The sequence below is a fragment of the Oryx dammah genome, unplaced genomic scaffold (genome assembly GCF_014754425.2).
Source record: "Oryx dammah isolate SB20612 unplaced genomic scaffold, SCBI_Odam_1.1 HiC_scaffold_8, whole genome shotgun sequence".
In the NCBI taxonomy this organism is placed as follows: Eukaryota; Metazoa; Chordata; class Mammalia; order Artiodactyla; family Bovidae; genus Oryx; species Oryx dammah.
In genome coordinates, this window is record NW_024070192.1 from 9,556,728 (window position 1) to 9,698,358 (window position 141,631).

The 141,631-nt window shown below is 51.9% G+C and overlaps 4 protein-coding genes across 8 annotated transcripts in view; all 4 read right to left on the reverse strand.

Annotated features, from left to right (window-relative positions):
- CYTH1 (cytohesin 1) overlaps positions 1 to 2,529 on the reverse strand; it is a 76,111-nt gene extending 73,582 nt beyond the window's left edge. Inside the window, exon 1 of the mRNA XM_040244721.1 lies at positions 2,429 to 2,529. Coding sequence (XP_040100655.1) covers positions 2,429 to 2,450 — 22 coding nt within the window. The 5' untranslated portion in view covers positions 2,451 to 2,529. The remainder of the gene's footprint in view (positions 1 to 2,428) is intronic.
- A 10,691-nt stretch (positions 2,530 to 13,220) lies between these two features.
- USP36 (ubiquitin specific peptidase 36) lies at positions 13,221 to 45,818 on the reverse strand. Of its 5 annotated transcripts, none has more exons than XM_040244702.1 (22): positions 45,633 to 45,735; positions 43,124 to 43,287; positions 42,395 to 42,471; positions 39,194 to 39,455; positions 38,515 to 38,736; positions 35,428 to 35,538; positions 34,287 to 34,389; positions 31,991 to 32,058; positions 31,468 to 31,538; positions 30,741 to 30,823; positions 29,283 to 29,394; positions 26,977 to 27,117; positions 26,083 to 26,183; positions 25,078 to 25,216; positions 22,078 to 22,716; positions 21,386 to 21,516; positions 19,006 to 19,596; positions 18,386 to 18,579; positions 16,728 to 16,829; positions 15,982 to 16,097; positions 15,520 to 15,667; positions 13,221 to 15,322 (listed from the first exon to the last, which is right to left on the reverse strand). In XM_040244702.1, the coding sequence occupies exons 4-21, from the start codon at positions 39,444 to 39,446 to the stop codon at positions 15,536 to 15,538; spliced, it is 3,309 nt and encodes a 1,102-aa protein (XP_040100636.1). In that variant the 5' UTR covers positions 39,447 to 39,455; positions 42,395 to 42,471; positions 43,124 to 43,287; positions 45,633 to 45,735; the 3' UTR covers positions 13,221 to 15,322; positions 15,520 to 15,535. The 5 variants fall into 5 exon arrangements, with proteins under 5 accessions (XP_040100636.1, XP_040100637.1, XP_040100633.1 ...); XM_040244703.1 differs by having other exon boundaries at positions 42,383 to 42,471; XM_040244699.1 differs by lacking the exon at positions 42,395 to 42,471 and having other exon boundaries at positions 45,633 to 45,818.
- A 7,629-nt stretch (positions 45,819 to 53,447) lies between these two features.
- On the reverse strand, positions 53,448 to 107,550 carry TIMP2 (TIMP metallopeptidase inhibitor 2). Its single transcript, XM_040244743.1, has 5 exons — positions 107,119 to 107,550; positions 69,438 to 69,538; positions 67,064 to 67,172; positions 57,841 to 57,965; positions 53,448 to 56,392 (listed from the first exon to the last, which is right to left on the reverse strand). Exons 1-5 carry the CDS (start codon positions 107,246 to 107,248, stop codon positions 56,195 to 56,197), a joined length of 663 nt encoding a protein of 220 aa, XP_040100677.1. The 5' UTR covers positions 107,249 to 107,550; the 3' UTR covers positions 53,448 to 56,194.
- On the reverse strand, positions 72,685 to 86,071 carry CEP295NL (CEP295 N-terminal like). Its single transcript, XM_040244711.1, has one exon. It carries the CDS (start codon positions 83,925 to 83,927, stop codon positions 82,251 to 82,253), a length of 1,677 nt encoding a protein of 558 aa, XP_040100645.1. The 5' UTR covers positions 83,928 to 86,071; the 3' UTR covers positions 72,685 to 82,250.
- Positions 107,551 to 141,631: the final 34,081 nt, after the last annotated feature.

Sequence of the window (141,631 nt, forward strand, 5' to 3'; positions counted from 1 at the left end):
CCAATGGAGGTTCTGAGGGAACCCCCTGGACCTGGCATTCTATGTGCTGTTTGAGTCCATAGCACCCACTTTCGTTTGAAAGGTGGAATCTGAACAGTTGTCTTATCTTTTGAGGTAAATTCTCTGTAAAACCTAGGAGAGAAATGGAAAGTTCTGGAGACTGAGGCAAACCTTAAAAAGAACTAGGAACCTTTTTCTTGTTATGATCATCTTGAACCATTAGGTACTTTTTGTGTGGTAAACCCAACGAGTGGGGGAAATCTTTAAATCAACCTTTCTGCTTCCTCCAATATACGAAGAATATGATTTTTTTTAATTGTATAAATAGAAAGAAAAGAATAACTTCTTCCTCATCTTTATGTGTGGTCAGCAGAATAATGGGCCCCAGAGATGGCCCTGTCCCAATCCCAGAACCTGGCAACACGTCGCCCCTACATGGCAAAAAGGGGATGACCATTGTAGAACTAAGGCTGCTGATCCTTATCCTTACTCAGGTGGGTCCAATGGCATCACAGAGCCCTAACTAGAAGAGGAAGAAGTCAGACAGAACTGAGAAGATGCTACCTGCTGACTGTGAAGGTGGAAGGCAGCCAGCAGCCAAAGAACGTGGGCAGTCTCTAGAAGGTGGAAGAGGCAAGGAAACAGACGTTCCTGTTAGGACCTCCAGAAAGGAACACAGCCCAGTAAACACCTTGATTTTAGCTTAGTGAGACCAAATTTGGACTTCTGACCTCCAGAACTGTAAGATAATAAATTTAAGTTGTTTGTGCCAATCTGTTACAGCCACCACAGGAAACAAAATACACCCTGCTTCCATTCACCCTTTCTGAGCACAAATTCATGCCATGCCTGGTGGCAAAGCAGTCATTGTATTCAAAGCAACCAGACCAACAGCTTCCTGCCTCGAGCAGTGGGTAAGACCACCAGGAGAGGGCATGAAGAAAGCCTGGATTAAACAGCAAGAGGTGGTACAGCAGCACGCAAAGCTGGCGAAGGCTTCTCCTGGTTGGGCAGAAACAGACACCTAAGTGGAGCTGAAAACTCCTTTGGGATCAATCGTGGGTGTTTTCTTTTTTTTCAATCACAGAGGAAAAGCACACACTGCTTTTACTTGGAAGGTAACCAGGGGACATCTGATGGACACCGATCCCACGTGCTCTGGATTTCAGGCCACAAGTGTCGGCCTTTCCCCTGTCTGCCACTGTGGGTCATAAACCCACCTATAGCGGTCAGCGGTTCCTCAATGACTTACTCGTAAACAAACAGAAAAGTAACAAGGTGCTTCACCTTTCACATTTTAACATACCCCACAACAAAGCTTGCGCCCTCAGAGCTTAAGAAACAAACGTCGCCTATGTCACTTAGTCAAGAAAGCGGATTCGCTTCCACTAAGCCACACAAGCATTTCAAACTGCTGCCTGTACTCGGCTTACCAAACCACAAAACTTCACCACTTGTTCTATCTGCCATTCTTTCATCTCTTGGGAATAAAACGTTAAATAAATTAACGAAAGCATTCCACATAGCCTTCTGCCAGCCTGGCAATCTGAAGCCATTTGACAGACGAATGCCCTGCGGATGGCCAACAGTTCCCAGGTGAGGTCAGCAGAAGGAGGCTTTGGAAACGGGTAGTTTTGCCAAGCGTTCGCTGTCGGTGTGGCGTGAGGGCTGTGCCGCGTCTCTGGGCACAGATGAGAAGGCAAAGTTGGGTTTCTCGGCGCCCCTCGGGCTCGCCCCGCAGGCGCTGGGGGAACAGCAGCCCCGTTTCCGCGGAGCTGCAGTCAGCCTCGGACCCTGGGGTGGCCGGCGGCCGGAGATCCCGGCCCCGACGGCACCGTCAGGTGGCAGCCTGTCCACTCGGAGTTCGCTGCCTGTGTATTCTCATTTTTGTTTCTGAACAAAGACATGGACCAGGGTACATAACTTGCCAGCACCGAAGGGGCCGGAAACTACGGAGAACGGCCGGGGGAACTTGAGCGTTCGCGGGGGAGGCTGGGCCTGCGCGGGACAGCGGCCCGAGACCCCCGCCCGAGACGCCGACCCTGAGACCCTCCTCTCCTCGCGAACCCCGCCCTAGACCCCGGCCTCGAGACAGACCCTCACCCTGGAGGACTTCCGCCCCGGAGACTCAGGCCCCGAGACCCCGGTCCTACGACTCCGGCCCCAGAGACTCGAGCCCGGCGACCCCCAGCGCCGGCCCCCGAGACCCGGGCACCCCGACGTCGGCCCCTCATCACCCCTCAGCCTTTAACACTCGGGGCCCCCGGTGCCCCCTGCCCTGAGGAGGCCCCCGCCCCGCCCGGCTCGCGTCCGGCACCACAGTCCCCGGGAAACGTGAGTCGCGTGAGGCGCGGCCAAGGCGCCGGGCCGGTGAAGGGAGGAAGCGAGGGAGGGAGTGTCCGCCGGCCGGATCGAGGGCCGTACTGACCGTAGCTGTCGTCTTCGTCCATGGTGCCGGCGCCAGGCTCCGCGCCTGGGCTCGCCGCTCGCCCCAGGTCCCGCAGCTCCCGGCCCCGTCCGCCCGGCGAGTCTCAGAGCCCCGCCCCCAGCCCCAAGCCCGCCGCCCGCCGCCCGCCCCTCGTCTCCCGGGGGGCGCCCCGCCCGCCGCCTGCGCGCGCGCGCGCGCGCACACACACACACACACACACACACACACACACACACACACACACAGCCCAGCACGCGGCCGCCTCCCGACCCGCGCCTGCGCACGCGCGCCCGCCCAGACCCCGCCCCCGGGCCTGCGGCCCCGCCCCCGTCGCCCGCGCGCGCACCCCTGGGGCCGCGTCCTCTACCCTGCCCAGGACTGCGTACGCGCGCCCGCCGAGGCCCCGCCTCTCTGGCTGGCCCCTGGCGCCGAGACCCCGCCTCTGGCCACGCCCCAAACCGAGGCCCCGCCTCGGCCCCCTCCGGGGGCCCAGCAGGTTTCGGATTTCCTAAGGGTGGCGCAGGCCTGGGAAACAGACCAGACCCCAGCCGCCCACAAAGGTACCAAGGTCGTGTCCGGCCACTCAAGGGCAGGGTGGTCCTCGCTGACGTTAGTTTCACAGGTCCGGCTAGTCCTTGGCCGAATACCAGAATATTTTGAGTTCATTATTTCTGCAGTCTGAACCTTAGCACCGTGAATGTCATGAGTTCATTGCCTTTATATACTTCCTTTTCTTTGTCCTCTGAATGTACCCCGATCAAATTTCAAAGAGAGGCACCTCAGCCTCACAGCATGTCAGGATTTTGGTGACCTTGATTCCTGCGACTCTTAGATTCATACGTTTCTAGGCTGTGCCTTACATGTTTTATTTGCCTGCACTGGGCCGACCGACCAATCCCCACCCACTGGTTAGACTGAGCTGCCCTTCGAGGAGCCTGGGCAGTAGCTCTGCACCTGGAGGTGGGGACATCACCAATTTTTAATTTAGAAAAATAAAGGGAAATGCTGCTTTTCTAGTTGTTCCTGGATGGATATGCTCTTTCTTGGTTTGGTGCTACACATAAAAATTATAAGTGTGTCATTTGGAAGGATCACACAGGGATGGTCCAGGATCCTCCTGGGGGGCATGACCCTGGACCCCCTGCTGTACGGGGGGTGCTGCGGGAGAAGAGCTCAGCCCAAGGTCCTGGCAATGCCCCTGAAAGGTCAGGGAATTATCTCCATCAGGGGGAGTTGTGACCCTCCTCAGCAGTCTGTTTCCTTACAGACCGTTCCAAAACATGCCTCCCGGGAGACAACAAAGGAAAGTCCCTTTCCTCTCATGGAAAAAGGAGTAAATGAATGAGGAAACTCTAGGTTTTCTTTCCACATCTGCTTCCTATTAGCTCTGTGATCTGGACAAACACCTCAGCCCCCTTGACCTGTCTCACACCCGTGAAATGAAGCATCTGCCTATAAAATCCAGGCTCCCGCCCAGTATTGATCTGTGATCTGTTGCTGTCTTCTACTTGACTTCAGCACAGCTGACAATGTTTTTGTTTGATGAGATGGATTCCAACATTATCAGTCTAAGGGATCCCAATCTTCACATTCTATCAGGGCGCCGCTCTGGCCCACCCTTCTGGTGGCTAAGAAAACTGCATTCACAAACAAAAATATCCTTGTTACTCCCTGAGCTGTCTGACCCAGGCTTTGATGGTGAAGCTTGATGTCTCCCGTATGTCCAAGAAGATGGGCTTTATTTCCTTAGGCAATTGTTTCTTTCCAATAGCTCCAGAAATCAGACACTTCCCTCACAGAGATTATCTTACCCATAGAAGCTTGATTCTGGTGGACCTAGGAGTTTAATCTTCATTGATTTTACCTAACTCTTGCTCGATGACCAAAACTTGGGCAGAAAAGCAACTGAGGCCACAGGTTAATTCTCCCTGTGATCTGAACTCCCAAATCTTTGGATGGGAAGGGCATGAATGCTAATCACTTCGATTAGCCTGGTTTTTGACTGTAAACAAATTCCCTTAACTTACATTGTTTCATTACAAGTGTTTTCAATGGCAGGTCCTGACTCTGAATGGTTGAAAAACCAATCTCCATTGAAGGAAGAGAAGATAGAATAAAAGAGAATCAGCATCCGCCTCGTACCATAAGGATAATGTTTGGTTTGGTTGTAAATGAATGCACTGGGCAGGGACGTAAAATGTACTTGACAACATATGCATGCTCGGTCGTGTCCAACTCTTTGTAGCTCCATGGACTGGCCACCAGGCTCCTTTGTCCATGGAATTTTCCAGGCAAGAATACTGGAGCAGATTGCCATTTCCTATTCCAGAGGATTTTCCCTGACCCAGCAATGGAACCCATGTCTCTTGCATCTCTCACATTGATAGACAGATTCTTTACTACTAGCGTCACCTGGGAATCCCTACTTGACCACTGGTGACTGTCAAAGACCCTCTGTTAGCTCATGTTCCTCACTCAGGGCTGGGGTGTCGGGGAGTGGGGCGGGGGTGCGTTGTTGAGCTGTTATCTCCATACTGCAGATTGGGAACTGAGGTCCACAGAGGTCACAGTATAAAACGGGAGCCAGCAGGTCAGCTTCTCTTACTACTTGTGACCTCAGCTTCTGGGGGCCTCAGAGGGAGACCTCAGACGGAGAGTCTCAAAGGGAGGACGAAGCGGAGGAGCCGAGAGAGCCCAGCGTCTGGAATCCACTGGTCTGCTGCTTCCCCTGACCCCCTCCCCGCCCACATTAAGAACTTTGAAAATGGGCTGGGGCTCCCTGCAGGCCTGTCACTGTGGTCTATTCTCTTTAGTGGGTTGATCAGCCTGACAACTTTAAGTTGGTGCCTCCCTTCCGAAGTCCTTGCCTTACATAATAATCTCAAAAATTAGAATAATGAGGGACTTTGTTGGCAGTCCAGTGGTTAGGACTCCAGACTTCTACTGCAGGGGGTGAGGGTTCGATCCCTGGCTAGGGAACTAAAATCCCATATGCTGTGCTGCACAGCTAAAAAAATTATAATGATGAAGGAAGGCTTTTGAGCAGAGGTAACCCAAAATATATCTATTTTTTATCCCATGTTTAAACTGTGACGTTTTGAACTTTTTTAGAAACAGTGTTCAAAAAGGGACAGGTTACTAGATCCCGGTACTTTCATGCAAGGGAGCAAGTACCCACAGTCTTTTAAAAGACTGAAGCTGATTTCTGCGTTTACCAAAGTGAGCCAGTTTCCAAGCTGTGTGAAGTGGGAAAAGCTAGGACAGAACATGGGTGTATAATGTATTTCTATTCCTAGCAAAAATGCATCTACATGTGATGTACATTTACACTGTACACTCAGCCATTCCACATATATTCAGGACAGGGGGACAATGCTGTGACAGGCACTGTTCAAAATACTGAGGACACAGCAACAAAGGGAACAGCTGTAAAGCCATGTCTTCTCAGGGCTCCCAAACTAGTGGACAAGCACAGACCATGGCTAAGAGGGCACACGGGGTACTGGGGGCCACCCTGCCTCTGGGAGGAAAGTCAGTTGCCAGGGAAACAGGAGTGGGAGACTCTTCGTTACATACACAATTCTTAGGGGTTGAATTGTGAGCCCACGAAGGTATGTTAAAGCCCTAACCTCCAGCGCCTGTCAACTGTGATCTTATTTGGAAATAAGAGCTTTGCAAATGTAACCAGGTTAAGATGAGATCATAAGGGTGGCCCAGATCCAATGACTGGTGTCCCTCTAAGAAGGGGAGATTAGGACACAGACACACACAGAAAAGGCCATGTGAAGATGGAGAGGCCATTAGAGAGGCCAACAACGCCTGGCTCACCAGAAGCTGGAAGAGGCAAAGAAGGGTTCATTAGAGAAAGTGTGGTCCTGCCAACACTGATTTCAGACTTCCAGCCTCCAGACTGTGGGAGAATAAATTTCTGTTGTTTTAAGCCCCCCAGTCTGTGGGACTTGGTTGCAGTGGCCCTGGGAAATACACAGCTTTTAAATGATGTACCATATACATGTATTACCTGTTTTTATTTTTTATATTTTTTATTGAAGCAGAGTTGATTTACAATGTTGTATTAGTTTTGGGTATACAGCAAAGTGATTCCATTTTATATACATATATATATTCCTTTTCATATTTTTTACCCTCATGGGTTATTATAGGATATTGAATATAGTTCCCTGTGCTACACAGTAGGGTCTTGTTGTTTAGCTATTTTATGTATAGTAGCTAGTATCTATTAATTCCAAACTCTTAATTTATTCCTCACCCACCCCCTTTTCCCTTTCTTAACCATAAGTTTGTTCTGTATGTCTGTGAGTCTGTTTCTGCTTTGTAAATGAGTTTATTTTTGTCATATTTTAAATTCCATATATAAGTGATATCATATGATATTATTACTTTCTTTAAATAAAACTTTTAGAGTGGACTTAAATATAAGGTACGATGGCAAGGGATTTTACTATGACCTTTCTGTTCTTCCTCATGCCCATATTTTTTTAATCTGGTTCCTTTTTCTAAAACAAATGATTCTATTTGTTCTCTCTCTCTCTTCTCCCATCAAGGTGAATAAGGCAGAACTGCCTTGATGACTCAGTGGTAAAGAATCCACTTTGCAATGCAGGAGACACGGGTTCAATCCCTGATCCGGGAAGATCCTGCATGCCAAAAGGCAACTAAGCCCGTGTGCCACAACTATTGAGCTCTAGAGCTGAGGAACTTCAGCTACTGAAAGCCTGCGTGCCCTAGAGAAGCCCGTGCTCCTCAGCAAGACAAGCCTCCGCACCGAGAAGCCTGTGTACCACAACTAGAGAGCAGCCCTCACTCGCTGCAACTAGAGGAACGCCTGCACAGCAACAAAAACCCAGTGCAGCCAAAAGTTAAAAAAAAAAAAAAAAGGATGAGGCGGCAGGGGCCCCAGCGGGCCGTACAAGCTGGAGGTTCTCATGAAAAAAGGGAGGACAGTGTCGCCTCCCTCCATGAACACTGACACCCCTTCCACATGCCAAAAGAACGACTCCTGCCATCACCACCCACCACCATGGGGTCAAGGAACATGGTCTGCTGAGGTTAGCAGACCCACAGACCCAATAGAACCACATCCTAAGCCCTCCCCTCTGTACAGAACCATAATTGGCTGCCTAATGAGCCACAGCTCAGAGCTCTGCCAAGACCAGGGCCGGGGTTTGACAGACAGCTACCTCCGATAACACCTGCCTCACAGATGAGGAATGCACTCAGCTGGGCCTGCCAGCGATCACCCACCAATCACCCTGTGAACCCTTCCTTCTCCCGGAGACCAGGGTGGGAGACCTGACCGAGGCTGGCCAGAGGCCCTGCTAGAAGCCAGCCTCGGACCCCTTCCCACCCAGGTTTAGACAGAGGTGTCCTCTGTAATACAAGGCAGGGCATGGACACCCTGGCTTAGGGAGAACTCTTGCCAGCCTAGCCAGCCTCCCCCAACCCCCTAAGCCTGCACTCAAGAAGGAGGTGGGGCTGGGGAAGGAAGTGTGGTTACAGAGACGAGGAACTAAACCGCTCACCTGGGCCGAGGCTGGGGCATTGTCTTGCTTTGAAAACCCCCAGATTTTATTTTGCTAAAGCTTGCAATTTCTTCTGTGTGTGAATGGCACTTGGAAATCTGTTTGTAATGGATCTTGATTGTATCCAGCTGTCACCAACTGTTCCCTTGCCGCCCAAAAGACAGCTGGCCACATGCCACACAGTCCAGGCTCTCACTTCAAATAGAGGAGCTAATGCTCTGGTTCCCGCCAGACCTGCCAAAATGTTTTCACTTGTGGGAAAAAAAAAAAAAAAGTGCGGGATGGGGGGCAGGGGCTCAGAGACAGCAGCGTCAGGAGGACTGGGCAAGGCCTCTGGCCCAAGGATATCGACGGAGGCAGGCTGGCTCCATTCTGAGCCGTGAATAGGAGCTTCCCTAGTAGTTCTGTTGGTAAAGAATCTGCCTGCAATGCAGGAGACCCCGGGTCAATTCCTGAGTCGAGACGATCCGCCGGAGAAGGGATCGGCTACCCACTCCAGTATTCTTGGGCTTCCCTGGTGGCTCAGCTGGTAAAAAATTCCGCTGCAATGCAGGAGACCTGGGTTCGACCCCTGGGTTGGGAAGATCCCCTGGAGAAGGGAAAGGCTACCTGCTCCAGTATTCTGGCCTGGAGAATTCCATGGACTGTATAGTCTATGGGATTGCAAAGACACGACTGAGCAACTTTTACTTTCAACCAGGGCACGGTCACCAACAATGCTGTCTGACTCACCCCTTCCACCAAGACTTCTTATAGAGGGGGGCCTGGAAAATGAGACCCGATAGAATCAATGCCCACTGGTCTCTGCCAAGGGAAAGCATCTCACCAAGGCCATGCAAAGCAGAAAAAAGAATTAATATACATAAGAAGGGAGAATAAAGTGCATGAAACGTGGATCATTTCTAATACTGTAAGAGCAAAAAACCACATAGAGGTGCATGTTAGCAGTCCCCACTGTTAGCACAGGATAAAGACTGACACATCCTTTCAACAACACAGTGTGACAGGTGCTGGGAGGACAGGAGTCACTGGATTAGGGCTTCTTGTCTTCAAGGATGGTCCTGGGGGCCAGGAAGGTGGACCAGAAAGACGATCTCCTTCTCTAGAGGTTGGAGAACTGGTTAGGAGACGATTCGAATCCAAGAGAAACATAGCTGTGACTCAAGCTGAGAGCCAGGCAGTAGGGACAGGAGAGAGGACTTTTCCAGACAGCCAGGTGGAAAGATCAGAATTCCATCACTGACGCGTGGGAGTCACGTGAAGACGGTGCTGAGCCTGGCAGGCACGTTTCTGGCTTTGGCATCTGGGTGGATGGGGGGCCCCCAGCCTCGGGGGGGGGGGGTCGGTCACAGGAGTTGGACACAAGTAGGAGGAGGGCAGACAGCTATGAACTCTGCCTGGGCCACAAATTTGCCAGTAGGATATCCACAAGCATCCTCTGGATACATCGATTAGACAATGGGGTATATTGATTGGAGTGGATTGATCCTGGCTCCATCTAAGTATCCAGGGCTCACCAGATCCAACAGAGTTAACATTTAAGGGACAGAAAAAGAAGAGCTTTTCGGGGAGAGCGGGATGAACAGTGTCAAATCCTGAAAAGAAGTCGTGGGAAACGCTCACCAAATTTGGGAACTGGATCACTTGAGTGGAGCGAAGCGGGCAGAAGGCAGACTAAGAGGAGAATGAAGCAGAAGGCAAATCAAAGCTAAGCTGAGGGAGAGGGTGGCTGGGAGGGGACATGGAAACAAGGGGGCTTTTTTAGGATGGCAGACACTTGAACATGTTCATAACAGAAGGAAGAGGGAAGAGCAAGACACAAGACACAGCTAGGTGAGGTCCCCAAGGGGTGGAAGAGATTGGTCTGGAGAGCACACTGAGGTCCCCACAGAGGGTCCTACTGACCATTCCATGTAAGAACTGTTCGATCAGAACTGTGAGTGTGGTCCCCACCCAGCAGTGGGGTCAGCATCCCTACGGGCTTCCCTGGTGGCTCAGATGGTAAAGAATCTGCCTGTTGATGCAGGAGACCTGAGTTTGATCCCTGGGTTGGGAAGATCTGGAGAAGGGAATGGCTACCCACTCCAGTACTCTTGCCATGAAAATCCCATGGACGGAGGAGCCTGATGGACTAGAGTCAGATACAACTGAGAGACTAACAATTTTACTCTTCAGGAACATGTTAGAATTGCAAATTATCAGACCTCAGCCCAGACCTGCTGAACCAGAATGTCAGGGCCTGAGGCCCAGCAACCTGTGTTCTCACGACCCCCTGGTGATTCTGACCCTCAAACCTGGGACTAGCACAGCAGCTCTCAACACTGGCTGCCCAGTAGGATCACTCAGGAAGCGTTCAAACGCCAATGCCCGAGCCTCACCCTCAAGAGTCTCGTTTCTGGCACATTCATTGTCAATTAAATTACTATTAAGTAACTCTCCCAGGTGATTTTGCTGCTCCGTGTCGGAACCACTATGTTAGAAGGGGAATAGATCCCAAGGGGAGGGAAAGCAGCTGGTTTCAGTTTTGGGTTCCTCGTGTTGCGCTGTTTTACTTTGGAGTGGGATGAAAATCATTTGCAAGAGTAAGGGGCACACAGGCAGTTCAGAGGGCACAAACATGCAGTAACTGCAGAAGGGATGGGAGAGTGGGGCCGTCGGAAAACAGAGCCTAATGGAGTGTGGCCACCAGCTTCTGCAGCTGGATGGTCCTCCCCAGCAGAACCAGTTGGTCCTGAAGGAGTGAGGAAGGAAGGAGCAGGACGCGGCTGGGACTGGACCAAGCAGGGTGTGTGCAGCAGGGGCCCCTCCAGGCCTGTGCGTGCCTGCTAAGTTGTTTCAGTCGTGTCCATCTCTTTGCGACCCTGTGGACTATAGCCTGCCAGGCTACTCTGTCCATGGGATTCTCCAGGCAGGAATACTGGAGTGGGTTGCCATGCCCTCCTCCAGGGGATCTTCCCAACCCAGGGATCAAACACATGTGATTGTGGGTTCAAGGGAAGGAGCCGGCACAGGTGACTAGCCACAAGGTCCCGAAGGCCAAGAAGGAATCACGTTGCTGAGCGCCACCACGTGTCACGTGACACACCCTCAGGCTGCCCCACCGCCCCCACCATCCGGTGCAGGGAGAGGATTCCCAGAACCCCGTTTCTCCCCGAATCCCGTTTCACCCAGGTCCCGTCTACACCGAGGCTGTCCACGCTACTAAGACTGGGCAGGATTCACACCCTGGCCTTCCCCATTCCATCACACTGGGCAGCCTTTCACTGCTCACTCCTGACTCCCGAGGTTAGGCCGAGCTTCTAACGGATGCTCGCCTAGTTCCCCAGGTGTTCAGATAACTGCGCTTTTTTCTTAATCGGGAGACTCCAAGCTCCACGGTCATGTCCTTCTCATGTCTGTGTTCTCCCCATTTTCTGTTCTGATAGCATGCTGACACTGCAGGCTTGTCTGTATCACGGCCCCAGAACCTGCCACCCACCTGCCTCTCTGGTACAACGGTGCCCTACCACTCGACTTCCTAAGCCAATGGTCTTCCCCCGGCCCTGAACTTTCCACCTTATTTGTTACCTCTGCTCTCGATTCCAAGTAGCCCCACCTGTCTAGTTACTGCCATGTCATAGCTCTAGACAGGAGCACTTCTTGGCCGGCCTGTTGGACTAGTCATCCTCGCCCGTCTTCTCCACCCCCACCCCCTGGCCCGCACACACAGTCGTCTGCCTCGGGTGTGTAAAGAGTGAATCAGACCTTGTATTCTCTTGCTGAAAACACCGCAGGCACTCACCAGAGCCTGAGAGACACACTAAGGCTGGAGGGACAAAGTTCCTGCTGAAGTTATCAAATGAGAAATACCCTGGGCTTTCGCTCTGTCACCTGACCATGTCAGTCAAGGGAGCCCGGCTGGCCGGAGCCTGCTCACCAGCCGATGTCCGTCCACAGCATCCCCTCGTCTCTGAGGCCACATCTGGTAGAGCTGGGCCTCCTCCTGGTTCCCACTGGAGTCGGCAGCTCTGAGCTTGAGACCACAGGCTGACAGGGGAAACTCGGCTGTGTTTGTCTTCCACACACCCAGAGCCACAATATGGATAGAGCTATGGTCTTGCTCGTAAGACCCGTGCCCAGATTTGTGGTGGATCAACTCCAGCCGCTGACCAGCCTGTGATGTAGCCTTTGGACAAAAGCTCAGCTGGTCGGACAGGCCTGTGAGCTGTAATCTGTCACCCCAAACTCTCGCCCACCTGCCGAGCACCCCCTCTGGTTTGGGTCTAGTTGATGCCTCGATGCCTCGATTCCTCTTCCTTTGCTGTCATTCTGAGCCATCTGGCCATACCCTCACGGTGACCAGGGTAGAGTCCTGTGTCTGAGGGCATCCCTGAAGGGAAGGAAGGGGTGAGGAGCTGTGGGGCCTGGCTACCAAAACCCACCCACCGGAAACCTGCCCCTGCCCCGGACTGTCACCCACTCACTGGCGCTGCCCTTGCCACCGGTAGCCTCCCAATCACAGGGTGCTCTACAGGGTCCCGGGCCCCTCCGGGCCACGCCCCAACTTCTAGGACACGTTTAAACAGCCAGACATGATCTTCCTGCTCTTGTTAGGCCCAGCCTGACCAGACCAGCAATGTCCACGTGGGCCACTGAATTCCAGTGCATGCAGGAACCAAGCCTTCCTTACCACGGCCTCCAGCACGTGGCTGAGGCAGCAGCTGGGCACGTCTGCTAAGGCCAAGACTGAAGGTGACCTGACTACATCATTGTACCAGGGCCAGGCTGGGAGTGGGGGCAGTGTCCCCAAACTGGAGGCCTGCGCTGCCCTTGACAGCTGTCAGAAAAACTCAGTTTGGTAAAACCTATGATGTCTTCCTCATCTTTACCTGCAGAAATTCAAATATTTGGTTACAAAAATTTTCAAACAACAGACCTCAGTGGAATGATACCGTTTCCATGTTTCAATCTGATGCTCACTGAAAATCATCCACAAAGCTCAGGCAGCCACTTCAAAGGATTCTTGCCTTCTTAAATTCGGCTAAGTGTATGTGTAACATTAAGACTTTCAGATAAACCTCTTTATTCCTAATTAAATAGGAATGTGCTCTTAAGCTTTCCTGCACAGACTGCCCAAAGTGCCTGGCTCCCACTCATAGACAGGTGACAGAAAGCACCCAAGGCTGACCTCTCATGTGAACGGGGCCAGCAGACTAAGTATGGGGTGGGGGAAAACCTTTTAAAAGCCAAAGGGAAAAGACACAGGCAGGTCTCACAAAAACTCGTTATTTTATTGCACTGAGATCTTGGCAACATCTGTGGCCCTCTCGGTCCCTGGCTATGAGCTGTGGGCTCATCGCACACATAGGGCCTTGGTGTAACCAGGGGCCCCAGCAGAGGCAGGGAGTGAGAGGACTGGGGCCACCAGGAGAGGTGCCCCCTTCACAAACATAAAGTTAAATTAGACCCACATTCTCGGTCAACAAGTGTCACCATAAAAGCTTCAGTTCTTTACCTTGATGTGTTCGCACCCAGGATCTGGGCTCACACTTGGGGCCGCTCCTTTCCCTCTCAGTTTGGCTGATGCTTCTCCTTGAGAGGGGAGGACTCGCCTACCTAACAGTGATAATCGCTGTGGAGTCAGGCCAGTGCTCGTCACTGCCTGGGAGAAAACGGGTGATATGTTTTCTTCAGAAAAAGGCGTTGTAATTATACAGCGGAGAAAGGAAGAGACTGATTTGGAGAAGAGGGAGAAAAACAAAAGGAGATAAATTTTGTGCGAGCAGACAACAGATTTTTTTTTTCTTTTTCCAACAAAACATGACAAGAATATGGTCAGGGAAACAGTTCACACAGGAATGAATGTTGACATCTTGAGATGGGGAGAAGAAAATCCTGCCCACGGAGGCACCTGCCTTCTCTCCTGACATGACAAATGACAATGTCACAGGGCACTGGGGCGGGCCCCTCAGTTCTGAGCAGGTGTGGCTGACATGCAGGAGTCAGGCCTCCAGAAAAAGGCTCCCTGGCCAGTCCAGGCAGAGCTTGGTTCCCATCTGCTGGGGCCAGAGCAGCCCCAGCTCAGGCCATGGGGTATTATCCTCCCCACCTTTTAAGAGAGAAATACAAAACCAGGAAAAACAAAAACCACAACCCACATGAAAAAACTAATGTATCTCCCTGTATAAAAAATGTTTAATGCTTTTTTGATACCACCTGGGTCCCCCAGGTCCCAGAACAAAGGACAGAACAAAGGACAAAGCTCAGTGAGGAAGAAAGCAGGGGCTGGACGAGTGCACTGGGGCTCAGGCCGAGGAGACCCCTTGGAGCGCAGGACCAGGCCAGACATTGAGCCACACCCACAGGAAGTGATCCCAAGAGGAGAGGAAGTGATCCCAAGAGCACATGTGCTAAGGGATAATCTTCAGGCTTAACTTCTGTACCTTTTACCAATGGGACAGTAGTCTTTTTTCTGGACAATATCAGCTCACTGAGGATTTCCCGTATTTATTAAATTACAAGTTCGCAGGCACAGCTTGAGCAGGATAAAAAAAGGGATAGTGATCATCTCCAGTTACACAATCATCTTCAATTCAAAAGCACTCACAAAATTGAGCAAATGAAGCCAGTATTTGCATTATAGGGAAAGGAGACATATTGCTATTGGAAGCCACAGGCCTGGTCAAAAATAAACGTTTTATATCAAGTAGTAAAATAAAAGGAGGAATCTACCCCAAGAACACCACCTCGGTAAGGACCCCGGGGTTACTGCAGCTGCAAGGGCTGGGGGCAGGAGCGGGGAGGTCCAGCAAAGCCACCTCGGAGCCCCCACCCCACCCCACCCCACCTCGGCTGTCCGCTCTCCAGAGGGGGTCTAGTTTCTTGAGATGGAGAGATGCACTGCCCTCCGCCCCTGCCGCCCAACTCCAAAAGAAGCGAGAGGCTGCAGCGCGGGGCCAGCCTGGGGCTCTGACTTTCCGAGGGTGGACTGGTAAGGCATACAGAGCCCCCGTGGGAGGAAGTGGGAGCCGCACGGTCTGTGGAGAAGGGCAAGCAGCTGCACGCTGTCACCTCCGGAGCTCGAGGTCACCCTGGAAGGCTGGGCCATGACCTCCCTGCCCTCCCCTGCGGCCAGGCTGGATGCTGCTGGCCAGCACCCCGGGGCGCCGGCCCCGCCCCGCTTCCCAGTCACCGTGCTGCCCCTGCTCCACACGCCACCACGCGGCCTGTCACAGTGCACGTTGTGTTCACCTGGGCAGAAGCCCAGGGCCTCTGTGGGCCATCCCCCCACCGACAGGCCAGCGAGTCCACAGCAAGCGGCTCTTCAGTCCAGACAGACCATCCGTGGGGAGGGATGCCGTGTCTCTGGAGGCTGTGGGGGCAGAGAACGTGGTTCCTGATGGAGAGAGACGAGACCCTAAGGGTCCCACTGCCATCCCTGAAGTGTGCGTCCCCCACAGGCCCGACACGTGACTGAGAGGGAGCCCAGAGACAGAGCATACACACCACACTCCCCACACGCACGTACACGACCCCCCCCACCACCAACATGCACACAAACTGACCTACCTTGACAGCAGCACATTCAGCGGCGATAGCTCAGACTGGAAGCCTTAGCTGGATGAGTCACAGACCAAAAATTCCGTCTACTCTGAAGTTTCTGGAAGGCGTTGAAGTTTCGTTTCTTCTCTCTCTTGAATTTTTTCAATTTTTTCTCCTATGTCAAGAATCACAGCGTCACAATTCCCACAAAGGCCTCCCCCAGGTCCTGGTGGCTCCTTCCGAGCACTTACTGCATGCCAGCTCGAGTCTCAACGTGTGACCTGAACAGATTTGTCCTCCACGTGGCCCTCGGGAAGTGTCCCCACAACCCCGACTTCACTGACGGCGGAGCACGAGCAACTGGGGGACAGAGACCCTGCACCCGGCCACGTGGCTCCCACGCAGCCAGGCTCCAGCCTCGCCCTCAGCCACTTCAAACCGACCCGAAAACCCAAGTCCCCCCCTGCCAGGCACCACCACGCGTCACACCTTCCCTCGGTCGAACTCTTCGTCCCAGTCGTCAATGACCGTGGCCATGCGGGCCAGCCTGCTGTCCTGAACGGCGTCCTGACTCACGGCTGACACCTCGCCGTCCCACGTCAAAACTGCAAGGCAGACACGTGCGTCAGGACCTGGGTGGGCTCCCAGCTGCCCTGGCGATTTACTTCAAGGGTGAAGTTTACATACGAGGCTGCTCTGCTCCTAACGATTCACCATTTCTGAGTGCCGCCTTCTGGTGAAAATGGACACACAGAAGGAAGAGAAAGAGGGACAGTGTGGTCTCTGGTTTGCAGGACAGTCAATGATTCTGTCACACGAGCAAACACTGTTAACTCTACCACCAAGCCTCAAAGTTTAGTTTTTATAAACCCCTGCTCTCATTTGAGAGACAAAGACCTTGTGTTCTCCAAGTCCAAATTAGAAAAATAATGTTCTAAATGAGAACATACAGCACGAGAGCCGGATGAGCCTTTCCGTCCACAGCCATCCCCGCCCCGAGACACACACTCGCCCTCTCCCTGCTCCCAGACCCTAGGGGGAAGCTGTTCTGGATCCTTCCACAGACTAAACCCAACTGCAGGGTTCTTGACCTGCATGCAATGGCTTCCTTTTCCTGTCTTCAGAGCCAAGCAAGCTCTGTGCACAAGGCTCAACATAGCAGGCCCGCTTCAGGCCTCTTTATCTGCTACGTAAGCCAATCGCAGAAAAACAGAAGTCAGGTCTCAAAACAGTACCTTTTCTCCCATAAGCTTTATCAGATGAATATTTGAGCAATTCTTGGACCACATCGGATACTCTCTCTCTGTCCCAGGATGCAAGTGGAGCCGGTCCCAGCCCTGCAATCAGAGGAGTTTACATACATTTAAATCACCGAGATGGTGATCACACACCTTTTATTTACAACAGCACTGCAAAACTTACTAATCACAAATTACTGAAAGAATGTGTAAAAGCAAGCTCTTTCTGCCTGCCTGTGGCAAGAGAGTTAATGATTTCTCTTCCTCGCCTGTAGGGAACCGGCAGAAACATGGAGCGGAGGGAACTGGAGGGACGAGGCGCCTCTCTCCACCACCACCACCACCGCCACCGCAGCTTGGTGGGACAGCTCCCGTCTGCCAGCCCTGTCCTCCGAGAGCCTGGCCAGCAAGAAAGGACATCTGCACAGACAGTACTGACTGCCCCTCACCATGGCTCTAGAGATGACATCTGAGCTGGCCTTGGCCTCTTCCCTGCCCCTCAACCAACTCCAACCGCCTGAACGGACTCACCGTCCTAAACACAAGCCTCACCTCGTCTCTCCGGGCCTCCAACTTGGCAGTGACCTTGTGTCCTTCAGGCTCAGTGCTCTGAGCAGGAGAGCATCCACTGCCCACTCCCAGCCTGTTCCCACCTGCCCCACTGGCTGCTCCTCAGCACAGCTTGGGCCCGGTGGTAACGTGGAGCCATGGACAACTATAGCTCTAGCCAATTCTCAGCCACCAACACCCGTCCCCATTTTGGGACTGTGAGCAGGCACGCACAGCACTGGGTCTCCTTGCAGCCCCAGCACCCCCGGCTTGGCCAGCGGGCTCACAAAGTGATGTAGTGGTCTGGTGGCAGCCACTCTCTGCTGCCTTTTCTCCAATTACGCTCTGGCCGCCTGCCGCAGCCAGTCCTCACTGCCTAGCAGTTAGTGCTTTGAAATGGAATTATCAAAACTCCACGTTCATTCATGGCTGCGTTTCTCTGGAGTCCGATACAAACTCCAGGTCAATTCCCAGAGACCAGTGTGCCCCCCAAAGAACTAACACAACAGCTGATGCCCTGAGATCTGGGCCCCTTCCGGAGGAGCTGAGGACCTTCTCCTCCCTCGTGTAACAGACACACTCCACCAGGAGAGCCCAGTGAGTCCCACCAGCCAGAAAGAAAGAGAGAAGACAAAACATGAATGAGCTGCTTGGTGGGGTGCTCAACTTGGTGTGTGGGGGGGTGGGGGTCAGCCTAGGCAGACCCACAGCACACGGAACCCCAAATGCAAGAGGCCACATGACCGTCAGACAGGCTCACAACTGAGAGAGGCAGAGGGAAGTGAGCTTCCAAACTCAATGCTCCAGGTTCAAGTGGCAAAGGACACCACCAGGCCAGGCAGCCCAGGAGTCACTCCAGTGGGAAGGTCCAGAAGGGAACAGCCCTGAATCAGAAGAAACGCTGGGCTCACAGAACATGCTGACGTTTACGTGTGTTCTGTTCTCCTGTGGGGTAGATCTGACTGAACGATCAGCCAGGTGAGGAGGCCCAGTGGGCAGACGGCTCACACCAAGACAGACGGCTCCCCAGTGAACCGCATCTGCCTCTGGATACACACGGCAGGTTGGCTCCTACCCTTAGCGCCCCCTCCCCACCCCATGCACACCTGTGGGGGCCCTGGGAGCCTGACCATTCACAGCTGGCAGGGGCCTGCGCCCCGGGACAGCGGTGGCCCTCTGGCCCTCGGGCTCCTTCTCTTCTACTTCTTGTTGTGGCTCTTGCTTCTTTTTTTTCTTTTTCTTTTTCCTCGGTGATGTTGCAACGGTCTCTGGCTGGACGACGTCCGAGGGTGCGCAGCTCCTGGGAAGTCAAGAGTAGACAGTCAGCTCAGAGCAAACCGAAGCCCAGACACCTCGAGAACTCTGCTGGCTTGTGCCCAGCCCTGCAGAAGAGCCCTGGGAGACACCACCCGAACCCGACCAGGACAGAGTGTGCCAGCGATCCACGACCACAGCCCAGGAAAGCACATGAGCGCATTTTTAATCCTCACTGAGGCAAGTCCTACAAACTGGACAACAGGACCCCAGCCCAGCCCAGCCCGGGTCACGTGACCTCCCAGCACATGTGGTACTGGCCAGATCCGGGACATGCCCCCACTCGCCAAACCCCGGGACAACACGGTCACATCCCAGAGGTCCGGGCGCCTGTATTTCCAGACCGCACCCACCCGGAGCAGACTGTGTGTGAATGAGTGGAGGTGTGGGGCCCCTGGCTCCTCGCTCTCACCCATGCCGAGGTGGGTCCCCGGGGAGGCAGTCTTCTTCGTCACAGCTCTCCGGCCCCTTTCTCCTCCTCTTCCTGCTGCTCACGTGGGGGCCATTGGTCATGCATCTCGTGGGCCAGCTGTTCTCCAGGCGCTGGCCACTCTCTGGCTGGTGTCTGCCCTCTTCCTCCGATCTGTCTGCCGGTGGCTCCGCCCGGCCCTCCTTCCTGCGTTCAGGACTCCAGGGCAGCCCCAGTGTCCGCTCATCCTGCAGGGGGGTGGCATCCACGTCCCCCGTGTGCTTCCTCTTCCTCTTCCTCCTCTTCCCGGGCGGGGCTGCCACGGCCATGTAGGTCTCCGAGACACAGTCCCCCCCTTTCACGCGAGTCTTCTTCCTCTTTTTACCAAGGCTCTGGGGGGGCTCGCTGGCCTCTGGCAGCTGGTATGGGGGGGCCCGGAAGGCCCCATTGACCTGAGGCAGGGGTGCAGAGGCGGGCGAGCAGCTCTGTGGGTCTGATATCCCGAGAGGTTGGGGGCTACTAGACAGTGATGGGGGACAGGGGCCGAAGAGGGGCTTCAGATGGCTAGAGGGTCTGGGAGCAGGTGAGACAGCCCTGTAGGGAGAGGTGGGCAGTTAGGACAGCCTGAGTTCTCCCGCCCTGCCCTCCCTCGGCCCCTTCCCTCTCAAGTAAGGATTTTCAATGATTTTCCCCTGTAAACCTCAGATATGTACATGTTTCAGAGAAGTTAGAAAACACAGGCTAACAAGCAAATTCAAACCTCAAGATCAAAGTCCATAAAAATCACTACGTATCTGTTTCCTGTCACCAGGGAGTCCAAGGTACTTTTACAAACTCCAGTGCTTTAAACTTTCCATACAAATGTGTTCAGAGGAAAGCTCTACCAAGCAATAAACGTCCAGCCTCCACAAGCACCACGTGTCTGAGCACAGGCAGCCGAGTCTTACAAGAAAGGCAGATACAAGCCTATCTATCTTTTGCTATCACCTTCCTAGGATTTTCCTCTGAAACCTGGGGTTTATGCAGATCAGGAAGACAGACTCTCCAGCCAGCTATACAGCAAGACAAGCAAGGGGCAGAACTGGACAGGCGAGACTCTTGGCTCTCCTTCCTGTCAAATGTGTGTGTCGCTAACTTGTGTGTCTGTGTTGTGTTTAGTGGCTAAGTCACGTCTGACTCATCTGCGATCCCATGGACCGTAGCCCGCCAGGTTCCTCTGTCCATGGGATTTTCCAGGCCAGCATACTGGAGTGGACTGGCACTTCCTTCTCCAGGGGATCTCCTGACCCAGGGATCAAAACCGGGTCTCCTATTGGCAGGCCGACTCTTCACCGCTGAGCCATCTGGGAAATCCTTCTGTCAACTATGCATGCACCCATGGAAAAGTCAGTTTTCCACCCTGAGCCACAAGTTTCTCATCTGTGAATGAATGACAATAATGCCCACCTCCAAAGATTATTAATTAAACAGAACTGTCTCTTCGCTGTCTAAATCAGAACAAACTCTGATGGTCACACAAATTGCATTACTATGTCACGTTACTCTGCATTTCTTGGAATTAAAAAAAAAGTTGTATGTCAAAGAAAGACAAAAAAAAATACCAAATATATGTTGTGAATGTTTAAGGACTTTCCAAGTGCAAAACCCCTGTGCCAGCAGTGAGAGTAGGAGGAGGGGAGCTGGGGGAAGGGAAGAGCAGGCCCCCGAGTGCAGGGCCTTGAATGAGTGGGGCAGGGAGGGCATGACAGCGCCATGTAAATGCTGAACCCATCCAAACCACCTCATGGCTTTGTCTTGTCTTCCTTCTTTCTTCCCTCCCTCCTCAGCTGTCAAAGGCCTTAAGAGTCTCTCACTCCTCAGACAGCCGTTTATCAGTAACTCTGGGCCTTCTGCCCTTGACACCTGAAGGGACTCAGGCGTCCCTGTGCAGAGCGGGCTGGGAGGCGACAGCACAGGCCCCTGGAGGGGCATCTACCCAGGATGCTGAAAAGCCCCAGGGAGCCACGGCTGCTGCAGTGGCCCCTGGAGCCCACTGGGAATGCCCTGAGGACCAGGGCAACAGACCCCACCTTGCCCCAAGATAAGCCCCAGCGCACTGCTAGGAGACACAACCTGCTCAGGACTCTGAGCTCACACGGCATCTGTCCAAACACCCACCACCCCCGCAACCCCAGCTGTCCACCTTGGGGTCCTGTCTTGGCACTAGGGATCCCCAGGCAGATCAGTTCACAGCACACCCATCACCAAGAGCATGTAGCAGACAGATGGGAGATGAAGACAGAGTCAAAAAAGGCCAGGACCGCAGAGACCAAGCTGCCTGTGCCCCGCGGAAGCCCCTCGGGCAGGAGGAGGGGACACCGGGAGGGGCGGCTGCCTTGCTTACCGCATCGCACGGACAGGCGAGGGGGTGGCGACGACGGGGTGAGTGGGTTTCCGGGGGTAGGTGAGGTCGGAGGATGGAGAGAGGGCAGGTGGACGGAGGTCACTGCTGGTTGCCCTCCGCAGGGTGCTGGCCTGCAGTTATTGACATAAATAAAAACTTGGTGGTCTAAAAAAGGTTGCCGTGAGTGAGGAGGAAAATAAAAATAAAATTAAAAAAAAAAAAAGAAAACAAAACAAAAAAGAGCCCAGAAGGGAAGATGAGAGGACAGAAGGAGAACAAAAAAAGGGAGCGTGAGGGGTAGGGGGGCATGATAGAAGAAGAATCAGAAGTGTTTTTGGTTAGAAACAAAAAGGAAAAAAGGAAGGAAGTTTAAACAAAAACTTCAGTACAATTACATCACAGCGAGTCACGCTGCACAGAGAGATGCCAGCCAGCCTGTGTCCCCCGTGCTGAGCTCCCGGCCGGAGCCCATCCCCGAGGCTCCCTTAGAACGTCTGTCCACAGAAATGGAGGCCCATCGGCCCCCAGCCTCATCTGATCACACTGCTGCTGCCCCCGCCTGGGCCAGGACAACCCTCCAATGCTGGGGGACACCCTCAGCTGTTGTCCCACCGCCCTCCCCAAAGCTAAAAGCAACCCCACTTCCTGGCTCCTACCAACACCCTTCGGGGTCAAGCTGCCCACACACTCACCTTCTTGGCAGAGAGGGCCAGCTTTTTGGCCGGAGGAGGAGACATGGCGTTGGCCGGCTCGGGGCTGGCGCCGCTCAGGACGGGGCACTTGGCCTTCTCCGGCTCGGCGTCCTGTTGGGCCGGCAGCACCTTGGTGGGGCCGGCAGTGGTGGAGTGGGTTCCCTGAGAATCTCCGAGGCGGGTGGCTCCGCTCCGGGGGGCTTGGGGGGGCCTGCTGGTGGGGTGCTCAGGGCTGGAGCCCCCCCTCTCAGGGGTGGGGCCCTCGTCGCCCGCCTGGGGCCCAAGCCCATTGGGGGTCCCTGCAGCTGGGGCCCGGAGTGAGGTAGAGACAGCGGCCCGACCGTCCCAGGAGCCTGGCCTGCGACCCTCGTTCCTGCTGCCTCCCGGTGCGCTGGCACTGGGCGGAGGGGAGAAGTGCTGTAGGGAGGCCGGTTTCTTGACTTTCTTTCCAGGCTCATCCAGAATGGCTGGCGCGTGGGTAGGTGTTTTGCAGACTTTGGGGGAAGGGGACCCCAGGGGGGGCTTGGGAGGAGCATATCCATTCGGAGACTTCAGGCCCGACACAGAGCCATTCCTGGCAATGGGCACTCCAAGTTCTTCGGGGGTCTGTGGCTTCTTCATTGTCACAGGGTCTGGTCTCTAAGAAGGAGCAAAGCAGAGGATGTGGTCAAAGCCAGAGGGAGCGGGGCCAGCCCCTACAAGGAGGCAGCAGGAGGGAGCTCTGGAGGAGCCACTCCAAATTACTGACATGGGCATATGATATAGACGTCACTGCTTCTTTTCAGCAATTCCTGAGTTTGGCACAGATGGGTGCGTCTCCATAAGCATCTCAACTATGAAAGTAGGACGTTTTCATTAGGATTTGAGAAATACAAAAATAGTACAAAGGGAAAGAATTTACCAAGTGCCATCACCTAAGCATAACCCTTGACTGATATGCCAGTGCCCTCCCCGTGGGCTTCTCTGCTGACACGGGGCGCCTCGGTTTCAACCGTGTGCCGCACCGCTTAAATACTCAGGCCCTCAACAATGGTCTTAACGTTTTGACTAGCAGACAGCTCGGAGAAGGCGATGGCAACCCACTCCAGTACTCTTGCCTGGAGAATCCCGTGGACGGAGGAGCCTGGTGGGCTGCGACATGGGGTTGCTAAGAGTCGGACACGACTGAGCGACTTCACTTTCACTTTTCACTTTCATGCATTGGAGAAGGAAATGGCAACCCACTCCAATGTTCTAGCCTGGAGAATCCCAGGGACAGAGGAGCCTGGTGGGCTGCCGTCTATGGGGTCGCACAGAGTCAGACACGACTGAAGCGACTTAGCAGCAGCAGACAGCTCACTGTGTGAAGAGCTTATAAACCAGACTGGCTCTAGGTAGCCCTGAAACGACCAGCTGGGTGCTAAATGCCCCATCCTTCTCCATAGCACCATTACACCCGGGTCTATACCACCCACACCCTGAAACACTCCCCAAGGCCTGCACCGGGGCTACTCACCGTGACCGGTCACCTCCCCCCTCCAATAGGTCAAGGTCCTACGGTTAGTAACTACTTGTCGGTGAAAAATCAAAAAACTGAATCTTCTCCTGTATTTAGTACTCCATACTCATTTTTTTAGAAATAGAATGACTAAACTATTAATATTTTCATAAATTAGGATGCATATTGCCACAATGAATTGACTATCCTCTTACCAGCAATGAGGTTTTCCCAAAACGTTTGCTAAATTGATACTACTTTGAATCATTAAGCACCCATATCCTTTGCACAGGCCACAGAGTGACTTGAAGTCACTGAGGTCATTATCTCTTTATTAATTTTCCTCCTAAAGGGAACAAACCTTCCCACTGTGCTGCACAACCTGTTCAATTGTTGAATGTTTAAGTTCCTGGGACCATACAACGTTATTTAAAGTAAAATGACTTCTGGGCAACTGCAGTGTATTTGGGAAAGTTGCTTTCGTAATGAAAACACACACTGTCAGTGGAGTAGCCCTGCTAACCCAGCCTAACCCAGGGTTACCCATGCTTACCCTCAGGCACCCCTGCGCCCCTCGCTGTTCCTCTGAGCTGTGACTGAGGCTTCTGGCTTTCTTGCTCTGGCCAGAGTGACCATCACCCTTGCAAATGGGTCATAGCTCATCACTGCTGTGTCAATTCTACTGCTTCTGTTTCAGCTTCTATTTTCTTCAACGTTGGCGGGGAAACAGATTTTCGTAAAAGACTAAAAACCCTGCAGGCTGTGGAGGCCGTTGACAGTCTGGGTTTGATTTGATCTTCAGACTGGGATCATAGAAGTAGTCAACAGAGTTGGTTGTTCTAGTTTTGAATTACAAATTATGTTTTAATAAAGGAAATTGCTATTTATCTTGGTAATAAAACTGAGTTTAACTTTTTCTTAGTAGGAAATTTCCAATACATACCAAAAAATCTTCAAGGGATATTCCTTAATTTTACCACATTAAGTCTCTGGCTCTCTCTCCCTGCATATGCATATCAACACATGCACGTGTATGTACATATATATTTTTCTAACCATCTGAATGAATTTTAGACAAGACGTCCTTTTACCTCCATATACAGCAGGTATTCCTCAAAAGAAAGGATGTTCTCTTAACACAACCACAGTAAAACTGTGACCATTATACCCTGGTACAGTCTACTCACATTTCTAGTATTAAAGTATGGGGATAAAGTATTTTTTCCCAGGTGCTTAAGGTGTGCTTGGGGGACCTGCCATTGCGCTTGTGTAAGGCAGCTGCGAGCTAAGTCTTGATCTGGTGTGCCCGCGTTCTCTAGTCGCTGCTCCCTCTTCCTCAGCAGCGTCGGCCCTGCAACCCGCTTCAGAAAGAACACGGGACACGGCAGGACCGCCGTCTGCGCTCTCCTTCAGTTGGGCCAAGCCCCTTGGCGTGCAGAAGTCGGGGGGCAGTGCTCCATGATACCCCAGAGGCACAGGTGGCAAGAACAGCAGGGTTTACATCGATCCTCTTAAACAAGTACCTTTCCGGTCATTGGAGAGGCTGCGGTCCCGTTGCTGACAATCTTCCGGACATGGTCCGGAACCACACCGGGGCGGCTGGAAAGGGAGGAGGCCATCCTGGAGATGGAGCCCTCGGGACTCTTCTTTGAGCCTGGAATCCTGTCAAAGGGACAGAAGGCGGCAGGGACTGCCTTACTGAAGCTGCAGAGGTTTGACCCAAAGTGAGTGAGAGAACGAATCAAAATATCAAAGTCAAGGTTACAATTTCATTGGCGGGGGGGGGGCAAGCAGGGAGTTCCCTGGCGGCCCAGTGGTTAAGATTCCGGGCTTTCACAGCCATGGCCTGGGTTCAATCCCTGGTCTGGGAACTGAGACCCTCAAGCCAAGTGGCACGGCCCCCCAAAAAAAGTGGTGGGGACCAAGCAAAGGCAGACCGTGAGAACTTACTACATAGCTCTGGATTCCGCTCAATATGAGGAGAGAGCAAATTACATGAGAGCTCCTCCAAAACTAGACTCTGAGTTTATCAACGCCATCCCGAAGCAGCAGAACATCGCCCTCGCCTCGTCCTGATCCTCCAGGTGACCATCAGTCCCGGGAAGAAGTGCCTCCCGAGGCCTCCACCCTCTGACAGCCCACTTCCCTGCCTACCACGACCACTCCCCCTGAAGAGGACGGGGTGGGGCGAGCCAATAACCAGATGGAGCGCAGCTATTTGGGGGCAATAACGTAAAATGCCAGACGGCCTTCCCATTTACGGGCCGAGTCACCTCCACGTGGGGCAGATGGACTGCGCTCAGTCCGACCTTCCCTCGGGCTCTGGCTCTGACTCAGCAGCCAGGCAGACGCGGTCTAAGCATCCTTCCCAGTGGCTGCGCTCTATTACCCCTGACCAGCCGGAGACAGCTCTTCCATCCTTCAGATTTCTCAGTTACTTTCACGCAGGAAAAGGCCAGGGAGGCCTGTCAGGGCGAGAGTAGAGGTGCGGGCTCTGGGGGAAGGGGGTGGGGTGGGGAGTCGGTTACCGCAGGTAGAAGAGGACATAGGCCTGCTGGTTCAGAACCACCTTGATGTTGCTGGCGTGGACCAAGGAGTCATTCATCTGGTACCACTGTCCATTGCTTGCCTGAAGCAGCAGAGAGTGAGGATGAAAACCAAATGATCAACACTTCTGTGATCCTTACTTTTAACAAGGGAAGGAACAAACCTTTTAACTGCCACATATATCCGAGTTTGAGTTAGCAAACGTTGCTGTTCAGTCGCTTAGTCATGCCTGACTCTTGGTGACCCCACGGACCTCAGCACGCCAGGCTCCCCTGTCCGTCACTGTTTCCCGGAGTTTGTTTAAACTTATGTCCATAAAGTTGGTGATGCTATCCAACCAACTCATTCTCTATTGCACTATTCTCCTCCTGCCCTTAATCTTTCCCAGCATCAAGGTCTTTTCCAATTATTTCACACGAAAATACCAAATAGCTAACTGGATATGCCCCCCCAAGCGTGCTGGAGCTCCCCCTTCCTTCCTGGCACCCCCAAAGATGCAAGCTTTCCCTCCTGAAGGCTCTTTTGGAAGGTCTGCTTGGCACAGCCTCTCCCACCAACATCTGGCCTTCTGAGACTTCTTCAGGGGTCTAAGAACAGGGTACCGAAAGCAGCCCCCCTGCGTCTCACTGCAAGGCCTTCAAAAGTGGGACCGATCCGAGTGGGACAGGTCAGAAGGATGCCTTTGTGCTCCATGAAGAAGCAGCAATAGGACCTGGACATAACCACAAAACAGGGCCAGTTCCCAGAGTATAATGAGGGCCCACCTGGAGTTGTGCAAACGGGCACCACCAACCTGCCTCTCCTCAACCCTCAGCCAGGAGGCAGCACACATACCACCCCCGCGGCAGCCAGATGCCGACACCGGAGCCACTGACCTTCACGTAGCAGTAATAGTGCCCGGCGTGGCAGCTGTAGCCCGAGTGGACAAGGACAGCATACAGCCCGTACATGACAGGCTCGCCACTGCTCTGGGACATGTACGGGCGGATGTTCAGGAACTCTGGGTAGCCCACATCCTGTTTGAAGAGCCAAGGAACAGGAAATTACAATTCATCAGTGAGAGTAAGGGTCAACCTCCCAATCAGTGAGTCTTGAATTATGTGGGGTGACAGGCACGCAAGGCTGAGGCAGGAGCCTCCCTTGGTCAGTGATTTAAAAAGAAAGCAGAAAACACATCTTTTTAAGGGAGTTTCTCTGAGAAACTCTTACTTTATTGTCCTGTCAAGCAATTTACGGTCCCGTCTTGGCCATACGCCCAGACTGGCTCTCTTGCTACCTGGGTCCCACGTGCAGGAGAAGAGCTGTTCGTTCTCCCTCCCGCCTCCAAGCAGAAGACTTTGAGGGGAGGGCAGGGCACAGGGCAGGGACCCAGGGCTTCAGAAAAACAGGCTGACCCCAAACGGGCAATTGCAACAGCAGGTTAAAATTTTAATGGATCAGAACAAAGGTCATGCCAAAGTTTATTTCAGGAATGAACAATCTTTCATAAGCAAATACTATCAAAAGTGAGCCTTGAACGACAAGGGTATAATGTACTGCAATTACTGCCTGTGCTCATACAGACTTTTTTTTTTTTAAATGAGGCACAATTTACATGGAGTGAAACATACAGTTCTTTGAGGAGGTTACAGTTTGCTGAGTTCTGACCTGTCTCCACTGATGGTAACCCACGCTCCATTCTAGAGACAGACACAGACCCAGAAAGTCCCTTCTCTCCAGTGAACGCCCCCTTCCTGCCAGTTGCAAGCCCACGGCCAGTGGCTACTGCTGCCTGCTCCTGGGATTCGTACAGTCGGCACCTGTTAGTGTTTGGCTTCTTTAGATCAACAGAATGCCATGCTATTCATCAACATGTCTTTTCTCATCTATTGACCATCTCAGAAATCTTAAGGGCAAACACACCCAGTAGGCTCAGGAGCCCCAGTCTAGTCATGCCAGACACAGGGCCAAAATCACACAGACCAGTGTCTCTCAAACTGTGTTCTAACAGCAAATTGGTTCCAGGTGTTATGGTGAAACATGAGCTCCTCTGGGCAGAAGCAACGTGACCTCATTTAGCAGTGATCATCTCCCCGATTTCCTAGAGCCTCGCATGGCATAGTGTAATGTAAACACTATGAGTGTCAGTAAAATGGAGGAATGAGTGACTCCCTCAACAACTGAGTCTAGGAAACTCTTCATAATAAATTCCCCTGGGAGATTCAAAATGCAACACAGTTTAATAAAGGCTCTGAGAAGGCCTGTGATTAAAAACAACTGTTTTAGGGGCTTCCCTGGTGGGTCAGTGGGAAAGAATCTGCCTGCCATTGCAGGGGACATGGTTCAATCCCTGCTCTGGGAAGATTCCACATGCCACGGAGCCACGAAGCCCATGCCCCACCTATTGAGCCTGTGCTCCAGAGCCCAAGAACCTCAACTACTGAGCCCACGTGCCACAGCTTGTGAAGCCCAAGAGAAGGCACTGCAATGAGAAGTCCGAGCACCGCAAGTAAAGAGTAGCTCCTACTCCCTGCAACTAGAGAAAAGCCCGAGCAGAAGCAAGACTCAGCATAGCCAAAACACACAAACAAAATAATAAAAGAAAAGAACTATTTTAATGTCGGTGGGCGTTTCCCAAGCTCAGTTGAACACAGAACATCTTTCGGAGCACCATGCAACAGTCCTGCAGAACAGCAGTTTGGGAAATGCCGACCTAAACAAGCCCCCACCACCACCAGTCAGGACACCGAAGCTGAGGCCAGCGCCTTCCCCGAAATCACACAGCTGGGCTCTACCAACTGAGAACAGGTCTTCAGGCCCTTATGAAACAAGGCTCCGTCTACTGCACTCTGCCGAAGCTTTCCCCTCCACGCTCCACAAAGCACAGCACGGAGCTGCACCTGCTCTGGGGCAAACAGGACACAGAGATGGGAGCTAGAGTGCAGCGTTCATCACCTTGATTCTTAAGGTCACCTGGACCCTCCATTGCAGCAACGGCCCAAGCATAAGCAGAGTTTGGGGTGAAGAAAGACGTTCTTCAACTTGACTGCCTAACAATGGTTTAGAGATTTTTGTAGAAATGCAGGCTCCTAGGCCCTGACTTCCAGAGAGGTGAATCCACTCTCTCTGAAACAGAGCCTGGAATCTGAATTTTTTTTAAAGTGGCGACCACAAGGTCCAGGGCACTGGCTCGAGGGCTCACCTTGGTGATCTTCCCTCCACTGAAGTTGGCAAAGCGCTTGAGTGAGAGCGTCAGGACGTTGGACGTCCGGTGGATGGTGAACCGCTTGCTGGCTGGAACCTTCCTTTTGCATCTGTGAGGAAGGGGAGAGGAAGAGCTATTGGCCTGTGCTTTGAGGACTCCTGTCCTCACATAGGATTAGCATCAGAACATCAGGACCTGCTTTTTTTTTAATTTTTGTTTATTTGGCTGCACTGGGTCTTAGGGGCAGCAAATGGGAGCTTCCGTTGTGCTGCAAGGACGCTCTAGCTGTGGCGCAAAGGCTTAGTTGCTCCCAGGCATGTGGGAATCTTAGTTCCCCGAGCAGGGATGGAACCCCCATCCCTTGCGCTGCAGTGGTTAAGATTCTTAACCACTGGACCAGGGAAATCTCCTGAGACCTGCTCTTTAACAAGGAATCTTCTTGAATGACAAGAAATAGTTGTGGTTGTCCTAGCTGCCACTCACGTGGCACTTACTCTGCACCCCTAAAAATCAAATCAACATCACTTAAGGAAAGGAAAGCAACAGCAGCACAAGGACTAGAAAAAAGGTGGAGATTCTAACACAAAAATGAAGTACTTTTCTTACTGGGAGACTAAGTCAGATGCATGGAAAAATAATGGGGCCAACACAGGAAAAAACAAATTCAAGCAGATGTGGCCAAGAGATAAACAGGCAGGCAGGAAATCAAAAGCAAAGCCAGAAGAAGAGGAAATGAAGGGGGAGAAGAGAGAGGCCAAAGTGAACAGCGTCTAGAGATGAGGGGTGTGAACTGAGAGGGACAAAAAGCAGTCTGGCACAGAGTCGTAAACCTAAAAAAACACAGGGAGAGAAACCTTCTTTGGCGATTATTGCTTTTAATGACCTGGATATAAGGTAACACACCCACACACTCAGACTATACAAACCTAAAGAGAAGAAGGGTTAGAGTCACGTCTGCTGAAATCAAAAAACGACCTGGATATAAGGTAACACACCCACAGAGACTGTACAACCCTAAAGAGAAGAAGGTTAGAGTCATGTCTGCTGAAATAGAAAAATCCCGAGGACCACTCAAGTCCAAACCGGAAGCTACAGAGCATGGCTCATTGAGGCGGACTCCACATGCAATCACCCCACTTCTGGGCCTCAGTTTTTCTTCCCGTGGAATGGGGTAACAACAGGCCCTGCCTCACACGCATGTGCACGTGAGCCCCTCAGAACAGAGACCAGCCAGGGCTAAGTGCCACATGAGTGGCAGCTAGGACAACCACGACCATTTCTTCATCTGTGCTGTTTCGAGGCTTTTAGTTTGAAGACATATTACACCAGTCAAGAATGTGGACGGTGGTCGCCTGCGAGGGCGAGGGAGGGGACGGCAGCTGGGTCAGGTTAGGTGACATGTTTTACCTTGCTGGCCAGCTTGATCTTTTTGGCCACAATCAAACCGAAACTTACTTTGCACACATATAGGCATTCTCTCCGCTCAGGACATCTGGTTTCACAAAAAGTTCCAGAGCACGCACAATGTTTGCAGCTTGCTGAGAAGGACAGAAACAGAGAGTACAGTCAACAGCGGAAGAAAAAGGCTGACTCCAGAAATGCCAAATGTAAGGTCTTTTTCAGGCTGAGGCAGCAGATCACGGCACTTCACTTGCCCAAGAACTGGCCTGCTCGCTGCCGCCTTCTGGGAGTCAGCACATCCCATCAGAGAGGCAACGAGGAGCCAGGCTGTGACTCCTTCTCTGTGGACCAGGATCACAGCCCCAGGGGTTCATCATGGCCGCAGCAGGTCTGATCCACACCTCAAGCTGAGGTGAGCTCGGCTCAGGCAGCCTCAGAGCGGGGGACAGAGGAAGGCTGCTCGGAACGGTGCGCCCTCTGTGTGGAAGCTCCCCGCGCCACGCGGGCCTCCCTGCTCAAGCCCTGCACGCACTGCAGTCGCTATTCACATCTGAGGGCACAAAACTGTCTTTTTTTTTAACCCCTTTTTTTTTCGGAAAAAGAAAAAAGGAACACAGAGGAAGATGGCTAAGACAAAACACACAAAAATGGAGGATTCCAATTATCTCTTTCCTGATCTATTTGGATCACATGCCCTGATCAGTTTTCCTGTTTTGGGTTTTCTGCCCTCTGGCCTCCCCATCCTAACACAAATGAACATCGATCAGCATGAGATGTGTACCCGGATTTCCAGCGCCACATCCAAGTAGGGGTCGTAGGTGTCTGAGACACTCTTGCACACGGAGCACTTCACTGCGAGAGAACGAGGGAATGGTGGGGTGGGTGCAGGGCCCCGGGCCACCACCCCCAGGTCACCCAGGTTTACAAGTCCAAGAACTGGAGGCACGCTCCCAGCTCACCAGCTCCCCGAGATCCCGGGATGGGAAATGCTCAGGAGGAGAGGAGGGCAAACCCTGAGATGCCTGGCTGGCCTGGTCATGGGCACTCACCCCCACCCCAAGGGCAGCAGCCACGTCTGATTAACTATGGAGTCCAAGGGAAAGCAACACCAGCGTGTCTACAGGCTCTGGACTCTTTGCTCCTCCAAACCCCTTTCCAGGAAGGCTGCAGGTGGGGCTGTGGGGCACAGACCCAGGCTGGAGGCCTCGGGGGCCTGGCAGGTCGGCCTAGGGGCCGCAATGTAGCGTTTCGGGTTAATACTCTAATCCCCGGCCAGAAGGGACACAGGACACTTCTCCACTTACCCCGAGATCGGAGGTAGCCTCCAAAAATCTGATGGACCAGGGTTGTAGCCTGCGTCTGACGATCCAACCTGGAGAAAGGCCACAGCCTTCAGGTGGAGGACAGGGGCCAAGAAACAGGCAGGCACCCCACCAGGCCCCATCTCATCACCCGCTCAGCGGCGGCTCCACCCAGAGATCTCCCCCAGGGCACCCACCTCCCGTGGGACGCCCTCCCTGCCCCCTCAGCAGGTGGCCTCGCCTCCTACTGGGAGCAAGAGGCCCGATGGACCTGCCTGCCAACCCTGCCTCAGTGGCCCCTGCTCCTGCTCCAGCTCTGCCCTCAGTCCCGCGTGGGCACCATGTTTTCTGGAGGCTGCACGCGTGCTGCTAACCCTGCTCCTCTCTCCGCAGGCAGCCCCTTCCTGCCCCCTGCAGAGTGAGCCAGGGCACCCTGGTCTCAGCCGCCCGTCCAGGCCACGTGACTCTTCATGGCTGTGCTGCCCACACATGGGCAGCTGGCTAAGGAGTACAGCTCCAGAACACACGGGGGCCAACACTGGGTCAGCAGACTTTTGCTATGCAAAACTAGGAAACAAAAAGCAACTGCCACCATCTGTCACCAGCACTCATCAGAGAAGGGACATCATAGGTCCAAAAACCGGCAAGGACATAACTTCAGACACACCCAGACCCTCTGGGTGATGCCCCCAGGACAACAGGAGCCGTCAGGACAGGAGCCCAGAGGACCACACAGGGACATACTCTCAGCCCAGCCGGGATGCAGGGACAGTGCAGACATTCAACCACCCAGAAGCAGGACAGCAGAGCCAGATCAAGAAGCCATCCGAGACACTGCCACCAAGCATTCCACCCGAGACCGAGGTCGGGAGGAAACGGGAGGAACGAGGAGGGACGAGGGGACCCAAGGCCTGCGCGGCACCTCCCATGAGGGGAGGCTCCTGGGAGTCCTGGCAGCCGGACGTGGCTGGGAAGCAGCCCCGGGGGCCAGCAAGGCAGACAGGCTCCTTGCGGGGTGAGGGAGGCAGGGCAAGGGGAAAAAGGAGTGTCCTGAACAAGAAACAACAACAAAAAAAAACAAGGCCACACCCCTTCTGAGTCTGGATGAGAGCCACCCACCCCCAGCGTGCGCTTCGCTGTGCGGCCAGAAGGGGGCGCCTGAAGAAAGAACCAGGCCAATCGCCAAATCCTCGTTAGTATCTGAAAGCTACCGGTGCTGCCAGTACAAAATAAGAACCAGCCCCTGGGGGCAGCTCGAGCAGGAACAGTCAGGGCCAAAACTCCGGGGTGAACTGAAGACCCCAAACGAGTGCATGGGGAGACGGAAGACCACTGTGAACAAGCCTTAAAACTAACATAACATGACCAAAAGGAGAGAAAGTTCACTGAACTCAGGGAAAAGAAATGAGCTGCCCATGCGGGAGGGACTGAGGGGCACAGGAAAGGGGAACGCGGGGTGCGTGTGTGTGTGTGTGAGTGTGAGTGTGGCGGGGACAGCTGAGATGTGAGACCACCAACAGCCCAACACCCAGAAAGGGAACCGTACCATCAAACACATAAACCAGAACACAAGAAACACTCCCAGGAATTAAAGGGAAAAGAGCTTTTGCTGCTCTACCACCAGCAAAAGCAATGCCAGCTTGTTTTCCCGAGGGGTGGGTCACTTCCCAGCCAGGGCGAGGTCACCGATGACAGACCAGGTTCAACTCCATCAGTCTCATCCTCCGAAACAGAGGTTTCCCATCCTCACGGCTACAACTCAACTTAACCTTCCTGAAGGGCATTCCAGACATGACTCCTCAGCCATACTTCAGAGCCCAGGACTCAGTTCCATTCCAAGCCCAGGCAGCACTTCCTGCCTGCTTTCTCTCAACTGAACCCACAAACCCAAGAATGATACAAAAACATTCTTGCAGCAGCTGTTTCACAAAAGGGAACGCTGGTCTATGCCCTCAAATTTGGGCGGAGCGAACCTCAAAAATCATCATCTCCTTACCCTCGAGTTTTCCTGCAGACTTTCAAGTTCTTGCCTAAAGACATTACGCTTCCCACTGCCCCATCCTTGGGAAAGAAATGACAAGGCGGTTTTAAAAAGAGGAGGAGAGCCCGTCAGTAGTAGAAGGTCCTTGGAGAGAGCTATTAGAGCATGTCCCTCTGCAAGCTGCTGGGGCAGAGACGCTGCCACTTGACCTGCAGCAGGAGAGGCCCTTTCCGGGAAAGCGGTGGATCCGCTGGTGGACCGCTCAGGGGCCCAGTGTGGACGTCCACAGAGGCAGCTTGTGGGGAGGGGAGCACGTACTTGGCACAGCCGCTCAGGCAGGCCTTCTGCATGGCGTCGATGGTATACCGCAGAAACTCGTGTGCGTCCTCCTGGTTTCCAAAGCGGAAGTGCCGGGCGATCTCTAAGGAGGGAAGGAAGAAGTGTCAGGCCAGCAGAGAGGAGCCCCTGCCTTCTCTTCGAACGTCCCATTCCCACTGGTCTCGTGGCCATCTCTTAGCGGACCCAGGACTAAACCCAAGTGAGGAAACAGAGCCCTGCGTGACGCTCTATGTCCCAGGCACCTCCCTGATGGCAGTTATCTTCCCAGTGAGACCCTCTACACGTAACAGAAAGCACGAATGGATGCCCAGCAGTAAAGATATGAGCTCCGCTAATTAATTAAGCTGGCCTTCCAGGAGCCAATACAGACCATGGCAGATCACCACCATGTCAGCCCAATACAATACACACAGGTTTCAAAAAACCAATGGGTGGGCTTCCCTGGTGGTCCAGTGGTTAAAAATCTGCCTGCCAACGTGGGGGACACAGGTTCAATCCCTGGTCCAGAAAGAGCCCACGTACCACGAGCAGCTAAGCCCAAGCGCCGCAACAACCAAGCCCGAGCTCTAGAGCCTGTGGGCCCAGCTACTGCGGCTCGCGCGCCACGGAGCCCATGCTCAGCAACGGGAAGCCACTGCAAGGAGAAGCCCCCAGGCCGCAGCCAGAGTAGCTCCCACTCGCCACAACCTGAGAAAACCTGTGAGCAGCCTTGAAGACCCAGTGCAGCCCAATAAATACGTAAATACCTGAAATACAGCAACAGCAACAAGACTAAGGGCCCACCTCTGCCAAGCAAAACAGAAACCTGACTTTCAAAGCACATGGGCCCTGGTTCCTCCGGCGCTGAGAAAAAGCCTCGCAGCAGCACTTCCTCACCCACCTCCCCGCCCAAAACACACAGCCCTGGCCTGGCTGAACCTGCAGGGTCTCGGGGGAAGGGGCCGGGGGTGCGGGTCATCACCAGCTGGCATGGACTGCCCCATGTCCATCAGGCCCCAGGGCCGGCTTTAGTCTGCTCCACTCTGTGCCCGAGGCCTCCAGGCTCGACCCCACTCCCGCCTCCCCCCACCCCCAGCACCCCCCGGCAATGCCGCCCTCCCCAGGAGGAAGCCGCTCTTACTTCGCAGGTCCCGGATGAAGGACACGGGCTTGATGGCGTTGCCGCTGTTGGCGAAGGCCTGGATGATGTGGGTCTGCATGACGCACAGCATGCAGAAGCTGCCCTGGTGACCTGCGGGCGTGGACACTCGGTCACGGGAGGGCCCTGGGGATTCCCAGGGGAGCTGACGACACAGCCTCCTGGCTGGCAGAGCGCAGAGGCCCCCAGCCCGCCCAAGCCCTGCAAGGCTGGCGGCACCCGGGAACCCGTCTCTCCTGAGACCCAGCCCAAGGAGCGTGAGCTGCCAAGCTCGGTTTAGAATGTGTCCTCTGACCTGCAAATCGCATCACATGGTCAACGGCAGAGAACATTTCGGGCTTCCCGACAGACACCCCTTTACTCGCTCTTCAGCATGGGCACCTCTGCTCTGCTGCCCCCAGGAGACATCAGGGCTCAGCCAGCTCCAGGGAGACCCCGGGCACCTGCTCCCCCAGTCCACCTGCCCCGACTCTGCTGCCCCAGGGGACACCTGCATGGAGGCGGGACGAGTCGGTTGCTGGCCAGATGGCGGCCCCCAGGCTGGGCCAGCCCCCTGCTGGGGATAAGCTATTTGCTCCCCCAGGCGTTAGGCTAGACAGTGCTACACTTCTGTGTGTGTGTGCACGCTCAGTCATGTCTGACTCTTTGCGATCCCCTGGACTGCAGCCCGCTCCTCCGTCCACGGGATTTCCCAGGCAAGAGTACTGGGGTGGGTTGCCATTTCTTCCTCCAGAGGCTCTTCCTGGCTCCGGGAATGAACCTGCGTGTCTTCCGTCTCCTGCACTGAGAGACAGATTCTAGCTACACTTCTAATTGTGAACTATCTTAAAGACAAGGAGAAGAGCAAAGATGACACCCCGTTTCAGGTGACTTGTAAGTCAAGCACAGGTGTGACAGCTGAACTCCCCTCTCAGCCTCTCACACCCCGGCTCCCCACATCCTTTGTCCTCTGGCAGCAGGGACCCGCACCCTAACTGGTCAGCGCTGATCCCAGTCATGGATTCACACGTGGCACTCACCAGTGTACTGCGGCTGCACGTTTAAGCTCGCTTTCTATGAACTGTACCAAGCTGCCCTTTAGCCCTCCCTCCAGACCACAGTCCATCCACACAGCCCCCTACTCACTCACGTCAACCCCTCCCTCTTCCTGCAGTCACAACGCTGGGGTGAATGGTCCCGTACCCACCTCCTGTATGCGTGTGGGTTTCTCTAAGGCACACACCTACAAGATACACTTCTGGGTCCAAAGGCAAGCACATCTCTAGTTCTACAAGATACTGTAACCTCAAATATAGCGCATGACCTTCCCAGACAGATCCAACCATGGATCAAACCCGGGCCCTTGGCACTGAACGCTCAAAATCCTAACCACTGGACTGCTGGGGAATTCCCCCCAATTTCCAATCTGTCTATGACTTCTGCTGCAGGAATATCATTTTCAACCAAGGAGAGCGCACTCCCTCCTGTCTCCTGCGTCACTGCTCTGGCCGGGACCAGTACATCAAACATCAAACGCAAGTACACAGAGCGCCCCTCCTTGCTTCTTTCCTTACTTTAAAATGTGCTTCTGGTATTTTCCTAATTGGGATGTTTTGTAGTTTTTGTGAGACACCTTTTATAGCCATCAGTAAAAATCTTTTCTGTTGCTACTGTGCTAAGAGTTTCCTTTTAATCATAATTTTTTGGGGGCGGACATCTATTTTCAAGTGACCTTTCTCTCTTAACCTATTAATAAAGCGATAGCAACTAAGGTAGCAAGATTAACAGTCACGTACATAGAACGTGAGGATTCCCTGGTGGCTCAGATGTTAAAGAATCTGCCTGCAATGCGGAAGGCTGGGGTTTGATCCCTGGGTTGGAAAGATCCCCTGGAAAAGGAAATGGGCTATCTGCTCTAGTATTCCTGCCTGGAGAATCCCATGGACAGAGCAGCCTGGCAGGCTACAGTCCATGGGGTCGCAAAGACTCGGACACGGCTAAGAGACTAACACTTTCAGGTAGAACTTACTGTGTGCCAAGGACGATTCTAAGCACTTTATGTAATTCACTTAAGTTTTATAAAAACACTATGAAGGCGATATTATTATTACTTTGCAGATGAGGGACAGGTCAGGTGATTTCCAAGGACGCACGGCCACTGGGTGGCAGAGCCAGGATATAAACCAGGCAGGCCAGCCTCGGGGGTGCTCCCGAAGCTGCTGTGCTCCGCTCGCCCCACAATTACACGTGGAGACCGCCTGACATCAGAACATCCCTGCATTTCTAGCATGAACACAAGCTGCTCACAGTGGTTACAAGACTCCTGAATTTGCTGGTATTTTACCTAGAATTTTTACATATATATTCACGAACGAGATGGAACTATAATTTTTCTTTCTCGTATTGTGCTGGTTTAATTTTGTTACCCAAATCAAGAGAATCACACTGAATGAGCTAGGAAGTTCTCTCTTTTTCTTTTACTCTGGAAAAGGTTGTGAATCACTGAAATGATCTATTTCTTAAAAGTTTCAGTAAAACTCACTAGCCAACTGTCTCAGCCTGGTGTTTTCTTCATGGGGAAAAGTTAACCACTGATTTAATTTTGTTAATGGTTGAAAGGCTAGTCAGACTTTCTGTTGTATTCTATTTGGCGAAGTTATCTTTTCTTTCATCTTTAATTTACTGATATTCAATTTCCACTTTGGAGAACATTTTATGATGCACGTAAAACGGTGCTACTATAATGGGTGCGATAACTGAATGTACGTATTTTGGAGGTGTTTTCCAAAAGCCCTTTCTGCTGTCTAGGTGATTATTTTCAGATCAGTTTAGAGACCGTTACTCTACCTGGATTCTCTTCCACTGCCCATCCTGCAGCTGGCACACCTCAAATTTAGGATTTATTAGTCACTACGGAGCAGGAACCTGACTCCTAAATCTGACCCAGGCTAAAAATGGCAGCAGCACAAGAACACGGGTTTGTCCAAATAAGAGAAAGTCTGGTCCTGAGCACCCACAGCAGCCCTGCGGCAAGGGCAAGCTCAGAGCCGCGTGTGTGCAACAGCCTGCCCCAGCGCCGTGCTCACTCACAGCCCCGCGTGTGCTCCTTGGAGAGCAGGTAGTTGGCCAGGGGCGGCGTGTAGGTTAAGCACTGCACGGTGGAGTTGAGGAAGCAGGTGTTGCCGAGGTTGTGCAGGCCGGCGCCCACGCGGTACACGCGCCCCCAGCGCAGGGACAGCCGCTCCACCGGGAAGAGCACCTTCTGGGGTGCGGGGACCCCGTCGCTGCAGCTCTCGTAGGCGTGCTCACTACCTGGAGTGGGGGACAGGACAGAGGAGGGCCTGACGTCCGAGTCCCAGCATAGTCCGCAGGCGCATGCTCAGGAGGTGGTGTCTGGGGGTACCTGGGTCCCCACTCCGGAGTCCAGGAGGAAGCCTGTGACCCCACAGCTCTCCCCGACGGCCTTGGCCTGGAGCCCCAGAGCCCCTCTGTGCATGAGCTTTCGAGGACAGTTGGAGTCAGGAGGCCCTGGCGCCGACCCCACCCACGTTGCCTCCTAGTCTCCAAGCCCTGTTCCTGAACCTCTCCAGACAGAGCTCACTCTCTCACCAACCCTGTTCTGTTACTTCTGCGGCTAAAACCTACTGGCCCCACGCCCGACGCTCACAGGTGACCACACTGTGCTCCTGTTCCCACTACCGGTCACTGTTTCGTCCCTCCGCCTGTCAGCACACGGCTGGGCCCTCGGCACTACCCTCTGCGTCTGTACCCTGTCTCCGGGCTAGCGGCTCATCTCCACTCCGGTGGCACCCGGCTCCCTCTGTCCTGGGGTTCAGCAGCACGTATTTGCTCTTCAGTGACTCCAGCTGGTAGGAGAAACTCTTGCTGGCCGGCTCAAACTCCAGCTTCTGCAGAAGGACCTTCTTGGCAGAGGCGGCCAGAAGCTTCCCCAGCTCCCCATCGTCAGCCGAATCCCTGCGGCCAGGCTTGAGGGCTTCCTTCAGCTTGTCCACGATGGGCATGGTGCATCACTGGGGTACGAGGAGGAACACAGAGCAGCGGGTAAGCAGACCCCAGGAGCAGAGCATCCCTTCTCTGACAACCCCTTCTGGGCCTTAGGGATGGGTCCCTTATCTGACAACCCCCTCCTGGGCCTTAGGGATGGGTCCCTCCTCTGACAACCCCCCCTGGGCCTTATGGATGGGTCCCTCCTCTGACAACCCCCCCTGGGCCTTATGGATAGGTCCCTTCTCTGACAACCCTCTCCTGGGCCTTAGGGATGGGTCCCACCATGAAAGCAGCTCTGGATCGGCCACCAACCCTACAGAACAAGCAGAAGACACGAGATCACTCAGACACAGCAGCATCCACCCCTCTCCTCTCAAAACAGACCAACTGCCTCCACCAACAGCACTAAATAGACAGACCTCCCCCAGGAGGTCAGACTACCCTCTTGATGTCATCTCTTCAAGAAGTAGCATGCAGTAGGGACTTCCCTGGTGGGCCAGTGGTGAAGAATCTGCCTGCCAATGCAGGGGACACGGGTTTGATCCCTGGTCCAGGAAGACCTCACATTCCTCGGGGCAACCAAGCCCCTGTGCCAAAACTACTGAGCCTGTGTGACGCAACGATTAGCTTGGTGCAAAAGTAATCGCGGTTTGGCATTGTTGCACTTTGCTGTTTGATACTGGAAATGCGTTCTTACATAAATGTACTATGCTATACATCATTTTAATGCACATTTCTCGCTTTCTGATTTTTTTTTCTAATGAATTAAATTATTTGCTGTTTATTTTATATTTATTTTAGACTACAGAAATGTTAGACAAAAAGCAAAATCAAGCAGTTTTTAATTCACATTCAAAATGGGTCATAAAGCAGCAGAGACAATTTGCAGTATCAACAATGCATCTGGCTCAGGAACTGCTAAGGGATGTACCGTGCAGTGGTGGTTCAAGAAGTTCTGCAAAGGAGCCGAGAGCCACAATGATAAGGAGCGCAGTGGCTGGCCATCGGAAGGTGAAAATGACCAATTAAGAGCCACCAGCAAGGCCCTCCTCTCACAACTTCACAGAAGCTGCCTAAGAGCTCAACGTTTCAGCGTCTGGAGCAAACCAGAAAGGTGAAAAAGGCCCAGTAGGTGGCTGCCTCATGAGCTGACTGGAAATAAAGAAAAAGGTCATTTTGAAGTGTCATCTTCTCTTATTCTACACAACAACGAACCATTTCTTGATTGGACTGCGAAGTGCGAAGAAAAGTGGATTTTCTATGACAACCAGCAACCATAAGCTCAGTGGCTGGACCGAGAAGAAGCTCCAAAGCACTTCCCAAATTCAAACCTGCACCAAAAAGAGGTCACGGTCACTGGTGGTCTGCTGCTGGTCTGATCCACCACAGTTTTCTGAATCCCAGTGAAACCATTACATCTGAGAAGTATGCTCAGCAAATCAATGAGATGCAACAAAAACAGCAATGCCTGCAGCCATCACTGGTGTAACAGAAAGGGCCTAATTCTTCTCCATGACAATGCCCGACCACCTCGCACAACCAACGCTTCAAAAGTTGAACGAACTGGGCTACAAAGTTTTGCCTCTTCCACCACATTCACCTGACCTCTCGCCAACTGACTACCACTTCTTCAAGCATCAGGACAACTTTTTGCAGGGAAGACGTTTTCACAACCAGCAGGAGGCAGAAACTGTTTTCCAAGAGTTCTCTGAATCCTGAAGCAAGGATTTTTTACGCTACAGGAATAAACAAACTTATTTCTCATCAGCAAAATGTGTTGATTGTAAGGGTTCCTATTTTGATTAATAAAGATGTGGTTAAGCCTAGTTATAATGATTTAAAATCCACGGTCCGAAACTGCAATTACTGCTGTACCGAGCTAACACTGAGCCTGTGCACTGCAGCAACCGAAGGCTGTAAGCCTAGAGCCTGTGCTCCGCAACAAGAGCAGCACTGCAATGAGAAGCCCGCGCACGGCACTAGAGAGCAACCCCCGCTTGTGCAGTCAGAAAAAATCGGCACGCAGCAATGAAAAGTAACACACGTACAAAAAATTTAAATAAAAAGAAAGAAATACCATCAAGTGACTTTGGACACCATGCCTAGTATAATTTCCCTCAAAGGGCGACCATGTGGACCTAACGTCTGCTCAAAACCAGGGAAATGCTAATTCTTGCAAGACACTCTGGTCACATACACAAATCCATGTAATAAAGGAATTCCCAAGGTGAGTGAGATAAGGATACCCCTGTGTTCAGACCCACAGTCTGCAAAACCAAGAAGGCCATGAGCCTTAAGGGGCCACCAAACGCAAGAAAGGAGGCCGGTCCACACTGGGACGAGCTGGAAAGTGTAAAATACACGGACTTTGAAGGCTCAAGTTTGCGAATGTAAAATGTCTCAGTAATTTTAAGACTGGTTATACGCCAAAATGTACTTTTTATTTTATTCATTTATTTATGGCTGCGCTGCGTCTTCTTTGTTGTCCACGGACTTTCTCTAGCTGTGGCAAGCAGAGGCTATGCTCTAGTTGCGATGCAGGGGCTTCGCACTACAGCGGCTTCTCCTGCTGCGGAGCACAGGCTCCAGGCGCTCGGGTTTCAGCAGCCATGGCTCGTGGGCGCTAGAGCAACGGCTCAGTAGTTGTGGCACACCGGCTTAGTTGCTCTGCAGCACTGGGGATCTTCCCAGACCAGAGATCAAACCCATGTCCCCTGCAGTGGCGGGCTGATTCTTAACCACCAGACCACCAGGGAAGCCCTGAAATGATCATATTTTACATATACTGGGTCAAATAAAATTCATTCCACCTGCTTCATTTTCTAATGTGGCCAATGTAAAACCTGATGATACCTGTGGCTTGCGTTATCAGATAGCGCTTGTGCAGACTATCTTTTTTAAAAGTGAGAGAGGAGACAAATGATAGTAACAGGACCAGAAAAGTATACACAAGACACGGAACCTTGAGGTGGTGGAGCAGGCAGGGGCGTGGTGGCAGCTTGGACTCTGGAATGCCTGCGTTATTCCATCTTGGATTAGCTATAAACTCCAGGGGAAAAAAATCACTGTTGACTGCCAGAGCCTATTCTTTATAAAACAAGAATAAGAACAGCATTAAAGGTGCCTGTGAGGTTAATGGGGAGACACACACTGGATAAGAGCTGAGTACTAGCTGAGGAACCGCAGTGTAACAAACCAGAAACCGCCATCACCCCTGACTGCTACACGTGGAACTACCACTTTTCCTTCCCATCCACTACCTCTCAACCATCTGGCCAAAGCTCAAGGACTATCTGAGTTACAATTAGATAAGAGGCTCCTTACACAACTCACTCCCATCAGAAAAAAAAGATGACTCCCTTGGGTATGTGGTCTCTGGCCGGACCCAGGAGACCCAACTGATCAGGTGGACCCAAAACTCTGCTGGAGTGAAAAAGACTCCCTCCAGCACCTCTGATGAAATCACCCAGATTTAAGTTATGGGGCACCTAATTCTATATATGGATCAAATTTCTTTTCCTGTAAAAATTTCTATAGAGAACAGAAATGTAAAAACATTATTTGAAAAAAAAAAAGCAAGCAAGCACAAGCTCTTTGACATGAAAAAAAATAAAAGCAGCTTTCCTAAGGAGAATTACCTAAGAGAGCCCACCAAACTGAACAATGGCTGCTGGACCACGAGCGGGCTTACCTGGGGTGTCTGAACCCGGGCGTGCTGTTCCTGCAGCGTGGGGTCAGGTGCTTGGCTGGACTGGGTAGGCAGGGTGCTGGGCCCTCAAAGTCACGTGCTTCCCAGCTTTGGGCCCGTTAAATCATCGGAGCTACAAGCGTGCTTTCCGGAAGGGGCGTCAGAATCTGTGGGATGAAAGCGCACCACATGAAGCCACCTCTCTTCCCAATGTCTCACCAGCCCTGCTCCTCGAATGTGGAGCAGGAAGGTCAACCATCTTCCGGTAACATTCCACATTAAGGCAGAAGGAATACGGGTAGTGCGAGACACAGGAAGAGCAGAGGTCAGCTGAGCTAACTAGCTGCAAAGGATTCTGATGGATACAATATGAAAACCCTGCCCTCCGCTGGAGACCCTAACCTTCACGCCAGCGACAAGCCCAATGAACAAATATCCCCCCTACACTCACTAGTCAACTCCAATCTCCACTGCATTTGCAAAGAGTAAGAGATAATAGATAATCATCTCCAACTTTGTTTTCATGAGCAAGTAAGATTTAAAAACAAAAAAAAACTGAAAGTGCAATGACAGTTGCCAAATTTTCACTCTAGCTAAGTCTGTGGGTTTTTTTCTTTCCTGAATTACCAACCACAATCACTATGATTACAGAAAATTAAGGTACTTAAAAACTTTTTACTGTGAAAACATTCATATACAATGTAGAGAGAACAGCACAGGGAGCCGCCATGCTCCCCTTATTCAGCTTCAATAATTACTGGGTGGGATCAGGCAATTCCTCTCCTGTCCCCATGTTACTTCACAGCAAGTTTTAGATACTACACCGTGTCTGATGTCCATAAATAAAAGCATATTAACTAAAAAAAAAAAAAAAAAAAACAATGAATACGATCTCAGAATGAAGACAATGTGTAAAGATTTTTCTCATGAAAACGCCCTACAATGTCCCTCTTCTTGTCAACATCCTGTATCGCTGAGGACTGTCATGAGCAGAGACATGGGTTTGGGAAACTCTTGAAGCTAGAGGATAAGCAGAACGTGGGAGATTTAACCCAATTTCATTTAGATAAATAACTCAAAGAACACCTACCCTACACAGCCCACTCCTCAATGTGTAGTCAAGAGACTTTGAACAAATCGAATTTTTCCAGTTTTGACATAAAGATGAAACCTCTACATCACCAGTCCCACCCGAAACATTAAGCAACAACCTACAAATGATTTCTCTCCAAGGTGCAGCCACCTAGAGAAAAATGCTCTTGTAATACACCATCAAAAGGCCTCTGATGCACACACCTGGTAACACACTCTTCAAAACTCTGCAGGATGCTCTTTCCAGCCCACCTTTCCCACTGTCCAGGAACGGCTCATACTTAGGCTCATACTTAACCATGCACATTTCTACTTCTACTCAAAGCTTCGCCATGCAAACACATTTTCTCTCCCTCCTCCCACTCTACTCAAAGCTTTCTCGATCGCCATGCAAACACATTCTCTCTCCCTCCTCCCTGTAAATGCAATTTTCCAGCATAAACTGCGCTCAAGACTCACAGGGTCAACCACGTGCTGGCGGGGAGGAGTCCCAGAGGCTGGGGCCTCCCTGAGGCACTTTTACAGGGGCCTCTGCAGCAAAGCCAGCTCCCGGCCCCAGCCAAGAAAGAGCAAACTGAGTGTCTGTCTCCCCGGGGACCTGATTCTCCACCTCCCTTACAGACGGTGGACTGAGGCAGGACCAGGATGTTTTTCCTCTCTCTCCCATCTTTATTTCAGGAGGCTGCTCTAGCTCCGGGAACCCCAGGGGAGACCCAATACTACCCGACCAAAGAAATGGGTATTTTAAAAACTCACATCTTGAACCCACCCCTTCCCCATAACCATGAGGAACGTTATTCTCTCCAGGAGTGAACCTTCCCACATCTCTTACAAATAAGATAAAGGAATAAGACATCAGCCCTGCTGCCAAACCGAAAGCCCTCCACCTGATTCTAACTTAAGCCACTCCAGAGAAAATCTAAACCCTGCACAAATGATGCTTCTGTGCATAACGACCGTGCCCAACACCGTCACAGGCTGCTGCCTCCTGGCCTGCCTGGGCTCCTGTCCGGGCAGCTCTCCCTTGCACCGTGGGTCACTCTGGAAGTGCAGGAAAGAGCAGACAGCAGACCTGGGGCAGCCCGGACGGAGGGCACACTTCCTGGGCCTCTCCGTGGACTCCCGAGCCCTCGGGGACGGCGCAGCCCTAGGGCCTCCCAGGAACCCCTCGTGGACGGGCATTAGAGGCCTCTCCGTGGGCCCCAGAGCCCCTAGCGTACGCGCGGCCCCAGGGCCTCCCCGTGAACCCCGAAGCCCCTCGCGGACGGCGCAGCGCCGAGGAACCGTGGACCTCCAAGCCCCGCGCAAACACCCATGTCTCCCCCCGAGTATCCACGGGTGCGCCCCGTGTCGGGCGGCAAACTCCCGGGGGAAGTCCCACAGCCAGCCTGCGCGCCGCCCCAACCTGGTCCCAGCTTACCCGGCCTTCAGCGGGCCCGGCTACAGGCCAGCGGCGTTGGCGTCTACTCGGCACGGGCCCCGCACACGCACCATCCGGGTCTCCGGCGCCTCACACACGTGTCACGGGGACTCTTAAAGCAGACGCGGCGTGCGGCCCGCGCGGCGGAACCCGGAGAGGCCCCCGGCGGCTTTAAGAGGCGGTGCTGTCTTCCGCCCTAGTCCCTGGGTCCGCCCACAGTCGCTTGACGCTCCCAATACGTCACCTCTCCCATCTCGCGGCCCCGCCAGCCTACGCGATGACGTAAGCACGCAGAGTCGGAGGCGCCCCACCCTCTCGGCCGGTGCCTGGCAGGTTCCCGCAGAGCATGTGAAGTGCCTGCTTCCGGGTCCGGCGCCCGGGGCGTTCCTTGGGCTGTGTCTGAGGGCCGCTCATTTTCTCCTGCGGTCTCGGCGGTGGCGTGGGGCGTGCACTTGGTCGCACCCTCCGGGCATTTAGTGACCGAGACACCGATCGGGCGACAAGAGGGTAGCAGGCCCAGTAAAGCCCGAGAGCGGACTGAGAGCTCTTGGGATGAAGAGGTCGAGAGTGATGGCATTTGACCTTCTCTGTGTCCTGGGCCCTGATTAATTTCCTGACCCCACTCCCTTGCTTCATTTCAGAACCGTCATCCCGTGACAACTGCGTTAAGGTTGTGGTTAAATGTTTGCAAACACGTTTCTCTTTTTCGTATTTTAAAAAATCCTTTTCACCTGAATCCTTTTGGTTGCCACCCATCCTGGTCTCCAGGGCAGGTGGAGATAGTGTGATCCTAACCTCCAAATACTTAACGGAAGCAAAGGAATATTGTTACTCCACAGTAAACGACTTTTTCCAAAGGCAGCACTGGAGTACGCAACCCAATCTGCTGTGTCTTTGGGAGACATGTGAAAGGCAGGATGGACGATACTAGATGAAGCAACTAGAAGCCTTGAGCTAGTTGTCATGCTCCTTCCAGCCCAGTCCTTCAGGCGGAGGTGGGTGGGGCTGGCGATGGAAAGAGAATGGGTGTAATTGGGACAAAATTCACCTGTAGTTATCACTTGGCGGGGGGTGGGGGGTGATGTTTTTTTGAAAAAGCAAACAATAGTAAGCTGACAAGAGCCTGAGGTTGAGCTCTGCCCTGTCTGTGAGAATCCTCAACTACAGATTCAGATTGGAATTTGTCACTGAGTCTATTCTGTGCCCTAAAACAGTGATTCAGACAAAGATTGTTTTCACTAATCCAAGCCTGATACAGTGTATAAATGAGTGATGAAAAGCTGGAGACAGGTGGTCAGAGAGCTAGTAAGTAGCCAGAGAATGAGGAGACCTCAGTTTTATCCCAGCTCTGTGCTAATTAATTAGCAGGTTGCTTTGGAGACTAAACTAACCTAGACCTCCATGTGATCATCTATGAAATAAAGATAATCTTCAGGGACATCCCTGGTGGCCCAGTGGTTAAGAATCCGCCTTCCAATTCAGGGGACGTGGGTTCTATCCCTGGTCTGGGAACCAAGATCCCACATGCTGCAGAGCAGCTAGTGTGTCACGTCCACAACTAGACAGAAGAAAGAATGCTACAACTGAGGCCCAACACAGCCATAAATAAAGTATTTTTTTAAAAAATAAAAATAAAAATAAATAAAAATCTTCAGCAGATCTTTGATTCTAATAAAACAATACCAATGACATCTGCTCCTGTTAACTGAGTTCATATTATGTGCCAGATACCGAACTGGCCACTTACCCCACGCTATCTGATTTAATCTTCATGGCAACCCTACAGAAAGATACCATGCCCATTTTACAGATGAAAATACTGAGCCTGCAGCATCCCAGCAAGCAAGTGGTGGTTTAAACCCAGGTTTCTCAGGCTCCTAGTTCACACCTTTAGCTCAGGCCCTCAGAGGTAACCCCCAAATTTTTCTGAGATGACAAACCTGTTGTCTGAAAGGCCCACATGCTGCTTTAGAATGTGATGTGAGACCTGGAAGTTGGGAGGAACCTTTGGCCACACACATTTCCACCCTACTCCGCTTTCAAATACCCTCCTAGAAGCCTTGTGAGTGAAATCTAGAGGTGCGTTCACATGGCCAATATGAAAGTCTTTCCTAAAATGCTCAATCTCAAAGGTCACCAGAGAAATGCAAATTAAAACCACAGTGAGCTAGCATTCCACACTCTCTGGAACTGCTGGAAACTAAAAGACTACATGTTGAAGAGAATGTGGAGTAGGTAGATTGTAAAACTGCAGGGATTGGAAAATGATGCAACCATTTGGGAAAATAATTTGAACGATTCTTTTATGAAACATACTTGCCCTATGAGCACATCTATTGCTGTCGCCACGGCAACTGAACTACTGCCTGTAGACTGGTAAATTCCAAAGGTGCAGACCTCCCCTGCCCTTATCCAGTTCCTTCTGGACACCTCCGCTGAAGGGCTCATGACCATCTTGAAACTCATCATGCCCAGAAACGGATGCTCCCCATGGTCTGCTAAGCTTCCTCGCCTTTCTGCCTATTGCCTGCTTGGCCTGGTGTGCTGGAGTTCAGACCAAATCCTTGCCCTTTTCAGCTGTTTTCCCAGTGAGTCTGGCCACATGGGGGCACTGCTGAGACCGGCAGTGGCTGGCTTTCTGGCAGTGGCTTTGGCTCCATCCAGGGAGGTACACTGCGGTTGCAGCCTCCCACCTGTCCTCTCCCTGGGCTGTGATAGGGCAGCCTCCTGCCTCTTCCCCTCCAACCTCGAGGTGCTAACAGCTTCCTGCTGTTCCCTTGGCTTCTCAGAGAATTTCTTCCATCGGGATATAACCAGTCCCTGCCTTAATCCCTGCTGTTTTAAAGGCTGTGAAGAGTGGTTTGGGGGTTCCTGGTTGGACTTGGACTGATGCAGACTGTAACCCCAACATCCACCTGCCTGGCTAGCATCCCTGGGTTCCCCTCTCTCCCCCACCCCCATGTAAATTCTTAATGAATTTTGCTAATTTTGCTTTCCAAAGATTTCCTCAAGCCATTCCCTCCACTCCATCCAATTGCCCAAGGAAAGCCACTCTCTGCTTTCCCCTACTTTACTGGATTATAGCTGAGTCCATTGCTCAAACTGCCAAACAGAATGATATACTTAAAAGGCCTACCCAACCCATTTCACTCCTGTCTGAAATCCTTTCCTGAAACTCCCTGCCATGCCCCAGCCCTGCTGAAAGGAGAACCAAGCTTCTTAGCATGGTCTCTAATAGCCTGGGGATGGGGGTGGGGGCTGGCTCCTGCCTGCCTTTTCCCCTCCTGCCCAGCCACTCTCTCCCTTGGGTCCTTCAGCAGGTCTTGTTCAGTCGCTCAGTCGTGTCTGACTCTCTGTGACCCCACAGGCTACAGCACACCAGGCTTCCCTGTCCTTCACCATCTCCTGGAGTTTGCCCAAACTCATGTCCATTGAGTCAGTGATGCCATCCAACCATCTCCTCTGTCGCTCCCTTCTCCTCCTGCCCTCACTCTTTCCCAGCATCAAGGTCCTTTCCAATGAGTCAGTTCATAACATCAGGTGGCCATCAGGTGGCCAAAGTATCAGCTACAGCATCAGTCCTTCCAAAGAATATTCAGGGTTGATTTCCTTCAGTAGAGCTAGTCTCCCCCCGCCCCACCACCGCACCAGGCCCCAATCAGGCCATCTCTGCTCCAGGCTCAGGCTGGTCTTTGGCCTAAAATTCCCTTGCCTGCCTGTCCTTCAAACACCTCCTTCGGCACCACCTTCTCCGAGAAGTCTTTCTGGATTCCCCTCATCCCTGTCATTTGGTTGGTGCTGCGTTTGGCTGGCAGAACATTCCACTTATACATTCAGCTGGAAATTTTCTGGATTTCTCTTCCCTTCCCCACCATGCCTTCTTTCATCTGTGTGTCCCTGGGCCTGGTGCACAAAGGTACAGTGGATAAATGTGAAATCCAACTAAATGGCAAATGCTAGAGATGAGACAACTGAATAATCTCTAAATCCTGAAGGAGGAAACCAGAGAAACACTGAAGATGAAAGAATGAAGTATTCTCAGTTTAAAAAAAAAAACTGTAACTGAAATGAATCTAATTAGAACTTACCTTTTTTTAAAAAAAGGGCATCCCTGTGGCTCAGTTGGGATCTCAAAGAGTCGGACACAACTAAGCAACTGGACTGAACTGAACTGTGGCTCAGCTGATAAAGAATATGCCTGCAATGCAGGAGACCTGGGTTCAATCCCTGGGTTGGGAAGATCCCCTGGAGAAGGGAAAGACTACCCACTCCAGTATTCTGGCCTGGAGAATTCCATGGACTGTATGTAGTCCATGAGGTTGCAAAGAGTCGGACATGACTGAGCGACTTTCACTTTCACTCTAAAAAAAGAAGTGGGTTAACAAATTAACAGTATTGTTGCCCAGAAGTCACCTGGGGGTTCCTTACCTTGGAGGTTGAGGTAAAAGGGACTAGATGCTCCCCACCCCTCCACCGACCCCCCACCCCCATTTCACAGCCTGTAGATGAGCAAAGATTTATGCTAATTTATGGAAATATCTACATCACATTTCTAATTGTAAATTAATCATTGTTTCTTTTACATCAGTCATTGGTAAGTTTTGGTTCCTATGAGCTGCTCCTGCTGGGCCCTCACAATTTCCAGTTTCTAGAATCTGCCAAATTAGATCTAAATCCGGTCTGGTTGAATTCACCAAGGAAAAGCCATGTGGCAGGGCTCCCAGAATTTTGCTTTAGGCCTTCTTTCCTCTGCATGCAGATACCCTTGAATGGAACTGGGCAGGTGTTTGGTGGTTTGGCCAAGAAGTAGCCGATGGGCCTTAAATCCCTGTGCTGGCCGTGGCCACACGCTTGCCTCCTCCTTCCCGTCCCAGGCAAAGCTTCCTCTCTAAGAAAACTCATCCTGGAACTTGCCTGGTGGTCCCGTGGCTAAGACCCCAGACTCTCAATGAAGGGGGAGCCAGGTTCGATCCCTGGTTGAGGAACTAGAGTCCACGTGCCACAACTAAAGATCCTGTGTGCCACAACGAAGACTCAATGCAGATAAATAAATAAAATGGAAAATTCGCCCAGAGTCAGTGCCACGGGGGTGTATTTTCCCTATGTGTTTGGGAGTCGCTTCCCTCACTGCCAATATGAAATCCTGCTTACGGAAGCCGTGCAATCCCCAGTCCCCACAGCTTTCATCACGCCTCCCCCTCCTCTCTGCAAACCCACCTCCCTTTCCCAAACTCTCCCACAAGGTCTCATCCAGCTGAGTATTACTCCTGCCGCTGGGTCTGGTCCGCTCCTTTCCCCTTGGGTGGCTCTGGTTATTCTTTGTAGCACAGTGGTCCTTTGCGTGGCTCTGTTACTTTTCTCAAAGCATTGCGTGCATCTGTTTGGCCTCAGGACTAGATTGCATACACTTTTCAAGAGTGTTCAAGACACCACCTTGCTTGCAGGCCCTTACTCCCAGCACTGCCCAGGGAACATATGGTAGGCCCGCCTAGACTGCTCCGTGCCCTCTGGGCTTACTTGGGAAGCAGGTGGGTGGAGACAGAGTGGCCATGGGCAGAAGCTGTGTGCTGAATGGTGCTGAATGGCTGAATGGTGACTCAGTCCATCCAGGGCCTTGGGAGGAGGCAGTAGGGGTCACCCCCAAGCCAGAGAGTCTGAAAATCTGTGGTGCCTCCTTCCCTCCTCCTTCTGGCTGAAAACAGAGGACTCCGAGGCTCTGGAAGGTGGTGGGGGACACCACGGGAAGGAGTCCAGGTTCCAAATCAGCCGTGGAGGAAGTCCGCCAAACGTCTCCATTGGTTTTGGCAGGAAATAAACTCCTTTGTGTTAGTCCCTGGGTTTCTGGGGTCATTTGCTCTGGCAGCCAGAGCTGTCTTAGCTGCTACGCCTTTGCTCCCAGACCACAGAGCAAGGCTTTTGGGTCTCAGGGTTGTGGGAGTGCCACATCTGAGGATGAGCCCTAGCACCTGGGAATACAGAATGGGGTGACGGGTGATATTCCTTGTGTAGTTGGAAGATGTCCCATAATGACAGGGTGACCCCGCATCACAGTTTCCCAGGACAGGCGGCTGGACACCTACTGGCCCCACTAATTGTTCACAGCACCTCCTTTCTCTGTCAAAAGTGTCCTGGTTTGGAAGATGCAGAATATAGAGATGAATTTCCCAGATCATTGAACTTTATCCTTTAAGTTTGGAAATTACAACTCACAATAAGGCATCTTGATGTGATCAAGTGTCCTCACTGAGACCAGGATTTTGCCTTCATCGTTTCTGCAAAATTCATAAATAAAGGAGAGAAATTTGCCTTTGTTCTGAAAACAAACACATTAAAAACAAACCACTCACTACAAGGCCCTTCCTAGAAATGGAAGGCACAGCCAAGAATAAATAAATAAAATTATGTTTTAAGAGTTATTCAAGCTCTGCTCGCTTGGTTTGATTTTAAGTTAGATCAGATAAACATGTCCAGGAATAATTTAGGCGGGGGGGAAGAAAACATCTGAAGGGTTTTCACCAGCCCGGGTGGCTCCCCTACCCACTTCCCACCCTCCGCCCCCAACCCTCATCCTAAACTGGGTCCTGCAGAGGCTTCTGTGTTTCTACTCTGAACCCACACATGTCTGTTGTGGGTTCCGACCCAAGCGCCAGGCTGTCCTCAGTTGCCCCCAATGCTTTTCTTTCACAGAATGAGCAAAGCTGAGGTGGGGGAACAGTGGTGTCTGGTAGGATCCCTAACAATCTGCTTACCCCATATGTGGGTCTTCAGACGGACTGAAAACTGTTTGCGAAGATCAAGAAAAGGGAAGATTGTTCAAACTGGATCATGGATGCGTGGAGTTTATGATGTCATTCTCTGCATTTCTGTATTTGTTTGAAAATTTCCATAAGAAGTGCTTTTTAAAAAGTTACGTTTGACCTAAATACATAAAATAAATGAAATGGTCCTGTCTAGACCCCAAATGTGGCCTGCAGGTCAGAACAGGCACCGATGCCAAGGAAGGAGAGGGCAAGGAGGGGACCTGTAAACATGAGACTTGAGGGAGCTACTGCAACGTATGCATCTTATTTGGCTCCTGATTCAAAGCAACAAACTGTAGAAAAGCATTTATGAGACCATCAGAGGTGTCTGAACACCGACTAGTCCATGACATTCATGAATTATAATTATGTTCTCTTGGTATGATTTAAGTATTTTGGAAAGGTTTTAAAAATAGTTTGTTTATTTTTTAGAGATACGTACTGAAAACAGACAAAAATGACATCTAGAAACTTTCTGATAACCTTGGACAGGGTGGTTGGGCAAGTAGGTGCAGAGAAAGAAAGCAGTGGGTTGATGGTGGGAGAGGCAAGACGGACGCAGGTCTGTTTGTGTGCATGGCGTGTGTGTCTAAGATATGTTCCACAAAAGAAAGGGAGATGTATGTACCAAATGAAGGGACCCCGTCCTGCCTCTTGGCCAATTTAAGAAACCACATTCACTGTCGTCTGCCACATCCCATGTAGACCTCCAAGCCCCCAGGCCTGTTTCTCAGGAGATAAACCAACCCACAGGCTTCCCTGGTGGCTCAGTGGTAAAGAATCTGCTTGCCAACGCAGGAGACACGGGTTCCATCCCTGGGTCGGGAAGATGCCCCTGGAGAAAGGAATGGCTACCTACTCTAGTATTCTGGCCTGGAGAATCCCATGGACAGAGGAGCCTGGTGGGCTACAGTCCATGGGGTCCCAAAAGAGTCAGACATGATTTAGACAACAGACCAACCCCCGCCCTCCCCTGTTCGGAACATCGGAAATGACCACATGGAGACAGCCAGCGTTTTCACTGATAATACTGTTTATTGTCCACGGACCGAGCGGTCACTTGAGAATGAAACAAAGCATCGGAGACATGCGCTGTCTGCTTGTCGACTTTCAACAACTCTCACGTGTTCCCAGCACAGGAAGGTCTCAAGACTTCATATTCCAGCAAAATCACATTGCCCCAAAATTGAAAAAACAAACAAACGAAAAAAAAAAAATCCAAACAAAAACGAACAAGATCAACAAAGCTTTAAATTACGGCGGCAGGTCCGATATTTCTTAATACTTATCAAGCAAAGATTTGGAAATAACTACAATGTAAACTTTATTTTAAATAGTTTGAGTCGCTTGCAGAAGACAAGAATAGAAGGAGGAAAGAGCAGTACTTAGAACGTAACATATAAATTAATGCCAAATGCAGAGCCTTCTTAAACTATATATATATGGCAATTATTGACTGTGAGGGTATTTGAGTGGCTTCTCGGCCACCATTGTGTTCTTCATCTTGACTTTTTTTTTCCCTGCTCAGCATGGCTACAAGACCAATGTGTGGGGATTGAATATAAAGGCCATCTTTCAGAACCAAGCTACACAAAGACTCTTTGCTTTGTAATAATTGGAACCAGAGAACAAAAAATAGGGGACAGAAAAGCAATGATACTCAAAGAACGGAAGGAAAGGTCTGAAGGAATCACCGTCACAGGCTAGCTACCATGCCATTTCCACTCTGGATCCAAAGCTCCCACGATGCAGAAACCTTTGGGAAACAAAAGGCGCGAGTCTAACCCTATCGAGGGTAATAGAAAACACAGCACAGGAATGATTACAACTGATGTCAGAAACAAACCAAAACATTAAAAAAAAAAAATCAGCAGAAACAGGAGTAAATGTTACATATGATAACACCGTACAGGAAGCAGACGGGGGTGGGGTGTTATATCGACTGGAGGGTCTGGTGTTCTTATATATACTGAAATCACATGGACTGGTCCATTATGACATCTTACAAACTTTCTGTCACTGCACAACATGAAGATGCCCTTGGAGCGGGCCGAATTCCTGGAGAGTCCCCTAGTCTGCCCTAGAAAGGGAGTCATCAAAATCTGTGCTGACCAGGCCCCTGGGTGGGCATGCGGGCTGCACGCCACGGCGGGGGAAGGTCAGGAGTCTTAGAGGTGCTTTGGGGTCACCACAGAATAGAGAAGGCTTAGAAGATGACTTTAGAAGAACTCTGCAGAACGACTGCTCCCGGGCTAACAGCCTCCAGTTTCATTGTGTGTGTTTGCATAGCGTGCGTGATAAACTCAGGACAGTTGATCTTTACAACACACGTGGGGAGAAAAAGATTATCTTTACTGTTACTGAGAAATTTCTGCCTCCGTTAACCCCCGATTTATTGGCATAAGGAAACTACCTTTAGGGAACAGCTAGGCTCCTTAGCTCCCTATAAAGTTTCTTACTTGGAGATCTTTGTAATACAAGAAATATAAGCAGAGGAGGGCGGGTACACCGGTAAGTTTGGGTTCACCTATTCTCTAAGAATTCATCTTTAGCAGAATGAGATGTCTCTTAAAGCCGGTCACAGTGTTCTGGAGGCCCAGAAAAGCCATGAGCGCTTTACTGACACCACCTCCCCACCAAAATTCATCCTTCCCAAGGGAGGACTTCATTCTGCGCTTCGCTGACTTCACTCTGGGGAACCCCTGCACTCCCGGGGCACACTGACAAGTCAGTCTTCCAGGGAGCTCACACTGTTAAAACTCTGGCACCTGCTTGGGGGGCTCTGAGGTGTGTTGGGGGACAAGGCAGGACCCAGCTTTTGACGTCTTCAAGATGTGCCAGACGGCAGGGGGAGTTCATGTTACCAGCCACACAGAACCCCTTGCAAAGCCAATTCATGTCCCTCCACCTGGGTGCCCGAGGCCACAAAGAGGAGGGTGCAAGAGGGGCCTTAGCAGCTCAGGAACGAACTCTAGGGGCAGCCAGGCCTCCCTGCCCAACATCTGCGCCAGGGCATGATGTCATAGACTCCCTCAAGAGCTGGGGCGGGTCCTGCGGGCCGGGGATGGGACCGAAAGGACTTGGCTGGAGCTGATGCCTGCGGCCCTCACATCTCTACGAGGCCAGGGAGGGAGGCTCCTGCTGGAATCCTGCAGATTAATATGATTAACTGGGGACCCTTCAAGAGCAAGCCACTGGTCCAGGGCTGCTCCTGGAAGTCAGACGCTGGGAGTCCATGGTGGGCATGGCAGGACAGGGAGTGCACAGGGACCACCACCCTAGGGCCAGAGGTGTGGAAACTGTAGGAACCGAGAGACATGCCCCTCTCAAGATGAAAGGGACCTGGTAGGCCTGCTACACAGTCTGGCAACGACCCTCGAAAATTCCTGCAAAATGTACATTTCCAGGCTCTGCCCTGACCAGGCTTGGGGACCCCAACTGCTGTCTGCTCAGCATTTGTGACAGTGCCAGGGCTGGGCCCAGGAGGGACACCTGTGCGTCCAGCCCCTGCCTGCACCCAGGGACAGGAGACTGAGATGCACGGTGCCCAGGCTGGCGGATGGGGTGTGGGACCCATCTCTGCCTCCAGACCCACAGCTGTGTGTTTAAAAGGAAGATGGGGGCGGAGAGGAGAATCACACTAACTTAAAGCCACTTGGATGACTGTTTTTATTCATGCTGTTTCCAGGAAGGGATGTCGGAGCTGGACCAGTCTGAACTCTTGGACACTGTCAATTGGCCCCAGGAGTGCTGGTGGCCTTCTTACGGGTCCTCGATGTCCAGAAACTCCTGCTTGGGGGGTGCTGCTCCGCGGTACCAGGCGCAGGAGCCGTCGCTTCTCTTGATGCAGGCGAAGAACTTGGCCTGATGTCCGTTGATGTTCTTCTCCGTGACCCAGTCCATCCAGAGGCACTCGTCCGGGGAGGAGATGTAGCATGGGATCATGGGGCATCGAGTGATCTAGGAAGGGGGGCATGAGATGGATTTAGCTGGGGACCGAGGCCATTCAGGGGGCATCTCCAGAACCTGGCCTTCACCTGGTGAAGGTGTTCAGGGGTACTGTGCAGAATGAATGACCAGGTAAGTGCAGCAGCGAAGGAGGGATGGAGCTGCTCCACCAGTAGGCTTTCCTGAGCTCCAAACTCTCCAAATGGCAGCAGGCAGCCTGTCCAAGATAGGACAGAAACCTTTCCATACCCCCCAACTACCAAGCACGCCCTTTACTTTGGGCCATCTGGTTTACCTTCTCTGAGCACAACAAACCAGCTTCAGCTTAGTCTCACCTTCCAGAGAGTATAATAATAACAACAATAAAGGGCCTTGAGAGACTTCCCTCGTGGGCCAGTGGTTAAGACTCTGTACTTCCATGGCAGAGGGCATGGGTTCAATCCCTGGTCAGGGAACTAAGATTCACATGCCTCATGGCATGGCCAATAATATGGAAGCGGACGTCTCAGAATATATAAATAAAACAAAAAACAATAAAGAGTTTTGACTATCAGACAGGTTCAACTCAAGTAAAAAGAACAGCATCTTGCTCCTAAGCACACGGATGCTTCGAGGGGATCAGCAAGGATTAACAGCATCTTGGCAAAAGAACCTGAGTTCACAGGAGGGTGCCAACCTTCAGGCCGCTCAAACAAAAGGGCAGAACTTTTTTTTTTTTTTAACTTCACCTTAGGCACAGGGGAGTTTCCTAGACTTACAACTGGTTGTGAGTCAGAATTCACCCTGTGAACGAGCTAAGGGGTGGGCTATCGAGGATCTATCAGGATGGGCAGGAAGGCCACACAAGCAGTGTGAACCGGCACAGGCCAATCTCTGGGCCACACTAGGCCCAGACTCACACCCTGTGCTGGGGTTGGGGGAGGGGCGGCAGGGACGGAGGGATGTTAGGAGACAACAAAATGGGACCCTGGGGGCCACTGAGACCTCACCTTCTGTGGCTGCATCTAAGCATTAGCACTGCTGTAACTGCGCTTGGCACCGCCTCTGGGGTGCTTTCAAGAAGAAAGGCAGGGACTTCAGGGGTTCTCATCACACAGACCCCATATTTACATGGACCCATGCGTGGAAATGGCTGGTACACTGGCAAAACCATAACACCTGGGATGTTCTTTCACAAGGCACGCCAAGTCTCTGCACGTGTACGTTTGTAGAAAGACACTCCTAAGGCCCATGTTCTGCCCACAAAACTCCTGCTAGAAGGCTCCCTTCCTAGAAGCTACAGCCCACGTGGTCAGATTCCCCTTACCTCCCAAAAGTCCGTGGCCGGACACCCTCACTTGTGGGCAGACTATACCTCCCCAGAGCCCTGTCCTAAGTCAGGACCCTGTGGATCGACAGGCCCTGGCAAAGTCTGGGATCAAACCCCGGCAGCCCACCTGGAGGAGGGGGTGGCGACTTACCTTGCACTCACAGCCCATCTGGTACCTGTGGTTCAGGCTCTTCTTCTGGGTGGCGCTTAGGGTGTCCCAGGGCACGATGAAGTCACAGAGGGTGATATGCATATTGCCATTCCCCTCGGCCTTCCCTGAGGAGACAGGGGTCACCAAGCTCAAAACGAAATTATGGGTTCTCCTCTTTTTCCTGCATCTGGATGAGGCTCAGGCATGGGGAGGGTTAGTTTTGACAGTACCCTGAGGCATAGACTATTTTGTGTCCCCTACAAAACTCTGAGGTTAAAGCCCTGACCCCTAGCACCTTAGGATGTGTGACTCTATTGAGAGAGAAGGTCTTTAAAGAATTGATTAAAATGAGGTCATCAGGGTGAGTCTGAATCCAGTAGGTGCCCCTGTAAGAGGAAGAGATTAGGACACAGACACACACACAGGGATGACCACTTGGGGACATAGGGAGAAACTGGCCATCTACAAACCATGGAGAGTGGTCTCAGAAGAAACCAACTCTGTCAACATCTTAATCTTGAACTTCCAGTCTCCAAAATCATGAGAAAATACATTTCTACTGCTTAAGGCCTCCAGTCTGTGGTTTTTGTTATAGCAGCCTGAGCAGACTCATACACCAAGGAATATTTATTCTGAGTATAAGAATGCAAGCTCACTGTAGAAAACTTAAGAAAGTAACTTTTTAAAACGTCTCTCTTTTCATTACCTAGAGCTAACATTCTGATGCATTCCTTCCAATGTTCTTTTATGCACATGAATTCAAGTGAAAAATGTCACTGTTGTATGTAGATTATATTGTTTCCTGTTTTTGTTTTTTTCCACCAAATATTTATTCACAAGCCTTTCCTCCATTTGATGTTGAACTTGTAATTCTGGGGTGTCCCATTATGAACAATAAGAGCAGAATTTTATAAAATCAGCAATCTGCCCTAAATTCCCTGTATTGGGCGTGATGAGACGCTTGATAAGACACTGTTCGCACCTTAGACTCCTAACTCAGCCCCCTTCCTGCCTTTGTGAAGAGTTCTCACTGGTGACAGCCCGGGCATTAGCAGAGCAGAAGAAAAAGACAGACCAGTGTATTCTGGTGAATGACAGGACCTAATGAGGGCCGGGAAGGTTGTCTAAAATCTTGTCCTTCCTGTTACAATGGCACCTTGTCAAGAGACACAGACGCCCAGTGATGACACCGGAGACTGGCAGAGAGTGACACGCGACTCCCTGAGAGGCAGACAGGAGCCCCGGGCTGCACCCTGAGCATCTTGGCTTGACAAAGCTACAGCCCGTCCAACTTAATGATCTCAGGCACAGCCCTGGCCACCAACAATCCCTAACAGAAATACAGCTCAGGGAAGTGCTGATGCAACTAGCTTATCCACTGCATCCCCGTCAGGAGGAAGTGAAACAGAAACCGGTCATCAGGGGAAAGACACCGGCTTGCCTGAGGCCGCAAGCAGCACCAATGACAGCCTTTGTGCCGAGCAGGTGGCAGGCAGCACTCCCCAGGTGTGAATTCTCCTGCTCTTCTGTCTGTCTGAACCACACCTCTAACCTTCAAGCTTTCTATTTTTTTCTTGGACTTGTCTGACATTTCAGGTAAAGAAAAGGATCAAGAAGCAGGAGGACTTCTTGATTGCATTCATTCTGATCCTAATAACTAAAAAAAAGATGTATCTGGGTGACGTTAAGCTTCAAAAACAGCTGTAATTATTTCTAGACCTGATGCTGAAGCTGATGCTCCAATACTTTGGCCACCTGATGCGAACAGCTGACTCACTGGAAAAGACCCTGATGTTGGGAAAAACTGAAGGCAGAAGGAGAGGAAGGCGACAGAGGATGAGATGGTTGCATGGCATCACCAATTCAACAAACACGAACTTGGGCACTCTCCAGGAGATGGTGAGGGACAGGGAGGCCTGGCGTCCGTGGGGTTGCAAAGAGTTGAACGCAATTTGACAACCCAACACCCACACACAGCCATTTTCTAAAGAGTACAGAATAGACAGGGGGCTAAATGGACAATGGCAAGTAACTCATTCCTACATCTTGGTTTCTTCTGGCATTGACCTTGCCCGGCCTGGTCATTCATTAGAGGCAGGCTGAGTACTCATTCCAGTCCCTCCCTCCAAACTTACGTAGCAACTTCCCCTGCGTCATGTGACTGGCATCAGCCTCCCACATCACATTGTTCTTTGCCTCTCTTGCATATCGTGTTCTCTAATCAAGTCATAAGCACAAAGGGTAATGGTTGTGTCTTAATCCTTTTTTATCCATAGTTCCTTGCACATAATAATGGCTCAGTAAAAGTTTACTGATGATGACATGGTTATTTGTTCTAACAATGTGTTCCAGTATCTTTTTTTTTTTTTTTGCTGTCTTCCTTCTTAAACCTTTTCACCACCAATAGAGTGGGCAAAGGCAGGGCATGGAGATGAAATGCAAATGTTTTCTTTTAAAAAAATTTATTTACTTATTTTGGGCTGTGCTGGATCTTTGTTGCTGCGTGCAGGTTTTCTCTAGTTGCAGTGAGCAGGGACTACTCTCTAGCTGCAGAGAATGCACGGGCTTCTCACAGCAGTGCTTTCTTCTATTGCAGAGCACGGGCTTCAAAAGTTGCAGCATGAAGGCTTAGTAGTTGTGGCACATGGGCTTAGCTGCTCTGCAGCATATGGGATCTTCCCGGACCAGGGATAGAACCCATGTCCTCTGCATTGCCAGGCAGATGCTTGACCACCGGACCACCAGGGAAGTCTGAAATTGTGTATTTTCAATGGCCCCAGTTCCCAGTTCCCATGAGCTTTAAATGTCACGTGTAAATGGTGTAGCATCTCAGAATGTTAAGAAGAGATGCCTTTCAGTAGAGATAATTAAGACTTGATTTGGTACGTGAGCATCTGTCTGCCTTGGAAAAAAGCAAAGTCTTTCTTGGACACAGAAAAACAGGAATTAATTAAAATTTGTAACTGAGGGCTGTATGTTTACTTTTCTTTCCGGAGATGAGGACTGGAGAAGAAAATGACAGGGCCGAATCTATAACAGTCCCTGAACACAAGCGTCTCGTGGTGCCAACTTGACATGTGAAGCTGAGTCATCAGCCCAGGAGGAGGTGGGCTGCCCCAGGCTGTGTGGTCACTCGTGGGGCCACAGCCAGCGCTGGCTGAGTGATTTTCTGTGCCCCGTGATTCCTGGTTAGCCCGTTGTGACTCCAGGAAAACAAGATCTAGATTCTGTGCTTCAGAAAGTAAACACCAGATTGAATCCAGAGCCATCTCACTGAGCCAGGGAACGAAGCCGGCTTAGAGAGGTTCCTCTGTAATGGGGTGAGTCAGCAGCCAGTGGAAGGGCCTTGTATTAATCTTACGCTCCACGGCCAGTCAGGAAACTAAAATGTGCCCCACGTTACTTGCTTCCAATGTGAAATGTATGGTAGCTTAAGACGATAGCTTCTCAGGAAGCACAGGGGTAAAGGATCCCCTTGCTAATGCAGGAGACACAGGAGTTGCAGATTCGATCCCTGGGTGGGAGATCCCTTGGAGAAAGGAATGGCAACCCACTCCAGTATTCCTGCCTGGAAAATTCCATGGGCAGAGAAGCGTGTCGGACTGCAGTCCACGGGGTTGCAAACAGTAGGACACGACTGAGCATGGTCACACTAAGGTGACAGGCACACAGTTATCAACTGAGTGCATCTTCAGACATTTTTAGTTTTCCTTAGAAGTGGAGCTACAATTTGGATGCTTTCTGAAGTTTCTGAAACGTGTGAGGCCGTTACTCGTGCAATTGTTTTCTCATTCAGCCTGGGGACAGCTGAAGGGGCTTGGGTATGGGAGCAGTTTCACAGGTCACGTACATATTACATGTTAAATAGCCTTTGATGGCAGACATGAACAGCTGAGCTGACACGTGAGTGAAAAGAAATGTTATCAGAGAGTGACTGAAATTATGGGGCTTTCTGCGTTTGACTCACCATGTTCCCTTTGGACATGAAGCCTCTCCCTTTCAGAAAAGGGTCTGAGCACAATGGATGTTCCTATCACATCTCCCAAGAGAAAGAAAAGCAACTACCAGCAAAACGATCATCGCACCACCCTCCACGCCTGTCCTGGATCCACCTTCTTAGCACCCCCGTGGTTTCCTCGCACTCCTGTGATAAGCAGGGCAGGATGGGACCCAAGCCCCACGCTCCAGAGAGACCTCGCCAGGGCTCCTGACTGCTGGACATAAGCTCTCTCCCCGTCCTGCCCTGGGATCCAGCCAAAGGGCCCTGCGGTCTGGACCACCCATCTTGTGGAATAAAAGAGCAGTGCCACACTCCTCAGGATCTCTGAGCAAAAGGCAGGTCTGACTGCCTGGGAAGGGCCCCAGCAGATGAAAATCATGCCCAGAGGCCACTGTGCAAGGGGGGTGACTGACCTTGGCTGCTATGGCTCAGCCCTCCTGAGTGTGTGCAGACTGGCTCTTTGGCACCTCTAGAACAAAAGGTCTGCCTTTGACCCAGAGCAGGGCAGGTTCTCAGCCCTGGCTGTGCACTGGATTCCCCTGGGGAGGTTTACCAATGCTCTGGGGGTGGGAGCCACCCCCACAGATGGTGCTTGAATTGGTCTGGGGAGTTGCCTGGGCATCAGGAATTTTGCAAACTCCCTGTGGAATTCCAAGGAGCAGTGGAGGTGGAGGACCGCTGGGTTAGGCGTCAGGGCAGCGAGACTTCTAAACCTGGACCAGTAATGGAGGAAGCCGAGTGTAATAGACCCAGGAGTCGGGCTGTTGTGTGGTTGCTCAGTTGTATCAGACTCTTTTGCAACCCCATGGACTTCTCCAGGCCAAAATACTGGAGCGGGTAGCCTTTCCCTTCTCCAGGGGATCTTCCCAACTCAGGGATCGAACTCAGGTCTCCCACATGGCAGGTGGATTCTTTACGAGCTGAGCCACCAGGGAAGCCCAGGGTTAGGCTAACCAGGGTCTAACTTCTGACAGCACCATGTCACCACTTCCTGGCAGTGTGACCCCCCAGGGATGTGTTGAGAAACGTCTAACCAGTAGCTCTCCTGGGATTAAGAGTGTAGCATTTGAATTCTGTGGTGTCAATACTCCTATACTGGCCAATTTTAAGCTACCAACATGACATCAATCAAAGTTTAATCATCGGTCTGAAAGTGAAAGTGGGTTCAGATACACACCATGGGGCCTGAGCACATGGCTCCATCCTCTACTCCTCACCTATAAAATGAGGTTCGTGATGGGGGTAGTGATGGAACCCACATGAAAAGCATTTGAAGAACATCAGTGCCAGGAAAAGGGCACTCCTATTTCTATTAACAACAGGAAGCTGGTGGGGCCTGATGTAGAATCCTTTAAGACAGATTCATCTGTGCATGTCTGGAGGCAGACGCTGGCCCAGACCAAAGTTACCTTCCCACCAGGAGCCACTAGCAACAGGCTCTCCCTTCTGAATAAGCGCTTGTGCAGCTCTGCAGTTTGGTCACATAGTCCCTAGAGGGCAGTATGGAGACCCAGAGGGATGGCTGAGACTCTCATTTTAAAGGGTGTTACAGCCAAAATCACTGCAGATGGTGACTGCAGCCACGAAATTACAAGACGTTTGCTCCTTGGAAGAAAAGCTATGACCAACCTAGACAGCATATTAAAAAGCAGAGACACTACTTTGCTGACAAAGGTCTGCCTAAGTCAAAGCTATGGTGTTTCCAGTAATCATGTAAGGATGTGAGAGTTGGACTACAAAGAAAGCTGAGAGCCGAAGTACTGATGCTTTTGAATTGTGGTGTTAGAGAAGACTCTTGACAGTCCCTTGGACTGCAAGGAGATCCAACCAGGCAGTCCCAAAGGAAATCATCCCTTTAGGATTGATTATTGAATATTCATTGGATGGACTGATTATTGAATATTCATTGGAAGGACTGATGCTGAAGCTGAAACTCCAATACTTTGGCTACCTGATGTGAAGAACTGACTCATCTGAAAAGACCCTGATGCTGGGAAAGACTGAAGGCAGGAGAAGGGGACAACAGAGAATGAGATAGTTGGATGGCATCACCGACTCAACGGACATGAATTTGAGTAAGCTCCGGGAGTTGGTGATGGACAGAGAAGGCTGGTGTGCTACAATCCATAGGGTCGCAAAGAGTCAGACACGAGTAAGTGACTGAACTATAGTCTGGTGGCTCAGCAGTAAAGAATTCACATGCCAATGCAGGAGACACAGATTCAATCCCTGGGTAGGAAAGATCCCCTGGAGAAGAAAATGGCAACCCACTCCAGTATTCTTGCCTGGGAAATCCCATGGACAGAGGAGCCTGGCAGGCTACAGTCCGTGGGGTTGCAAAACAGTCGGACATGACTTAGCAACTAAACAATAGCCTTTAAAAGGACCAAAAAAAGAAAAAAAAGGAGGCAGAAAACTAGAAGCTGTTGATTTGTTAGGGCAATGAGGTCTCTACACCACACAGGCTGGGCTACTGTGATCTCAGAGTCAGATCGTCAGCTCTCTGCATTGTGAGTTTTGTCCCTGTTCCCTTCTGTTTAATATTATCTCTCCTATTGTAAAAACAGTAAGATACTGCAAGTGTGAAATGGTACAGCCGTTTTGGAAAAGTTTAGAAGTTCCTCAAATGGTTGAACACACGATTTGCCATAGGTCCTGCCATTCTACTCCTAGGTATCTACCCAAGGGAAATGAAAACATATCCAGGCAAAAACTAGAACACGTGTGCTCAGAGCAGTGTTACTCAGTAAATAAAAGGTAGAAACAGCCCCAATGAAATGCTGAACGGATAGACAAAATGCAGTAGAGCCGTCCAATGGACTATTATTTGGCCATAAAAAGGAGCCAAGTTCTGATACCTGTTACAATGAGTAAAGCATTAAAAACTTAAAAAAAAAAAAAAAAAAAAAACACCAAAACATTATGCTGGGAGAAGCCAGACACAAAGGACCATATATTACATGAGTCCATTTATAAGAAAGTCCAGAGTAAAGAAATCTAGAGATTAGTGGTAGCTGAGAGCTGGGATGGGGGGAGAATGGGAGTTAGGAAGGTAATAGCTAAAAGGTACAGGGTTTCTTTTAGACCGTGGTGATGGTTGCACTCTGACCCTTGAATTATACATTCAATACTAAATACACCCTGACCCTTGAATTAATACATTTTAAATAACAGATGCTCAGAATAAGACATTTAGGAAATTCAGAAGACCCTCTGAAAGAAGGGGGAAAAAGCTCCTTAAATATAATCTCTTTAAATATTTATTTTTATTTAGTTTAGCTATTTGGCTGGGCTGGGTCTTAGTTACAGCACGCAGGATCTTCAATGTTGTAGTGTGTAGGATCCAGCTCCTGATCAGGGATCAAACCCAGGCTGCCCTGCATTGGGAGCTCAGAGTCTTAGCCACTGGAGCACTAGGGAAGGCCCCACCTTCACACTTACATCAATTGCAATAAATAAAATTAAAGCCCCAGCTTTTCAGTTGCACCAGCCACAGCTCTCAAGTGTTCAGGAGCACACTGAACAGCTCGGACATAGGGCATTTCTGGCATCAATGGAGGTTTGGTTAGACCCGTGGGTCTCAACTCGAAGTGATTCTGCTCCCCTGACAGGGCACATTTGGTGATGTGGAAGACCCCACGAGTGGGGGGAGGATGTTGTAGCAATCAGCAGGTAGAAGCCACGTGTGCACGTGTGCGGCCCCATGGACTATAAGACCACCAGGTTCCTCTGTCCATGGGGTTTTCTAGGCATGAATACTGGAGTAGGTTGCCATTTCCTACTCCAAGAAGTCACAGATACAGCTAAATATTCTCCATGCATAGGACAAGCCTGCCAGCAAAAAATGATCTGATCTCAAATATCAATAGTACTGATTTTGAGAAGCTCTGTTCTGGACCCTGGGGGTGCAAGCTAGTGGGGCAGGCAGAGGAGGCAATGGAAAGAAGTAAAGGGATTTCTGTATCAATTCTGGTCCATGAATAGTAATAAAGGTACCATACTAATGTTAAGATGTTAATAACAGAGGAAGCTGTAGGAAGACCTGAAAGAGCTGGCTATACTGTACTAACCTGCTCAAGTTTTCTGCAAATCTTTAACTGTTCTAAGAAATAAAGTCTAGTAATAATAATAAGAAAAAAAAAAGAGAAGTCATTTTATGTAAGACTAAAAGAATAAAAACTTTAAAAAGAAATGCAATGATAAAACTGTGGTCTATCCATTCAATGGAATATTATTCAGCCTGAAAAAAGGAGGAAATTCTGACACTTGCTGCAACATGGCTGACCCTTGAGGACACTGCGCTCAGTGAAATAAGCCCATCACAAAAGGACAAATGGGGCTAGATTCCGCTTTTATGATGTCCCTAGAGGAGTCAGATTTCACAGGGACAGAAAGCAGGACTTTGCAGGGGGCTGTGGGAAGGGGAGTTTAATGTGCACAGGGTTTGTTTGGGAAAATGAAAGAGTTCTGAAGACGCATGGTGGCGAAGCTTGTGCAACAATGTGGATGTGCTTCGTGCTGCTGAACTAGGCACCGAAAATTGGCTAAAATGGTAAACTTTATGCTATGTATATTTTATCACAATAAATGAAAGAGGGATACGATGAACAAAGGAACGGACAAGTAGCACACACAATAATATTAAGAGATTTAAAACAAGGTTTTGGGACTTCTCCAGTGGTTCAGTGACTAAGGCTCCAAGCTCCCAATGCAGGGGGCACCTGGGTTCGATCCCTGGTCAGGGAACTAGCTCCCACATGCCGGAGGGAGGAGTCCCTCTGCCTCAACTAAAGATCTCGTGTGCTGCAATGAAGATCGAAGATGCTGCATGGTCACAACTAAGACCTGGCACAGCCAGATAAATAAAAAACTACTTAAAAAAATGACAAGGTTTCAACTCTGCTGTCCGCCTCTTGCCCAGCCTTGAGCACTTCCAGCCTCTAATCTCTGTGTCCACCTGACCTCAGATTTCCTATGAATACTGGTTTACTCTCTTCTTTCTCTTAAGTCACATTGGTTCCACTATTCGAACAAGGGGAATGTGGAGGACAGCTGAAAATTCATCAGTCCTCTGATGGGAAAAAGCAGGGAATCCTCAAGACCTCTGAGTAGCACTGTGTGTATCATACGTGTCGTCAAGGCTCTGGTTCACCTCCAGCCGCCCCACCTCCGCTCCCCTGGATGCCCTCGAAGAGCAGCCCACACCCATATCCGCGTACACACCTGCAATGAGATACTCCTTCTTTCCTCCAATGTCCAGCGAGACCCCACACACGGCAGAGGAGGGGGCTGTGTAGATAAACTCTATGTCCTGGTCAGGTCCCTTGAACATCTGGAAAAAGGAGGATGAGGAACGTAAGTGAACGTGGGCGGCACAGCCAGGAATCCGGACGCCTCCCTGAACACATGCCCTGATCTGCACCCGGGGTACTGCCAGCACGGAAAGAGGATGGGGACACACCAGTCAGACAGGTTGGAAGACAACAATTCCTAACGCACAGGGTTCTTCGGAGTCGCTGTGATTCACTGCCTAGGGTGGCAGCTGTCACCAGGCTGGGGATGACCTGGTAACCCAGAAGGACCCACCTCAGACACACCTGCCTTTCCAACCACGTGTGAGGTCATCACAGAATCTCCGGGGAGGGGCTGGGATACCTCTAGGTGATTCTGACCCACCACGGAGGGCAGCCACTTTTGTCTCTTTCCAGGAATTCTGATCAAGTACTGGCTACTTGATGCTAGAGCAGAGAGGCACCTCTTAATTAGGATGTAACTCTCTGGGCAAGAGGAGTTCAACTTGCGATTTCCTTAGAGCCCCTTGGGAACAGACCTGGTACTCAGGAGAAGGGGTGCATTGTTCCAGCAGGAAGTGAGAAAGCCCCAGCCAGGGGGTTTCTGCTGCCCCACCAGGGACAGTGACAGGCGGGGACATGAGCGTGGGCTGAGAACTGCCCTCCACTCTGGTTTTAGGGGTGCAGCTCACTCGCAGCCGGGTGAGTGGGGGTGGGGGTAATGGAAAGGGGAGGGCACACACGTCCAGGACCAACACAACACAGGCGGCCACACAGCACCGTGGGACACACACAACTGAGGCTCCACAGTTCCACACGAACCACATCAGGCCTCTTGCTGCGTGGTTAAACCCAAGTTAATGGTAATGTTTGGTTTTGGCGGAGGGGAGAGCTTCAAGAAGCAAACCCAAATGGAATAGGGTCATCCCAATGTCACAATGAACCAGCTTTGCAAGAGCTATACCCCAACCCATGCCAAGAAAGGTTATGAATGACGTCTGTCACCAAAGGGCTGAAAGTGCTGCCTTGGTGTCAACACCTCCCTTTTCATAACCCCACAGTGGGTCATTAGAGCACAGATACTGTCTTAACGGCTTCATAAATAGAGACGCTGGCACTGAGAGACGGGGGCACCCCTTTAAATGACACAGACATAATGATTAAGCATTTCACTGACCTTTTGGTAACATATATTTTCTATTTTTATAACAATATGGACGGCCACAATGACTAACCAGGTCACAAAACTGTCTCTCCAGCTACAGCCTAGAATCTTCTTCCCTCTTACAGACCAAGTTTTGTTGTTGTTCAGTTGCTAAGTCATGTCTGACTCTTTGCAACCCCATGGACTACAGCAAGCCAGGCTCCGCTGTCCTTTACTATCTTCCCAAGTTTGCTCAAAATCACATCCATTAAGTGGGTGATACCATCTAACCATCTTGTCCTCTGCCACCAATTTCTCCTTTTGCCTTCAATCTTTCCAGTATCACAGTCTTTTCCGTTATTTACTGTCAACAATAACCTTCCATTAGCACCGGTCCTGTCCTCCCAGCCTCCCTCGTGTCTTCCCTCCCTCCCTCTCAAATATGGGCTCCTTGCCATATGACCTTGAACACAACCCACATTCTGGAAAACTGACAAATACCAGTCACCTCCCCCTGGGTCTACAGCTCTCAATGCCGCTGGTCCTACCCGGCCTGGCAAAGCATCTTCTCCATCACCGGCTGGGTTGCCAAGTCCATTTCTTCCCTAACTCCCCTCTCTTAGGTAATGTCCCAGCACACCTCTCCATAGGAGCCGGCCTCTCTCCAAATCCTCACCCCTCTTGAAAGTAAAGCTAACCAGGCAAGACTGGAGCCTGCTCGCACTTTGGGGGAATTAGGTCATTTGCCCCATTAGTTGTGGGCTCCCAGAAACAATGGCCAAGTTCCCACTGCCTTTGAACCCACCCACAAGGAAGAGGCGGGGAGGCACTCATGGAATGTTCCACAGAAGCTGTGAAGTTGGTGACTTAACGCTGAAGCTCTGCCACTGATTTATAGCCATCAGAGTGAAGATAACACACTTCTGGAAGAACTGAGCTGATGGGAACACACCATGTGCACACAGGTTCTCTGGTATTTACAGATTAAGGAGAATCAGATCCACCTGCAGCTTGATGCCCCTGCTCCTCACCGTCCACCCCACGCGTGGCTGGGCCAGTTCTAGGGACCTAGAGGCGCACTGAGACAGCAGGATACCCTGCCACACTCCCAAACCTCCCACGGCTCTGCCCGACACAGCAACCCCAGGACGGCCACCGTTACCTTTATCTGCTTGATCTCATACTGAATCCGCTTGATGGGGTTGCCGTAGATGTCATTGCCAGAGTCCACCTCCTTCTTACTGACCGCTTTGGCCCTGATCACTGTAAAACAAAGATGCAAAGGTGAGCAGAGTCCCCTGCAAGACCGTCCTGGCTCCAAGGTTGAGGGGGGGTGACGGGGGGTGGGCGGAGGTGGCAGCAGGGAGGCAGGAGGCAAGGGCAGGTAATCCCAGCCTCGACACAGCACTGGACTCCATCCAGAAGGGGCAGACCAGGAATGACGCCAGAGCCCTCTGCTGACAGGACCCCGGAGCAGCTCTTGTCCCTCAAAACCTGGGGGTGGCTGAGGCCATCACTGATTTGAACAAGGATCACTGTGGATCTCATATGTTGGGACTCTGGGGCTTTTTCCCCTTTCTCTCCAATGTGTATGTATTGGTGGCTGGGAGAGCAGATGAGCACACAGACTGGCCGGCCATCCTGATCGCGCAGTTAAGGATGGTGAGAGCCCCACCCTGCCTGCCTCCTCCCATAGCCTGCGGTCAGTCAGGCTTTTTCAGGCTGAAGGTAGAGGGGGAGTTACCTTCCTGCAAGAGGCCCCATCATATTTAGGTTGTGGGTCTGACATCAAAAAAGTCTATCCTGCCAGCCTGTGAATCCGTCCTCTGCATGTCCCTGAGAAATGTCCTGGGGCTGCTTTTTGAAATAACACACATTCTATCAGAGGCAACGGCAGAGGGAGGTCAAACATTTTAACCCAAAGGGCGTGGAACGGGAGGAGGAGACATTTGAGAACCTCAGTGGCAGAAAAAAGGGACAGATGCCGAGGGCAAAGGCCAAAACACAAAGAAGGATGGTCCTGGACCTTGACACGAGATGGAGGAGGGGGGAAGAGGTCAGGCTGGGAAGGTTCTGGAATGTTCCCTGAGGCCTGAGGCTGCTCATGGACCTTGCAACCCAGGGCTTCCTAGTAGCAATTAAGCCAGGACCCTGCTCTGCCCCACAAGCTGACAGGCGAGGATCAACAGCTCACGCTGTCACTTGGGCAGAGCCCTCCCTCCCTTTTTTCATTTTGAGGCTCATCATCTCGTGGCACAGGCCATTCTAATGGCTTTAAAAGCTTTGTCCTTCAAGATTCGGCTGTTCAGGGTCACTGTGGATGAGTGTCACGTGAGCATGGGTGTGAGCAAAATAGAGAAACAAGGAGCAGACAGGGCCTGGCTTGGAGAAGCCTCCCACCCTCCACCCCAGTGAGCGGCTGAAGTCTCAGCCCCTGGCCAGGGCTGTCTTTTCCTGCAGAGCAGGGAGGTCCAGGACACAGACCCCCGTCTGTGCCCACCCTCCTGGGTCCCCTAAATGCTCTCTGGACCCCAGCCTGGCACCAGAGCCCCACGCCACAGCTCCAGTGCCCTGCTCCGGCCCAAAGCCACCCTTATTTTTCCTTCTGTTGGCGCTGAGTCATGACTGGCCGAGGCCACAGGTTCCTGTTTCCCAGGCTGAGCCAGGCCCCAACCTACGAAGCCACATCCAGGAAATGCCAAGCGGTGGGCCACGCCAGAACAGAGGGCCTAGCCCTTGTAACAGGTCATCCTGATCTCAGTGTTTCTTCCCACCCCTCCACCCATCTTCCCACCCCAGCACCTGTTGCCTTTTCACAGCCACACCCCATCCAGCTCAAGCATCTTCCTTGGCTGCCCACTACCGCCCTCTAAACATCCTCCTGGCAACCTGGTACCAGCCAGTGATGGTTTCAGCTGCCTTGGTGGTCACCCGCTCTTGTTTGTTCTACCAGTCCATAATACTTCCTGAATCTGAACCTGCCCAGAGGTGTCCATATTTTCAGCCCTGAATGCCATCTCCTCTCTGCCTGGAGAACTTCTATTCATCCTTCAAGACCCAGCTGAAATAGCCCTTCTCCATCTTCCATCTGGGAAATCTTGTCCTCTCGTGGCACTTGGTGTACATCCCACACCTCTCATCCATTTTGCTATAAACACCTGTACCCTTGTTTACGCAGAGACCAGGGAGCTTCTAACCGGCAGAAGCTATGTTCCAACCATAGAACAGTTAGCTCTATTTGCTGAGCTGAACCTGAGATCACTGGATGGCAACACAGGGGAGGTTTGTCTTGGTCCCTCTTACAACCTGCCTAGTCTATACCTTATCGCAACACTGCACGGAAGTTTTTCTGCACATGAGTAAACATCAGATCAGTCTGTCCTAAGCTTGCTCTTCCACAGTATTGTCCTCAGCGCATGCTATCAAACGAACCAGGAACATCCAAAGGAGATCACAGGTCCAGAAGAAGCAATCCTGCCAAACTGCATTGTGGTGTACCCAGTCCTGAATGCTTTTTGAAGCTGTTTGCTACTATTCAGAGGCCCAGCACTCTACACAATGCTTACTGCCTCATAGGTGTTCAATAAACACTCTGCTGACCATCAGAAAACAAGCAAAAAGTCAAAACTACCATGAGGTAAGACTGCTCATCAGTCAGAAGGGCCATCGTTAAAAAGTCTACAAATAACATATGCTGAAGAGGGAACCCTCTACACTGCCGGTGGGAAGGTAAGTTGGTGCAGCCCCTATGGAGAACAGGATGGAGTTCCTCAAAGAACTAAAACTAGAGTCGCCCTATGATAAAGCAATTCTATTCCTGGGCATATATCTGGATAAAACTGTAGTTCAAAAAGATACACAGACTCCCCGTCATGTTCAAAGCAGCACTATTGACAGTAGCCAAGACACAGAGACAACCAGAATGTCCCGACAGATGAATGGATGCGTAACATTTCATCCTTGTTACTCAACCATAAAAAAGAATAAAATAATATCATTCGCAGCAACGTGGATAGACCTAGAGATTATCACACTAAGTGAAGCAAGTCAGAAAAAGACCAATGCCATATGATATCACTTACATGTGGAATCCAAAAAAAAGACACAAATGAACAATATCTATGAAACATAAACAGACAGAACAGAACTCTGGCTGTCCAGGGGGAGGGGTGTAGGGAGAAGGAGGAATTGGGAATTTGAAATTAGCAGATGTAAACTATTATATGCAGGATGGGTAAACAGCAAGGTCCTACTATACAGCACAGGGAAACTATATTCAATATTTGGTGATAAATCATAAATGGAAAAGAATATGAAAAAGAATGTATATAATATAACCGAATCACTTTGCTGTACAGCAGAAATTAACAGCACTAAAATCAACTACACTGAAACCAATTTTTTTTTTAAAAGGAAAATAAGCAAAAAGTACTCCCAAATAGCCATGAGACCCCATTTGATTCCACACAATAAGGTCCATGCATTTTTCTCTAGTAAAAGCTCCTAAAACTCCCAGGCAGTCTGAGTCCTGATTTGAAAGTAGGCAGCACCGGGACTCCATCCTGCTGTAGCCCCTCCCTGCGACACAGCCTCAGGGAAGCTCCCTGACCTTGCTGGGACGCAGTTACTCATTTCTGAAACAGAGAAACACCACCACCGCTAGTAAGGGCACACTCTCAGGGTGAGGGAGGGGACTAAGAGCTGGGCCCAGGAGATGCCTGGCACAGAATGCGTGCACAGCTCAGCGCAGAGCAAACACAGCCCCACGGGGAAGAATGGCACCGATTCTCTCACTCCCCAGGGGGACGAGGAGTTAAGAGAATCGTATCACGCTCACTGCTCAGGCTCAGGGAATCCACCCTGGGCATCGCAGACGCCAGATCTGGGTCTGGTAACAGCTTCCTGGAGGACCTGCTTTGGGGCTACAGAACACACACTTGTCTTCAAAAATTGTCATAAAAGAAGAGTTAAGCTTAGCACGTTCACTGGCCCCTGAGATGCTGGCAGGGAGGTTGGGGGTGGGGTGGGGAGGATCTCTGATTGGGCCTGTCACCACAGAACAGGAGTTTGGATTCTTCAGGGTCTGTGAACTGAGTCTCAATGTTTTATAGAATGAAAGAGAAAGAGAAGGAAAGAAAGTGAGAAGGGAGAGAGAAAAGAGAGCTCAGTTCTATGGAAAGCCTTCCCCAAAGCATCAACACCCTCTAACCATGAAGGAGAGGCTGGGCACACTCCTGTCCACCTGGGTGCGAGGTGCCATCTGGGCTCAGCACCCTCTGCACAGGGTGGGGGTGGGGAGACACATATAAGTATTGGCAAAGGAACGGATTACAACCAGAGGATCCCAAGGGCAAGCTACGGATAGCAGACCCAAAGGGAAACAGATGTCTAGGCCCCACATAAGAGGGAGGGCGAGATGGCATCTCTGTGGACCCCAGCCAGCTCAGCCGTGGACATCCTGACCTTCAGCTTTCTGGCCCTGGCACGGGCCAGAGTGGGGACTGTCTTCCCTGCCAAGCTCAGAGTTGGGCTTTTAAGTACAAACCCGGAGAGCAGGGGCCCCATTCTGTTGTCCAAAGGGAAAAAGGTGCAAGGTATGTGAAAGTCTTCAGTAATAGAGCCTGCCTTCAAGAAGATCCAACCCAGGCAGGACAGATGGATGATGGACTGGAAAACAAAGGAGCAGTTTCCACCTGCCAATGGCAGACAGAGGAAGACACAAGAACGTTCCAGAAACACGTTTCCTGCACCCAGCACGATGGCATCACCCTGAGCTCTGGAGCCACTCCAAGTGAGGGATGGGCCTCTCTGACACCCAGCCCCAAAGGACAGGGCTGGGGAGTAGCGAAGAGACCCGAAGAATCTGGGAAGAAATTAAAATCGAGGCATGGACTCCTGTTTACCAAACACCTGCTGCGTGCTGAGCCCAGTGTCTGGCCCTGGGGCAGGGGATCAGGTTATGTCCTGTCCACCCCCACGAGCAGACAGCTCTGCTCCACCGCCCCACCCCTCAAGAACCAAAGGCAGCAGCAGGAGAGAGGGTCTTTACAAAGATCCCTGTTCTGACTGCTTTGCACCCCAAAATGATGGCCTCTCCCCGGGCTGCTCAGATTTCTGTTTCTTTCCCTTCGGCTGTGAACACAACATCTGGGTTTGAGATCAAGGGTGATTCGCTGGCTGATGAATTCACCGCCAGATGTTGGCTACTGGAATGCACAACCGTGGACTTAATTCAAAGCACACGCGACCGCAGAGCCCCCGCCCCCACCCCTGGGCTGTGGACACCACACAACGTCACTTCCCCCACTAGGAGCCTGCAAAAACAATCCTTAGTCCGCCCAGCCAGATTTGGGATGGAAAAGAACGGAGTGGATGGAAAGTCAAGGTTGCGGACGACGATCCAAGGAACACAGGCGACGTTCAGACTTTGAGAGATGACGACAGCCCAGGCAAAACCAACGGAGGCCAGACTGTGCCCCTGCTCTGGGTGGGGAGCCGGGCAGGGGACAGGGAGAGGAGGGGCAGGAAATCTTAGGTGTCCCCAGCACATGGTGTGGCCCGGAAGAACAGCACGCTCGACCGGCCCGCATTGATTCAAGTCTCTCCCACAACCCCACTGACATGTGAGTCCTCCCGTGTCTGCGGACAAGAACAAGCCAAGGACATAGTCTGTGGGGAAGCCAACTCCCCCCAAGGAGAATTGCCTTTCTGAAGTTCATCTATTTCACACTGAAATAAACTGAATTATCTTGATCGTCTTGCCATGGTCCCAAATGCTCTCTGGAGGCACCCCATATGCCACTTATATATCCTACAGGACTAGGACCTTTCCCAAGGGGGCCACTCTGCCAACATGGGCTCCTGACCCCAGAGCATGGTAAACCCCTGGATGTTAGGACTCTGACTTGTAAATGTTCAGGGCCTTGCCCCAACACACTCAACACCCTTGAATCCCAAGAGCCCAGTGCCAGCCCCAGTACAGCTTCCAGCTTAATAAAAAGAAATTCATGGGTCTGCCTGGAAGAGGTGTGGGCATCTCCAGGATTTGGAAAAACATCCATCTAAACACAAGGTCAAAATCCGGCCCGAACCATCTGAATCTTACGTGTGTACCAACTCAAGCTGGCAAGGGTGGCTCAGCATCCACAGAAGCCACTGGTCCTCTCCCAGGCCAGTACACCTACTGCAGCCTCTGCCTGGACCTGGGAGGGGTGCCCAGGGAGATGGCATTAACCAGGACCCCACTGCCCTGCTCTTCAATCTTCCTGACAGTCCCATGGAAAATGCCCAGTGGTCCCCCTGGTGAGGCACACATGGCCTGAGAGTCATCTACTGCAGGGGAGGAGTCGCGGGACTTTGGCCAGCACATCGGCCAAAGACCCTACTGGCCCCAGTCAAGAGTGGGTGGGGGGCCGCTCTGCTGCCGTGCCTGGAATGGGAGCCCTGGTTTGCGAGCAGGAAGGTCGCCTGGTCCATCTGCTTGTTCTGGGAAAAATTACACACCAACCGTTTCAGAACAGTTCAGATAGAAACAATTTTGTTCCAGACAGGACCTTGTTCAGTTGCTAAGTCATGTCTGACTCTTTGCAACCCTGTGAACTGCAGCACGCCAGGCTTCCCGGTCCTTCACGACCTCCCTGAGTTTGCTCAGACTCACGTCCATTGAGTCGCGATGCTATTCAACCATCTCATCCTCTGTTGCCCCCTCTTCCTTCTGCCCTCAATCCTTCCCATCATTAGGGTCTTTTCCAATGAGTCAGCTCTTAGCATCAGGTGGTCAAGGTACTGGAGCTTCAGCTTCAGCATCAGTCCTTCCTAGCCCTCACTTATTTCAGGCTGGGCTCCAGACCCCTCACTCTCCAGCTGTGCTCTGCTCCGCTGGGGTACTTGGGAGGGGGCTGGAGGATTCCACACTTTTGTCTACACTCACTGGAGAATGGGCACCACAAGTGTAGACATCTACACCCTCAAATCACAGAGCCACTGAAGTCTTTGCTTAATCCCTGCAGCGACATCCCGGGGCTGCCACTTGGGCTGAGGGTTTCCTGTCCCTTTCGGGTGAACACAGTGACACTGTAGGCTGGTCGACCTGGCTGAGGCCCCTTAACCTTTGATTGACAAACGTGTTCCAAGTCTCAGGGGGATGTGAATGGGGGCACCTCCATCCCAGCTGCCACTAACCTTTGAGGCTAGAGTTAGGAGAGCGAGGGGCACCCTCTTCCTGTATCTACCACCCCAGACACACAGTCGGCTGCTCTGCCCTCTGAAAGCTGTAATGGAATGATTATATTTTTTCAGAGCCGTGGTCTGGTATTACTGAAGGAGTTCTAACTGCTTGCATGTAACTAAATCATCTCAGGGGGCCATGAGGTGTGTGGTAGACACTGTGAGCCTTGGCAATGGGGCTGCATCTGCTTGTTTGGTGGGGGCGGAGGAGACAAACTTCACTGGCTGGAGTGGTGGTGGTGGGGTAGACGGTGACTTAAGAGACAGGGTCGTGCTCACACGGATGCAGACCACTCCCATGTCCCATGTTTCGGGGCCACACCCCTCCCTACAAAACAGTACGGGGAAGTGGGGTGTGGCTTCGGGTCCTGGGAGATGTCACAGGAATGCATGACGTCAGCGCTGGCCTGGCGCCTGCAAGGCCCTGGGAGCGTCCAGCCCCACCTTCCCTCCAGCCTCACTGTGCACCCAGCCCTCACCTTCCCAGCTGTCCCTCGGTGGACACAGCCCTGGGAGCTCTCCCCGGGCACTCAGCTCTGCCTTCCCTGGCCTCAAGGCCAGGCCCCTTTCAGTCAGGCTGGAGGAGACCTCCAAGTTCGCTGCTTTCAGGGAAATGAAGTAATCAGAAACAGCCCTGGGATGCTGCAGGCAACTGAGGGTTTCGTCTGTCCCCGCAGCAGCTGTGAGAGACCGGACCCTCCCCCCACCAACCAGATACCCCAAAGCTTCCCAGACCTCCCCAACCCCAGGAGCCAACAGATGTCCAGGGCGGACCAGGGCTGGGCTCTCCAGGGTGAGGTCAAGACTTGGCCAGCATGACTCAGGCCAAGGTCAAAAACGCCTGGAATGATAACCGCTCAGTGCAGATGTGTTTATTCGGGAATCGAGGGTGGGGCAGGGAGGGTGCAGACAACAGGAAATAGCACAGCCTCAGCCCGGGTCCACGCTGCTCGTGAGCCTGCTACCTGAGGATCTGCCAGGCCCGCCCTTGTTGCTCAAGATTCTAGCACACACACGTGAGCGGCTGTCCACTGGATGCCCCGTCTCCATGGAGACCAGCTCGCCTATCTCCATTTTCTGTCCGTTGCTTCAGCTCCCCTGGGGAGCAGGAGAGAAGCAACTCTAGGAGAGCCTTGCCATGCAGACACACGCTGCAGGCCTCACTGCCCCCCTTCAAGCTGCCCTCCTGACCACCCCCACCCGCCCCGCCCAGGACCCGGATAGGACCACGACTCAAGCCCCACCACCCTTCCTCCCTTCTCCCTGTGGGCCCAGCGGGATCTCACGCCAGAGGCCTTGATCACAGTCTCCAAAGCCTTGGGCTCCAGGCCCTTCCCATTCACGTGCTGCTGAATCACTTGAAAAAAATGCATCCCGCTCCTGGGAGGATTTGCTGAGAACAGTGCGGCTTTGTGGAGGGAACTGCTGCTCTGCACTTTCTCCGCCAAGACCCTGAGGAGGAGCCAAGCTCAGCCCTGCAAACCCAAGCCTGGAGCCCGGAGCGGGGGCAGGAGCAGGACTGGGCGGGGCAGGGGCAGCAGGAGGCTGGGAGAGACTCTGGGAGGACACCCGGCCACCCCGCCTTGCCTTCATCCCTCCCTGCCCACAGGCTGAGGAAGGGGCGGGATGGACAGCAGAGAAGCGAGGGGCAGCAGACAAAGGTCCCACCCTCACTGGTGGGCCGGGACCTTGGGCAGGCCTCATTTCAGGGTGTGCACACACAGAGTGCCGGGCCGGTGGCTCAGGCCCCATCCGCGTGGACAGTGCTGCAGCGGCGGCCCCGGCGTGGGATGCTGAAGCACATGGTCTGCGAGCTGACCCCGACGCATGGCACTGCCCAGGAGCCAGGGGCAGGGATGGGAAGGCGGGAATCCCAGGACCACACCCCCAGCTGTCAGTGTGCAGGGATCCTGGGCGAGCGGGCTGGGAGGTCACGCGCCCACTCCTCAGCTAGTCCTTGTGAGCTTAGCTCACTTGTCCCTCAGAGTGGGTGGTGTGTGGGGTGCAATCCACCCCCCCCAAACCTCATCTCCAGGCGGGGATGAGGGTGGGCTACACTCTGCCATCGACTCTCCATCCTGTTACAGAGCAAATAGGGTGGAGGGAAGAAGTGGCCGCACCTTATGGCCGCCTTCTGCTCACCGGAAGAGGTGCCCCTGCCCCACGCCCCAACTTTAAAAACCTATTTTCCCATCATTTTCCATTTCTGAGTTTCTGGATGTTCTCGTGCACGCTGCGACCCGGCACCTGGCTGGATGGGAGAGGGGACAGGCATGAGGACCCCCAGGGCAGCACCCACGGAACGCGGGGACACACCCAAAACGAAGGGTGCCCCCCTGGCCCCACAAGGGCAGGACCTGTCCTGCCGTCTCGGCTGAACTGCTGTCCCTTGTCCCGCTTCCTGTCCGTCACTGCCGGCCCACACGTGCCCGTGCAGAGTGGACCTTGTGACAGGTACCACCGGCGCTGCCTGCCCCATGCGGATTGCTTGGGCAAACGGGCGGCAGTGGGGGGCATGGAGGCCTTCCCCAGGGGCCACCATCCGGCTGCAAGGACGTGACCTGATGACCCAGAGTGAAACAGGAACAGGGAAGCTGCTCCAAGTGTGTGTGGGGGAAGCACACAACCAGGGGAGCGTCCTAGAAGACGCAGTTCCAGAGAGGAAGAGCCCATGGGGAAGGAGGGAGGGCCCCCTGGGAGGAGCCACCGTGTCGGGGTCCTCACTGCCCTCTGGCAGGACTGGGTGGAAACCTTCCTGGGGGCGTTGCCCCAGGGTCCTTGGCACCTGCGTCCAGTCGCATCAAAGTGACCAACAAGGAGTGAAGGCAGTGTCTGTGCAGACGCCACGGGGGGTCCCTGGGATACCATCGAGATCAAAGTGACTGGTGATGCCTCTGTTGGGAACCACTGGAGGGGTCGCCTGTTTGGGGGGAGGTGGTCCTGGAGGGCTGTTCCGTTGCTCGCATTGCCGGTCCAGGCAAGAGGGTGCTCCAGACCACCCTGCTTCGGTCTTCGGCAGGTCAGCTGGAGAAGGGCAAGGTGTCTCATACAGCTGCCGGGGGATAATGTGGGAGAGACCGTCCAGGTAGAGATGAGTCACCCTCCACCATGTCTCGCTGCCCTTCCCCGACACCTACTTTTAGCTCAAGTGTGGCCAAGAGGGGACAATTCCTCACCTAGAACACACAGGGTGCCAACACGACCTTTGAAAGTGGAAACAAAAATAACGCACTCAAAGGCAGGCTTGCCCCTTCATTAGACTGTGGTTTCCAGGCCGAGTCAGGAGAACATCATTACTCAGTATTTGGGTCCCATCGTGGCCACGGTTTTAAACCTGGTGACCCCAGGGCGCCCCCTCCACCCTCAGACTGAGGCAATCCCGTGACGACAGACGGAGTTCTGGCTGAGCACCTGCTGAAGGCCTGTGCCCCTCCCCGCGGGGAATCCTCATTTGGCCCGGGAGTGACAAAGCTCTCCCAGCCCCAGGACTTTTGTTTTTATTCACATTGGACTCAGACCACACTGAGCTGCTCTGCAGCCCTGACCCATGACTTTCCAGAAGCAGATGAGAGAAATGGGGCTGGGATCAAACACTTTCTCTACCTCAAATGGAAAAGCCACAGAGAGCAGAGACCCTCATGATGGAGATGTGAGATGGTGGGAGGATCCTCACTCAAAACTACTGATTTTAAAACAAAACCAAAAAAACCCACAAAACACCAAACACCTTGTAGGATGCCATTATTGCTCCACACAAACGGGCATGTTCAGGGGTTGGGGGCTGGATGCTCAGAGACGTGCATCGGGTCACTCACCCTGCCTCTCTGAGTATTCTTCCATTGCCAGCTAAGTCGTTGTGGTCACTTGTCACATGTATCCTCCACTAGAATGCAAGATTTCCATGCGCCTGTTGTTCACGGTTAACCTCCAGGTTTGTGAGGCAGTGTCTGCCAGTCAATATTTGCACAGGAAAAAGGGTGCAAGGTCAGGCCAACATTTTCCAGAGGCAAAAAAAAGGTGAAAATGGGAAGAAAAAGAGGAAGGAGACCTTTCCCACACCTCCGTCCTAGCTGGGGTGGCCACACATTCCCAAAGCACTTTCTGATGCCAGGCCTTTTGATCCCAGTGCATTAGGGATGTTATTCTCATTTCAGGAACTGGCCCAAAACAAGCAGCGATGGGAAGAAGGCTCAGAGGGTCCCATGATAACGTGACGCAGCAGCAAAATTGACACCTGCCTGTGAGATGGACGAACTCACTACGCTGGGTCCACAAAAGCTTCCAAAAGACCACATGTGCCATAACATCCTTTTTATAGGGGTCAAGCATAAGCTGAACAACATAGGGTGTGTTCTGGTGGGTGAAGTGGGGACAACTCCCAAGTTCTGCCGATACACAATACAGCTAAGGAGGAATAGCGTACAGAAGAGGGAAGGGGCACACAGATAAAGCTGGTTTCCGGCAAATATTTCAGATTTCAGATTTGAATGGTGGGCTCACAGGTGATGATTACACTGTCCACATATGGGCAGGCTGGGGTCCCAACAGACCCTGCCTTTACTCCCTGTTAGTCACTACAGCTAGGCTATGGTGCCAAACATATGTAAGACTGAAAAGGCCACTGATGGCCCAGTGATGCCCACATACCATGACCAAAGAGGGGCTCCTACTCAGGACAGCTGAGGTTCCTGGAAGGGAGGGAGGGAGGCCCATCTCCTTGATATGCTAGGCCCAGGGGTCAGCTAACACTGGCTTGAGAGCCAAAGCCTGCCTACCCGTTATTTTTGCAAATCAAGTCTTATTGGAACTCGGTCACACCCATTCATTTAGTCTACGGCTGCCTTCCAGGCACTGAGTAGTTGCCCAGAGACCATATGGCCAGTGAAGCTTAGAATGTTTACTCTCAGCTCCTTGCAGAAAAGGTTTGTCCACTCCATTCCAATCCCTAAGTATGCAACTGGTAGATAAAGCCCCATCCAGTGAAGGGTCTCCGTGGCTGCTGAGGGTTCTGGGTCAGGGGTAAAGCTGGGAAAAAGGCAAGCGATCAGACACCCTATTCCCCGCCCCCGCCAGCCCCAAAGGAGTGTAGGGCTGTGTCACTGAGAAGCATTTCCCCTTTCTTTTCTTCTCTTTCCTCTTTCTTCCTCTTGCTCCCACCCTCTTCTCTCCCTCCCTCCCACTTTCTAATATTAAATTTACAAGAATGTTACCAAGTGACGTCCTATGAAATGATGTTGCTTTGAAAAGACTGAAAGATTTTCGTTAAACCTCTCCGTGAACGTCTCAGCCACTGGCTAAGCAACCAATGATGTATCTTTTGAAACTGCGCCCGTCTGACCTTGGATGCCCCTCAAAGTCCAGTGTTTATTTGACTAAAACATCTGAAGCACTTAAATGTACCTGGCGCTTCCATCTGCACTCGCGGTACATGAAAACAGCCTCAGCTCCAGGACACACCCCTGGGCTAACGCTGGCCAGACCCACATACCGCGCCCTACACGGGTTCTTATTTTCATGCTAAGGATTCTTTCCGAATAGGACTTAGTTTTTAAAGGCAAGATTGGGAGTAAGTAGGATTTCTGCAGAGGAACTCGCGCCAAAAGCACAGGAGGATGACTGATGGCCCATTTTAAAGAGGCTACGGGTTTCTGAGCAGATGACGCAAATACAATCGCACAGACTTGGGTACCAGTTCCGGCAGAACGCCCAGTTATCAGTGATGTATTTACCATGGGTGGGACTCTCACTTCTAACATATTTTCTGAAACTCCAGCAAGCGTTTCCTGGCTTCTTTAAGAAACTGCTTGTGCAACACGTTCTGCTCTAGAATCTGCCGTTGAATGTCACGGATCATCTGACTGTGTCTGTCATCGTCGACGACGGCAGCCGAGGGGGAAGTGGGGCTGCGGTCATATCCGTCTTCCTTCTCCGGGTCTGGAGGGGAGTCAGGCTTTGGATGAACCAGATGAGCTTGGCTGTGTTCCCTCCTCCCGTCTTTCAGCTCCATCTGGAGGTCAGCCTCCAAGCTCACCTTGTGGTGTTCGATTTGCTCAAGCAAGTCCAGCTGCTTTAGTCTTCTTTGCTCCACCTGCATTTTCTGCTTCTGCATTGATGCCATCAAGCCAACCCTGTCTACCTGTTCTTGCGGGTGAAGCTGAAGGGAGCCCTGCACCAGCGCATCCAGTTGGGGCTGCTCCCATCCGGATCCGGGGCTGCACGAGAGCAGGTCCTTTTCATCCAGAGAGGTTCCTGCCTTGGGAGACCAAAGTGTACTGTCACTCTTAACCACGCCCTTGGCCATCCTCTGGTATTTCTGGCTCTCGAGCTTGCTTAGAAACTTTTGCAAGCTGGTTCTGGACGGCGTCAGGTGGACTTCCATTCCCACTGGATGCATGGGCTCTCTGGTGGGCACCACAGCAATCTCTGCATCTCCTTCCGCCTTCTCTTTCTGGCCCTCCCTTCTCCATGCTTGCGTCTCCTCCTTGGAGTCCTGACCTGCACCAGGGCTCTGATCCACCGCGGGCTTGAGATTCAGCTGCAAGTTCAGGTGTTTTTTCAGCTTCCTGTTGGTATCAAACAACTCTTCGAAGGCAAATTCCAGCTCTCTCTGCCACTTGCTCTTGTTCCCGAGCTTCGCAGGCGGCGAGGCCCCCCTTCTGTGGGTCGAGCCGACAGGACACAGCTGTTCCAGGTGGTCGGCTTTGCCTTCGGGGCTCTGATCCAGACAGTTGTTTTTTGGGGCTTGATGACGAGCTGGCCGCTTCCCCAGCTGCCTCCTGCCCTCCCGGGCTGCGTCACTCTCCTGTCCCTCCAGGCGCTTGAGCCCCTCTGTGGCAGCCAAGAGCTTCTCCACGTCTGTCCTGTGACGGCAGCCCCCGCCTGTCTTCATGGAAGGCGCTCGTTTTCCTTTACTCCTCTCCGGGGGGCTCAGGGAAGGGGGACACGGGCCTGTGGCTCTGGAGGCCCCCTGCCTGTCTCGGTCCACTGCTCTCCTCCGGGATGCGGCGCACCAGGGTTGCCGTCGGGCCAGCTCCTCCCTGCGTCCCTTCTCTTCCTGCGCGGCCGCTCTGTGCTTCCCCTTGGCCCTGGGCAACCTGGCTGCTCCTCGCTGGGCCGAGCCCTCTGAGTCGGGTTCATGGTCCTCGGCCCGTTCGCCCCCCGAGCCCAACAGATGCGCTAAGTACAGTCGCCCCAGGCCTCGAATTTGCTGGTCCAGGGCCTCCGGCCACTCTGCCTTCAGCTCCTCAACCAAGCGCTGGAGCAGCTGGGTCTTCTGCTGCTGGGGGTCCTTCTGTCTTCTCTGTGGGGCCAGGGCTCCCTTCTCTCGGACCTGGAGCAATCTGTCCAGAAGATTCTGCCTCAAGAGCAAGGCTTCCTTGTCGGGACTGGGGCTCCGTCGAACAGCTCTCTCCGAGCTTCTTCGCATGTCAGGGACCTCTACAGACACAGCTTTGGAGAGAAGGTGGTAGGAACCGAGAGAGCAGTTCAAGGGCACTGGGGGCGGAGAGGCCACAGGTGCCACGGCTGTTCTGGGTCAAGCCCACCCGGCAGAAAGATGCACAGCGCTGCCCCGAGCGTTCCAAGGAAAGCGAGGCCCTGGAGACAAGGCATAGGGGGGACTCTGAGTATGGCGGGCTGGGGGGGTGGCTAGGGGAGGTGACCTGTCCCTTCAGACTGCCCTCCTGGTCCCCACCTGCAAGGGCCCGTTCTCAGCTCCCGATTTCTGCCTCACATGCCTCCACACAAGACCTGCAGGGCAGCTGTTCTCAGCGGAGGGTGGTTTTGCTTCAGAGGGGCACGTGTGGCCATTTCTGGAGACAGTTTTGGTTGTCACAACTGGAGGAGGGGGGCAGTGCTACAGGCATCTAGTGGGTGGATGCAGGGCTGCTATGAAACAGCCCGGGATGCACAGGATGGACGGCCCTGCGACTAGCAGGGACCTGGCCCCCAACGTCCACAGTGCTGAGGTTAAGACCCCACCTTAGGAGATAAGTTAGGGCTCAGGTGGGAGGTGTGTGTGCAAATGCCTGGCCCTCTGGAGGGAGCTACTTATAAATGAAAGGAGGAAGGAGTGTAGGAGGAAGAATCTGGTGAGAAAGGTGTGTGCGTGTGTGTGCATGGGTAGGGGGCGGTATGCAGGTGACTGCGGATCGAATGTTTGTACTAAAATTCAGTGCAAATAGAGGTTAAGCTGGTGCTATCTCTTTTCTCACATCTCTTTGGCATCAGGCAGGGACATGTGCTCCACCAGACCTTCCTAAAGAAGGACCTGCATTTATACCAGATAAAAAGAGTATGGAGCTATGGCCACTCACAGCTGGTGTCGAAAACTGCCATTATCTGTGGGCTCCATGAGCTGCCTCCTGGACACTGCAATTGGAACGGAGCCCACTTCACCTGTGCGGGATTCCCTTCCTTTCTTTCTTTCATCTTAGGGTGTGTGGGGTGGAGTCAGGCTGAGCAAATTTTAGCTCAAAGCAATGGTGGTCCCCAGAAATCCCACCGCATCAACTGGAACAACTAATGTGAATTGTGCGGGCTGCCCTCCACTCATCTCTTTTTCAGTAACCCTGGAGGTAAGGGGTTATCAAGGGTCCAAGGGTAAACCTGTGCACCCCTGGTTCACAGGTGGGGAAACTGAGGCAGGGCAACTAAGAAACTTGACCTAGATCACACAGCTGGGAAGTGGCAACTGCCGCTCAGGCAGACATCTTGTCTTTGACCAATGGTCACATAGCCACCAGCTTTTGGTAACTGTGATCATGCAGTTAGACACGTGGAAACCTGGTTAATACCACATTCTACCAGTCTGCCAACCCCCATGATGAGCAAGAGGTGAGAGAAAGAGAAAGCTAGGGCGTTAAACACAATGGTTGAGATTTTCAACCAAAGTGACACGGGTATCCACATACAAAAAAAGATTAATTTAGACCCTATCTTACCATATACAAAATTGTGTATCATATACAAAAATTAATGCAAATGGATCACAGACCTTAACGTAATGTCTAAAGCTACACTCAGAAGAAAGCAGAAGTGTAATTTCATGACCTCAGATTGGGCACACATTCTTAGATACAACTCCAAGAGCACAAACAATACAAGAAATCGATAAGTTTGGCATCATCAGTATTAAAAACCTCTGCACTTCAAAAGACATTGTTAATAGGTATAAACACAAAACACGGACTCGAAGGAAATACCTGCAAATCACACACCCAACAGAAGACCTGAATCCGTTAGTATAAACTACTCGTACAACCCAGTAAGACCACAAACAATCCATTTAAAAATGGGCAAAAGGCTGAAATATACACATCATCAAAGAAGATTTATGTATGGCTGATAAAGCCCATAACAAGATGTTCAACATCAACCCTCATCAGGGAAATGCAAAATGAAGACACCACTTCACACCCACTAGGATGGCTACAATGAAAAAGATAGGGAATGACAATTGTTGGTGAGGGCACGGGGACATCGGAACCCTCACAAGCTTCTGGTTCCTGGTGGGGATGCAAAATGCTGCAAAACAGTTTGGCAGTTTTATACAAAGGTGTATGTATGGCACTTCCCTGGTGGTCCAGTGGTTAAGAATCTGCCTGCCAATGCAGGCAACACTGGTTTGATCCCTGGTCCAGGAAGATTCCACATGCCTCGGGGTAACTAAGCCCGCGTGCCACAGCTGAGAAGCCACTGCAGTCAGAAGTCCGAGCACTGCAACTGGAGGGTAGCCCCTGCTCGCTGCAACCAGAGAAAGCCCATGCCAAGCAACGAAGACCCAGTGCAGCCATAAAAGGTAAAAGTAGATCTACCTAAGCACACGCCCAGGGAAAAGGAAATCATGTCCCTATACCAAGAAAGGGAGGCGCAGAAACTGAGTAACTGCCCCAGCTCACAGGGACGAGCTAGGCTTGAATCTGAGTCCCAAACATCAGAGACTGAGCTTTTCCTACCCCTAGGAACGGCCACAGGCTTCCCTGGTGGCTCAGAGGGCAAAGAATCCGCCTGCAATGAGGGAGCCCTGGGATCGATCCCTGGGTTGGGAAGATCCCCAGGAGGAGGGCATGGTAACCCACTCCAGTATTCTTGCCTGGAGAATCTCCATGGACAGAGAGAGGAGCCTGTCGGGCTACAGTCCATGGGGCTGCAAAGAGTCAGACATGACTGAGCAACTGAGCACAGCACAGGAATGCCCATAGGGTTGTCCAAACAGATGAGGAGAGAGAAAGAGCTGTGAAGGTCTCTTTGTCTGTCTCGGAAGACAGCTGGAGAGAACAGCGTAAACTGCACTGCTAACGGGTGACAATGAGCATAACCTGGACGAGCGTCTCCCACTCTGGAGGGCCCCCACCCACTCAATCACCCTGTTACAGCCCAAGCCAGGTCAGCTGGGGCAGTCCAGTTGGTTTCCCTAGAGACATGCAAATGGATGAAAACCTATAACATCTGGATGGTGACCTTGGGGAAAAAGCCCAGAAATTAGTCAGCTCCCTCGTTCAGTAACTGAAAACCCTGGAGCAACTGGCAGATGCACCTGGGCCCAGCTCCCCCGGGCCCTCACCTCCAAGCCCTGCCCTGCTCGCTGACCAGACCAGAATGCTCTGGGCGTCCAGTTCTCCCTGGGGTCTTCTGCTCCTGCTCCCCCAGAGGTGGACGGGCTGGGCTGTGACCGCCACCCTCAACCCCTCAGGAAGCCGCAGCCCCATCCTTACAGAAGGCCCGCTCAGCACGGCCGCTGGGAGGGACACTGGGCCCATTCTCCTCTCACCCTCTGCCGTCCCCAGTGCGTAGAGCCAGCCCTCGGTGGTCACCTGGGCAGCGGCTCAGATGACTCTTCAGCCAAGGCAGATCCCCTCCCAGGCCACCGGGAAGCACCCAGGCCCACAGCAGCCCTCCTGCCTTCTGACCCCGCAAGGGGGCCTCCAGGGTAGCCCCACTCCAACCAGGAGGAACAGTGACCACGAAGGAGGCCGTGAGGCTCTGGTGCCAGGCGCGATGGATCGAAGGGTCTCACCTGAGCCTCCTAGCCAGGCTTTTGTCACCTCCCCCATCTCCACCCCGCCTGGCACCTCCATGCCACCCCTGCCCTCCTCCCTGGCACTGTGGTTACAGCCACTGTTCTGACTCAGCCAGCTGTGTCCGTTTAGTATCTGCAACTGGCCCCCGGGTCCACAGAGCAAGTCTCCAAGCAGAACGAGAGGTCACCTGCATCACAGTCGCCTAAGCTACTGGCTAAAATGCAGATTCTGGGGCCCTGCCTCAGACTGATGATCCTACCCCAGCCTCAGTGGGAAGGGGGCCCAGGAATGTGCTCGGTTAACCATCTCACCAGAGTCAGTTGGTTGATCCCTGATCTGCAGGCTTGAGAACATTCCAGCAGTTCATGATCTTTGCCCCCTGGCAAAGCTGGCCAGGCTCCGAGCCACCCCAAATGTCCCCCACGCAGGTCCAGCGCCTTTGCTGTATTCAATCCCATTCATTTTCCTCAAACAGAACCCCTCCTCATCCCACCCACCCACCTTTCCCAGACCTGGTCTGGTTCCTCCTCCCTGACAAGGTGGCCCCTGATTTCCACAGCAACAAGAAAAATGCTCCGGCTTTTCTCCCAAGGCCCACAGACTCAACGCCCAGGTGACATACTTTAGCACATTTTCTTTGAAACATTTAAAAATAGAAATAAAAGGGCCCCCAGTTAGTGGCATGGCCAGCGGGAACCTTTCCATGTAATTAAAGCTCTTTCACACGTGAAGTTAAACATTTCTCTGTCTCCTGAGTGTACACAGAAGAGATATAACTTGACCTTTTTAGAACTCTGGATTACCTTTAGGACTACAATATAGAAAATCGCTCAAGGGCTTTTAAGATATATAGGAGCCTTCAAAAAACATTTCTGAATATTCTGAATATTCATTAGAAGGACTGTTACTGAAGCTGAAGCTCCAATACTTTGGTCACCTGATGCAAAGAACTGACTCACTGGAGATGCTGGGAAAGATTGAAAGCGAAGGAGAATGAGGCAACAAAGGATGAGATGGTTAGATAACATCATTGACTCAATGGACATAAATGTGAGCAAACTCGGGGAGACAGGGGAGGACAGAGGAGCCTGGCAGGCTGCAGTCCCTGGGATGGGACACTCCTTGGCAACTGAACAACAACAAAAACCATATATATATGACGCAATTCCTCTGAACTAAATGGCCCCGGAATATAGTTTAAGTCAACTTTTCACAGCTTCCTCCACAGTTGTAACTTTCTGGGGGGTCTGACGGCATCCTATCCCCCTTTTCTCATACGGCTTCTAAACTGCTCTGGACTGACTGGGACTCACACAAAGAAGTGTCTTAAAACTGTGTCTAAAACCAGAAGAGTGAACGGGCTCTGATGGGCTTTCCGTGAGTCAAGCGCACGAGCGTCTGAGTCCAAGTCCATTGTCACCGAATGTGACGTCCCCAGCACACAGTCACCCACAGGGAGACGGAAAACCAGCTGTGCTGCTGGAATGCAAGGCTTCAGCTCAGATTTTTCACAGGTTTGAACACCTGGTCAGATCTAACAAGGCCAAGTGTCCTGGGAACCCATTGACAACCCACACGTGGGTCTCCACGTCCAACCCTGCATGTGCCAAGAGGGAGACCATAGTTCCTAAAGAAGCAAAGCAGGAAACGAGAGGGTCTGAGCCAGCTGTGAGCTCAGAGTCGGCAGAGACCTCTGGCCACCCAAACAGCCAACGTGATCTTTACCACAGGTACTTGGAAGAATATCCATGCCATTCCCACCCCACAGGATGCGTGAGGATCCAAACAAAATAGTCTGAAAGTTTCAAAATCAAAATATAATTACTGAAATGTTTAGGAATTCACCTAACAGAAAATAGACACCAGTTTCCCTGGTGGCTCAATGGTGGAGAATCTGCCTGCCAACGCAGGAGACACAGGTTCGATCCCTGGTCTGGGAGGGTCCCACATGCTGCAGAACAACTGGGCCCACGCGCCACAACTGCTGAGCCTGTGCTCTAGAGCCCAGGAACTATCCTGAGCCACATGCTGCAACTACTGAAGCCCAAAGGCCTAGAGCCTGTGCTCTGCAACAAGAAAGCCACCGCAATGAGAAATCCATGCACCAATAAGAAGCCTGTGCACTGCAACTAAAGAAAAGCCCTCAGCAACAAATACCCAGAACAGCCTAAATAAATAAATAAAACTATATATAAAAAAAATATATGTATACTAAATAAGAACGACACATTTACTAGATAAGGAGAAAACCTGAGTAAGGGAGAGGCTGTCTCTTCCCAGATAGGGTTCAGAAAGACAGAGAATGGTTAAAGGATGAGGAGGGCCTCAAAGTTCAGGAGAAGGAAAAAAATAGACAAAAACAGGTCATAGGAAGGAAAGTCCTATGGAACCAAGAATGTTTGGAGGGATGCTTGCAGGTGGTAGAAAAGTCTAGGAAAATATACTCTGGTGGTTCAGAGTATTGAGCAGTTGTGTGACCTAGGGCATGTTTCTTAACCCTAGGTGCCTCAGTTTGTTCACCTGTAAGATGGGGATGATAACAGCAACATCCATCTGGGCAGATGCTCATCACTATCAGAAACACCCACAAGCTTGGCAAGCTGTTTAGAAAAGAGGGTGGTACTTACTGTGCGTATCTCCAGATGCCTGGACCAGACCACTGAGAACATATTACAGGGAGGCAGAAATTGGCGCAGGTGGAAAGCAGCACTTTCTACAGGGCTGTCTTGAAATCATTGGGCTGACTTGATAGGTAATGAGACACCCATCACTGGAAACATCCAAGTCAAGCCGGGATAAAACAAACATCAAAAACATTTTAAACTCCATTTCTCTGAGTTCTAGCCTCTCAAAGCACACTTGTGACACCCCGTGTGCTGCCCAGAGTTTCCGTTTTTGCTCACTTCCCTACCCAGTTTCCGTTTTTGCTCACTTCCCAACCCTCCCTCAGTTAAGTGGTGGCTCCTAAAGCCGGCTGGGTGTTAGACCAGCTGTATCAGAATCACCTGGCAAGGAGGTGATCTGGACAGAGACCATGACTATGAGTCCTGGCCAGGCCCTACCACAGGTTTCTCCTGGCATGGTGTTTTATAAACCTGTATGTTTAACCATCTCCCTGGTGCATATTCAGGACCAGGACAGTTCTAGAAAGGTAAGATGGCCAGGCAGCCAACCTCTTAGGAGAACAAGCCTAGGTCACTGTGTCTGTTACCTTCCCAACCAGCTTCATTAAGACAGTCACGAGGCACAGACTCTTCCAAAATTATGGGAGATACCAGGCTAGCTTCGGGGGTGGGGGGTGGGGTTGCTGCTTATGGCTGATCCAACTAAATGTCCCTTGACGATGTCAATCGTTTTCCCTCAGACCTTACGACTGTGGCTACCCCGCCTAGGTCAGGGGTCCCCAGTGCCAACAACTGTTCTTGTTGTATAATGATCTATCCCCGCCCCCGAGGAACCACCACATTCATCCCCAACCCTGTCCCACTAGCTTCCACTGTCCACCCTCCCCAGTCGAACTGTAGATGCAGAGCCCCATGGTGCAAGGACTTTCAGTTAGCCTCTGGATATGCAGCCTGGACATCCTTACTGGCCCACTTCCTAGAGCCCCTTCAGAGCCTCACCAAACCACTGGCCACAGAGAGAACACCACCCCCACAATGGATGAGGTGCCGGACCCAAGAACCTCAGCCCTGGGTGGTCTGCAAAGGGTTTCCAGGGCCCACTGACCAAAGTTGGCTGGAATCGCAGCTCTCCACCTTCGCCAGCAGCCCAGCACCCGCCCTAGCTGGTGAACTCTGGCAGCCGCTGCCATGGAAACGACAGAGCTGCTGTGCTGTGACATCAGAGCAGAGGTGAAGTCAGGGACAGTGACGGGCCAGCCAGAGAGCAAGCACGAGTCAGCACACCGGTTTTGGGTCCACTGATCATGGAAGACTTGCCTTAAACAGCTGGGGCGATGAGCGCATGCATGCGTGCCAAGTCACTTCAGTCGTGTCTGACTCGTTTTCAACCCTATATGGAATGTGGCCTGCCAGGCTCCTCTGTCCACGGGATTCTCCAGGCAAGAATACTGGAGTGGGTACCACTTCCCTCTCCGGGGATCGTCCCAAACTAGGGATTGAACCCAAGTCTGTCTACCTGCACTGGCAGGCGGGTTTTTGCCAATAGCGCCACCTGGGAAGCGCCCGGCAATGAGCAGAGGGATGGCAGACGGGGACCATGAAGATGCCTGTTGAGAGTGCGCTTGCGTGCCTTCGATGTTTAAAGATGGCCTGGCAGGGAGAAAACCCTTCCTGTTCCAGCTTGACAGCACGGTCACAGTGGTCCTCGTTAGGGCGTCTCTCTTCTGAGCTGTGGCACCTCAAGGTCAGGGCTCCCTGACAACGCTGGCCACCCCTCCTCCCACAGGGAGAGCGTCTGGTCCCACTCAGGTTGGGGACACTTGCCCCTCCAGGATTCACTGCTGAGCTGAGCTGGAGGTGGGGGGAGCGAATGCTGGCCTGGGGCCCCCACTGCGCACCCAAATTAAGAAATCATACAAGCCTGACCTCATGGCTAGGACTGAGGGCACTCGTCTTGAGAAATTTAGTTTGGGGGACGTGATAGTGGTCCCAAGATGTCAAAGCAACCGATCTCAGGATTTGGTTTCTTGAGAAAGTCAACAGCAGGAACTTGGAATCTTGGAGGCAGAGTGGATCCAAGGACAAAACTCTTTTGTGTGGGGCTGGAAGGGTTCTGGAGAGGTCATCTGGACCCTGACCTGGCACATGGTGGGAGGAATTCTGCCCCTGAACCCCTCAACCACAGCCCACCCCACCCACTCTCTGGGCCCCTCTTCCAGGCCCCCTAGATACAAAATCTTATGTCTATTTCTCCTTCCCCAGAGCATACTCAGCCCCCAGTCTCTTAGCCTCTTCTCAGCAAGGTCATAGACACTCACCTTCAGCATGGGACAAGTTTGGAGCGGGGTCAGTGGGGAGGGCAGATAATATGACTAAAACCTACAGCCTGTGGGGCCTTTGATGGCATTCCAGAATGTCCCAGCACAGCCACCACTGCCATCCTCTTCCAGATGATCCTGCATTGAGGGCATTTCTCCCAAGCCCAGGCTCTCCCGACACCAGCTTAGTGATTCCGAGAACATGGTTCCCATCCTCTGGATGACCCTGCTCTGCTCAGTGGGCCCTTCTTCATGGTGCCCATTGCTGAACGTGGACCAAATCAGCTTTAAAAGTCTGGGCCCCATCCTACTGTTGCCCACAATCAGACCCATCCTTCAGCAAATTCTGACTTTAAAAACAATACATGTCATTCAAGTTCAACACAGAAAAATTAGAAAACCATATTGCAGAAGCAAGTCTAATTCCTCCTCCTTTATCTGAACATTTTACAATTCAGTAAAAAGTCCTTGGGGACTCCAGAGTTTAAGACTCCATGCTTCTACTGCAGGGGGCGCAAGTTCTATCCCTGGTCAGGAACTAAGATCCCACATGCTGCTCAGCTTGGCCAAAAAAAAAAAAATCTGCAACCTTTGGTCCTGCAGAGCATCTGCGGCTGTGATGTATCTAACACTGAGATAAACAAGATGGAGGTGAGGATCCTTGTGATGAGATGCTAGCACACATCCTTTATTATTTTCTGCAGAAAAATTTCTAGATTTAGAGTTGCTTGACCAAAGGGGAGACTTCTTTTCTCCCTTTCTTTTTCTTAAAGTATAGTTGACTTACAATATTGTGCTAGTTTCTGGTGTACAGAAAAGTGATTAAACTATACATATATTCTTTTTCATATTCTTTTCCATTACGATTTATTACAGAATGTTGAATGTATCCCTGCACTCTACAACAGGACTTTGCTTTATATTTAGTGGTTTATATAATCTATCCTTCCACCCACTTTCCCCTTTGGCATCCATGTTTGCATTCTACGTCTGTGAGTCTGTTTCTGCTTTGTAAATAAGTTCATTTGTATCATATTTTAGACTTCACATATAAATGACATCCTATGATATTTGTCTTTCTCTTTTTGACTTGCTTCACTTAGTACAATAATCTCTAGGTCCAGCTGTGTTGCTGCAAATGGCATTATTTCATTCTTTTTTTAATGGCTGAGTAGTATCCCATTGTATAAACAAACCACATCTTTATCCATTCATCTGTTGGACATTTAGGTTTCTTTCATGTCCTGACCATTGCAAATAGTGCTGCTCTGAACACTAGGGTGCGTGTATCTTTACAAACCAGTTTTCTCCAGATACAAGCCCAGGAATGAGATTGCTGGAGCATGTGGCAACTCCACTTGTAGCTTTTTAAGGAACCTCTACAGTGCTGTCCATCGCGGCTGTACCAATTTACATTCAAGGGGAGACCGGCGCTGTCAAAATGTCCTTCAAACTTTAAACTGCTCAGGTTAAGACAAAACACACCCACCTAGAGTCAGCCCTTCCAAGGACAACACGCTTCTTGGCCACGTGGAACAGAGCAATGGAAAGGCCATAGCTGTGACGTCCAACCTGTTTCCAGAGACTTGAGCCAGGTTCTGGCTCATTAGATTCCTGGCACCACGTTGACCACGAAACCCTGGGTGAGTCATCGACTGTTCCCCATCCAGACAGGGGAGGACACCTGTCTGACCTACCACCTACCTCATGAGTCCTTGTCAACAGGAAGAGACAAAGTCCTTTTGCACCAAAAGGTCGTAGTTTTTATGTAAGGGACTTCTGATTGGCAACTATTTGCCAGTCGTTTTACCCTGCTTTCCAGAATTGGCACATAAGAAATAAACACCTCCTTAAATGTATTCCTTTGTTCCCTAGTGTTAGTCCCCCAGGCGTGTCTGATTCTTTGCGGGTCCGGACTGTAGCCGTCAGGTTCCTCTGTCCATGGGATTCTCCAGGCAACAATACTGGAGGGGGGAGCCCATTTCCTTTACCAGATCTTTCCTACTCAGGGATCAAACCCAGGTCTCCTGCACTGCAGACAGATTCTCTACCATCTGAGCCACCAGGGAAGCCCCCTCCTGCAGCCAATGTGCCCGAGAGGCCAAGACGTCACAACAGAGAATCAGAGACCAGCTGCGCTCATCACTTCTCTGCTCCAATGCCTCTCTTCCCGAGATACCTGGTTTCTGTCTGGGCAGAGCCTAGCGGAGCCATTTCTCCCAGGGGCTTCTGAGAGTTGAAGGGTAAATGCTGGAGAGGATGCGGAGAAAAGCCCCCAGGAGAGAACTATGTTTGCCCTCAAAGCTGTCCTGTCACAGGGTCAACAGTCCTGAAAAGGGACGCTTCCCTGGGAGTGGAAAAATCCACACAGACCTGAAATCTATGAGTGACCCCCAGTCTTTTATCCCAGCTACACGGAACACTGTCTGTTTAATATTTATTTTTATTTGTTTATTTATTTGGCTGCACCGGGTCTCAGTTGCAGCATTCAAACTCTTGGTTGTGATTTGTGGGATCTGGTTCCCTGACCAGGGACTGAACCCCAGTCCCTGCCCTGGGAGACTCTGTGCTCCTTGGTGGCCACTGGACCACTGAAGCGCTGCTGACAGCCTCCTGGACTCCAGTGCCTGGGGCACCCACTTCATTGTGTGTGTGCAAACGCTCTAGACTTGGGGCCCTGTAGGATCATTCCTACGCATCTCCATGTCTAATGCATTCCTGGCATCCCCCCTCCTGGTCCTTGTTCTTCAGTACCTCACGTCACGTGACCCATGTGAGGTCACAGTGGTCTGGGGCGTGTCAACCACCTCTGCACAGTGAATTCTCAACTACCCTCACATCACGTGCCTGCACTAAAAACCCATCCGGGGTCCTGAATTCTTGATCTGGACCAAAGAAAGGGCAGCAGAAGTGAGCTGAGCCAAAGAGAAAAACCAGGCTGAGTTTTCCACATTGTAAGGACAGTCAATCCTAAAGGAAATCAACCCTGAATATTCACTGGAAGGACTGATGCTGAATCTCCAATACTTTGGCCACCTGATGCGAAGAGCCAACCCATTAGAAAAGGCCCTGATGCTGGGAAAGATTGAAGACAGGAGGAGAAGGGGACGACAGAGGATGAGATGGTTGGATGGTATCATCAACTCAATGGACATGGGTTTGAGGAAGCTCTGGGAGATGGTGAAGGACAGAGAAGCCTGACGTGCTGCAGTCCATGGGGTCGCAAAGAGTCAGACACGACTGAGCGACTGAACAACGAGGAAGAGCCAAAAAAAAAAAAACAGAAGGGGCCAGGAATGTCAGAGGTTTATTTCTTTTTTTATGCACATGACTTTCTTCTTGAGGAGCTCTGAGGACAGAGGCCCACAAGGTTTCGCAGAAGCATTATCCAGGATCTCAGAAATCTAGATGGAGTGGGCGGGGTTGACATTTATTGAGTCCCTCCCATGCTTTCGCACACTTTACTCATTCATCAGAAATTCACTCACCATCTGCTGTGGCCCAGCCCTGAGGAGTTTCTTTTTTCAAAAAATATTTTTTAAATTTAGTTGGCTGCGCCAGGTCTTAGTCTAGACATGTGAACTCAGTTGCAGCATGTGGGATCTAGTTCCCTGACCAGGGACTGAACCTGAGCCCCCTGCATTGGGAACACACAGTCTTAGCCACTGGACCACCAGGGAAGTCCCCGAGACATTTAATTCTGCTTTTACAGAAGAAACCAGGGCTCAGAGAGGCACAGGGGCAGGACTCAGAACCAGCTCTAGTAGGCTCCAAAGACCCAGGCTTTTCCTCTGATATCTTTTACTTCATCTTTTTTTCTCTAAAATGTCAGTCCACTTCCCCATTCTGTCCTTGGTTAACAATCAGCTGTTGAGAAAGATGGTAACGATAACCCTGTATGCGAGACAGCAAAAGAGACACAGATGTATAGAACAGTCTTTTGGACTCTGTGGGAGAGGGAGAGGGTGGGATGATTTGGGAGAATGGCATTGAAACATGTATAATATCATATATGAAACGAATCACCAGTCCAGGTTCGATGCATGATACCGGATGCTTGGGGCTGGTGCACTGAGACGACCCAGAGAGATGGTACGGGGAGGGAGGAGGGAGGGGGGTTCAGGATGGGGAACACGTGTACACCTGTGGCAGATTCATGTTGATGTATGGCAAAACCAATACAATACTGTAAAGTAATTAACCTCCAAGTAAAATAAATAAATTTATATTAAAAAAAAAGAATCAGCTGTTGAAGTGCCTCCTAACTAGAGCCTTTGACTGTCATCAGTCAGTCAAAGCAAAGCCTGGTGCAGAGCCTGAGAGCTGAGCCGAGTCGGTGAAGATGACCTGACCCTACGGGGTCTCCGGGAAGCCCAACCAAGGCCTCCGGACCACAGATGAGAAAGGGCCAAGTGAAGACTGATCCCAAACAAGGCTCTGTCCCCGGGAACTCTCCACCCTAGAACGTCTCACAGCGGAAGGCTTACAGCCCTGAAGCTCATCTCTCCCTCTCTCGGGCTCACAGGTTCAAGGTTCACTGCATCTTCAGGGTCAGTTCAGAGAATGAGACCCCAAGGCATCAATCTTTCTGGAAAGCAAGGAGCAGGCCACCAGGTGAGAGGTGAGTCGGCCCCAGGAAGTTCACACCCAGGGGTGAGGGAAAGTTCTCATAAAGGGCAAGATGGTAATTCACGTAGCTCTGTTGCAACTACTCAAGGCTGCCATTTTTACAGCCCATAAGCAGCTGCAGACTTTGTATTAGGAATGGGTGTGGGTGCATTCCAGTAAAACCGTATTTACCGTAACAGGGGATCAGAGGTGGGTGGGGGGTAGTGGGGGTACTATTTGCCAAGCCCTGAAAGGCTACATCCTATGCGTCCTGTTGCAGGGCATGGCCTTGCTGCTGCAGCACCAGGTGGAAACATACTAAGTCTCATCGGAAATATCAGACTGAACCCAGCACAGGGGTCCTTGGGATGCTGTAAAATCAGATAGTGGTGATGGCTACACAGCTCTGCGACTGCACTAAAAAACCCACTGAGTTGTCCTTTATTTAATTTATAATTTAATTAACTTATAAAGGAGAACTGAAATTTATTTATTTTGGCCATGTTGCACGGCATACCAGGATCTTAGTTCCCCCGAGCAGGGATTGAACCCCTGTGCTGCCCTACGGTGCAAACGCAGTGTCTTAACCACTGGAGCACCAGGGAACCAGGGAAGTCCCTCCCTGAATTGCCCGCTTTAAATGGGTGAACAGTAGAATCATACCTCAACAAAGCAGATAAAAAGCATACGTCTCTGAGGCAGAAAAATGGTAACAGTTGTTTTCAAGAAGCAATAAACCCTTCCCGAATCTGCTTCTCAGAGGAACAAGGCAAAGGGAGGCAGCCCTGGATGTGATCCCCACCCTCTAGGTTCAAGGCTCTCACGGCCTTGCTTGTAGCCTTCTCTTCTGCTTCTCCAATCCTGAAGATACCCCTACCCCAGTCTCCTTGTTGCCTTTTCACTTTAAAATAATTATACAACTAACACACGTTAATCACAGAAAATTTAGAAAATACAGATAAGCAAAACGAAATAAAAACTACCCTTGATCTCACCCACTGCCTAGAATTTTGACAGACATCCTTCTACACTTTTCTCTACATGTGTATGTATAAGCATAATTAAAAAAAAAACCAACAAACTAGAGATAAATACAGAATCAGTAAACTACACTAAAAAAAGCCAGGGAATTTTCACCATAAAGCCCAGGAGAGTGGTTACCTAAGGAAAAGGAGGTCCCCTTTTCCTTAGGGACCAGGAGGAATTAAGAGAGTTTTTAGGGTTGGCAAGGTCTTTGTTTTTTTTAACCTGAGTATTTGCTTGATAACTTTGCTAACTGTACAGTTATGCACTATGCATTTAAAATTTATATTAGGGTTTGAAACGCAAAAGCATACAGATGTAACTGGGCTTTTAAATTTAATGCACTCTGAACATTTTTCTAGGTCATAAACATGAATCTGTAATACTGTTTAAAATGACTGCTTAATATTCTGCTGTCAGGATAGAGCTTAATTTAATTTAGCTCATCTCCAATTGATGGGGAAATCTCCCGAACAAGGTCAGCTCTCCAGAGTTCTCCTTCATGGTCCTCCATCCTTCATGCTCTGCAGAGACCGCCCCCTCCGAGCCTCGGTGGACCGAAATGGTCGCCTTCAGCTTCCCCTGTACGCCTCCTTGCATTTTAAAACCCTGCCTTCTTACTCTGCTATTTGATAGTCATATGACCCAAGCAAATGAATCAGCTGGTGCCTCAATCTGATCATCTGTAAAATAGGGATAATTATAAATTAGATGAATTAACAGCAAAAATGTGTGAAACACGGTTCCAAGCACTTAGCACCGATGGTGACAGCTGCTGTTACCGTTTGTCATAGTCACTCTTCCCTCACAGACCTAGGCAGTTTCCCTCCCAGTTTCCTGGCCGCCCTCCTGGAGGCACCAGAGCCCAGCTTGTGCATCTCTGCACCCCCCCACACCTGTATGAGAGCCACGCCAGCTCTCGGGGTGGGGTGAGGATTACACGCCCAGCACAGCATCAAGCACAAAAAGTGTCAATACCCCCCCAACCCCAATAGTCTCCATGGGCACCGTCCCAGGCACTGCACTTCTGCCCTAGGAGGTAGGGTCATCGCTTCTTGGGAAATGGAGAAACCGAGGCAGAGGGCACCTCCCCAAGTCTCACCCCTGGATTGAGGTGTGGGCTGCAGGGCGGCCATCCTGACCATGCTGCTCCAAACCTACGTGCCCCCACCCCTTTCTCTGTCTCTTCCCTCCAAGGCCCCTCATTCATTCCCATGACCTGCTGGAGCTACAGCTGGAGACCCCTCTGTCTCTCTTTCCCAGCAGAATTCAGCAGGGAACGGGCACCCCTGCTGACCACCTGCCCACACTAGGGGATGCCTGGCCCCAGCCCTGAGGTCAGACCCCAGAGGCGGGGGCCACCCACCCCGCCCTGCCCCTCCAGCCTATCACCCACCCTCCCTCCTTCCTGAGTTCCTCCCCCACCAGGTACCTGCTCTGCTCACTTGGGTGACTACAAGCCCCTTAACCCGGTCTCCTGCCTGCAGCTTCCTTCTTCCTCCCCTGCCATGTCTAACAGCTCTCAGGGGTACAGCAAAGACCCTCACCCTGGTCCCCACTGCTGGGGCTCAAGGCTGCCCACCCTTTGGTTCCAGAGCCCCTACTCCCCCCACAGGCCATAAGAACGCCTTCTAAGGCAGTGGCTAACCTTTTAGAGGTCACACACCCCTTTGAGAATCTGGTGGAAGCCACAAACACAGGCACGCACACACTCAGCTGAGCTGACTGCTTCAGGGCTCAAGGCTATCCTGCCGGCCCATCTCTGGATACACATCCATGACCCCCGGGTTCAAAGGATGAAAAGGATCAGTCATGTCCGACTCTGCAACCCATGGACTGTAGCCCGCCAAACTCCTCCGTCCATGGGATTTTCCAGACAAGAATACTGGAGCAGGTTGCCATTTCCTCCTCCAGGGAATCTTCCCAACCTAGGGATCGAATCCAAGTCTCATGAGCTTCCTGCATTGCAGGCGGAGTCTTTACCACACTGCACCATCCAGGAAGCTCCCTGCCCCCTGGGTTAGGACCCTTCTTTAGAGGTAACATCTCAATTTGATTTTAAACTTAAAAAGTTTTTTTAATTATGTTTTAAAATGGCTGATCTGCAGGCCATGTGGGATCTTAGTTCCCCAACCAGGGTTCAAACTCATGCAATGGAAACTAGGAGTCTTAACCACAGGACCATCAGGGAAGCCCCTCAATTTGATTTTTACAGTAAACCCTCACCCAGTGCACCCTGCTGGGGCCTTCAGAAGCTTAACCCAGGAGGCTAACTGCACACAGCTGACCCCAATTTTATCAGCTACAAAATGGGATTCCCCTGGGTCTGTATCACTTTTCCACTGGAGCTGCACATCCATGCAGTGATGGTAGCACCGAAGGCTCCGGGATCCCAGCCAGACCAGGCCTTGGGGGCCAGGGACTGTGGGCCTGGGCTGGGGGAAACCAGCTTCATTCCTGCCCTTTCTGAGATGCTGGTGCCCCTGACCATCCCTCAGGCTGGAAGTCCTCCCCAGCCTCACTTCCCTTGACTGCCTTTCCTCCCAGCATTCCAGGGCACCTCACATACCCCTCCCGCACCGAGACCCTGCGGTCTCACGGTCTACGGGCCCTGTAGCAACCAAACAGAAACCTACCAATCACTCTCAAAGTCTACCTGCTCATTTTAAAACTGGGCACAAGTGCTGCTGTCAGTCCATATGCTAAGTATCTATAAGGTTCTCTTCTCAAATCCAAGTTGCCTTGGTTACCCACTTTGGAGATGACTGCTCTGTGCAAACTTTGGTGGGCATCAGAATCACCTGTGAGATACCAATGGCCAAGCCCTGGGTCCTGAGGGTCCCATGTGTGTCTGTGTGTGCACTCAGTCGTGTCTGACTCTTTGTGACGCGATGGACTGTAGCCTGCCGGGTTCCTCTGTCTATGGGACTTTCTAGGCAAGAATACTGGAGTGAGTTGCCATTTCCTTCTCTAAGGGATCTACCTGACCCAGGGATGGAACCCGTGTCTCCAGCATTGGCAGCCGGATCCTTTACCATTGAGCCATGGGAAAGCCCCAATTTGGGACGCTAATTCAGACATCTGCCTTTTGGCAAAATCCCTGAGCAATGCCCACTGTTGCCACAGGTGCACAACCTCAATGCCTCTCCTCGGGTCCTTCGAGATGGAGTGCAAACTCCACGTGATAAATCGGATCTCTAGTCTCATTCGTCCTTTTGGGCCCTGCTGCCCAAGAGCCTGCTATGTACCCAGACTCTCACCTTTCCCAAGTAGCCTGTCTGTTTACTTTGGCACCATGAAATGGCACTTAACCATGCCTAGTCCACAGAGAAGGCAATGGCACCCCACTCCAGTACGCTTGCCTGGAATATCCCATGGACAGAGAAGCCTGGTAGGCTGCAGTCCATGAGGTTGCTAAGAGTCGGACAGGAGTGAGCGACTTCACTTTCGCTTTTCACTTTCATGCACTGGAGAAGGAAATGGCAACCCACTCCAGTGTTCTTGCCTGGAGAATCCCAGGAACAGGGGAGCCTGGTGGGAGGCCCTCTATGGGGTTGCACAGAGTCGACTGAAGCGACTGAAGCGACTCAGCAGCAGCATGCCTAGTCCATGTTCCCCTAGCTCCATCCTACAATTTAGGGTTCCTTATGCTTCCAACCTTGACTTCCTAAGTCTGCCTTTCTCTTTTCAGAAAGCCCATCCTAGCCACAAGACCATTTGCTCTTGGCTCCGGGTGTGTGTGTGTATACGCAGGGTGGAGGCATGTCCAGGACAGGGGAGAAGAATCAGTGGTCTGCCTTCTCTTTATCTCCTTTCGTGTATCTTTATTTTTTTTTTTTGCTTTATTGAGATATAACTGACATATAGCACTGTATAAATTTAAAGTGTACAGCATACATGATCATTTGACTTACATGTATCATGAAATGATTACCACGAAATATTACATTAACACCCATCAGATGAATACACAATAAAAGAAAACCAATTTTTTTTTCCTTGTGATGAGAACTCTTAGGATTTGCCCTCATAACAACTTTCTTATCTATCACCCAGCTGTCTTAACTACAGGCAACACATTGTACATTAAATCCTTAGTACTTATTTTTTATTTTTTAAACTTTTTATTTTACATTGGTGTATAGTTGATTATGGAGAAGGCAATGGCACCCCACTCCAGTACTCTTGCCTGGAAAATCCCATGGACGGAGGAGCCTGGTGGGCTGCAGTCCATGGGGTCGGGAAGAGTCAGACACGACTGAGCGATATGTCACTTTCACTTTTCACTTTCATGCATTGGAGAAGGAAATGGCAACCCACTCCAGTGTTCTTGCCTGGAAAATCCCAGGGACAGGGGAGCCTGGTGGGCTGCCGTCTATGGGGTCGCACAGAGTCGGACATGACTGAAGTGACTTAGCAGCAGCATAGTTGATTAACAATGCTGTGATGGTTTCAGGTGTATAGCAAAGTGGTTCAGTTAATACACTTTTTCTTTTTCCTGCCTTTTTTTCTGCCCATCCTCTAGACTGCCCCAGGGTCCTCCAAGCATATCTCTCAGCTGTTTTGGGAGCCAAGGGCTTCATCTGCTCCCACAGCCCCTTGGGCACTGGATCAATGGCTCTGCATCAGGATGAGAATGGCTGCATGCCCCCACCCAAGCCTGGGAGTCAACTGCACCCGCACATATGGGATGCCCTTGGCAACTCAGCAGAGATGGCAAAGAGAAATAGCGGGATCCCAGCCCATCTGCAGCTCAAGGACTAGCATCCAAGACCACCGATTGCAGAGGACACGGCAGTCCCCAAGCTGCAAGCTGGCACCACGCCCTCAGATCAGAGAGGGAAGAATTCGTAGGGTAGGAGAGCGCCCTCCCAGCCACATGCCACACCCACAGCACAGCCTCTAAGCCCTGCACACATCTCTTCCCACTTCCCAACCCAGGTTCTAGTCAACCCCCTGGAGAATACATCCGTCCAGGGACACTGTCCAGGACCAGGAACTCAAGTGCCCCACCCCTGCCATGGTACCCTCCTCCTCCTCCCGTCAGAACCTGGAATCTCTCTTCAGAACCCCAAATGCTTTTCATCTTGTGACCCAGTTACTCTTTTCATTATTTGCCCGAAGCACATGGAGTCTGGTTTACTTTAAACCATCCCCTGGCAGTTGGCTGGGGTGGGGGTGTCTACAGGGCTTCGGTCCCCTTTGACCCACACAGTCTTACACCCACTTCCACCCAGCCTGGAGCCAGAGTCCTGGTATTCCTTCCCAAGGGCAGGGAAAATGCCTTGCATCTCCCTGCCATCCCCTGGGGTGGAGTGGGTCACTCCATAACTGCTTGTTGAAACACAAGCAAGCCCAATAGGCTAACTGGGATTACAAAACACAGCTGATTGTATACTTTGCAAACGGACTTGCCAACAGTGTCTTTAAAGACACCTACCCACACCCCTATGGCACCCAAGGCCTCACTCTGCTCATAGGAAGCTCTGCCTTGCTTTCTCCCAGCACGTGTCTGGAGAAGGCACTGCGCTTTCTGAGTGCCTGCTGTGTATTTCCCCGAGAGCCCACTAGCTGGAACCCATCAGCGTGTGCCCCAGGCCAGCCCATTTGCCCTGGCAACCAGCATGTGGCCTTGGCTGCGGGCCCTGCCCCACTTGGTTCTAGAGACCATTGGAGGGTCTGCAGAAAGCAGTGACTGGAGATGGAAGCGTTCTGAGAAAGATGGATTGGAGGTGCTTTTCTGGAAGACAGTGGCCCTGGGCACCACCACCCAGGTCACGGTGGGTGGGGACTGGTGGAGATTTTACCCTCTGGATCCAGGGAGCTCCTGGATTTACCTGTGACTCCAGAAACCAGCTGGAGCAGCCCAGGTCTGCCAAGTCACTCAGCTGGCTTAAGGAACCCCAAACTCCTTCACGGTGGCACTGCCCAAAGAGCAAGCCCAATGCTGGCTTCCAGCCAGATTCCTGGAGCCATGCGGGCCTGCATGAGATGGCATTAGATAAGACAGGGCCAGGCCAGCAGCACTTTGGAGCAGGGCTCTGAGACCCAAAAGGCTGCCGGCTCATTCCCACTTTCCTGGAAAGGTCAGGGAACAGGGCCGTCCAGGAAGAGCCCCGGTCACCCCTACCCACCCCTTCCTCCTCAATCGCATAACCTCATAACAAACTTTCTGCCAACCCCAGTTCCAATCCCACAGGCTGCAAGAGCTAAGGAGATGCCATCCCCTACCCTTCCCCCAGTAATCTCTACACAGGCAGACAGAAACATAACTGTTTCTTAAGCCAACTGCCTCTTGCCGACCCCAAGCCTTTTATAAAGCCTGCGTCCAGCCAACAATGAAAGGAGCTGGCACGCTGCATTAAAGATCAGTCTTTAGGGAACCCCAGTGTGCAACAGGCCATCACCCTTCCCGGATCCCTGGCCCACTTCCCTGGTGGCAGTCACCTGTAGAGCTTGACAACTACAAAAGCCAAGATCTGAGCCAGATTCTGTGTCTGCAAAGAGCTCCAGACCCCAGGCAATTCTGCTGTCAGTCAGAGTAGGGAATCATCATCAAGGAAGTCATGGACTTGTACCACATAAAGTGGAGGTGGAAAGGCTATTACTTTGCAAGGTTTCCTCCACAGCCACCCAGGTCTGACACCCTAGGCTGTCTCTGCAACATGTCCCCAGTTGAGTGAGCACAGAAGGGCTGCCTGCGCAACAGGACTGGGCAGCATTCCCCCCAAATTCGCGTCCACCCAGAAGCTGTGAATGTGACCTTATTTGGAAATAAGAGTCTTCGCAGATGTGATCAAATGAAGATGAGGTCAGTGGACTAGGGTGGGCCCTGAATCCAATGACTGGTATCCTAGTAAAAGGAGAGGACACACACACACAGAGAAGGCGGCCACCTGAAGACAGAGCAGAGATGGGAGTGATGTGTCTACAAACCAAGGGACACCAAAGATTGCTCGGAGCTACCAGGAGAGGGGCCTGGCACAGATTTTCCCTCCGGGCTTTCAGAAGGAACCTGCGCTGCCAACACCTTCATTTTGGACTTAAGGCCCCTAAGCTGTGAGAGATCAATTTCTGCTGTCTTAAGCCCCCCATTTGTGGTCACTTGTTACAGTAATCATGGGGACCAAAAACTCTGGGCTCTGCAGCAGGACCCTGGCATCAGCACACCCTGTGGAACCTCTGGGCTGGGCTGAGGTGAAAAGTTTTGGCTCTACGATGACTTTAATGCAATGATTGAGACACAAATGCCAGGAGATGCAGGTGGAAGAGAGGGCAACCTACAAAGCAAGGAGTCTTGAGGCATATGGACACTCCTGGACCCTGACCTTTGCTGTCCTTGATCCAAATCTAAAGCAGAAAACAGCCCCAGCACTGCCTCAGCTGATGCTGGGCAAGGATGGGAGTGGCTGGCTGGACATCCTCTCTGTGCAGCTGAGGAGTGTGAGATGGTCCCAAGCCCAACCCCTTCCTGCTCCTAGAATCTTCTAATTCATGGATTCTTTCCGGCCCTGGGCCTGATCCTGCCCCAGAAACACAGCTTCTCTTTCTGCAAGGGGCCTAAACAGGTCTGGACTCCCAGGGGACACCCCTTGGAGGGCCGATCCTGGCTCCCACACTGGGATGAGCCTCTCCTCCCCATGCCAATCTTCCTGAGCAGCGAAGCCAAGTTGGAGAGCTTCCCGCAGTCGGGGTGCTGTAGTGAGCCACTCTGGGAGCACATGCCGGGACCCAAGTGCAGGTTGGCCTGAGCTATGTGACTCGCACAGGTAGGATCACCTGAAGACTTCCTGGAGCAGGTGGTGGCGGCAGCTCCAAGGGCCAATTGGGGTGTGGCCAGGAGTCGTGGGGAGATCAGACGGTATGGCTGACAACGGGAGAAACCCAGAGACCCCAGCTTTGAGCCTGTACAGGTGAGGGCAGCCCAGCCTCCCTACCCCTGGCAACAGGCTGCGGGGCTGGCTGAGCCTTAGAAGCAGAAAATAAACCTGTGCGGAAGTGAGAGGGAGCCACAGAGACCCACCTGCTGTACATCTGTCGTCTTGGTGAAACCTGTCCCAGGAAAAGCCAGGGCAGTGGAGGCCCGCAAGTGAGAACTAGATGGAAACCTCCAAGGTCAGCTGGTTCTCCCCATTCTGCGGTGCTCTCTTTCCCCACTCAGCCTCCTGCCCTCTATGTGGCTCAGAGTAACTGGGCTCTCTCTTCCTTGCCAGCTCCCGTATTTGGGGAGAAGGAATCTGGAGGGGAAGGGATAGGTGCTGAGGACTCTAGGCAGCCAGACAACCCTACCTGCCATCTCCAGTCACCAAAGCTTGTGTGGATGTCCAGAAAAAGCGGTCTCCACTCAAGGACCATCCTGCCTGTCCCTGCAGAGCTGTGCCTCCTGGGCAGAGCGGGGGAGGAGCCGGCCCTGGGGCTCGGCCCATCTTTCGGGCTGCCCCACTGAGCCCGTGGGGAACCTGCCCAAGGGAGGGACGCTTCCATCCAGCCCCAGCCGGATCTGGTGAACCCCACATGGGGTTGCTGGCAGAGGCCCAGGCGGAGTAGCTCTTCCCCACCCAGCTCCAAGCCCAGAGGAGCCCAAGTCCCATCTCACCTGCGAAAGTTTCTTCCTGGGGTTCCCCGTCCTTCAACCCACCGAGGGCAAGAGGGCCCCTACTCCCGCGCTGTGGCCCCCACTCTCCCCGCCCCCCATCACTGGCATCCCGGGGCCCTCCGCCTGCCAAAACCCAATCCGTTCCCTGGCTCCCTTTCTGGGGCTGGAAATGCAGCGGAATTTTGGTGGAATTTTGAGGCTGAGAAGCATCTCGGCAGAGAGGAAAAGAAGAGAGAAGGAATGGGGAAAAAGAAAGTACGATTTTGGTGTCAACTTGCAGGATTCTAGAAAGCACCAAGGCCCCCGGGAGGCGGGCGCTGGGTCCCTCTGCAGGATGCGGACGGGCGGGGCGCTGGCGAAACCTCGAGGTCCCGCGCGCCCCGCGGGGGCGGTGGGCGCCCGGCCGGGGCGGGTTCGCCGTCCTTACCTATGTCTGCATTGCAAAACGCCTGTTGCGGGTGCACCGGGGAGCAGCTGCAGGCGTCGGCCCGGGGGAGCAACGTCCCCAGCAGCAGGAGGCAGAACGCGAGCGGCAGGCTGCGGGCCGCGGCGCCCATGGCGGGCGGAGGGGCGGGGGTCGCGGACTCGGGCTAGCCGCCGCCGCCTGGGCTCGGGGCGCTCCCCTCTCGCCGGCCGGGGCCGCGCTGGTCTGGACGGCACTCCGCGGGCGCGCTCTCCTCTCCGGCCCTCACTCGCCGCACAAACTTTCTTGGCTCTAGATTGCGGGGTGCAGCGAGAGGGGCGCGGGGCGCGGCTGACGGTGCGGAGGCGAGAGCTGGCTGGGGGGCGGCGAGCGAGCGAGCGAGCGCGCGCGCCGCGGACCTGGTCCCGGGTGCTCCACTGCCTTCTATGGATGTGTGCGCTGCGGGTGCGGGCCGAGCCGGCCTTTTATTGCGCTTCGAGGCGGTTTGGCTCCGCCCCCCAGTGGCGGGCGGCCAATGCCGGCTCCGGGAGCTCTCGGCCGCCTCCCTCCCCGCGCGCCTCCGGCGCCTCCCGGCCCTCCCCCAAGTCCGGCTTTTGTTGTGCCCAGCCTGGCACGGCCCGGGCCCCCAGCTGCGCACCTGGCTTCCCACCGCTCGGAGCCGCACCCCCGCAGCCTCCCAGATCGCCAGAGGTTGGTGGGGGGAGGACACTGCAGGCAGACAGCGCCCAGTGGACCCTGACTCAGCACTTGGGACTCGCAGTCCACCTCTCCAGGGCACCAGGGGACCCACCCATCACCGCTTCCCCTCCAGCTTGGCGCGGGAGGTGTACGCTGCCTGATTCCCTTCCACCCTTGGGATCCCTGCGATTCTAGCCAGGGATTGAGGAAAAGGATGTGCCGCTTTGAAGCACGGATCGGATCGTTCTCTGCCGCCCCTCTCCCTGCACCCTGTTGCTGGGTGGACTCCTGAAACTTACTGAGAACACCTTTTTCAATTAGAGGCCTTAGAATTTTAAGTGCGCTTGGCCAATAGAGTCAGGGGGCGCGGGGGGGGCGGGGGGTGGGCGGAAGTGTGTACTATGAACAACACAGGATTTCATATAAACCGGCCTTCATTTTGACCAGCCGGCAAGAGTGAGGAGCCAGCCCAGAAGAAAAAAGGGTTGGATGAAGGTGTTTTCTGGGCTCTCCTTCCTTAGCCCACAAATGTGGAAGCTGAAATACTTTATCCAAAACAGTTCTGTGTTCCAGGAAAGGCAGAGGGTCTTAGAGGTATGGATGGCATGGAAAATGTGACCCCCGGGGATCTCTGTCTCTGAGCCCCCTCTGTGGTGGGCACTGTTACACGTAGGGCCTCATTCTTGTCATCTAGCCCAGGAGTTGTAAACTGAGAAAATGACACAAACAATCATTGTCCACTCCACTATGTAATGCTGACTTGATATGAAACGGGAAAATACTGAAAGAAATTTTAAAAATGGCTGCCTTCTGTTTATGCATGGTTTTGAACCAGTAAATGGGCACCCCCAAAGTAAATTGATTGGAGATTCATTCCCTGCAGACTGAGAGGAGAATAGCAGGATAATTAAGAGAGGAGGCTGGGCTCTGCCCTGTCATTCTCATTCTGGAGGTCAGGAGATCTCCTAGCCACACAGGCACAGAAAGGCTTGTTGGAGGTCAAAGGGGAGTGATGCTAACTTAATGCCAGGCTACCCACAGGTTTTTCTGGTAGAATCCATCTTGGCTAAGAGATGCATGTGCCCATATAGAAGGATTCTGAGACACGCCAAATGTAGACTGTGAAGCAGACAAATCAAAATGATCGGCCAAAGGAAACCAGAAAGAAACACCCCATTTAAGTGATTTAAATTGCCACAAGGGTGCAACTCAGGGACTTTCCCTGAGTCTGCCCGTGTCTCTATCCGCACGTACTGTACTCTTTTTCCTTATAATAAATCCTTTGAGTCACTACTCTCTGTCTTTGTGGGGATTCTTTTCTGCAAAGCTGAAGCGCCAGAGCCTTGTCACTGACCGCTGGTCTAGTGGCTAGAACTTGGTGCTTTCACTGCTGTGACTTGGCCCCAATCTCTGGCTGGGAACCCAAGCCCCACTTCAAGCCATTGCAGCCCGTGGTGACCCCGGATCACTTGGAAATAGACAACTTAGAGAAAAGTTAAACTGGTAGAATCTGGACAATTCCAAAGTCAGTGCTTCAGCTTCTGTTTCTGTAAAATAAAGTGTCATTTGTGAAATGATGTTTGATGCTAACTTAGTGAGTACAGTTAATGCAGAAAATTATGACAAGTTGGCTGTCTGTAGCCTTTTCTTTCTTTGTTATTGCAGGTAGAACAAAATGCTGTTAAACTTTACAGAAGCTAAAATCCATTTGTCAGTTTATGAAAGAAATAGATAACCTAGGGGCTTTCAGCCTTTTAGGGAAGGTAGACACATAGATGATCAAGTGCACAGAGGATGAGAAGTACATTACAGGTAGATTGATGGTGGAGCAGGAGGGGATCGGGGTCCACAATGGGCACAAGGCAGGAAACGAGTTGCCTGGGCTGGCCTTCCTTCCACCAGGAGTGCTTTCTTAAACATCGACAGTGGACACTGTTCAAAGAGTAGGACGGTCAGGCCTCCACGGAACAGACAACGATCCCTGGACCAGTGAGACTCCTGAGCTGGTGGAAGAGGAGAGAAATGAAGGGAGAGGAGCCACGGAGGAGACTTTTGAGGGTTTGGGAGGGGATCTCATCTTCTTCTGAGGTCAGAGCTTCTAGAGCAGAGGGGCAAAGCGATCCCCTCTGAAAGGATGCTCTCTGTGGTGGGATGGGCAGGAGTGGGGGCAAAGAGTCCACCTTGTGGCTCTCAGATGCACCAGCCCAGCTGCCTCAGTGGCCTTGCCAAGCCTCTGCCTCCCCGTCTACAACACAGGGATAAAAGCCCCTTCCTAATATGTGAACCATGCGCTTCCAGATGTTCAAGCTGGTTTTAGAAAAGGCAGAGGAACCAGAGATCAAATTGCCAACATCTGCTGGATCATCAAAGAAGCAAGAGAGTTCCAAAAAACCATCTATTTCTGCTTTATTGACTGTCCCAAAACCTTTGACTGTGTGGGTCACAATAAACTGTGGAAAATTCTGAGAGAGATGGGAATACCAGACCACCTGACCTGCATCTTGAGAAACCTGTATACAGGTCAGGAAGCAACAGTTAGAACTGGACATGGAACAACAGACTAGTTCCAAATAGGAAAAGGAGTACGTCAAGGCTGTATATTGTCACCCTGCTTATTTAACTTATACGCAGAGTACATCATGGGAAATGCTGGGCTGGAGGAAGCACAAGCTAGAATCAAGATTGCCGGGAGAAATATCAATAACCTCAGATATGCAGATGACACCACCCTTATGGCAGAAAGTGAAGAACTAAAGAGCCTCTTGATGAAAGTGAAAGAGGAGAGTGAAAACGTTGGCTTAAAGCTCAACATTCAGAAAACGAAGATCATGGCATCTGGTCCCATCACTTCATGGGAAATAGATGGGGAAACAGTGGAAACAGTGGCTGACTTTATTTTTTGGGCTCCAAAATCACTGCAGATGGTGATTGCAGCCATGAAATTAAAAGATGCTTGCTCCTTGGAAGGAAAGTTATGACCAATCTAGACAGCACATTAAAAAGCAGAGATATTACTTTGTCAACAAAGGTCCATCTAGTCAAGGCTATGGTTTTTCCAGTAGTCATGTATGGATGTGAGAGTTGGACTATAAAGAAAGCTGAGTGCCAAAGAACTGATGCTTTTGAACTGTGGTGTTGGAGAAGACTCTTGAGAGTCACTTGAACCACAAGGAGATCCAACCAGTCCATCCTAAAGGAGACCAGTCCTGGGTGTTCATTGGAAGGTCTGATGATGAAGCTGAAACGCCAATACTTTGGCCACCTGATGTGGAGAGCTAACTCATTTGAAAAGACCCTGATGCTGGGAGAGATCAAGAGCAGGAAGAGAAGGGGACGACAGAGGATGAGACGGTTTGACGGCATCACCAACTCAATGGACATGAGTTTGAGTAAGCTCCAGGAGTTGGTGAAGGACAGGGAAGCCTGTTGTGTTGCAGTCCATGGGTTTGCAAAGAGTCAGACCCGACTGAGCAACTGAACAACAAGTGGGTTTCTGGGCATGCCTGACCATGCCCAGAAGGCTCTAAAATCTGGTGCAAGTGGTAGCTGCTGTCAGGAGGCACTGAACATTAAATGACTCTCAGAAGGGACTTTCCTGGTGGCTCAGTGGTGAAGAATCCACCTGGCAATGCAGGGGACCCAGGTTCAATTCCTGGTCCAGGAAGATCGCACATGCTGCAAAACAAATCAAGCCCGTGTGTCACAACTGCTGAAGCCTGCGTGTCTAGAGCCTATGCTCCACAATAAGAGAAGCGGCTGCAATGAGAAGCCTGTGCATTGCAGCTGGAGAGCAGCCCCCATTCGCTGCAACTGGAGGAGGCCTGCATGCAGCAATGAAGATGCAGCACAGCCATAAATCTTAGAGAAAACAAGCAAACAAATAAAAAACTCTCATGAGAGCACAGCAAGTGAAGGGACAGAGTGGCCCCTGAAAGCTCGCCACACCCTGACCCGCCCAGCCATTTCATGGTGCTCAGGCGGCCTTGGCTGCTGGGCACCCCGCCTCACTGCCCTGACCTCTCCATTCTTCCTCGTTAACCTCTGCCTGTGCTCCCAGCTAGAATCTTCCCATCTTCAGATCATGGGAACTGAGCCCTTTGATGAGAAATCTACCAGAGATACTCATAAGAATTAGATTACTTAACGGCGGCCCTTTCATACAGTCTCTGCTCTGCTGACAAGAGGGCTCAACTGCTGGAGGTGAGTGCGGGTAGAGGGTTCAGCTGTGACAACTGCCTCAAGGAGCCAGGTCAGGGTCAGGACACATCCCAGACTCAGGAAGAAGGAGGACCCTGGGGCTGACAGCTCCCTCTGTGGGCTTCTCTCCTAACCAGCCTCCCCAGCCCTGATCCTAGGGGGCAGGCTAACAGGGGAGCCTTAATAGGAGACCCCGATCACACCGGATACCCCGGTCTGGCCCCCATACGCATGCTGACCACAGCCTGCCGGACCTTGGCCCGGGTCTGTGGCTCCCGGCAAGACTCAGGACAGACAGGAGGGGGCAGCACCTACCAGACTAGTTGGGGTTGGAGGGGCTTCTAGGACCCTCAGACCACATTCCTATGGTCCCCATTTCCCACCAGGAACCCCCACTTTGCCCCTGCCTCCTTCCTAAAGAGACTGTCTCAAGGCAGAACCCAGCGGAACTGTTGGGTGGTCCCATCTACATGGGAGCACACCCAGCAAGCACGTCCTGGACTGGGCTTGGCAGAGTCAGCGTCGTCCAGGGCCAGGAGGAAGTGCCAGTGCTGCCTCCTTCCAGCTCCTGGCAGGTAAACAGAGTCAGAATGACCTCACGGCCCTAGGCAGGAGGCGCTGCTGAACCAGGTTCTGTCTGCCCAGCACGGGGATGGGTATCAGTGGGGCCTCTTCTCGGTAGAGCCACTCTCCCAGTTTGGAGACGATCCATTTCCTTCTGAGCTTGGAGTGCTCTCTCCCTAGAGACAGCTGAAGCCCCCACACTGCTTCCAGCAGGTTCCGAAGAGCCAGACACACTCCGGTATACAGAATTAACATTGGCCCCATGGGCTGTGGGCGTCACTTGGGAAGGTGTGGGGTCAGCAAAGTAGGGTGGCTTGCAAGGGTGGGAGATGTGTCCATGAGCCCAGCTGTTTGTGATATGTGGCCCCTGGAGACGGGTGGGCAGCTGGCATTGAGGTCATGATGCCCCCCCCGCCCCCGCCCCAGTCAAATCCAGGCATCAGATTCATGGCCACAGTAGGTGGGCAGTGCCACCCAGCTCAGACTTCAGCCCCTGACGTTCCGTTCCGTGGTGGGGCTATTTATCATAGGACATCCCAAAGGTGACAAGAAGGTAACTAAGGATGACTGGGCTGTGTATGGCGTGAAGACAGGCCACATGTCACACCACAGTCTGCGTAAGCAGCTCCGTGATCAGGCAGGAACACTCTCAAGGCCATTTTGATTTTCATTTCATTAATCTCATTATTAATCCTCTTCAGCCCAAGCCAGCTTCTCAGCCTTGGCAATGTTGACCTTGGGGCCAGACCTTTCTCTAGGGGAGTTGTCCCTGTCCCAGGTGGAGTATTGAGCAATATCCCTGGCCTTCCCCTTGAGATGTGATAGCATCTCCCACCCCCAACCAAACTGTCCTCAGACATTGCCCAATGTCCTAGGGGCAGCAGAACCCCTAACTGTCGTGTGTTTAGTCTCTAAGTGATGTGAAAGTCACTCAGTCTTGTCTGATTCTTTGTGACCCCCATGGACTGTACAGTCCATGGAATTCTCCAGTCCAGAATACTGGAGTAGGTAGCCTTTCCTTTCTCCAGGGGATCTTGGTTACTAAGTCATGTCCAATTCTTTGTGACCCCATAAACTGCAGCACTCCAGGATTCCCTGTCCAACTAGGGAAACTGATTAAAAACCATAGGTCTTGAAACCAACTGCAAAGATATAAATGACAAGGTTCCATTTCTGTAGAGCAGATAGTAATACAGAGGGGGCAGGGGGTCCCTGTGCGCAGGTATCACCCAGAGAACAGGCTAGGAGATGGCACTCTGCCCACACCTGTTCTCCAGGCAGAGAGGGAAGGCAAGAAATAGTAAGAAGATTGTTGTTTAAAAAGTGCCCATGGGAATTTCCTGGCGCTACAGTGGTTAGGAATCCACACTCTCACTGCTGAGGGCCCAGTGTCAATTCCTAGTTGGGGAGCTAAGATCCCACAAGCCACATAGCCAAAAACAAAAACAAAAAAAAAAAGGTAAAAAGGGTCCAGGAGCAAATGTGTGATACTTCATTTACGAAAAAGTATGCATATGCCTGGAGAATCCCAGAGACGAGGGAGCCTAGTGGGCTGCCATCTACGGGGTCACACAGAGTCGGACACAGCTGAAGTGACTCAGCAGCAGCAGCAGCAGCATGCGTACGCAGAGATGCAGACAGATGTATAAATAGGTGTTCATCGAAAAGTGTGACGCATGTCTCTGAGTGGCAGGAACTTAGGTGACAGGATAGATGTCAGATCCTGCTCCTCATGTAGGGAGGGCAATTTTTAGATGAGGTTGCTGTTCTTGAGTCACTAAGTCCTGTCTGACTCTTGCAACCCATGGACTGTAGCCCACCAGGCTCCTCTGTCCATGGGCTCTCCCAGGCAAGAATACTGGGGTGGGTTGCCATTTCCTTCTCCAGGGGATCTTCCTGACTCAGGGACTGAACCCACGTCTCCTGCATTGGCAGGTGGATTCTTTACCACTGAGCCACCAGGGAAGCCCTTTCAGATGATGGTCTGACCCTAAAATGGACAGCCCCTGGGGGCAGATATATGGATAGTTTTCTACACTTCCTGTACATCGCTACTGAAACCTGCCCTCCAGGCATTGGCTTCCCAGGGCCCCTGCTCCATCATCTGCACTGCTCTTGACTCATGTTTCCCACTGGGGTTTTTTGGCTGCACCCTTGGCTAACACTTGGCTAATACTTTCTGCTATCCCATAAGGCATCTTTAAGAAGGTGGGATCTGGCCTCTTTCCTTTACTCCTTGCATCTGCACCTGTGCACACCCCCTCCCTCCCCTCTCAGGCAGGCCCTCCTCTGGGCAAAGGCAGCCTTGACCCGGGCATGCACCTTCCACGCACCTTAACCCCTGCTCGCCACTATGCACAGTCTTCACAGACAGTCCCCACACCAACCGTGCTGCTCTGATCCAGTCTAGAGTGATTCAGAAGAAAAGAGGTGGTGAACAGGAAGCCCGAGAAGTAATTCATTGGCTTGAAGACACTGCCACATCTGAAGTATGCAGACAGACAGCTTAGATGTCTGTTTACAGCTGTCCAGCCTGTAAACACTTCTTCCAGGAGGCGGCTCTGGCACAGCCTGACCCCTTTCACCCCTGGACCAGGAAGCCTTTGCAGCCTCTTGGCCATGTTTGCCCATGTTTTGCCTCTGTGACACAGAGGGGTCTCCAGTCCTCCAAGCGAGGACACGTCCCTCCTTCTTGGAGTGAGGGAGGGCCAGGGAGCCGCTGTTTAGCAGAAAGCTCAAAAGGAAGGGAAAGTGAAGTCGCTCAGTCCTACCTGACTCTTTGCAACCCCATGGACTATAGCCTGCCAGGCTCCTCCGTCCATGGGATTTTCCAGGCAAGAGTACTGGAGTGGGCTACCATTTCCTTCTCCAGGGGATCTTCCAGACCCAGGGATTGAACCAGGGTCTGCCTGCATTATAGGCGGATGCTTTACCATCTGAGCCACCAGGGTAAAGCCAAAATCCTTTTAGGTTCAAAGGAATTGTTAACGAAAGAAACCACTCGTTACACACAAATAAACAATTTTCAAATTTTTATAGAAGATTATTTGACTTGATTTCAATATACAGTCATTAAAGGAAAAAAATAGAAATAATAGAGACAAGTAATAGCATATGCATCACCAAGCTGAGCCAACCTATACTCAGACTTGAACAGCGATGGGAGGTGCCTCGTTAACAGCAGTTTGGGGTCCCAACTGGGAAAGGGTCCCCAAGCGGTATGTCCACCCCACAGGTGGGATTTCAGATTGCAGTTCTGAGGGCTCCAATTTATCATCCCAGGCCACAAACTGATATCATCATCAGTTTGCCTGCAAAAAGCAGCTCTGGGCTTCCCTGGTGGTCCAGAGGTTAAGAATCCACCTGCCAATACAGGGGACCTGGGTTCCATCCCTGGTCTGGGAAGGCCACCCGGCGACTAAGGCCATGGACCACAACCACTGAGCCCATGCTCCCCAACAAGAGAAGCCGCCACAATGATAAGCCCACACACTGCAACTAGAGAGGAGCCCTCACTCGCCACAACTAGAGAAAGCCTGCACAGCAACGGAGACCCAGCGCATCTACATTGGGGGGAAGAAAAATGCAGCTCTGGTTTAACCTTTACAATGCTGTTTGTTTCATCTTGTGAGTCAGGAACCTGGTCAGGGTGACTTAAGAGATCCCAAGACTCACTTCCTTTCTGATCTAAAGTACTGCCTGGCCTGTTGTGCTGCTTGCAGGCAGGTATGGGATCCAGGCAATGTCCAGGCAGCTCAGAAACAAATCTGAGGCCTGCTCCCCTGCTTCTGAAGCCTTGAACAAGACCTCGTCCATTTTAATTTATCCCCTAACAGCTGTTCCTCCAGTGTAGTCTGTGCCCCGGGAGTCCACACCCTGGAGCTCTGCCCTTCTCCTCTGGCTCTCCACTTGTCTGCCTCCCAGGTATCCCCGAAATGGGCTCCCCTCGGAGCCCCCTTTAGGCTTCCTTTCCATGGAAAACAAAGGACTACGAGAGCAAGCAGTGGCTCTCTTCGGGGCGCTGCTCTGCATTTTCTGGTGCCCAGGCCATTTCCTTCTGGCCCTGGGCATGTGGTCACGTGCTTCCTCTCATGGGCGGGTTAGGGAGCAGGGCCAGCGAGCGGAGATGGGATCCGTGCTCCTCCATCGCCGCCTTTCTCCCGGAAGCAGCCTCAGCTGGCGTTCTGGGGACCAGGGGCTGGCCAGGAGCAGGGGGGTTGGGACAGCTGGGGGACTGGCTGCCCAGCTCAGCAGGGGAGGGTTGCGGTTGAGTTTTCCTGGTTTCAGGTTCCCCTCCCTGGAAGCCAGAGGCAGGAGGCTCAGGTTTCCCGCCCGCCATCCTGCTCTTCCTTTGGTGTTGGGAGTGATGGCCCATGGCCATGATGTCATCGACTAATCCAAACAGAAGGGGGGCTGGTTTGGCGGCGCTGGCTGGCGTCCCATGCTGAGTGCAGCAGTAAATTTCATTTCAAGGCTATGATTAGGACTGTGCCCAAGAATTTCCTCTCTCTCCTTCCTCTCCCCAATCCTATTTTTCTTTCTGTGTTGCTGCCTTGCCTTCTCGCCCTCTCAAGTCTCTCTTCTCTGAGGATGCCTCAGGTTCTCGGCGGGGCCAGCCAGTGGTCGGCATCACCAAGCTCCTTGCATCCCCAGTCCGGTTTCTGATCACCTTCAGATTCCAACCCACCTCCTTCCCTCTGTGGTCAACTACAGAGCACACAGACGAGGTCCCGGCCCCTAGAGGTTGTCTATGGGCATCCAGGGTGAGGGCAAGGGGACAGAGTGCCCACAGCACCTCCTTCAACCTTGAGCTGAATTGTCTGACAAGATAGAGATCAGGGTCTTTGTGGCTCTGGTCACCAGCAAAGAGATCAGAAGGCGGCAAGCGGAGCAGGCAAAAAGGCCCTGGAAAGTGACTCATTGGGTCCTCACCGCCATTTCCAGCTGGTGTGTGGAGCTGTGAGTCTGGCTGGTTGACTCTGGTTTTTGGCACTCACACCCTCTTCTCAGCTATGAGATGGCAGCCCAGGCCCACAGGCGAGAGGTGGCCGGGACCCCATCTCCTGGGGCCTGCCAGCCCCTGGTAGAAGTGTGACCACGTGTGCAGCCCTTCCCCCAATCCCGCTGCTTTCTCCCCTCCTCCCGTGGGGCCCCGGTTCTGCCCTAGCATTCCCTGGCCTGGGAACACAGCCAACGCCGAGTCACTGCTGAGTGGCCCCTGCATCCTCCGGCTCAACCTCTCCTGACAGGTGTCACCAACCACAGAGCCGGGTCACCTGGATGCCCACAGAGAAGGCACCAGGGGTGCGGAGGCTGCGTCTCAGCCAGCACCAGGCATGCTGGGCTTCCTGCAGACGTGGAGGGTGCCCTGGGTCCATCCTCCTCAGTGCTCCCCCACTGAATTGTGATCTGACTCCTCGGGGCAAGCAGAGGGATGTCCCAGATGTGGCCTCCTGGCTGGCCAGGAGACCCCCTGTCCACTCCCCCTACCCACCCACTTCAGGCCCCCACCAGACACATCGCTCTCCAGCACTCCTTCCCCACTGAGCCTGGTCACGGCCTCAGAGCTTCCTCACCATGCCCCAGGAGTCAGCCCAGCCAGCCAAAGGGGGCGTGTGATTGATTCCCATTCCAAGGAGGTGCCCAGCTGGGGCTGGGCCAAGAGCAGGTCGCCCTAGGGAGGGGTAGAGATGGAAACTGCCCTTCTGTGGCCCATTTACCTGGACTTCTCAGACCCCTTGCATTTTCTCTCACAAGTTACTCGTTTTCATGTCTGCCTTCCCCAAGACTCCCGATTTCTTTAGGTTATAGCTCATTCATTCATTCAGCAAGTTTGTGTTGGGCCCCAGCTGTGGGCCAGGCACGTGCAGGTGCTGAGGGTGTGGATGGAACAAAAGTAGCCTCTTGCCTCCTACAGCGTGATCCCCGCTTCAGTGGAAATACAGGCAGAGATGATGGCAAAGCATGTCAGGGGCTCAGTGGAGGAGCAAGGGCACCAGCGAGGTCCAGGTGGCTTGGGCTAGAGCCCGGAGGTGGTGACAGTTATCCAGCCTGAAGGGACTGCTGCTCTAGGTGGCTTCCCTGCTGGCTCAACAGTAAAGAATCTGCCTGCCAGTGCAGGAGGCGGGGGTTCGATCCCTGGGTCAGGAAGTTCCCCTGGAGAAGGAAATGGAAACTCACTCCAGTATTCTTGTCTGGGAAATCCCATGGACAGATGAGCCTGGCGGGGCTAAAGTCCAGTGGGTCGCAAAGAGTCGGACACGACTTAGCGACTAAACGACAACATCTGTTCTAGGCAGAAGGTCCTGGAGGTAAGAGAACGCAGGAGCTCAGACGTGGGTGGGGGCAGGGCGGATCTGGAGGTGAGGGGTGGGAGACGAGACAGCCAGCAGCTGTCCGTGGTGACTCACTGCTGAGCAGAATGATTGGAAACACATGTCCCGCAGAGAGGCGCAGGCATTACTCACAGCCCAGGGTTCCTGGACCACATGGGAGGCAAGAGGGAGACTAGTGGGGAGGGAGCGTAGTCGGTAGGGCTGGGCACGGGCTCCCAGCTCTCTCTCGATGCCCACCGTCTGTGCCTTGCCTTCCTCTGCCGGATAACGTTCCTCAACTCTGGCTGAGATCCTACTCGATACATTCAAAAAAGCTTTTTATTCTGAGAACTTCCAGACCTGTTTATAAGGAGAGAGAACAGTGTAATGCTCACCCACATCCTCAGTGCCCAGCTTTGAAAACGATCAGCTCATCCAATTTGCTCCCATCAACACGTGCCCCCGTGGACGGTTTGGAAGCAAATCCCAGACATCGTAGTTCCTCTGTAAACACTGGAAGAACACTTTTGTTGAAGGTCTCCCTTTTCTCTTTCCAGGTAGGGAAGCATGCTAACTTCATTTTGTGAGGGTTTCTCACAGACTTTTTTCTGCTCTTTGGGCAAAACCACCTCCCAGAATCAGATGAGCTGGGGTTTATCCTCCATCATCAGCTGTGTGACTTATGTCCAAGGCTTCACTTCTTCCCATTTCTGCTTCCTTGTTTGGAAAATGAGATCCCACTGGTACTACCGCCTACAGTACCCTCCAGGAAGGCATCTAGCAGGTCCCTGATGATATTGGGGATGAAGGTACCAAGAAACAAAGCAGATCCCACAGCTAGGAGGCTGCTGGGACCCAGATACCAACCTTAATCTGCAGACTCCAAAGCCTGTTACCTATTTTATACCTTGGGCATGGTCAGCATACCCAGTCAGTGTGGTTTTCAGGGCCCATTGAGCCAGCAACTCAAAAGTCCAGTGACTTTTGGTTATGATCTGGATGAACCCCTGAAACAGCCCTCTCTTGGACACCAGGATTGGGCGTCCTGGGGAAGCGGTTTCTTCAAGAACTCAAGGCCCATGGGGATAAGCAGCAAATAGAGTCTCCCAGCCCATGGGAGGGTGGGGAGAAGGACGAGGAGAGGGTGTCTCCCTCCACTTGGATGTAGGTTCAGCTCTTCCCACCTGGAAATAGGTGTTCTCAATGTAACCCTGAATCTATGGGTTGTAAGGAAGAAATACCCGGATGAGATGGGTTGACTAAAGTGGGCTTTCTGCAGGCGGTGCAGCCTATGTCATGCTAACCTCTGGATGTCTGGAATATGGAGAGCCCTCAGAGCTGCTTTATCCCTCTTGCTTCTCTCACTCCCAGGAATGGCTCATCTCAACCATTTGCCTGCCTCTCTTTCCTTTCTCTCCTCAAACTTCTCTGCATTTTCACAGCTCAGCCTGACTGCTCTACCCTCTTGGCCCTTCGATCCAGATCATTCTTATTAGTACAGAATCAAAGGACCAGCCAGGGTCAGGTGACTACACCCATGCCTGGCTCAGTGACTATGGCTTCTAGTACTAACTGGGTTTGCTTGCTCCTTGGAAGCAAAGCTATGACAAACCTAGACAGCATATTAAAAAACAGAGACATCACTTTGCCAACAAAGGTCCATATAGTCAAAGCTATGTTTTTTTTCCAGTAGTCATGTACAGCTGTGAGAGCTAGACCATAAAGAAGGCTCCGCACTGAAGAACTGATGTTTTCCAATTGTGGTGCTATAGAAGACTCTTAAGAGTCCCTTGGACAGCAAAGAGATCAAACCAATCAACCTTAAAGGAAATAAACCCTGAATATTCATTGGAAGGACTGACACTGAAGCTAAAGCTCCCATACTTTGGCCACCTGATGCGAAGAGCCCACTCATTGGAAAAGAGCCTGATGCTAGGAAAGATTGAGGGCAGGAGGAGAAGGGGCCAACAGAGGATGAGATGGTTGGATGGTATCATTGTCCCAATGGATAGGAATTTGAGCAAACTCCGGGAGACCATGAAGGACAGGGAAGCCTGGCATGCTGCAGTCCATGGAGTCACAAAGAGTTGGACATGACTTAGCGACTGAACAACAGAAACTACCTGGGTATTCAGGTCCTGGGGTCTGAAGGACAGGCTAGCCCAGAAGAGGAACAGGAAGGGACACCTCTCTGGAGTGGACAGGCCCTCCCCAGGGAGACACTCGGGGTGGGGGACAGTCGGGCCGTTGACTCCCTGATGGTGAGACTCTCGTACCCTTGAACCTTTCAGTAGTGCGAGAAGACAGTCAGGTTCTGGACCCAGGAGGATGGCTCTGTGCCATTGGCTCGGAGAGGTTTGGTCCACCAGGGGATTCCTGCGGGGGCTGCACCTCCTGGGCCCTGAGATCACTTATACTCTGATGGGGGCAAGAGCCCTATTCGAGGCGATGATGTCAGAACACTGGCCTCGTCTCTGACCGTGTCTCCTGGCAGCAGGGGAGGGCAGCAGCCGCTCCAGGCTCGGACGTCGCCTGGAAGGCATGTCTGGGGCTGCTACTCTCTAATTGACTGCCAAAGAAAATATTTTTTGCAGGTTCCTTGTGAGCCGAGAATGGAAACACAACACGCAGCAGGATGAGTGGGAGAGAGAGGCCTGCCTTTCTCCGAGAGTTGGGGAGACACCCGGGGATGGCATGACTTGGGCACAGCTGGGTCGGCAGGACCTGGTGGCCAGGAGGGACCCAGGTGAGCAGAGTGGCCAAGAATAGGGAAAGCCCAGGACCAGGGCAGATGATGGGGTTGTTGGAGAAGTATGTGCTCTAAAAAGGTGAATGAGATGACTCAGGCTGAACTGAAGGGCTCTAGCTTAAAATAAACAAGCAGAAAAAACAAAAGAAAAAGTACCCTAAGATGTATAGAAATCAGTTGGAGTTTTGAAAACTCAAATAAACAGAAAGAAAAATTATATAATCAATATTCATACACACAGAAGTTATGTTAGTACTTTGGCATCTATTATCCATTTTTTATTTGCATGTATGTATGTGAACACATATGTATCAAGTAATATAATATGTTCTACTTTGTAGCTGCCTTATTTTAAACCCAGGAAGTTATCTAAAGATCTCTCTATGCGATTATTTCCCTGCAATACTGTTTTTAACATCTGCATGGCATTCTGATGTAGGCTCTGCCCAGGAGGCAGGATGAAGTTGCCAATGGCAGTGCGAGGTTTGATGGTCCCTATAGCTCCCAGTCCCAAAGAGTAAGCAGGTGTCCTCAGCCGTTACTATGGCAAAATACTTGAGGAAGGCTATGATTGGCTGGGCTTGGCTCCTAGGCCCATCCTTAAGCCAATCACTGTGGCCAGCAGGATTGAGGGCTTTGATTGGTTAGGCCTGAGGCAGCCCATCCTGTAGCCAGGAGGAGGCTAAGGGGAGGGCTGCAGAGCGGAGGAAAAGCACTGATCCGCCCACAGACTGCAAGCCAATAGGAGCTCCCATAAATATGCATGGAAAGAATGTCCAACAAGGTAGTAGGTCTAAGACTAAAGAACTGTGAGACATGGTCCTTACCCTGAAGAGTCTTACAATTTGAGGGAGACCCCAAAATATGTAAAACCAATTAAAGAAAGGTGAAATGACAAAAAGGAAATAAACACAACAAAAGGACTTTATGGCAGGCCAGACCTGGGTTCAAGTCCCATTTCCACCGTGATTTTGGCCAGTCTCTTTACTTCGTTGGACCTGAGCTTTCCATAAAGGGGAAGCAATAACCACACTCATCGCGTTACAGTGAGAATTCAACCTACTGACATAAGAAGAGCCCAGCTTGGAGTCTGACACATAGTAAGTGCTTGGTGCGTGTGTGTGCGCACGTGCTAAGTCGTTTCAGTCATGTCTGACTCTTTGTGACCCTATGGATGGTAGCCCGCCAGGCTCCTCTGTCCATGGGATTCTCCAGGCAAGAATACTGGAGTGAATTGCCATTTCCTCCTCCTGGGGATGGAGTGAATTGGCATTTTCCTCCTTCCTGACCCAGGGATGGAATCTGTGTCTCTTATATCTGTTGCTTCAGCAGGCAGGTTCACCACTAGCGCCTCCTGAGAAGCCCCTTGGTAGAGGGTAGTTAATATTAGTAGGGGCAAGGTTTGTGCAAGGAAGGCACCGCTGCTTGGAACAAGCTGAAAGGTGAATGGTGGATTCATCGCAGCACAAGATGGAAACCACTCAAATGTCGGTTGGATGATGACTGGATAAGCAAAACGAGCTGCCTCTGGACCATAGATTAGGATTTAGACATCACAAAGAGTGAACTTCACACAGAGAACTTCAAAAACATGCTTGGTGAAAGAAGCCAGACACAGAAGGCCACGTGTTGTATGATTCCGTTTATGTGAAGTGTTCAGAGTAGGCTCAGGGCTGAAGGAGAGAGGCAGGAGAGAGAGACAATTTCTTTTTGAAGTGATAAAAGTGTTTTAAAATTACCTATGGAGACGGCTGCATCACTGGGAATGTGCTAAAAAACTATAGAATTGTATACTTTAAATGGGTGAATTGTATGGTATGTGAATTATATCTCCATATAACATTTTTTCTCCCCAAAGACATGTGAATGATGGAAACTGGATCTTGAAAGCTGGGTTAAATTTGGGCAGTCGGGGCAGAGAAGCTTTCCCTGGGCAGAGGTGGGGAGGGATGTGCAGAGAGGGGAGATAGCCTGGCTTGGGGGCATGGACCTGGGCTAGGACAGGATGGCCTGGGCAGGGAGCATCTGAGGAGAAGTTGGCAGGGAGGGCGAGTTGAGGGGCTGAGGATAGGAGAGCCATTGAAACCGAGTCCCCCTAAAATCGGTTTCTTCTGCCAAGTTTGTGACTGGCCTCTCTACTCAGAATGTGATTCCCAGGGACTTCCCTGGTGGTCCAGTGGGTAGGACTCTGAGCTTTTACTGCAGGGGGCACAGGTTCGATCCCTGGTCAGGGAGCTGATTCCACATGCTGCACGGCATGGCCAAAACCCAAGCAACCAACCAACCTGATTCCCTTTCTTATCCAACACCTGCTTTCAGCACAAGATGGAAACCACTCAAATGTCGGTTGGATGATGACTAGATAAGCAAAACGAGCTGCCTCTGGACCATAGATTGGGATTTAGACATCACAAAGAGTGAAGCGCTTCAAAGCACTTTGATACTTCCTCAAGATTGAGGAGTATCAAATAAAATGGGGGATTGAAACAGCCTACCAGCCCCTGTGTCCTTGTCCTTTGAAGCAAAAGTTTTTGCCTCATTCTCCCAAGCCTCCCCTGAATCTCAGCATGGCTGGCTCAAGAGTTCCTGATTAGGAAATGTGAAGATGTAGAAACAAAGAATATTTGTTGGTCAGGGAAACTGGTAACAATTTAGGCTATAAACCAGCCACATAGCAGAATCACTGAACTCCCAGTTCCCTGAAAGATATAGATAAATAAATGTTTGACACACATTCCTAAGTTGCTTTTATGGGAAGCAGACCCCCTCCAGTGAAAACTGCTGATACAAGCAGGTGGACTCCAGACCAGCTGAAATCAGAAAGGTTAGTGATACTCAAAACTTCACCTTGATGCCAACCGACCAATCAAGAATTGTGTGCGAGCTGATCACCTTCCCTGCGTCATGGGTGCCCTGGCTGGAGAGATACCGAAAGACACTTTTTGTTCTGGGACAAATATATCAGGACGTACAGAGAAGTGCACACGGCTTAAGTTATGAGCTGGATACACACCTGCAAAGTGAAGACACTGAGCGACCGCCATCCAGAACAGTGGAGAGATGGCCTGTTGCCAGCACTGGGACACACCTCCTGGTCACTCCCTCCCATTGACCTTAGTCCTGACTGCTAGCACTGGGCAACCACCATGACAGGCTTGTCTTATAGAGCAGACCACCCCAAATCCACACCCCCCCTTTTCAAAAACCTGTCCAGTCATTTTTGCAAAGATGATTTTATTCATATATAAAATGCAGGGACTTCCCCGATGGTCTAGTGGTTAAGACTCCAAGCTTCCACTGCAGGGGTTGTGGGTTTGATCCCCAAGCAGGAAACTAAGATCCTGCATGCATGCTGCAGCCCAAAAGAAAGAAAGAAAATGCAGCCACTGTTTAATTGGGTTAAACTTTTAATTTCTTGCCAATAGTTTGTATTTATCTGTATTAGGGTGACCATCTCAGAGGGAAAGGTGCCAGCTGGCAGGAATCATGTCTATAGAGATTGCTTGACCCCTGGAATATCCAGAATTTGGTCCAACAATTCCCTTCTCTTCTTGGGGAAGCAGCCCCCAAAAGACATAAAGGATAGTTCTTCCTCTGCCAGGATGGGAAAAAATGGCAAACGAGTGGTGGTCGGTGAGTAAGAGAACCACACCCAGCAATGACAGGTGTGAGTGACCCGGCTGAGTGTGTTGGTGAGGACCCCCGGGTGCTGATTTGGGCTCAGTGTCAGATGAGGTTTTTAAATCATTCTTCTTATTTACACCTGTCGAGCTGGAGTTTTCCTTTCCTTTTCTTTTTTTAATATGGAAGTGAAAATGTAAGTCGCTCAGTCATGTCTGACTCTTTGCAACCCCATGGACTGTAGCCTCCCCTGTCCCTGGAATTCTCCAGGCAAGACTGCTGGAGTGGGATTGCCATTCCCTTCTCCAGGGGATCTTCCCAACCCTGGGATTGAACCTGGGTCTCCTGCATTGCGGGTAGATTCCTTACCTTCTGAGCCACCAGGGAAGGCTTCAAGAATTTGTGTGTCCTCCTTAGTGCAAGGGTAGCCCTTCCCATTAAGTGAATTATTGAGGAGTCATGCTAATCTTCTCTGTATCATTCCAATTTTAGTACGTGTCCTGCTGAAGTGAGCGATGGAGTTGTCTTTGATTTGCTGGGGAAAGCAAACCACACAGAGACCCAATGTCTCAACAAGAGACAGCCGCATCAGCTGCAGAGACCCCGCTCTGAAAAGATTGAGACATCTTCCTTAGTTTGCTCGTTTCTCACAGAAGGGGCAGACTGGTGACCACCATTCTGGGATCAGCCTTTGGACTGGGCTCCAACCAGCTGCTCTGAAGTTAAGTTCTGTGGCCCCGAGCAGGGGTGGGGCAGACCCTGCTGCTGCCCACACACTTGACGAGGGTGGGCCTGAGTCTGGGAGCAGACAGGGGAACGGAAGGCTGCAGAGTGAGCTGGCTGAACATGCTTTTCCCAGAAACACACTCGGAATGCTCCTCTTTTTTTTTTTTTTTTTGAGGCTTTCTTTTATCACGCTCAGCAAAGCTCTGTGTGCCAAAGCTCCTTGATGAGGCTGGATGAGTAGGAGGAAATTTAACTTGTGAAAAGTTAACCTTCAATAAAGAAAACAAGAAAGGCTGTGTGTCTTGAGCTGAAGGCTTTTCTAGCAACGAGGCCAAGTTTACATGAAATGTGCTGATAGCATAAAAGCACCCAGGCTCGCCTCATCCCAGCCACACCCCAGTTTCTCACGAAGGTTCTCCTCAGTCTCTCTACTGCCATCTGCCAAGGGCCACCTCCGTGGCCCAGCTACTCTGGTCACCAGGCACTTACTTGCTCTTCTCCTCGCCTCTTTCCCCAAAGTCACATTGTGGGGAGCTCAATTGCAGTGCGTATTCTGCATTTGGGCTTTGAAAACAAGAGACAGTGATAGAGCAACACCCGATAAGGAAGCAGAGAAGGGGGTTATGATCGTTCATATCATACCTGAAAATTCTAGAAGAATAAGTTATACCTGTTCTCATTTATTTCCTCTCCAAGGATGGTTCAAAATATGGAGCGTCGTTTCTGGTGCTAAGGACTGGGCATAGAGAAATGTTTGAGGCATGGACTCTTCTTCGAAGCTACTTGTTATCTAATCACAGACAGACATAAAGACAATTCCTATAATGAAATGGGAAAAATATTACAATAGCCTCCTTTGTTGGTTAAGATATTCTCAATTATAAGTAACTATGCATCATACCCATACGGTCTTAAACAGTAAAGCAGATTTACTGCCTCACATAACTGAAGAGTCCTGTGGAGGGTGGACGACGCTGTGATTGATCAAGGTTTACCCATTCTCTGTGCATCTGCTTCTTTCTCAAATTGGATTTCCTCATGGTCACAAAATGGCTGCCAGTGCAACCAGGCTATATGCTTCCACATTCAAGTTGCTTTCTTCAGCCATGGACCAGGAGCCTTCCACCTTTCTATGGAATGGTTACCAGCATAGACTTAGAGTCATACAATCCCAACCTTTAACTCTGTCTCTGCCATCTTCTGGTCTTGGGGGTCTGGGGAATTTACAAATCTTACTGTCTTGTAAAGTCCAGAGAACAGCAGCACCAGCCTCGCTGGGTTGTGGTGAGAAGGAAATAATGAAGTGAATGAGACCAAACACTTCGCACAGCCCCAGCCTAGGGGGCACTGGGTGCATCCTGAGCTTCTTGCTTTCCCTGGGGGACCCACACCTCTCCCACACAGCCCAGACACTCTGGGGAGAGCTGAGTCTTCCCCAGCTCCAGGGATGAGACTCAACCCATCCTCTGGCCTTGGTTATCAGTGCTGGGCATGTGCCCCCAGGCTGGCTCAGAGAGAGTCAAGACATTTGCTGGGGGTTGTGGCCGATCATATTTCCAAGATAGTGACAATGACCGCTCCCATCCCACCAACTCTTCATGGATGCGACCTTGGGATGTTCCTCCCATGAGTGATAAGGACTGCGGTCCATCCCCTTGAATACGGGCAGCCCTTTGTGACCACTGCAACCAACAGAGCACAAAGGAAGTGATCCTGTGGGGTTCCTGAGGCTAGATCATAACAAAATCACACATTCCTGCCTTGTTCCCTTGGATCCCAGGTGCCATGCTCTGAGGAAGCCCAAGCAGCTCTGTATGCGGAGGAACCAAGTTCCCAGCCAGCTCCAGCACCAATTTGCCAGCCACATGTGTGAGCCATCTTGAAATGGATTCTCCAAGCCCCAGTTTATCTGCTCCAACTGATGCCATGTGGAGCAAGGATGAACTGTTCTTGTTAAGCCCTGCCCAAATAGCAAGTTTATAAGCAAAATAAAAATTTGGGGGGTGATCTGTTGTACCGGAAAATGTAACCAGGACAGGAATTTGGAAAAAGAGATTCCCTCTGCCATTTAAAGGTTTGAAATAGAGCTGGAGCCACTGCAGCTATTTTGGCATCATGAAGGAAGCCATTGTGAGGCTAAAGTTGCTGCTACAGAGGACAGAAAGAAGAGATGGACCTGAACCTAGCCCTCTGAACAGGGCTGAACTGCTGGCTCAACCGTCCATGATACCCACGCAGCCCCTATACTTTCCAGTTACTATGAACAGTAATATCCTCTCCAACATTTAAGCCTTTCTGAGTTGTATTTGTTACTTATAACCCAAAGCATCCTAACTAGGACATCTAGTATCACCGACAGGATCACCACCTGGGTTTAAGCCAAGGGAAATGTCCTGATCAGGCGTCTTAGAGCAGTAACAGTGGTGGCTCTATGGGGCTGGCCTGGACAGAGCTGGGAGGCAGGGAAACAAGCCGGGACAACTCCTGGGTCAGAGAAGGTGGGGCCCCAGGGGATGGGTCTGGAGAAAAGCGCTGCTGAGGGCAATTCACAGGTGCTGTGTTTGATCCTTGGTGTGACAGAGATACTAAGTATCACTCAGACAGGCAATTGAGCTGTTGACCCTGATTTGGAAAAGGTTGCATCAACCTTTCCCTGCCCCCTCCCCTCTGCACCCATGGGATGGAAAACTTCCTTTCCGTCAGTGTCCTCACTGGCGGCAAGGAGGGGCTACAGATCTCCAAAAGGATTCAGGAAAGGCCCCGAGGGAAGTGGAAGTTTCCAGGCCCAGCAGCTTGGAGGCTCGTCTGCTGCCCACCACGCTTAGGGCAAACCTCTGCCCCCGCTCAGCCCGCTGCCCGCCCTCCATGCGTTCTTGGCCGGTCCCCACCCAGCCTGACCTCAGCCCATCCCACCTTCCAGTCTAGCTCCGCGGGCCTCCCTGCCCCCACGCCCCTCACACAGCTGGGAGTTGTTACTGCAAGCTCTCAGATGTTTACTGAAGGCCTCCCTCGGCATTTTCTCTCCTCTGGCAACACAGATTCTTAAAGAGGCCCGGCTAGTTTTCATCCTCTGGGCCTTGGGACACCCTCCTTCTGGGTTCTCCCCAGAGGTGCCCTCTTGACCTCGTGTGAGGCGCAGGTGCCAGCTTCGGGTCAGCTAGGGCTGGCAAGCCAGAGGACTCCCTGGTGGTCAGCCCTGGGACCGTGGTGGCCAGGCCACTCTGACAGGGTGGGGGCGGCCACCTAACCAGCCTCCTTTTCCTCCTTGGCTACAGGGTGTTCACCCCCACCCTGAGGAAGCTCAGGAGAAGTCCCTAAGACCTAGTCCTCCAGGGATGCCATTCAAGGTTCCCCCCAGCTGGGCCTCACCCCCAGACTGGGTGAATAAACTCAGGCGCATCCAGGACTGGGCAGCCCGCAGCCCAGAAATACCCCCATTGCGCCACAATGAAGAAAATCCTTCTTGAAGGAGCTGAGGCTTTTAAGCACTTTCAGAAATCCTCTGACCTTGCATGAGACCAGGCAGGCTGCCCGTGCACATGTCCAGCTGGCCCCGCCAAGGTCAGAGGGAGCTGCCTGGCCCAGCGGGGCGGAGGAGCTGGCCTGGCCCACTGTGCAGTCAGCGGTGGGGCCTCCTCGTTGTTCTCAAGGCCAGGGCCACCGAGGAGGGTGCCCCCGGGGGCCCGCCCAGCTGCAGCATCGGCTCCATGCCAGCAGGGGCCAGCTCCCCTCTCCTCTTCTCTGAACCCCAATCAACACAAAGCCTTCAAATTACTGGGAACCCTGAACCTCAGTCCTGCAACACTGCCTGTGAGCTGGGGGGTTGGGGAAAGGTTTATGGCTGGGCCGGGGTGGAGGGGCACTGGGGTCTCTAACAGGGGTCTTTGAAAGAGTCAATATTCCTGAAGGTCCTGGCACTGAACTGGACCTCCACAAACATCTGGTCACAATGATAGAAGATTCATAAACATCTTGCATGGGCTGAATGTTTGTGTCCCCCTGAAATCCACATGTTGACAACTAACCCCCAGTACGATAGCATTAGGAGGTGATCTGGTCAGGAGAGGGAGCCTCTGGAATGGGGTCAGTGTCCTAATGAAGGGCATCCCAGGTGGTGATAGTGGTAAAGATTCTGCCTGCCAGTGCAGAGGACACAAGAGACGGAGGTTCGATCCCTGGGTCAGGAAGATCCCCTGGAGGAGGGCGTGGCAACCCGCTCCAGTATTCTTGCCTAGAGAACCCCATGGACAGAGGAGCCTGGTGGCTACCATCCACTGGGTCGCAAATAGTCGGACGCAACTGAAGTGACTTAGCATGCATGCATGTCTTAATAAAGGTGAACTCAAAGAGCACCTTCACCCTTCTGCCCTGTAAGGACACAGCAAAAAAAAAAAAGATGGCCATCTATGAACCAGGAAGAGGACCTCATCCCATGCTGAATCAGACTCCAGACTCCAGCCTCCAGAACAGCGAGAACTAAATTTCTGTTTTATAAGCCTCCAGGCTGTGGTGCTCTGTTAGAGCATTCTGAGCAGACTAACACCCACCTCACCCTCATGACATGAGGGACTGTGGCCCATGAAAGCCTTCAGCTGCCCCAGTGACATCCCCTGGAGAGAGGAAGGGTATCAGCCCCCCTTTACTGAGATCAAGCTAAGCCTCAGAGAGGTGAAGGCTTCTGCCTAAGAACATCAAGCTGAGAGGAGTCAAACCTGGATACGTGATGCTGAGGCTGTTTCACTGTCTTTTGCATTGGATACATCTGAAAACTGAAGTCACCTTGCTTGTCTGGTTATAGCTGCAGGAAGAACAGCAGGGGTGGCCTGGCGTGGCAGCCAAAGAGTAAATCCAGGGCAAACAGGGGCTCAGCTTTGACTTAGATGCTTTCAAGTGGCACCTCCTGGTGAAATGTAATTCAAGACAATGCCCTCTAAGATGAGAAGGTGGGTGGAAAGGGGTAGCCAAAGGCCTCCCCTGAGGCTGGCTTTTCAGTGCAGACTTGGGAAGGCCCCAGCAGCAGAGAAGGCAATGATAAAGCCACCAGCCCGAAAGATGGTGAAGGTCAAAAGCAGCCCTGGTTACCAGCACCACCCTCCTAAGTCATTGTGTTGCCAAGGCAACGCTCCTCCCGAGTTACCCATCCCCATTCAGGGTCTGCTGTGACTGAAGCAAAAGCCTCCTTGGGAAAGGCTTGAGGCTGGTCTGATGAGGACCAGCTGCTCAGCACACCACACACACAGTCACGGGGAGCTGCACTGGGCACCGTCCCCCTCCAGGCAAGGTTCTGGGAAAAGAGGTCAGTGACCCCTCATTTCCCACCTGTGACAGCCTCCCTTCCCCTCGCTTTATTGAGCTGTTCTGGCCACACACCTGGTTCACCCCTGCTTTCTCCTCTCTAATCCTTCCCTCACCCCCATTTCAGCAAAAAGGAGATGGAGTTTGGGGAGCCAGAACAGAGCTGACCTACCCAGAATAGAGCTGACCTACCCCCAGAAAGGCGGGGTCGGGGGGGCTGTGATACCCTAAAATGTCACCTACTGAGAAATATATACTGGGTCCTTGTCCCTAGTTCCTGGTGTAAGAACTTCCAAAACCCTTGGAATTTCGTGAGAGGGTGAGAGGAGCGTCCTTTGGTGCTCGTGAGACCCCCTTTTTGACCAAAACTGAGCTTATGAGAATGAGGCGGCTCTTCGTGGGCCCCTCAGTAACCTCAGGATGGGGCTGAGGTTGCCACAGGAACCAATGAGCTTCATTAAAGCTTAGAATTTTTAGCCCCACCCCCCTGGCCTCTGGGAAGTGGTGAGTTTGTTGTTGAGTCGCTTTGTTGTGTCCAACTCCCTGCGGCCCCGTGGATGGCAGCACGGCAGGCTTCCCTGTCCATTGCTGTCCCCTGGAGTTTGCTCAAACTCATATCCGTTGAGTCAGTGATGCCATCCAACCATCTTGTCCTCTGTTGTCCCCTTCTCTGGGGCTGGAGTTAATCCTAATGGCCAATGGTTTAGCCAATCATGCTTAAGGAATGAGGTCTCCCTGAAAACTCCTAAAAGACAGGGTTCAGGGATCCCTGTGTGCAGGTGCTGGGAGGGTGGTGAGCAGGTGAGCACAACAGCCCTGCACCCCTCCCCCCCACCTTCCAGCTAACTCTGTATCACATCCTTTACGCTGCTGCTGCTGCTAAGTCGCTTCAGTCATGTCAGACTCTGTGAGACCCCATAGATGGCAGCCCACCAGGCTCCCCCGTCCCTGGGATTCTCCAGGCAAGAACACTGGAGTGGGTTGCCATTTCCATCTCCAATGCATGAAAGTGAAAAGTGAAAGTGAAGTCGCTCAGTCGTGTCCTACTCCTAGCGACCCATGGACTGACTGCAGCCCACCAGGCTCCTCCATCCATGGAATTTTCCAGGCAAGAGGACTGGAGTGGGTGCCATTGCCTTCTCTGTGCATCCTTTAGAATAAGCTGCTATTAGTATGGACAGTATTTCCCTGAGTAGGAATCACTCTAGCAAATCCTACACCTGAAGAGGGGGTGGTGGGAACTCCCAACCCTAGCTTGCAACTGGCATCTGAAGTGGGGGTGAGTCATAGCTCAGTTAAGGAACTGAGCTCTTAACTTGTGGGGTCTGCTGTAACTCCAGGTAGTGTCAGAGGGCTGGAGACATGGTATTAGAAAGGACAATACAGATTTGGTGTTCGGAGGGGGGAACCTCTCATTTGGAGTCGGAAGTATTGTAACAACGGCACAGAGGGCGGCATAAGAGCTTTCAAAGCTTCTGGGTGGCTCCCATAGGCAGCCAGTAGCTGTCACTGGTCTAGACTTCAGGGCGCTTTGCAATTGAGTGACCCAGAGTCCCTGGAAGGCTCGGAGATACAGATTGCAGTCCCTAGGGTTTCTGACTTAGGGAGACTGGGGCAGACCCGAGTATTCGTACTGCTAACAAGTTTCCCAGCTGCACCGGGCTGCTGTTCCACAGATTTTACACTTCATCTTCTTACGACTCCAAAAAAGATTCAAGTTCTAAGTGTTTGGGATTTTTTTCTCCCAAGGTGTAGACGTGGGAGCTTCTGGCATAGTTTTGCATCAACATTTTGTCTGAATGCATGAACTGATTCACTCATTCAACCAGGATTCAAAGGCTACCGTGCTGCTGCTCTGTGCTAGGCGTGCCTGGGATCTGATGGTGGAAAACATGAAATCAGTCTAGAGGTGGCAGAGACATCCGAGAGGTTTGGCCGTGCCCTGTGGGAGGATGTTAGGGAAATCGAAACGGACGAAGGTCTTATTCAGGCTTCAGAACCCGGGGCTCAGGCCTCTGACCTGCTTCTGACTCTCCTGAACAGTGCCCAGATTCTCTGCCTGCCTGCAAGCAACCAAGTCAGGAAGCACTTTAGATAAGATAAGCTTGGAATTTCTTAAGTTCCCGAGGACCTGGCCAATCCCCCAGGGGTCTAAATGAACTCCCTTGACTCACCAGGTGAAGCAAACAGCATTGTTAAAGTAAAAAATAAAGCCAGAGCTGCAGTTTTGCAGGCGAATTGATGTTATCAGTTTGCTACCTGGAATGATAAGTGGGATCCCCATCCCCAAAGCTGCAATTTGAAGTCTCACCTGTGGGGTGAACACGGCCTGGGACTCTCCTAACTGGGACTTCCCAGCGCTGGTCAAGTCTGGATGTAGGTTGTTGACCCAAGTTGGTGACTTTACTTCTATTGTTTCTGTTTTTTTTTTTTTTTTTTCTTTTAGTGACTGTGTATTGAAATTAAGTCAAATAATCCCCTATTAAATGTTGAAATTTTTTATTGTGTGTGATGAGTGGTTTCTCAACAAATCCTTCAAATCTAAAATGAAGTAAAACTTTTGGCAAAACAAAAGATTATTGAGTGGGGGAATGAAGAGTGTGTCATGGACACAGGACAGGGTAGCTGCCTCCAGGCTGTAGACAGAGGCTTTCCCAAGAGTTCAGGCATCTGAGTCACTGGTCCCCAGAGTGTGGCCTGAAGACCAGGAGTGCTGGCAATACTGGGAGCTGGTTAGAAATGCAGAAGCTCAGGCCCCTTTTAGTAAGAGCCTGAGATCTGAGGCTCCTCCAAGGTTGAGAGGCTCCCAGACTTGAAGGATAAAAAAGAATTAACCTGGTGAAGAGGAAGGGAGTGTTTCAGAAGAAGAAACCATCTGTGTGCAGTCTAAGGAAGAAAAGAAGTTCTTCTGAGCAGAGCTAGGATTTGGGGGTGGGTGGTGAAGAAACCTCTTTCCTTGTGAAGGATCCACCTCTAGGGATGCTCCTGGGCTGTGAGGCCATCTCCAGGATTAGGATCAGAGGGATCAGAGGTGATGGTGAGGTTGGTGAGGCAGAGATCCCCAACCCTGTTCCTGCCTGGCCCTTGCTAGCAAGAAGCCAGGCCGGGCCACCGTGACTCCGGCCCTGCGCCCTCCCTGCCTTACCCGGGCGAGGCTAGGACAGCTCCGTCCTGGGGCCCCTCGGCCCTCTCTGGACCGGCTGCCTGGCCTCCCTGAGACTCCTAGGTTCATCTTCAGCCTTGTTCAGCCCCTCTCCCAACACCCCCCGGCTTTTCTCTCTTTAGATCACAGCCTGCAGCCGGCTCCCCATGATTCCTCCAAACCGGTTCGAACTGCCCCTCTGTCCGGGTGAGTGTGTCCTTCTTTCTCTGTCTCTGCCGTCTCTGCCGGTCATGTGCTTGTCTCCTGCAGGCAGAGACCCCGGCTCAGCCTGGAGGGGCCTCCAGGAGAGCCTCCTGTACCGACAGCCTGAACGCACTTATCCGGCGTGGGCATCTGTGCAGGCGGATCGGACTGGCACCCGGGCAGCGATCATGTGGGGACCAGGGAGCCGGGAGAAGGGCTCTGCGTTCCTTCCCTGACATTTTGCAACGACCACATGCTTGGCTCTCAGCTCCTGGCGTCCCCACCAGCGACATTCTTTCAGCACATCAGCTGCTGCCACATCAGACCTTTCCTGTCCAGCGCTCCCTGAGGCCCCGGGGCCTGCCACCTTTGCCCAGGGCCACATGGGTGAGGCACCAACCAGTCCTCCTGAATTCTGGCCTTTTCAGGAGGTCTGAGCCGCTTTGTGTGAGGCTGTGGTCATAACCTAGAGGCTGAGGGCCTGAGCAGGGGGAAACGGCTTTTTAAAAACACTTCACTGTGTGACATTTTCACCTCCATGAAAAAGTAAATTGAATAAATTACAAAGAAACAAACAAAGAAAACCTCTCCTTGCCTGAAGGATACACCAGTGTCCTCGGTGGGGGGGCGGCGGGGAAGTTGCCCGTACATCCCCTCCCCCAACAGAAGCATCAACATGGGCCACAAGCTCCTCACCCCCAACCAGGCGCACCCCAAACCCATAACTGGGGCTCCCCTGGGCCCCTCCCAGGGATCACCCCGGGCTGCTGCCCAGTGGAGGGGGTGGGGGTTAGGTCCCAAAGGAACCTCTGGGTCGTTTGGGGAAGGAACACGTGGGAAACGGAGACTCAATAGACAATGGTACGTGTTCAAGGCAGGATTGTTCCGCGTTTGTCCAGGTTGATGGTGTGTCTTGCATCTCTTTCATGTCAGCACGCAAGGGGTCCCTGAAATCCTTTTGCACAGCTGTATAGTCTTCCACTCCTCAGAGGGTCTGTAATCTATTTATTCCTCAGGGCATCTGAATCTCCCTCCTGTGTTTAGGAAACCTGCCATCAAGTGAGCTGAAAAGATCAGGTCACTGCTCTCAGATGTCCTCTCAGGCCCTTGAGTCTTCAGCCTGCAGCCAATGAGACAGGGCTGGTCCAGGGAGCTCGCTGGTGGCAGTAGAATGGTCACAGCGACAGCATCCAGAAGCCGGGATCCCATGAGGTAGTGACCACATCCATGGGCCATGGGCTGCCAGTTTTATATATGTATATATATATATATTTTTTATCTTAGTTCTTCACCCGGGGATTGAACCCATGCCCCTGCAGTAGAAGCCTGGAGTCTTAAATACTGGACCTCCAGGGGAGTCTCATCTGGTGGTTTTGCTTCTAACCCGACTCTCTGGGTCCTGCCGTCTTTGGCTTTCTGATTACGTGTGAGGAGCTGATTACAAATAGCACTCCTTTCAGCAGGAGATAGAGTCTGTTTTGCCAACCGCTGGCTCCCTGCTGGCCCCGGGATGTTGGAGGTGAGTTCCAAGCCTGGGCCTCAGGAGGCCTTGCATCTTGAATCATGGAACCCTGCCACCAGGTGACCAAGCCTGGGTCACTGTCCACCAGGATGGGAAACGATATAGAGGGATTCCTGCTGTCCCAGATGAAGCCTCAACATGAGTGAGCCCAGCCAACCCTGTGCAGAGCCAAGATGGCGCATCGTAGCCAAGCCCAGTGGATCACACACAGATGCATGGTGGTGGGAGTGAGCCGCTAAGTTTCGTAGTGGTTAGCTCCTTGTGGAAAGCTCCCTGGAGCACTGCTGCTGCTGCTAAAGTCGCTTCAGTCGCGTCTGACTCTTTGTGACCTCATGGGCTGTCGCCTGCCAGGCTCTTCTGCCCACAGGATTCTCCAGGCAAGAATACTGGAGTGGGTTGCCATGCCCTCCTCCAGGAGGTCTTCCTGACCCAGGGATTGAACCCATGTCTCATGTCTACTGCATCGGCAGGCAGGTTCTTTACCACTAGTGCCTGGGAAGCTTACCTGGAACGCTGCTGCTGCTAAGTCGCTTCAGTCGCGTCAGACTCTGTGCGACCCCATAGACGGCAGCCCACCAGGCTCCCCCGTCCCTGGGATTCTCCAGGCAAGAACACTGGAGTGGGCTGCCATGTCCTTCTCCAATGCATGGAAGTGAAAAGTGAAAGTGAAGACGCTCAGTCGTGTCCTACTTCTAGCGACCCCATGGACTGCAGCCCACCAGGCTCCTCCATCCATAGGATTTTCCAGGCAAGAGTACTGGAGTGGGGTGCCATTGCCTTCTCCCACCTGGAACCTTCCTTAATTCCTGCTCGGTTCCTCAGCCTGGTTCTCTAGCCTCCCCACTCATTCTGCGAGCTTCCTAATTCCTTCTGTAAATCCCTTTTCTGCTTAAATTCACCAGTGTGTGTGTGAATGTCAGTGACTCATCCGACTTTTTGTGATGCCACGGACTGTAGCCCACCATGCTCCTCTGTCCATGGAATTCTCCAGGCAAGAATACAGGAGTGGATTGCCATTTCCATCTCCAGGGGGTCTTCCCGACCCAGAGATTGAACCCGGGTCTCCTGCATTGCAGGCGGATGCTTTACCGTCTGAGCTACGAGGGAAGTCCTAAGTTCACCAGAACTGGTTTCTATTTTAAGCAACTAAGAAGGTTGGCTGGTATAGAGATTGGTGGTAGAAATGGATATCAGGTAATGGACCTTCAGGGAATCAGGGGCTGAAAGCAGAGAACGACCCATGTTCACACACACACACACACACCAGAGCTGCTGCAGTTTAAAAGACTGAGGCTGTGAGGTGCTGCTGGGGATACAGAGCAAATGGCTTATGCATGCTGCCGGGGAGACTGGGCGCTGGGAGAGCTAAATGCACGGCCCAGCAAATCCACTCCTAGGTACGCACCCAAGAGAAATGAGCCTGCGTGTCCACCAAAGCACATCACAAGAATGCTCGGAGAAGCTTTATCCCAAACACCAAAACACTGGAAACAGCCCCAAAGCTGTAGAACAGGTTGATGAATTGTGATGAATTCAGACAATGGAATTCTGCTCTGCTGCCTGGAACAACACACTGAATCTTGGACAAAATATTGAGCCAAACAAGGCTTCCACGGAAGGGCACATCCTCTGATTCCTTTATATGAAGTTCAAGAAGAGAAGAGGTTAATCTATGTTGACAGAAGTCAGATCAGTGGCTGTGCTGAGGGTGGTGGTATTAACCAGGGGGAGAGGCGGGAGGAAGCCTTCTGGGGATGAGGGAAGATTTCTCTGTCTGCGTCTAAGTGGTGGGTCCATGGTATGCAGATGTAATATCAAAATGAACTGAGCTCATTTTTGTATGCATGCATCGATATAAATATGTGTAGGTATATGTGTATGTTATACCCCAGAAAAGTCATTTCTCCAAATCCCTCTGGCTGCCAGGAATGGGAGTTTGGCATTGCCCCCAGTGGTGAAGCTGCTGATTCAGTCATTGCCTGTGGTTCCCTGGAATGAGGTGTTCAAGCACTGCAGGGTCAGAGATGATTGCTTTTAATGGGACTAAAGCAAGGATGGAGCAAGTGAGGCACCTTAGGTGAAAAATTTAAGAAACATTCCATCTCGGGGGATAGATGACTGGGGAAAGCCTTTTGTCCTTTTCTGTTACCTCCTTCCTGCTTCCTGAAAGGCAGACATGATGGCTGGAACCCCAGCAGCATTATGGACCACGAGGTAACCTTGAGAATGGCAGTCACATACTAAATGGTGTAGAAAGAGAAGGAGCCCACCTCTCTATTATGTGAGAGAAAAGGTAAGGATCTCAAGCCACTGCTATTTTCACTTGTCATTATATGAAGCTGAAGCTAAAAATATCTAATATAGGTACATCTATCAGGGATCTAGCTTCCTCACTAGCTTGAGCAGCTGAGAGTGATGCTAACTATCTCAATTCATTGACTGAAAACTGGCCTCCCTCAGTTCAGTTCAGTTCAATTCAGTTGCTCAGTCATGTCCGACTCTTTGCAACCCCATGAATCACAGCATGCCAGGCCTCCCTGTCCATCACCAACTCCCGGAGTTCCCTCAGACTCACACCCATCGAGTCAGTGATGCCATCCAGCCACCTCATCCTCTGTCGTCCCCTTCTCCTCCTGCCCCCAATCCCTCTCAGCATCAGAGTCTTTTCCAATGAGTCAACTCTTCGCATGATGTGGCCAAAGTACTGGAGTTTCAGCTTTAGCATCATTCCTTCCAAAGAAATCCCAGGACTGATCTCCTTCAGAATGGACTGGTTTGATCTCCTTGCAGTCCAAGGGACTCTCAAGAGTCTTCTCCAACACCACAGTTCAAAAGCATCAACTCTCCTTGGTACAATATAGAGAAAGGAATCCAGGAGCCAGAACCACTGAAGAATGTACTGTGAGCAGCCAGCTTCTAATCTGGAAAGACCCAGACAGCTGTCTTTGCCCCAAGACCTGGTGAAATCACTGGGAAAGGAGGCACCAGCCTTTTAGAAAGTACCCTGTGGCTTATCTCTGAAGGTCAGAGACGGCCCCCTCTAGAGACACTGCCAGTGAGAGGGCTTCCTGATTGCAATGGGAGGGATGTGGCTAGCTGTTCATGAGATGCTCAGGACCAAAATAGATGAGCAGCTTGCAAAACTCTTACTTAATTCTTATCATTCTTATTACCGAGAAAAAAACCCGAGCAGAGCCATCATGGGAGGGTTGCGGTCCCCTCCCAATTTCTGGGTCACTCAGAGCCCCCTCAGAGGCAAGTGGCCAAGCTTTTAGGCCCTGTACTTCAACAGTGTGCAGTCCTGACACCCTTCCTCCTGGCAATTAACCAGGTGACCGAGAGCTCCCGGGAAAGATTTTGTGGGCTCTTGTACATGCTTGGTTAGCAGACTATCTTGAACTAGACCAGGTGCAGATCCCAGTGGGCCCTCTTGTTTTTCCAGACAGCCTGATCGGAGCAGAGTGGTATAGCCCAACACCTGGAATGCGGCTGTTGTGAGCAATTCTCTCTCTCACGTGCACACACACACACACACCTGCTTCCGGACCGCGCCAGCTCACTGATTCTGTGCTTGCACCCTGCCAACTCACTATGCCACAGCCAAGGACAGGTGGCCCTGGCCACTTAGAAGAGGGCACCCCCTCTGGACGTCTGAGGTGGCTCGTGCCACACTTGGTGCTGCTGTGCCCCGTTAGTGGTGACCCAAAGCCTGGAGTCAGAGCACAAGGCAGGCAGCTCACCTGCCATCCACGGAATCAACATTAACTAGATTTGGATTGTCCTCCCCACCCATCAGTCCGCCTTGGCGCTACCAGCCCGGGACTCACCGACCAGCGCGACAGCTAGACCGCTGCTCCCTGAGCATGCAGGTGCCGAGGTCAAGGGATTTGCTGTCGTAAGAGCAGCCCATGACATGGAGCTGTGAATCGGAGGGTGAGGCCAAATCCCAAGGCTCAAGATAACAGTGAGGAAAGACAGAGGGATCTGGGTCTGAAGACATCAACAGCACATTAGCCAATCCTGGAACCGCCCAACTTCCAGATTCCTTCATACATTCTTTCATTATTTACTGCTGAACAGAACAGAACAGAACAGAACAATCCCAAACAAACACCCAGCCCTGGGCTCCAGTCTGTGGCAATGGGAGTCCCTCCCCGACCTGCACCCCTAGTGTGGGAGCCAGGGGTGGCCGAGCAGGACAGATTAGTCCCCAGGGCCAGACGCTCTGCATCCGGTCCCCCTAACTCTGGCCTCTGCTGGTTTGGAGTTTTTACACCCACGAAAGGAATGTTTCCACTAACAGACACCTCCAGGCTCCGCTGGCCAGAAGCTGAGACCAACATCGACCAAGGGGACCACTCATGTGTTCAGGCAAATGGGATGGGTGAGGAAAGAAGGCGGGAGGCCTACCCTGGGCTGCCGGACCCTGATTGTCAGGGGGACAAACTTGCCTTGAACGCCCACAAGGAGGATGGAAGGAACTCAAGGATTCCTCGGGCGTGTCCTCACACGGCTGATCCCATGGCTCAAGGTGGGCCTGCAGGCTGCCTTATAGTCTGGATCCACCAGGGCCCAGAGTACTCTGGAGCAAGGGTTCTGGTTACCTGACCAGGCCTGTACCTTCACTTCTGGGGTGTTCGCTCTGGGCAGAGGTCCAGGGAGCGGGTAGGAGAGGAGGATGCTGTGGGTTTGTGGCTCATTGCTTCAGTGAGACTGGCGCTCCCCTGTGTGTGTCTGGAGCACATTGATAACCAACATTTCTTGTCTTCCTTTACCAGCTACAGTCCCCGACGGCTGTGATGGCCACAGTCAACAGTGTGGTTTAAACAAAGTGGTAGATTTTTATGATGTCAAAGGACCACCATAGAGGTGCCCAAGATGGTGGGCCTGGACCCTGGGAGGGAGCCGGGGCTAGGGGCGCCTTCTGGGAAAGGGTGAAGCTGCATGGGAGCAGGGGCAGGCTTTGTGTGTCCCTGCTCTTGTTTTCGCAGGGCTAGAGGGGAAGAGGTGTGTGTGGTGGGGACAGCTGCTGTCCTGGTTGCCCAGCTTCTGGATCTCCCTCCCATTGGGTGAGTCCAGTGCCGCCTCCCTTCTCAAGGCCAGAACATTCCAGGTGCTTGTTCCCTCAGACCCTGGCCATGGGGAAGGGCACGTGGCCTGAGCCTGGCCAACCAGATGCTTCTACCGGGGCCCGGTGCCTGGAGCGTGTGTATCACAAAGAAGCGGGGACAGTTTAGAATTCTTGCCCCGCTTGCGGCGGGGGCAGCCTCCAGTGCCCAGAACCCGGTGGTGGCATTCTAACACAATGTCCCTGTGGGACCCCAGGTCCGGTTCCCTTGCCTTGCCCTAGATTCGTGGGTCCTCCAGTCTTCTTCCCGTACACCTTTCTTCTGCCTGACCCTCCACATTGTGGGTGTCCTTTATTTGTGCTCAAGCACCCCACTGGTGGCCTTCTAGGTTCTTTGCAAATTTCCACTTCTACAAACAATGCTGGGATGAGAATC

Coding starts and splice junctions, on each gene's coding strand:
- CEP295NL (XM_040244711.1), bottom strand. CDS start 83,927: ATGCGAAGAAGCTCGGAGAGAGCTGTTCGACGGAGCCCCAGTCCCGAC.
- TIMP2 (XM_040244743.1), bottom strand. CDS start 107,248: ATGGGCGCCGCGGCCCGCAGCCTGCCGCTCGCGTTCTGCCTCCTGCTG. Junction 67,173..69,437: donor ATGAGATCAAGCAGATAAAG/GTAACGGTGGCC, acceptor TCCTTTTTCCAG/ATGTTCAAGGGACCTGACCA. Junction 57,966..67,063: donor GAAGGAGTATCTCATTGCAG/GTGTGTACGCGG, acceptor CTGTCTCCTCAG/GGAAGGCCGAGGGGAATGGC.
- USP36 (XM_040244699.1), bottom strand. CDS start 39,446: ATGCCCATCGTGGACAAGCTGAAGGAAGCCCTCAAGCCTGGCCGCAGG. Junction 29,395..30,740: donor AATGCCTATATGTGTGCAAA/GTAAGTTTCGGT, acceptor CCTTCCTCACAG/ATGCAAAAGGAAGGTTCCAG. Junction 18,580..19,005: donor GGGGACCCACCTCGGCATGG/GTGAGAGCGAGG, acceptor TTGACTTCCCAG/GAGCTGCGCACCCTCGGACG.